Source organism: Myodes glareolus, chromosome 6 (genome assembly GCF_982192425.1).
Source record: "Myodes glareolus chromosome 6, mMyoGla1.1, whole genome shotgun sequence".
In the NCBI taxonomy this organism is placed as follows: Eukaryota; Metazoa; Chordata; class Mammalia; order Rodentia; family Cricetidae; genus Myodes; species Myodes glareolus.
Genome location: NC_142031.1, coordinates 9,062,083 through 9,184,961, shown reverse-complemented (window position 1 = coordinate 9,184,961; position 122,879 = coordinate 9,062,083). Strand labels below are relative to the sequence as shown.

The following is a 122,879-nucleotide window of genomic DNA, read 5'->3' as shown; positions in this document are numbered from 1 at the left end:
CGCCAGGGTGGCTGTTCTGTTTTGCAGCCCACCCCCAGAGCACAGGGTTTCACTCCCGCCTCAAGTCACCAACAACTGTTATTTTCAACTTTTCTGGTGAGAGGTGGGACCTTGTTTTGCAAAAGGGACAAAAAGACCATTGTGTCTGTAAGCAGACAGGGAAAACCCGGAGACAGTGGGGCTGATGCTGTAGGAAGAAAGGCAAGGCAGAGTCAGCGAAGCAATGCGTTTGGTTGCAGAGAGATGCCACAGCCTGGAGAGACGGTTCCGCAGTTAAGAGCAGTGGCTACTTTTGCAGAGGACCCAGGTTCAATTCTCAGCCCCCTTATGGTGACTCACAGCCACCTGTAACTCCAGTCCCAGGGGATACACCACCCTCTTCTGGTCTCTGAGGGCACTGTATGAACATGATTCACACATATGCAGCAAAGATTCATACATGTAAAATAAAAATAGATATCTGGGGGAGAAAGTAGGGTAGACCAAAAGAGTATGGAAAAAAAGACACTACTCTGGTCATGACCACAGCCAAGCCAAGGACATGGTCCTAGGTGCAGGCTTCGGGAAGGGGGACTTAGGGGCTCCAGGCATTCCCTTTTGTTTCTGTTATTTTGTCAGTGGAACAGGTAACCTGGTAACCAACCTAAAGATGAGGGAGGGGCAAAGCCAGGGCCCAGACTGCAAGGAGATGGAGTGAAAGACTCCATCTGGACAGTGGTGGAGTGGAGGACAGGACAGGCTAATGAGTGGTCCTCTCAGAAGAATCTGGAACACCCTATGACCATGTTACTTTTCAGGATCCTAAAATGGGGACACTCCCTAGGACTATCAGGGTTGGTCCAGTGTAACCTGGATAGGTGTCCCTGTCTTTGAGATGTAGAGAGAAGGTGACTGTAAAAAATATTGCACCAAAAAAAAAAATATTGCACTGTCTGCTTTAATGTTGGTTTTGCTTTGTTTGTTTTGAAACAGGTTCCGACGTAAGTGAATCTGGTCTAGGGCTTTCTCTGTAGCCAAGGATGACCTTGAACTCTTGATCCTCCTTGCCTCCATCACCCAAATACTGTGAGAATAGGTATTCACCACCCTGCTCATCTTAACACTGCAGTCTTTGAACATGAGGGCAACTGTGGGAGTCAGTTCTGTCCACCAGGTGGAGTAGGTGCGGCCCTCGGGTCACCGGACTTAGCAGCAAGTACTCTTACCTTTGCTACGCAGCAGGACACACGGGCACACAGGACACACAAGCACACAGGACACACGGGCACACAGAACATACAAGCAAACCCACACCTACCTTCTGCTCTGAGTACACGTTCACGACAGTGGAGCATTTTATCAAGAAGAGGTAACTTTAGCTCCTGGCAGTGGGCATGCCTGGTGGCGGGCACACCTCTGGCAGGAACATGGCATCTTTTAGGAGAAAGTCAGCCCGGGATGCTTCCAGCCACTTTCACCATTGGTCTTAGTTTCTTTTCTGTTGCTCTGACAAAATGTCCCGACAAAATCAGTTTAATAAAGGGTCCAGCACAATGACATCACATCGTCCAGAGCTGGAGTTACAGGCGGTTCTGAGCTACCACACAGGTGCTCAGTGAACGGCAGTCCTCTGCAAGAACAGTCAGTGCTCCCAACAGATGAGGTTTCTCCCGAGCCTCCCCCATACCACCAAGTACTGGCTTTTAAGTGGCAGTTCCCCTGTTGAGTAGGTAGCTTGCTGGGAAAGCATTGAGCATACTTTCAAATGTCATGGCCCTGGCTCCGACGGCATACTCACGGAAGGCTGTGGGCTCATGTTCCTCACTAACTGTGTGCCCCCCACGTGCTTTGACCCACTTGGGATGTGGTTCCAGAGTTAACCTGTCTAGCTTCTCTGTGATCATGAAGACGAAACTGTGTGTCTCAAAAATAACATCAATGATTGACTCATAATTTCTTTTTCCTCTCTTTCTTTTTCTGTGCTTGGGCTTGAAGCCAGAGCCTCACAGAATGTAGACAAATGCCCTGCAACTAAGCTACGCCCACAGCCTTGGTGTTTCAATTTTCAGTGCCAGATTTTTCAACAAAGAATTCATGAAGTTCTGGGCATGGCGATGCATGGCTTTTTAACCCAGTACTTTGGAGGCTGAGGCAGGTAGCTCTCTATGAGTTCAAGGACAGTCTAAGTCTACTTAGTGAGTTTCAGATTAGCCAGGATTACATAGTGAGACCCTTAACCACACACCCTCTCATTCCCTCCCCAAAAAAGTTTATGAGCTTATTTTTTGAAAATGCTGAGATGCTTTAATATAGTTCCTCATGGTGTGGTGACCCCAACCATAAAATTGTTTCCTTGCTACTTCATAACTGTAATTTTGCTACTGTTATGAATCATAAGGTTTAAAAAAAACCAAAAACCTCTTTTTTCCTTTGGGTGCTTTTGTGAAGTGTTTGTTTACTCATTGTAAAGAGAAAAGTGACATATGCAACACTTAATATATTTGTGTTTCTGGCTTTGATAGTGATAACACTATCAAACTTAGTTTATTAAACTAAGGTTTAGACTCTAACTGGTATAGGATCTATAACAGGTCTAGTCAAAAGAATAATGCTAGATTTGTCTTTTCATTTTCTCCTGGTTTAGTTTGGTTTTTCAAGACGGGTTTTCCTTCTGTAGCCCTGGCTGTCCTGGAATTTGCTCTGTAGGCCAGGCTGACCTTAAACTCACAGAGAACTGTAGGTAGAGGCTACCTGTTTATTTCCTGGCTGCCCAGACCTGAAATAATCACCCAGAAACTATATTAATTAAATCACTGCTTGGCCAACCACTTAAGTGTATTGTTGGCTAGCTCTTATATCTTAAATTAACCCATTTCTATTAATCTGTGTATTGCCACATGGTTGTGGTTTACCGGGCAAAGATCCGGCGTCTGTCCCCTCCGGAGGTTACATGGCATCTCCCTGACTTCGCCTTCTTTCCTCCTCTATCTGCTTGGAATTCCCCCCTTGCTCTATTCTGCTAAGCCACTGGCCAAAACAGCTTTATTAATTAACCAATAAAAGCAACACACATACAGAAGGACTTCCCACACCAGAGATCCTCCTGCCTCTGCCCCCCGAGCGCTGGGACTAAAGGTGTGTGCCGCCCCTGCAGCAGCTTCTTCTTCTTTGATTCTCTTTCCTCCTCTTCTGTTCCTCCTTCTCCTTTTTGAGATAAGTTCGCATGTAGCCTAGGCTGTCTTTGAACCACTTATGTAGCCGACTTCTAATTCTTCTGCCTCTGCCTCCTAGTGCTGGAATTATAGGCCGCCCAGTATATACAGAGCTGGGGATTGAACCCAGGGCCTTGTGCATGCAAGGCTAATATTCTATCAATGGACCTCCAGTCCTGGTCAAGGATGTTACATATTTGTAAAGCTTTTAAATTATGTGTATTTTATTTATTGTGTATGAGTGTGAGAGGAGGTCAGTTAGTTCTCTCCTTCTGTCATGTAGGTCTTGAACCCTTTACCTAGCAAGCCAGCTCTCTGGCCTCAAGAATGCTAGAATTTTTTTTTTTTGAGACAGAGGCTCATTTTGTAGTCTTGGCTGACTTGGAACTCACTGTGTAGACCAGGTTGGCCTCTAAATCATAGAGATCCACCTGCCTCTTCCTCCCAAAATCTGGAATTTAAAACGTGCACTATACCTGGTGCTAATTTTTTAAACTTAAAAAAAAATTCTGAGCCAGGTGGTGGTGGCGCACACCTTTAATACTAGCACTCGGGAGGCAGAGGCAGGCAGATCTCTGTGAGTTTGAGGCCAGCCTGGTCTACAAGAGCTAGTTCCAGGACAGGCTCCAAAGTCACAGAGAAACCCTATCTCGAAAAACCAAAAAAAAAAAAAAAAAAAGAGAGAGAGAGAGAGAAAGAAAAAGAAAAAGAAAAAGAAAAAAATTCTGTTGGGGGCTGGAGAGATGACTCAGAAACTCAGAAGTTAAGAGCACTGGTTACTCTTCCAGAGGTCCTGAGTTCTGTTCCCAGCAACTCCATGGTGGCTTACAACTGCTTATAAGGAGATCTGGAGCCCTCTTCTGGTGTGCATGCATCCACACAAGCAAAACACTGTATACATAATAAATAAAGAAATCTTTTCTTAACATTGACTTTAAAAAATTCTGTTAGGCCAGGCAGTGGTGATGCACACCTTTAATCCTAGTTCCAGGACAGCTAGGGCTGTTGTACAGAGAAACCCTGTCTTAAAAAACAAACAAACAAACAAAAAAAGAAAACAAAAAAATTCTATTGGGTCTAAAGGGATGATTCAATAGTTAAGGGTGTTAGATATTCCTGCACAAGACCCAAGTTCAGTTCCCCCTCACAACTGGTCTGTAACCCCAGTTCCAGGGGACTCAATACCCTCTTCTTACCTCCCTGAGCTACACACATGCATACATTCAGAGAGAGAGAGAGAGAGACAGACAGAGAGAGAGAGAGAGAGAGAGAGAGAGAGAGAGAGAGAGAGAGAGAGAGACATGGGCACAGACACATACACAAAGCAAACGTTTTTATATCTTTTTTAAAAATGTTAATACCAACCTCCACTATCTTTGGGGACAGTGGTTGTCAACTTTTCTAACGCTGTGACCCTTTAATACAGTTCCTTATGTAGTGGTGACCTGACCCCTAATCATAAAATTATTTCATTGCTACTTCATAACTGTCATTTTGCTACTGTTATGAATCACAATGTGAATCTCTTCTAGGCAGGCTATCTGACAGGTGACCCCCAAAGAGGTCACGATGCACAGGTTGAGAACCATTGTTTTGGGGAATCTCAAACTCTATCAGTATTCGTTAGTAAACAGAGCTGTGGCAAAGTCAAGGGCAGAGTTCCTAAAGGCAACCGAATGATGCTCAAGGGCCTATGGGGACTCAACTCCAGTACTGCTGTCAGCTTGATAAAAATGTTCATGATTACTCACAAGTTAAAAATAAAGTTTGGGAAGCCAGGCGGTGGTGGCACATGCCTTTCACTCCCGCACTCCAGAGGCAGAGGCAAGTGGATCTCTGAGTTCGAGGCCAGCCTGGTCTACAGAGTGAGTTCCAGGACACAGAGAGCTATTTAGCAAGATCCTATCTCAACAAACAAACAAACAAAAAGTAAAGTTTGGGGCTGGGTATGTACTCAGCTGGCTGTGTTTGCCCCTGGGTTCAATCCCCAGCACAACATACAGCAGGCAAAGTATGAACACACCTGTAATAGGAACACTTGGGAAGGAGAGGCAAGAGGATACCAAGTTCAAGGTCATCCTTAGACAAAGTTGATGCCAGGCTGGAATACACAAGACCTATCTAAAAAAAAATAGGATTAAATAAACAAATAATAAATAAAATTTGATGCCTATAATCTATAGATTACACATGTCTATAATCTCAGCACTCTGAGAGTTAAGGCAGAAGAATTTGCAAGTTCAAGGTGCCTGGAGTGTGCAGTCAGCTTGGGAACATAGAAAGATCCCCTTCTATAAACCGATAATAATTTTTAAAAAATGATAAAATAGTAAGATCAACTTATTTTAAAAATTTTTATTGCATTTATTGTGTGTATGTGCATGTACGCATGTGCAGAAGCATGCGTGTGGAGGGGTCAGAGGACAAAGAGCAGGAGTCCCGGGGACCCAATCAAGTCCTCAGGCTTGCCAGCAATCGCCCTTACCCACTGAGCCATCTTGCCAGTCCAACATGAACTTATTAAAAGGGGAGCAGCTGGAGAGACGTCTTTGTGGGTAAAGTGCTTGCTACCCAAGCCTGAGGGTCAGAATTCAGATCTCTAGTATCCATGGAAACGCCGGGCGGGCAGGTACAGCAGCCTGCCCTTAATCCCAGCACTCCACAGGCAGACTCGGGGGATCCCTGAAGCAAGCTAGACTAGCCAAATATGCAAGCTCTGGCTTTAGATGAGAGACCCTGCCTTAATATATTAGATGGAGAGTGATCAAGAAGACCCCAAATCAACCTCTGGCCTCCACACACAGAAACACACATACATGCAAAAATGCATACACATACATACACACTACATACACATGTATAAGTCCCCCCACACCCTACCCCACCTCTCCATCCCCCCTCCCTTCAACAAACACACACAAAAGAGAGAGAAGGCTCTGGGAAGGTGTTCATCCCTCAGGAATGTGTCAGAGGTCACCCCGCAAACTGTTCCCAGACCCTGTCCTCTGCTCATAGTGCCCTGAGCTGGTCTAAGCACCCAGGCAAAGTATGAACACACCTGTAATAGGAACACTTGGGAAGGAGAGGCAAGAGGATACCAAGTTCAAGGTCATCCTTAGACAAAGTTGATGCCAGGCTGGAATACACAAGACCTATCTAAAAAAAAATAGGATTAAATAAACAAATAATAAATAAAATTTGATGCCTATAATCTATAGATTACACATGTCTATAATCTCAGCACTCTGAGAGTTAAGGCAGAAGAATTTGCAAGTTCAAGGTGCCTGGAGTGTGCAGTCAGCTTGGGAACATAGAAAGATCCCCTTCTATAAACCGATAATAATTTTTAAAAAATGATAAAATAGTAAGATCAACTTATTTTAAAAATTTTTATTGCATTTATTGTGTGTATGTGCATGTACGCATGTGCAGAAGCATGCGTGTGGAGGGGTCAGAGGACAAAGAGCAGGAGTCCCGGGGACCCAATCAAGTCCTCAGGCTTGCCAGCAATCGCCCTTACCCACTGAGCCATCTTGCCAGTCCAACATGAACTTATTAAAAGGGGAGCAGCTGGAGAGACGTCTTTGTGGGTAAAGTGCTTGCTACCCAAGCCTGAGGGTCAGAATTCAGATCTCTAGTATCCATGGAAACGCCGGGCGGGCAGGTACAGCAGCCTGCCCTTAATCCCAGCACTCCACAGGCAGACTCGGGGGATCCCTGAAGCAAGCTAGACTAGCCAAATATGCAAGCTCTGGCTTTAGATGAGAGACCCTGCCTTAATATATTAGATGGAGAGTGATCAAGAAGACCCCAAATCAACCTCTGGCCTCCACACACAGAAACACACATACATGCAAAAATGCATACACATACATACACACTACATACACATGTATAAGTCCCCCCACACCCTACCCCACCTCTCCATCCCCCCTCCCTTCAACAAACACACACAAAAGAGAGAGAAGGCTCTGGGAAGGTGTTCATCCCTCAGGAATGTGTCAGAGGTCACCCCGCAAACTGTTCCCAGACCCTGTCCTCTGCTCATAGTGCCCTGAGCTGGTCTAAGCACCCAGGGATGGGCTTGTGCTACAGACATTGCTCAGGCCTGTGGTGTGGGCTTCCCAGAACACAGTGAGGACGCCAGACTTAGGTGAGAGAGTAGGAGTCAGGGGGCATACCTGAAGACCAACTGGCTGGAAGTTCCCTCAGCAGTCACAGGCTACAAGTGGGAGACACCCAGGTTCTGAACGAGAGCAGCTGTAAAGGTGGGGTGAGGCGGGGGCTTCAGAACCATTCGCTACATGGACCTCCTGGGCCTCACTAACCATGACCCCCATCTCTCCTCACACATTGGAGGAGGGCCAGAGGGACCATAGACAAAGCTCAAACCAGCCCCCCGACACAGCCAGGGATCAGTGTGGAAAACAACCAAACGCATTTATAAGCAGGAATTCTGACCAGCATACAGTGCAAACGCTCCTTAGCACATCGTGTTGGGAGTCACACAAGCACGGGGTGGGCGCTGAGGCAACACCCAGAAATAGTCCTTTCGTTCATGCTTTTGTTCAGGCCAAGGAAGCCCGAGATCATCCCGGGACTGGCCACCAGGGGACAGACATGTTCCATAGCCTCTTCAGTCTGACGTCGAGCAGAGACCTAACCAGTAGGTCTTGATTCCAGAGTGCTGAGTTTTTTGAGTCTCCATGGTAACGGACCTCCAATACTTTAACTACCAACTTCATATCCAGTGGAATCTGTGAGCATGGAATCCAAGCACCTCTTAAGGAGTCTCCGGGCCCCTTTCCTTCCTGACCTGGGCATGCTAAGGGAGCGTGTTGATGGGGAAATGGGTTAAGAGTCCTTTGGCAAAATAACTGGCTTCAGCGGCTTCCGGATGGGCTGTTCACCTGACGGCATGAGCTGTTCCACAACACAGACATGCACTCAGGGTCACAGAGGGTACAGTACCAAGCATTGGGGAGTCAGAGGGAGTGGTCCAGGCTGAGGTAGGAGGAGGCAGGTGGCTGCAGGGGCCTGGGACCTCTGCAGTCCCTGAGAGTCCCTGAAAGGAAGGCATAGCCTTGGAAGGGCTCATTAGAAGGCGGGGTGGGGAGGGGGAGCTGGAGCCCTCTGTGTGCCCACTGAAGTGAAAGTCAAAGGCAGAGGATGCAAACCAGCTGTTTGCTGCATGTACTTACTTTCTACCTGTAGAGCCGGAGGTCGAACCCAGGGCATGCTAAGAGCACACTCTGCCACTGAGTTACAACCCCAGCACCCTGTAGCAGAGGAACCCTGACAGTCGGGGCCTATGTGCATCTGATTCTTGCACCAGAAGGATCGTGGTGGGTTTGGAGGAGGTACTTCCCAAGCAAGAGTCTAGCATTAACCTCAAGGGCCCCTGTGCCCTATGAGGCCACCACTTCCTCCTTCCTGCTGGGACGGCCCTGCGGTGCCAGCGTTCAGCCTGAAGAGCTGTGCTCTCCTTTCTCCAAGCGTATGGATGAGGATGTTAGCTCCTTGGGAGGGAAAGATGCTGGGGCCTCTCAGAAACCAGAATCAGGCCACAGCCCAGGAGATCCAGAGGTCACAGAAGAGCTAGGACTTGCTGGGACTGCCCCATAGAACACCAAAGCAGGAGTTTCCCACCACTCTGGCTGCCTCAACCCTCACTTGACCGGCAAGAGAGGCTGTAGAGGCTGCTAAAGGAAACGGTCCCAGAAAGAGTCATGAAGTTCTGTGGGTCGAGGGTCCAAAGGATTGGGAGTCCATTTACAGGGCGTTGCCCCTGTAGGGGTCAGGCCACTTTGGCGGCGACCTGGTCACACCATCCTTGTTGATTCGGCTTCATACCCACATCGGGCACACCAAGGGGCCAGGGCTTCTCATGGCTCAGCGGTGTCTCTGGGGTCTCCCACTGGGACTGAGAAGGACACTCCTCCTGGGAGAAGGGAACCTGCTCGTCCTTCGGGGATCCTGAGGGGTGGGCATCTGGGTCCCCCACTGTGGTGCTGGTTTGGGAAGAACACTGTGAGCTGTGGTCAGAGCTACTGCAGACGTTCACGATGCAGGTGACGTTGACACGGGTCCCGTGGCTGCCGTGGGAAGAATCTGTGAAGCACAAGATGGGGAGGTGTGAGTCTGGGGGTCTTGGAGGGGACATGTCTTTGCAGTTTGCTTCCTGTCCCAGAGGTAGGTTAAGATTGTGGGAGAGAGCCGGGCCGTGGTGGCGTATGCCCTCAATCCCAGCACTCAGCACTCAGGAGACAGAGGCAGGCAGATCTCTATAAGGCCAGCCTAGTCTACAAGAGCTAGTTCTAGGTCAGGCTCCAAAGCTACAAAGAAACCTGTCTTTAAAAAAAATAGATTGTGGGAGAGAACAGAGAACAGTAGACCAAGGACTAAGAGACCAAAGATTCTAGCTCACCTCTACTATGGCATCAGACACATCATCTACCCTCCTGTGCCTCTGTTCGCTCACCTCCCAGCTACCCAGGCCAACTATCCATATGGCTGACAGGAGACAATGTTCTAAAGCAGACAAAAGAACTCCAAGAAGAACATAGCCTTGGGCTGAGGAGATGGCTCAGTCAGGAAGCATTTGTCTTGAAAGCACAAAGACCCGAGTTCAATCCCCAAGAACTCGCATAAAGAGGCTGGGCATGGTGGCATACACTTGTAATCCCAATACTTGAGTGGTGGAGAAAGAGACACAGCTGGGGTTTGCTGGCTTGGTGAGTTCCAACCCATTGAGAAACTTTGTCTTAAAGAAGGTAGATGGTCACCCAGATATAACACCTAGGTTGTCCTCTAGATATGGGCACGTGGGTTCATTAGCATACCTGTAGCTATGTGCAATGAGAGAGAGAGAGAGAGAGAGAGAGAGAGAGAGAGAGAGAGAGAGAGAGAGAACTATGCCCTAGCAGAGAGCCCAGCATGTAAACAGGAAGCAGTTATAGGAGACTGGTCATGGCCAAGACTGGTAAAGAACATTCCCTCACAACTACTGGAAGGTGTCGGCCATGACAGTCACACCACCAACCAAACAGTGAGAACTCTCGATCACTGGCACATTACATTATCTGTGGCCACTGGGAAATTGTTCCTTTCTGGAGATGAGCCCCTGACTCCGAAGCCATCTTTGTTCTCAGTGAATCCCTTGATGTCTACAGGTGCCTCTAGGATTTTATGAATCTGGAAGTTGAGATGCGGGTGCTGGTTCTCTGTCCTTAGCGGACTGACTATCCTGAGTTCCTCAGTCTTGGCCAATCACTTTACCTCTTTCAGTTTGCTCGGTTGTTAAATGGCTACAGTAGAGCTGGCTGTGTAGCTCAGTTGGTAGAATGCTGGCCTAACATGCGCAAAACCTTGGGTCCAGTCCCCAGCACAGACTTAGCATCATTGCACATGCCTGAAATTCCAGCATTTGGGAGGCAGAGCAGGAAGACCAGAAGTTTGAGGTTATTCTTGGTTACACACGCAGTTCAAAGTCAGCCTGGGCTACCTGAGACTCTGTCTCAAAAAGAAGAAAACAAAAAGTGTAACCGGAGAGGTGGCTCAGTGGTTAGAGCACTGGTCGCTCTTCCAGAGGATTTGGGTTTGATTCCCAGCACCCATGTTAGTTCACAATCATCTGTAACTCCAGTTCCACAGGGTCTGGTGCTCTCTTCTGACTTCTGTGGGCACCAGGCACACATGTGGTACGCAGATATGCATGCAGGCAAAACACTCACTCATAAGATTCAAAAAACAAAACAAGGCTTTCTGAGCTCCCTCTGGTCTAGTGAGCAGGCGTGGTCTCACTACGCAGAATGACGCTGGCAAGTTTGTGGAACTGTAAGTGCCTCAGAAATGCTCTGCGAGCAGCCGCATCATTGGTGCCAAGGACCACGCATCCATCCAGATGAATGTGGCCAAGGTTGACAGGGTCACAGACTGGTTTAATAGCCAGTTTAAAACCTATGATATCTAGCCTGGCGGTGGTGGCGCACACCTTTAATCCCAGCACTTGGGAGGCAGAGGCATCTCAGTGAGTTCAAGGCCAGCCTGGTCTACAAGAGCTAGTTCCAGGACAGGTTTCAAAGCTATAGAGAAACCCTGTCTTGAAAAACGTAAAAAATAAAAACAAAACAAACAAAAAACCCCAAACAAACCTATGCTATCTGTGGGGCCATTTGTAGGATGGGCAAGTCAGATGATTCTATTTTCCAATTGGCTAAATTGGATGGAATTGTCTCAAAGAACTTTGTTGTTGTTGTTGTTGTTTTGGTTTTTCAAAACAGAGTTTCTCTATAGCTTTTGGATCCTGTTCTGGAACTAGCTCTTGTAGACCAGGCTGGCCTTGAACTTACAGAGATCTGCCTGCCTCTGCCTCCCTAGTGTTGGGATTAAAGGTGTGCGCCACCACCGCCTGGATCTCAAAGAACTTTTGACAAGAAGAGATTCGGGAATATTTGTCATAAATAAAAGGAAGAAGGAGGAGGAGGTGAAGGAGAAGAAGAGGAGGAGGAGGGGGAAGAGGAGGAGGAGGGGGAAGAGGAAGAAGACGAAGAAGAAGAAGAAGAAGAGGAAGAGGAAGAAGAAGAAGAAGAAGAAGAAGAAGAAGAAGAAGAAGAAGAAGAAGAAGAAGAAGAAGAAGAAGAAGAAGAAGAAGAAGAAGAAGAAGAAGAAGACATTTCATATAAGTATTTTTAAAGGTTGCAGTGAGTGTTGGCCACTGCTTTATCTCGAGGCACCATAGCTCTTGGAGACACTGAGTAACAGTAACCAGGACTTCATCTATCCTTCCCCTAAGAAATCTGCATTTAGGTAGTTAAAAACACCTTGCACTTTTTCTCCATCTCCAATCACCCTTCTGCTCAGTCAGTCCACAGTGCCACAACCCACCATGCTCAGACCTGGAGCCTTGGGCAATGTCTATGTTGTGTTCCACAACCAGTCTACCAACTAAGTAAGCTGAGCTTCCTTGCCTGCCCTGTGCCAGCCACGCAGGCTCTCATCCGCTCTTCTGAACTGCGTGACGAGCCTGTGTCCTGATCCTGGCTCCTGCCCCGTCCTCTGCAGTTTTCCAAAGCTGGCCCTTTGAAGCTGGGAGTCACCTCCTTTGTTGGTCTCTGACAGAGCCCCTGAAGCCTTCCATAAATGGCACCCAGTCTCTCTACCCTCCTGATGTTCCAGCATCTCACACGGGTCTCCCAACTGCCTTCAGCTCCCTGCTACTCCTTGCGTACATTAGACCTCAGGGCTTTGGCACGTGCTGTTCCCTCAGCCTGAACAGCTCCTGTTGCTCACAGGCCCTCCCTCCTGCCACTCAGGTGTAGTTCAAAGTCCGGTTTCTCCAATAAGCCTATCTGTCCTCCCCGCTCTGGACACAGTTGATTTCTTCCTTGTCCATCACCCCGTGTCCCTCCCCACATCCCAGACCTGGAATCAAGGGGCATGGGGACTGACTTTCTCTCTCTCTCTCTCTCTCTCTCTCTCTCTCTCTCTCTCTCTTTCTTTCTTTCTTTCTTTCTTTTTTAATATATTTATTTATTTTGTATACAATATTCTGTCTGTGTGCATGCCTGCAGGCCAGAAGAGGGCACCAGACCTCATTACAGATGGTTGTGAGCCACCATGTGGTTGCCGGGAATTGAACTCAGGACCTTTGGCAATGCTCTTAACCGCTGAGCCAGCCCCTGCATGGGGACTTTCTAACAGTACATTTTGATTTTGGTGATAGTGGGTTTTTTTGGGGGGGGATTTTTGTTTGTTTGTTTGTTTGTTTTTGTGGGATTTTTTTGTTGTTGTTGTTGATTTTCTCTGTGTTTCCTGGTTGTCCTGTAGTTCTATAGACCAGGCTGGCCTCAAACTCACAGAGATCTGTCTGTTCTGCCTCCCAAGTGCTGGGATTAAAGGTGTGCACCAACCCACAATGATAGTGTTTTAAGCAAACTGACCACCAATATTTAAACTTCAGGGGTTAGTATTTTGAAGCTCCAGGCTTGGAGGCAGAGTTCAGTGGGAAAGGCTTGCCTACCATATACAAGGAGTTTGTCCCTGCACTGGGATATTCGGACGGAGATGCCATTGACAGAACAGATGTCAGGGACGGTGCCCCATTTTCCTGCCTGGCCCCTCTGGGCATCTAAGTTTCCTAAATTGGTGAGGAGTAGATGCCAGATTAGCAGGGGGTGGCAAGAGGGGCTTGCCACACAACAGCTCCCCCAAATGTATGTCAGCTGCTGCCACTACTGCTGCTGAGTCTCCACAACCTGCCAGGGCCAATAGCAACAGCTGGCTATTCAGCCTGGCTCCCGACTCCTAGAAGCTGGAGCGCAGGGAAGCTTAGGTGAGGATGGAGCCAGCCAACCACTCCGCTCAGAGAACTCTTAAATATACCAGAGAGAGAGGAAGAGCTAAAATCAAGGGACCACAAAGAAATCTCTATCCTGGGCCTCCACAGTACCCAAATGTCATGTAATGTCACCACGGCCTTTGCATGTTATGACAAGACATTATGGTGGTCATGTAAAGTTACCACGGCCTTTGCGTGTTATGACTTGTGGTAGTGGGTGGGCACAGCTCTGGGGTTGACAGGCTCCCATAGTAGAGAGAGGTGTCAGTGGGTGGGAGGGAGGAAGGGAGGGAGAGGAGCGCGAAGCAATAGAGAGGTCAGGGAGTCGGGGTACAGGACATCTAGGATAAGAAAGAGGAGGGGGCAGAGATCAGAGGAGAAAGGATGGGTAGACATCCTCAGGGGCCAAGGAAGAAGCCACAGTGGCACACAATGGGAGAAGGGAAGCCAAGAAAGATGAATTCACGTTTCTATTTGAGTACATGTATTCACTGAGCAAACACTGAGAGTCATCTTCTCTGTTCCAGGGCAGGCCCAGAGAATCCTCAGATTGTCCTGAGAGACCCTGACAACCTCACATGCTGCTGAGGTTGGGGACTCCAGTGGCGAAAAAAAAAAAAAAAAAAAAGCATAAGTGCTTCTGTGGGTAGGCAGGGGGCAGGGGTGCTGCAGGCAAGGAAGGTTGCATGGGCAAGCACAAGGGCACAGCAGTTGGCAGAGCAGCAGAATGTGGGTGTCAGAGGAGGCCGTGTGTGGGAGGCAGCTGTGGCCGCGGGCTGTCAGTTCCCTGTCAGGTGCCAATGTGGTCACAGTGCCACAGCCGCTCATCAGCATGCCGAGGAGGTTCATGGCTCATCACCAGATGAGGAAACACTGGATCAAGGGATTAAGGAGCCTGCTTGGATGCTCATGGCCCCAGGGCAGTTGGGCAACTCTGGGTGAATGACCAAATTCACGTTTGTGTTTACTTCTATTGCTCCATGGGCCAGTGTTGCTGTGGGTGGGGGTGGGGTAACAAAGACCAGACCTGACCTTTCCACTACAAAACAAAGGAAGTCCCAGGGTTCTGGGGAACCCCACCAGGGACTCGCTCCAGTCACTAGAGATAGCAATGGGGTCGCTGTCCTAGATTATAGGGTAAGATGCAGACCATGTAAATGCAACAGGTCCCCACATCGTGCCTCTGGTCCAAAGTGACCTGCCCTCAGTGAGCTACAGTGAGTAGACCTCTGAAGAATAGGGCTGGAGAGATGGCCCAGCAGTTAAGAGCACTTGGTCTTGCAGAGGAGTTGGGTTAGATTCCTAGCACCCGACAGGTTCACAGCCATCTGTAACTCCAGTTCCAGGGGATTTGATGCCCTCTTCTGGCCTCCATCCATGGTGCACAGACATGCATGGAGGTAAAGCACCCATATACATTTTAAAAAAAAAAATCTCTATATTTTTTAAAAGAACCTTGGAGAATGCCTTTAACCTCAGCACTCAGGAGGCAGAGGCAGGTGGAGCTCTGTGAGTTCGAGGCCAGCCTGGTCTACAGAGCAAGTTCTAGGACAGTCAGAGTTATTACTCAGAGAAACCCCGTCTTGAAAAACAAAAACAAACAAACAAAAAATCCCTTGGATGGATTATTTATTCATATCTCAATTCCAGAGCTCTGAGACCCAAACCCAGAGCTGACTCCTGGTACTTGGGTAGACCAGCTGTGTGCTCATAACAAAGTAATTAACTTTTCTGGGCCTCAATTTCCTTATCTGGAAAATGGGATAATAAAGGTAATTATCTCTTAGTATTGATAAATGGGTTGTTTGGTGTAGGCAAAGCACCCAGGACAATGCTTGGTACATCACGGCTTCCCCGGAAGCTTTAACTTATAAAAATAGCCGGGTCAAACCAGGTGTGACGGTGCACACCTCTAACCCCAGCACTCAGGAGACAGAGGCCTGTGGGTCTCTGAGTTCAAGGTCAGCCTGGTTTACAAACCGAGCTCCAGAAAAGTCAGGGCTGCACAAAGAAACCTTGTCTCAAACAAACAAAACAAAACAAATCTAGCCAGACCAGTGCTGGGCTCAGGGATGTAAGCAGGATCTTGGCATTTGGTAATCACACAGGCCAGTAAAAAGAGGAAGAAGACAGACAATCCTCTGGAAGGGAGGCATGGCCTTGGGGTTCCTGGGGAAGTGCCACGTAGGCTGGGGATGACAGCGTGGGTGGGTGGGGGTAAGAGAATACTCTCCGTGTGATCTGGGAGACTTGAAAGACAAAGCAGAGTGTCTGGCAGAAGGGTGGGCTGGCGAGAGGATCGGCACAGGGCAAGGTGGGGCTGAACCCAGAATCTAAAGTGACTGTACCACCCGTGAGCAGGGAGCAGAAGTAAGCTGGGGATAGCCAAGGCTAGCCCCACAGGGCAACTCCAGGACACTAGCAGAGATCAGGCAAGGAAAGCACGTGACCCCGACGTACAGAGGTCTGACTCAAGCTTTGTAGCCGTGGGAGCGTGATACACACATTCCACAGACACTGTGCTTAGCACTGTGATCCTGGACTTTTCTCTGAACTAGCGGAATGCAGTAGGATCTCCACCCAGGGCAGGCGGCGGCTCAGAACCACAGCTAAACAACCATCACGGTTGCCAGGTGTGTTAAAGACATTTTCCTCTTGGTAGGTGGAGGGATCATGGTCCCTGCCTCTTACCTGAACTCCTGGAGCCCGCACAGGTCTCCTGAGTCCCTTGGGCCTCCTCCGAGGCCATGGCCTGAGGCTGGCTCCTAGGTGCCGCCCTCCTGTCCCCAGTGCTGGCCGAGCTCTCCAGGGAGCTTCTGCTGGAACTGGGTGCTGTGGTCAAGAGGTGCTGCTGCTCTAGGCCTGTTGCACCCTGGGAATTCTCATCAGGAAGGTGGAGCTGGGAGGAAGAGGGAGGCTATTAATCCACCAGCTGGGGTCTTGCCCGCCTCTCACCCCCATCACCCACACTCCACAGTTTACACATTTCTGCCCACACCACACGTTGTCTCCACACCCTCAGTCCACAGGAGGAAATGGAAAAATTGACTTTCTGAAGGCTGTCTATCAGTATAGGGAGATGTCCCCAGCCTGGTAGTTAAGAGTCTGAATCCAGACCACATGAGTCTAGGTTCACTTACTGGCTGTGTGATCTTGAAAGAGTTACCTAACCTCTCTGGGCCTCCATGTTTCTGTGTGTAAAGGACCAATTGTAGCTTACGTCCCCGGGTCTGTGAAAACTAAACAGCTGGGAATTTCAAGGACAGTTGTGCTGTAAGCCCCGCACAGGACAGAACTGGACAGAAGTGCACCAGCAGTGGTGGCACACGCCTTTAATCCCAGCACTCGGGAGGCAGAGGCAGGTGGACCTCTGTGAGTTCGAGGCCAGCTTGGTCGACAGAGCAAGTTCCAGGACAGGCTCCAAAGCTACACAGAGAAACCCTGTCTCAAAAAACCAAGAAAGAAGAAGAAAGAATTTGGCAGAAGTACCACTCACTGGGTGGCAAAGCCTGCCAGCCAGGAATGACCTTCATGCTTTTACATACTTTTAAATAGTTCCAATTAAAAAAGAAAAAGGGGGATAGTAACATTTCTCTTTTTTTAAAATATTTTTTATGGTTTATTTAACTTTATTTTATGTGCATTGGTGTGAAGGTGTCAGACCCCCTGCAACTGGATCTTCAGACAGTTGTGAGCTGCCATGTGGGTGCTGGGAATTGAACCCGGGTCTTCTGGAAGAGCAGTCAGTACTCTTAACCACTGAGCCATCTCTCCAGCCCCAACATTTCTCTTTTTAAAAAAGTTTTAGTTGTATACATTCCTGAGTGTGAGTAGGCACACGTGCATGTGTAAGTCTTTGGAGGACCGAAACGGGCATCAGATCTCCTGGAGCTGGAGTTACAGGTGGTTGTGGGAAACCGATGTGGGTGCTGGGAACTGAACCCATGTTTTCTGCAAAGACAGAAGGGACTAGAGACTATGCACAGGGCTCCTGTTCGGTCCCCAGCACCACACATGCAGGGTGGGGTGGTATATGTCTGTAATCCCAGCACTGATGGAATGGGGAGACTGAGGCAGGGGCATCAGGAATTCAAAGCCATCCTCAGTTACTGTTCAAGGACAATATGGGCTACATGAGTTCCTGTCTAAAATAACAAAATTCTCCAAACCTAAAGTATGAGTTTTAGTGCCCATAAATAAACAAGTTTGGTGCAACCGAGCCACCATCATTGTTTCATTAGAACAGGCGGGTCTAAGTAGCTGTCCCAGGGGTCAGGCTTGGTCCTCAAAGCGTAACACCTTTACCCTCTGTTCCTTCCGTCTGATGAATCAGCACAGATCAGGGAACCCTTTCCCCCGGTCACTCACAGGGCTCCTCACTGGCCTGCCTCAGCTCCCCCTTCCCACGGTTCACCCAGAGGATGCTCTGTGGCTTCCCTGCGGCTTCTTACAGAACGATAACGGCAAGACTGTATGTGACCTGAGTACCTAGTGCCAAGTACTGTACCTGGGTCACAGCTACCTCGGTTCCTGCAGAAGCTCAGTCTAGCCTAGCGCCACCCTGGCTCTGCAGATGTGGAAACTGGATGTCTTGCCCGAGGTCATGATTAGGATACAGTGCAGTCAGCTGAAACTCACAGTGCCTTTTCTGGGTGACTGGAGTTCAGCTCTAGAGGCTTAAGACAAAATCCCTCTTCTCAGCAACCTGTGCGGGGGACCTGGAAAGACCATTCCAAAGACACTGTCTGTCCACACCAGCTGGAAAAGCAGCCAGGCCAGGGCTGGGACCTCCCCCCCCCCCCGACCTTCCTTCAGAGGGAGGTGCAATGCCAGGTGTAGTCTGCACAAAAGCAATAGTTTGGCTATTCTTCCTGAGGCTGGTGCTCTCTAGAGAGTCACTGATTTGATCTGGGGGCCCTGTCTACTTCTGCTATGGCTTCCTAGATGCCCATGTGTGTCCTGTGGCCTCGATTCCTGCCCAGTCCACAGCTTCTGACTTGGGACTGGAAGGATGCCGTACAAGCTGTCTCCATGAGGCCAAATAAGTCCACAGAAGGTGAATCCTTCTCGGAATGACACTGGCTGATGGGCACGGCAAGAGAACCCATGCCAGCACTTGGAAACAATACATGTTACATCCTCCTGCCTCCCCTGGAGTCCTGCCAGCCAGGTACCCCGGTCTGGAAGGGATGGAAGACCTTTTGGATTCACAGTCTGACCCTGGGCCCAGCCTTACCCTGTAGCCCTGCAGAGGTATTGATAAATGTCACAGTTACCAGCTCTTGAGAAGGAACTTTTCTAGCGGCCCTCCCCATCTCTGCCTGTGGCTAGAGTCAAGCAGAGAAAAAAAAAAAAAAAAACAAACCCAAAGGTCACAGTCACCTCCCTGCTCAGAGCCACAAGCTGCAAGCCTCCCTGCTCAGAGCCACAAGCTGTGACGGACACCATCACAGTCCTGTGACTCAGGCTGGGAACCCACTGAGTGAGCACCAAGGACCTCAGTTTACCTGACACCGCCTACATTTCTGGGCCTGAGCCTGTTATGCAGAGCTGGGACTGGCAGAGGCATGGCGGGTTCCTGTAGGCTTCAGAGCTAAGGGTGTCTCTATGTGTAGGGCCGCGTGGGCATGTTCAAGAGTGACCCAGTAATTGCATGCTAGGAATTGAGATCCATTCCTAGGTTTGTGTTCCAAGCCACGCCCATCAGCTTGTGCCACCTCAGGACAGTTACTTAAGAGTGTCTGGGCCATGTGTCCCTAGACTGTAGAGTTGGGGGCAGTACTCACACAGGCTGGGAGAGTCTGTAAGACTTCAGCACAGTGCTGGCCTGAGTTTAGTACGGAAACAGCTAAACACGAGGCCATGGGCACAACTCGGGGCAGCGCGGATGAAGTCACGCACTGCTGTTCTAAGGAACCCTCCTTTCCCAGCCCTCAGAGGAGGGGCTGAGTCACTCACTGCTGGTCCTGCCTGACGGTCTCACGTTAGCCCATGACAACACCACCACTGGGCTCCCGAGAGGGCTCTGAGGCAGGAGGCTGGGAGGTACAGGGCTGGGCAAAGAGTGGTATCTAGGCTCTCCAACTCCTGGTGACCAACCTTGGAGAGCAGGCCCTGCTGGGACAGGCCTGTGTGAGACAGCTTTGGAGGTGTCTGCCAAACCCAACTGCTCAAGGGGTTGAGCCCCAGGACATACCACAGACCTAACCCTTAACCCTTCAAGAGTGACAGCATCTCTTAAGTCACATTTCCTCTGCTATAGAATGAGGAGTGGGGGAGCCCTACTCATGGGGACCAGTGAAGAGCCGGGCACAGTTCAGGGAAAGAGCCTGGCTATGCCTAGCCAGCGAAGAGCTGGCCTGTTTCTTCTTAACTGGAATGTAGCAAGACATTAGTTGGCTCTGACGGAGCATTTAAAACTCCTGATCTTCCAGCCTCTACCTGTACTAGCTATCGGGATTACAGGCATACATCACTATACCCATCCATCTAATGCTGCTTGTATGATGACCCAGCAACCCTAGAAAAGGAACTGGAGGGGGAGGAGGAGGACGACGACGACCACAGAGGGATACTCACCACCTTGGCTTCTCTTTGCAGGCAGGAGGGTTTCTCTACAAAGAAGAAAGAGGGACAAGTCAGGAGTAGGGCTTCTTCAGCAATCTATCCTAACAGACACGGCATGGCTGGGGTGGAGCTGATGGAGCCAGCACAGCCGAGGGAGTAGCTGCCTGCCAGGTAACGCCCACAGGGGAGCTCATCCTACTCTTAGACACCCCTCACCCCTGCAAACGCCCCTCCTGTCCTGGGGCCCAGCCTGTGCTGTAGCTTTGCTTCAACCATCCTCCACCCAGGGAGATCCAGGCCAGATCACAGACTCCTAGAGACCCCACGTTTCCTGTAAAGGAACCCTGAACTTCAAATCCCTGAGATAGCCTCGACATTACCTTCTAGTGGCCAGGTTAGAGGATGTACCTTCTTCCCCAGACTCTACGCTCCTAGGGAACTGCAGTCTCCTGATCCATTTGAGTCTGTGATAGTATAGAGCTCTGTACCAGCCCCTCCCCTATCCGGGCACCCAGAAAAGCAGTGAGGGGAGCAGGGAGTCTGGAAGCAGAGCCTTACTTTTCTTCTGCACCAGGATGAAGCAGTTCACCAGCCCTAACATCAGCAGGCTCAGAGCTGTCACCCCAACGATCAGACCTAAGAAGAAGGCAGTGTACTCAGAAACAAGGGTGCCAAGTGGCTGTGACTGTGGCTGAGATCCACAAGTTCAAACTGAGATCTTCAAATTCAGGGGCGAACCAAAGATAAATATCCGTGAAGCACATGCAACCAGAGGGCCATAGTCTGGGGCTTCCTTCCGGCTTGGTGCCATGCTAACCCCAGGAGGGCAGCTAGAAACACTGCCAGTCTATAGTCTTGTAAGCCAAATGGGTTCATCAGAACCAGCAACCAGAACTTAGGTTCACATTCATGCCACCCAGGGATTCCCTATGACAACATCAGGCTTTTGGAGACACAACTCCTCCACACCTGGATCTGCTCTGAAGGACAGAGCCCAGGCTCCCAGGTTCACCCACAGGGAACCTTCGAGAAGCAAAAAAGGAGGAGAGAAGGAAGGAGAGAAAGTGTCTCTTTTATACTTTATTTTATTTTTGTTTGGGACTTAACCCCAAACTAGTCAAGCACTCTCCCACTGGGCTGCATCCTTGGCTCTTTATTAAAAGTATTTTTATTTTGAGACAGGGTCTGACTAAGTCATCCAGGTTGACCTTGAACTCATTCTGCAGCCCAGGTTGGCCTTGAACTTGCAGTTCTCCTGTCTCAGCCTCCCCAGTAGCTCAGGCTGTGGACTTGCAAGCCTGGATGGGTCACTCTGGAGACAGGGACTTACCAATCGGAAGAGAGATGCCACCCGTGGTACTAGATTCACTTTTAGGGGGAGTCACTTTTGTCTCAAAGAGAGAGACAGTGGGTGGAGTTTGGCTGCGCTCTGACTCTGGCTCCTGGGGCTGGGATCTTGTGGGCTCTGGCTGAGATATACTGACTGCTCGTGGGACGGTGCTCAGAGTTGGGGACTCAGGTGCACAGACTGCATCCGCGCTTGCATTTCCGGGAATGGCAAGGATGTTACATCTGAGGAAGGAAGTATTTAGTCAGAAGCCCTCAGAGGACAGTGAGCCAGGTTGGAGGACAAGGATGTCAACAATCAAGTACTGAGTATGAGTCACGCCTTCTTAGCAGTACCCCCCGACGCCCACACACTCCCACCCAGTCACCCTATCCCGCCTTGCCTCCTCCATGGCAGGCTCCTGTCACATCATCCATTGTTAGTCCCAGAATCTAGCCCCGGAGACAATGGGTGACCAGCTGTCCTATATCCTGGGCTCCAGCCACCCGGGGGGGGGGTCACCCTCCCTCCTCTTTCAACACTCACCTGCGGTGGGGCTTGCACATATCTGTGGACGAAGTGGTGTCAGAGAATGTCCCCGGGGCACAGGCCCTGCACACCACGTTTTCATTTGCAGCTCCTTGGAGAGAAAATCCAGAGCTTGTCACCAACATGAATACTTCATGCAACCAGGTGGGGAATGTCCTAGCACTGGGGCCACAGCTGTGTCTGCACACACACACATACGCATCCATGTACACACATGCCCATACATGTACACAGACCTGCTTTCCAGGGTTACCTTCCTACCCTGTTCGATTTCCTATCAACTTAGAGCTTAGTGTGATTCATGCCTGGATCTGTTAGACCCTAATGTCAGCAGGTGTTAACCAGGTGTGCCAGTTAGATCCTAATTTCAGCAGGTGCCTAACCAGGCGAGCCAGGTAGACCCTACTGTCAGCAGGTGCCTAACCAGGGTGCTGGTTAGACCCTAAAGTTAGCAGGTGCCTGACCAGGCGAGCAGGTTAGACCCTAATGTCAGCAGGAGCCTAACCAGGGTGCCGCTTAACCAGCACCTAACAGATGACCTGGCAGCCACTGGGCCGGTTCCTAGGTGAGGCTGAAGAGTTGGTTGATGCCTGTGACATCTCAAGAATGTCCATGTGGGAAATGAAGGGGGTCCTTACTCGCATTGGCCACTCCGAAGCCGGGACCACACTTGCTCAGCCTCATGCACTGTCGACAGCTGTCAGCTTTCCCTGGCAAGGCGCAATACATGTTGGCTTTGCAGGTGCACACTAGGTTCTGCTGTTTCGTGCAGTTGCGGGTCACCACCTGGTCTGGAGGAGGGAAGGACAGCCAGGGTCATTTCTCCCTTCACTCACCTGCTCTGCCTTTCCTGGCAGAGCTGGTAGGTCCCTCAGCATTGGTCCAAAGGACCCTGCCCACAATGTCTCTCAGGTCATTGTCTGGACTCCCAGCTCCACCAGTCCGAACACACGTCCCTGCTCTCCTAGGTTCTATACCCTCAACCTGACATAGAGATGGCCCCTCCCCTCCACCCACCGCAGAGATGAAAGGAAGATTTGGTGGGCTCTAGAGGGAAAATGCCATCTGTAAGCGGCCAAGTAAGGTGTCACACACATGCGATCCCAACACTGGGAAAGCTAAGGCCAAAGGATGATTGTTAAGTTTAAAATTAGCCTGGGCCTACTAGAAAATTCTAGGCCAACCTGCACAACTTAGTAAAAATCCATCTTTAAAAAAAAACACGGAAACAGTCGAGCAGTGGTGGCGCACACCTCTAATCCCAGCACTCGGGAGGCAGAGGCAGGTGGAACTCTGTGAAGTCTGAGGCCAGTCTGGTCTATAGAGCTAGCTCAGGTCCAGAACAGCCAAGGCTACACAGAGAAACCCTGGCTTGAAAAAAACAAATAAACAAAAAAGTCTAAATTGAAAGCTGTGTCTGGGGGCTCAGGCCTGTAAGCCCAGAAAGCTGAGGTAGGCAGTTCACAAGTTCAAAGCCAGCCTGAGCCACTGAGCAAGATACTGTCTCAAAAGTAAAGGGCTCTGGGAGGATGTAGCCTAGTGATGGAGCACCACAGGCCCCATGTTCAGTTCCCCAAAACTGCAAAGAAAATTAAAGTGAGGGGCTGGAAAGATGGCTCATTGATTAAGAACACTGGCTGTTCTTGGGTTCAGTTCCCAGCACCCACACGGTGTCTAACAAAGGTCTGTAACTCATTCCAGAAGATCTGATGCCCCGTTTTGGCCTTCAGGGGCACTACATGCCAGCAAAAATACCCATACACATACAGTAAAAATAAATAAATCTTTTTAAATTAAAAAAAAAAAGTTTGGGAGATTGGTGTAGCTCAGTTTCAAAGTATTAGTATTACCTGCCTGAAGCCCCAGGTTCCAACCCCACGCCCCAGCCACTCAGGTCCCGGAAGACGACAACAATTGACCCATCCACCGGGTAACTCCATCCACCTTCCTAGGCTGGAGTCTAGTGACCGGGGAAGATGCTGGGACCACCCCGCTCAGGCCACTCACCACGGTCACAGCGAGAACCACAGCTCAGGCACTTGGAAAGACTGTTCCAGAGTTGGGTGTAAGTGCCTGTCTCACAGTCGGCACACACGGTGTCTGCGGCCTTGGTGCATAAGTGTTTCACATGCTGGCCTGAGAAGACAAGGACCGAAGGTCTCAGCGGAAGACGGGTCTCTGCCAGACCTTGGATTCAGGGTTCAGAATCCAAGAACTCGCCAGGAAGTTCCTTTGATGAAGCATCAGTGCCTCCAGGACCCTCGTCATCTCCACCTCTGAACTCACCTTCCTCTCTGCTCTCTCCGGGTGGCTGAAACACCACCACTAGGAAAAGCTACTGCCAGTCAAGAACACTCTAGGAGGAATTGCTTTGCCAACGCCTGTCTTCTCGATAGTTGGTTAAAGCTCTCTACCCTGCTGTACGAAGTGTAGGGAAGAGGTGGCAACAATAATGTAGATGTTGTACCCAGTAGCCTGCCAGAGCCAAGGGCATGGGATCCCTGAAAGTCTGGGGAACGGGAGAACGCCAAGGCAAACCTTTAAGGTGTTTGTTTTCTCTTCCGAAGCCAGCTCTGCTTCCCTGTTCCTTTTTGGCCAAGTTCACCGCTATTCTAAGCTTGTAACTTCTTAAAGACACTCTGCTGGTCAATAGAAAAGCCACTGTCCCCTGGGGTCTCTCAAAGTGACTGTGGAGGGTGACATGTACACATGCTCCTGAGTTCCTACCCACTGGGTTTCAAGCAAATGCACAAAGCCTCCAGTAAATAAAATCTGAATCCATCATGGTGACTCTGCTCATTATGCTTAATCAAATGTATATGTTGTTGTTGTTGTTAGTGTGTGTGTGACCTGTTTTCTACTTCCACATTGGTTCAGGGCATCAAACTCAGGTAATAAGGCTTGCATAGTAAGTGTCTTGACACACTGAGCCACCTCAGTCACCCTCCTGCATCATCCCTGTCTCCCTTCACACTTTTCTTCTTTTACTCTGGACCACACATACCAACTTCGAGGTTCCCTGAGCTCACTAAACAGGCTCCTACTTTGGGGCTTTTCACTCACTCACTTCCTGGCCCGCTGTCTCTGCATGCTTGTGTGGCTGGCTCTCATCTCTCTTGCAGGGCTCAGAGAGACCTTCCTGGACCACTCAGCCTCACCTGGAGCACATAACCTTGCCTGTCTCCATCAGCCTTGTGTAGCCTTCTCTCCATCAGAGCACTCCCTGGCAGACAGCACCACAGTCTCTCTTAGGCAAGGTGTCTGTCCTCCATTAGAGAGCAACACAGGCTGGAGAGATGGCTCGGCAGTGAAGAGCACTGGCTGCTCTTCCAGAGGACGGGTTAGAGTCTCAGCACCCACCTGGTGACTAAGAACCATCCGTGCTGCCAGTTCCAAGGATCTGACACCCTCTTTTAACCTCCAAGGGCACTGTATGAATGTGGTGCACAGACACATATGCAGGCAAAACACCCGTAAGTGTAAAATGAAAATAAATAAATCTTACTTTAAAAAAAAGAAAAAAGTAGACCCCACGAGGATGAGGAGCAGGAATATCCGCCCAGCATCCTGCTATAATCCCAGCAGACTGAACACACAGTAGGTGCATTATGAATACTATTCAAGTGAGGGCAGACACATGATTGGCTACTCAGCACTGAGGGTCAGCTGCTCACTGGGGCTGGGACTCAGATCCACCATCTATGAAACGGGCACACATTCATTCACTTGATAATTACATACAGACACCTCTATGGGCCAGTCATGTGCTGGGAATTCCACAGGGACCAAGCTACAGTCTGTACCCTAGAGGGGCACACAGTGGGGCAAGGAGAAGTACCAGGCCATCATGGCAGTAAGGGGCAGGAGACAGAATCTAAAATGTAGGTATGTATTATCCAAGAGGAGACATGGAGAAGTGTGCTGAGCAGAAGGGACATCATATGTAAAAGCCCAGGGCAAGGGGATTAGAAGCAGCCCAGTGAGAACCGAAGGCCCTCTTCCCCATGCCTGGGCAAGCACTCCGTCCATGGTACCACCATCCAAACACCCAGCCTCTATCTGCCTCTCACCAGGCGGACACGCGGCACAGCACAACTGAGCATGCTTGTTGTAGTATTCCTTTGACTTCTGGCACAGGGCCCCAGATTCTGATGCGTAGGGTGTCAAGGTAATCTGGAAGGGAGCAAGAGAGGCGGTCATCAGCACAGTGACTCTGGACTCTAGGACACCTGTCACCAGGTCTCACGGATGAGTTCTTGCTTTGGGGGAGGAGGAAGGCTTGAGAGAGTAGTCCTGGCCTCTTCTCTTGCTGGCCTCCCTCTTCAGCAGGACACACACTGCTGTCTGGAGATAGAGGGGCTGGGCCAGGGAGTAGGTTACATGAAGCCTTCCCTCTTGCTGGGCCAGTCCCAGTAGGGTTCAGAGAAGGTGCAGTTTCTGAAGACAGTGGCTTTGGTCACAGTGACGAGGTTTTCCACTCAAAGCTGTTCTCCTTCTAAGATGCCTGTCTGTCTGTCCCTCTGTCCTTCTGGTTGAGGTCTAACTCTTCCCAGATACACCCCCTGACTACATTGTAGGCTCTTCCTTCTCTGGACTCTCTCTACATTGACGTGCCCCTTCCGACATTCATGCCATTGCTCTGACACGGCACCGTGTTGCCTTTGACCCACGTCCGTGCGCATGCACGCAGGAGTACCCACACATGTTCACATGCTGGCACCTATGACACAGAGGGAAGAGCCAGTGGCCTTGTCACCTCTAGACCCAAGCTTCTGACACAGGCCATGGCAGAGCTGCCTCAGAACGTTAATACAAGATGGAAACCAACCTATGTGCTTCCTCACACAGGTGCCACAGTCCTGGGGGCTGGGACGGTCTGGACCAGTGAGAGGTCCTGGCCCTCCTCAGACTCCCACTGCCAGGCCAATGGCCTCAGCATTGACTGACAAGCTTCCAGCTAAGAGGCAATACCTTGTCCTCAAACCAGGACCAACACCCATACCTCTTGGCTGGCAACCATGTGGCCTTGTGGCCACATCCTGCCGCCCCACCCTCTTGCCTGAGAACCTTCTCCCAGTCACAAGAAGCCACACCTCAGGCTCTGTTTCCTGAAGAACTGAGCCTGAGCTGGGTGTATTATTGTAGTTCTCGAACAACCAGCCAACATGGACTATGACCGCTGCATGGGCAGGAAATGGGATTATAAAGAAGGCGTTTCTATCACCTGAGATAAGGTCCCAGAGCCAGTGACAGAGATTTGAGCCTGGGTCCTGTCTGCCTCTCTTGCCCATGTTTTCAATGGCTGTGCCAAGTACCTCCATTGAGAAACCAGCAAAATCAGGAACGATGGGGAGGAGGAGCGCAAGAGATGACTCCATGGTTAAGAGCACTTGTGACTGTTGGAGAGGACCTGGGTTTGGCTGTCAGCACCCACGTGGCTGCTCACAACTGCCTGCAATTCCAGTTCCGGGGGATCCGACCCTGCCTCTGAGTTCTGCTGGCTCCTGTATGCACGCCGTGCGCATATACACATTCAGGGACCTTTTTTTTTTTTTTGCTATTTTTTAACAAATAATTATGAAAGGCAGACAGGTGGGGAGGAGAGGAAAGGAAAACAGCACCCACGTGGCACAGAAGCAGCAGTGAGAAATACAAGGCCCTCTCTCACATCCCCAAGGGGCCCGGGAAGCATGCAGCAGCAGCAGCAGCAGCAGCAACAGCAGCAGCAGCAGCAACTGTCACCACTGTGCCTGTCCCGGTACCCTGGACACCTGCCTGAGCGCCAGCCTTCCTTCCAAAAGATGGAATGGCAATCTGAGCCTTCAGGGACAAGCATGAGCTAGCCACTTCTGCAAGCATGTGACCTCATGAGGAAACACAGGAGTGGCTCTCCAAGTGCAAAGAGGGCGTACACACACACCCAGCATCGTTGAAGCTCCTGCAGACGTCACCTGAAAATAACCTGACCAGGGAATGGTTCTAGGTCAAAGTTGAGGGCTAGTTTATACTTTTTATTGTACCAACAGGCTTCCATCACACGGTCAATAGGAGCTCAATGAACATTCATTGGAACCAGTAACCGTGGCAAGTTCCCCTGCCTCTTCAGATAAAGGTAGAGAGTTAGAGGGGCAAGGTTTCACTTTCTTTTCTTTTCTTTTCTTTTCTTTTCTTTTCTTTTCTTTTCTTTTCTTTCCTTTCCTTTCCTTTTCCCTTTCCCCAGCTACTGAATTGTTTTTTATTTGCATGCTTTGCATTTTATTGCATTTTTCACTCATAGTGTATTTGGGAAATGTAACATCACAACTGAACAATTCAATTTTTAAAATATCATCTCCTTTAGAAATTGCTCTTATGAAAATGGACTTGGAGCTGCCTAGATGGCACAGTGGTTAACCGTATTTGCTGCTTCTGTAGAGGCTCATACCCAATGTCAAGTGTCTCGCAACTATCTGCAATTCCAGCTACAGGGGTTCTGATGAATTCCTCTGACCTCCGCAGGTACTTGTGCTCACACATGCACATATATACACTCAAGTACACATACAAATAAATTAACACAAGCTGTAGAGCACAGGCAAGTGTCTCCACCTCTCTGGACTCCATGGGAGCAAGAGAGATCCACAAAATATCTACCAGCTAACCCAGCAACAGCAGTAAACAAGTCAGAGAAGGTGCTGGCTATAACACTGGGCTCACCTGGTCTGGAAAGACCGGTCAAACGCCCAGGATCAGTGGGCTGTGGCTCTGCCCTCCGCCTTCCCTCCCATCCCCATCCCCAGCACTGTCTGGGGAACATCACTAACCTGCCCTGTGGCGTGGTCTCAGCAGCAAGTGACACATGTGCTGCCCCTCAGGGTTCATCACCAAGCCATTCAGTGACAAGAGCTGGAAGCCACCAGGGGCCACACCAGGGACTGGGGTTCCCTGATGTGGACAGTCTTTGGCTCTTCTGGTCCTGCCCTGGCTCTACATGTCTCATGCGACCTCTGGCCAAAGTCCATACATGCCTTCAGTGTGTGTCCCCTCTGCAGGCCACCATCCAGGACCTGCTCTGGATGAACAACCCAATGCAGGCCCCTACCTTGTTTCTATGCTCCCCCAGTATCCCCAGATTGGGAGGGGAGTTCTGAGGCTGCAGCGTGAGCAATGCTACCCACAGTCAGACAGAAAAGAGAGATCAGAAGTTGTTACCCTGAGCAGGGGAGTAATTCCAATGCCATTTTCTGAAGGAGAGGTCCTCACCCTGGGCACCAGGGCCAAGAAGCCTGAACGGAAATGCACCTGCCATCCTGGCCTGTCTTTGTCCCCCAACAGAGCCGTCCTCTCCAGGGAGGTCATACAGGTAGCTGGATGAGAGAAGTCTCAGAGTCAGCTATGCCGGGTACCCAGTCTGAAAAAGTCACTGCAGCAGCTCCTTCTGGACAGGGCTGCACACAGCCAAGTACATGCACACATGTGCACGCACACTATCCTGGCACTTCCCTCTTCTATTTCAGGACAAAAGGATCCACTGGGGCTGAGTACCCACCACAAGGGCGTTCCACACTGCCTGGGGCCTCACTGCCTATGTCCAAAGCAAAGTGGTACTGGTTACCCCCTCTGCACCGACGGGGGAGTCTCTGGGCTAGGGAGTCATACTGCTCAAGAAGAGAACAGGAAAGATAAGAAAGAACTCTCCCCAGGCATCGGAGAATCCCCTGCTGGACTCCATCCAGTCCGGTTATTCCACCCATGGACAAAATAAGATAAACTAGGAGGAGGGAATGAGGAAGGACCAGAGTGAAACTCGGGGAACCCTGAGCCCCAGAAACTACAGTGCCATAGCTCCTCTTACACCTACCATTCCACAGGATGCTCACATAGAGGGCCTGAGTGTCCCTCACAAAACTCCCAAGCTAGCCTTCCTGGAGAAACTGTCAGTAACAAAGTACCTTCCCCCTCCACCCCACCCTCTCCACTTCCTCAAACAGCAGCCTCCCTCCCCAGGGCTGTAGGTGGCCTGGATCCTATGGGAACCCTGTCCCTGCCAGTTCTGGAGTTTATCCCCTCAAGTGTCCTGAGTGGTGGTAACCAGGGGAGCCCCTAACTCATCTGAAGCCTGGGCAGTTTCTAGTGACCCAGAAAAAGGTTGATTGGCTAGGGGACAACTTCCTGCCAGACCCAGAGGGCCTGATGGGAAAGGGCCTGGCCTCAGCCAAATTGGACTGTGTTACTGACCCACCCAAGGCCTTCAGCTCCTGCCTCTCAGGGCCCTCCCAGCTTCACTATGAATAAGACCTCTGGGGCTCTCTCCTCAGCTATGTGCCACCCCAGCCCCAGCAGCTGGCGTGGGACTCAGCCCCCCCTCAACAACAACCTTGAGGCCTGTTTATTCCTTTGGACAGAGAAAAACAAGACAAAACAAAAAAACAAAAATCCAAACCACAACCTCGTCAGGGCTAAACAATGAGGAACAGAAAGCCCCTGCACAACACAAAATGAAAGGTCACTCCTGCACGGGGAGCTCCCCAGAGCCCCAAAACATAGCCCTGCCCTAGGAGCTGGGCCTCAGGGCCACTACAGTGACCATGCAAACTGGGATGGGGGTAGGAGGGTGGGGTCAGACAAGTCCTGATATTCACAGGGCTGGGGAGGACTGCAATCTTCTGCTTAGAACTGGAGAAATACAGATCCACCCCCACCCGTAGTCTGTGGGGTATCTGACACCCAGGAATGAGGAAGTGAACCCAACTGCTCTTGATGCTGTCAGCATGTTTACTTGAGCCAGTTGTTCAAAAGACAAAACCCCAAACAGGGGGTGAAGAGATGGCCTGTATCTTTAATCCCAGAACTCAAGAGGCAGAGGCAGAAAGATCTCCGTGAGTTCTACATAGAACTGGTCTACATAGAAAGTTCCAGGACAGTCAGGGCTCCATAGAGAGACTCTGCCAAAAAAAAAAAAAAAAAAAAGGAGGAGAAAGCACCCCCATCCTCAGGTCAGAACTAGGGTAAGAATTAAGTACCCACTAACAGATATGAACAGGTCTACTGAGTCTGGTAGACAGTGACTTAAAAGAGGATAAATGGGTGGAGGTGGACAAAGAAATGGAAAACTGAAAAAACGGATGAATTAAAAATAGAGGGAGAAAGAGATGGAGATGGAAGGAAGGATGGATGGATGGAAGGATGGATGGATGGAAGAAAGGATGGATGGATGGATGGATGGATGGATGGATGGATGGATGGAAGAGGGATAGATGAAAGAGGGATGGATGGATGGACAGATAGATGGATGGATGGACAGATGGGTGAAACGCAATGAATGGAAGAGCAGATAGATGGGTAGGTGAACAGATGGAGGAACACATGGATGAGCGGATGAATAGATACAGAGGTGGGCAGATGGAGAGGTGAATGAATGATAGATGGCAAGACCCCGGACATGAATCTGCCACTGAGGAAGGAAACAAGATGGAGAAGGTGACATGGAGCTTCCAGCTTGTGGTAAAGAGTATGCGTCCACCAACACACCCTTCACATGAGCTGGAAGGGCTGGGAAGGCTGAGATCCAAAAAAAAGGACCTACCATCGGAGGTGCCATTCTGGGCACGCTCGCATGAACTTCCCCGTTTTTCTCTCTGAACCAAACATTGAGATCAGTGCAAGCCTTTGATGACCTGAATGAGAACTGCTCCCTAAGTTCATATGTTTGAGGATTGTCCCGAGTTGGTGGAACTGTTTTGTGGAGGATTTGAAGGCGTAGACTTGTTGAAGGAAATGTCACATGGGAGGGGACTTCAAAAGTCTATGTCAGGCAGGAAGTTCTCCCTCCCCCCCCCCACCCCTGCTTGTGAATAGGATAGAAGCTCTCCACTACTGCTCTGATGCCTGCCTGCCTGTCATACTCCCCTCTGTGATGGTCATGGACTCACCCTCTGAAACTGTAATCCAGCCCCCAATTAAATGCCTTCTTTTATAAATTGTCTTAGTCATGGTGTCTCTTCACAGTAATCGAAAAGTAACTAAGACAAAGCCCGGTTCACAGTGCAGAAATGGAGGGTCCAGGAGATACAACGCAGGAGTAGACTGGAGCTCATTATAGCTACATCCGCCTCCAGGGCTCTGACAACTTTATATCATTGTGATCTGTGTGTGTCTGTGTGTCTGTGCGTGCATGTCTGTTTGTGTATGTGCAGGTGCACATGCATGTATGGGTAGACAGGGAGGGTGAATATGAATCTGCACCTCTCCATGTGTGTGCAGGTGCACATGTCTGTGTGGGTGAACATGTAGCTGTCCTATGTGTACATATGGGAATTCATACATAGGGGTACATGTGTGTGTGAATGTGTGTGTGTGTGTGTGTGTGTGTGTGAGAGTGTGTGTGCCAGAGGGCAACCCAGGTGGTCTCTTATCAGTGCACACTCCATCTTCATTTCAAGATAAGGTCTCTTTTTGGTCTGAGGCACACGGATCTGGCTAGGCTGGCCACTCAGTGAACCCGAGATCTGTGCATCTCCACTTCCCCAGCACTGGGGTTCCAAGCATGTGCTACCCCTGGTATTTCTTCATGGGTTCTAGAAATCAAACTCAGGGCCTCCTGCTTGTGCAGCAAGTACGTCACACCCTGTGGTCTTGTCTTGCTTCACAGGGTAGTGAACAGTTCAATGATGCTTCCAGACAAAAAGGCCACCACATTCCAGGGCAAATGAGACAGCTGTTGGGGACAGGCAGAGGCATCTGCCCAAGGACTCCCACACACAGCCGGAAGCTGTCTTCAAGCACTAAAGAGGCCACATCATTTGCATGGTAGGTGCTGGGGGGCAAGACCTTGCAGGTTTACAGGAGCCCCGTGAACTACGAGGGTACAGCCACATCAAGCCGGGCTGTCACAGCGACGCAAGGCCTAGGCGGCCAGGCCTGTCAACCATCATGGAAACAAAGAGCATTGGCGTCAGAAAGGACCAACCACATCACAAGTGGGTGGCCCAGGGGTGACACATCCCTCCTCTGTACTGTGCCTGTGATATGCTTCAGAAGTGAGCTGCAGCAGACAGAAAACCCACGCTGGGATCCGGTTCTTAGGGTGCTGCATGTCAAGGTCTCTGCCCCCAGGTAATATTGGGTTCAGTAATAGAGAATGCCCCACCCTCTCCATTATCACCTCCTTGAGGCCCTTTGGCACAGCCTTCTCATCTCCTGCAGCTCGCCAGTCTCCTCACTGTTGGTCCATAGCAAACACCCCTTTGCCAGCAGACCTAAGCCACCTTCCTACTTCCAAGACTGGCCCTCCTTAAAAGTATTCAGCAATGCTGCTGCCCTCAGGCTGGAACAAAACCTCTCCAGTACCTGTCGCTGCCCTCAGCTCACCTGCCACCTGATACAGAAACAGAGCGTCAACTCCCACACTCCTCTTCTGCAGCCTGACCCCTGCTGCTACCTCTGAGCACACATTCTGCAGAGGAGACCCCTTGGCTTCTTCAGCGTCACCCCCCACCGTCATCTCACTCTCATGGACACTCTGAACCCTAGCTGGGAGCCACAGGTCCCTCCAGGGGGCTCCTGCGACAACCCAGGGCTATTTCTATATTTCCCAGGTTAGACCATATTTAGGTGAATTCTTTCTTTCCCCTGTGTCGGCCCTGACACCCTACTGTGATCTCTCCTTGAGTCAGATCCTGGTTAAACTCCCTTTCTCTTCTCCTCCCACCTTGGTTTTGGCATCTACAAAATGAGAACAGAGCTGTGCCCACCATACCAAGTGTTGCGATTCACCCAGCCAGTGCATGTGAAGAGCTGGGTGCTGTGCACGGCTGGGGCAAGTATCTAATAGATGCAGCTCTAATCAACAAAAGCAAAAGACTTCATTTCCCATTCATTGAGCTGAGCTTGCCTCGTGTGAGAACTGGACAAGAACTGGACAAGATGGTGTCCCCAGAAACTGAAGGGCAGCATTCAGATCACGGCCTATGGAGTGGTCCAACCAACCGCCATCACTTCTGGGTGGTAGCCAAAGTGTGACCCTGAATCCCGAAGGATGGAAGCCCGGCTCTGGCTGACCCATGAGCAGGCCTAGCCCTCTCACCCACTGGCTGAGGATAGAAGGGCTCCATGCATCTGGTCCAAGGCATCAGACCCACGCCTGGCTCTCAGCAGGCACCGCAGACACCAGCTTTAAATCCACCCCAGTCAGAATAGGCAGCCAGGGTGGCCTGTGGGCATGGCCATTCCTGTGGCAGACTGTGAAAGACCCAGAAAAGGCTGGGGTGCAGCTCAGTTGGCAGAGTGTTTGCCTAGCACGCATGAGGCCTGTTCCATGCTCAACACTGCTTTAAAAAGCCAGGAATGCACATCTGTAATCCTGCAACTGGGGTCAGCAGCCAGGAGGATCAGACAGAAGTTCATTCTCCCACACATAGTGATTTCAAGGCCAGCCAACTACAATGACCAAAACGGGTCACCCAGCTCAGGCTGGACAGTAATCTTCTATGCAAGATGGAGCTAATACAGGGGTGGAAATGCCCTGATCCCCAGCTTCCTCTTCTCTCAGCCCTCCCTCGCCCTCCCTGCTCTGCTGTTCTCTCCACCTCACCTGAGTCACCACTGCAGCCTCCCAGTCTCCCTGCCTCCAGCCTTTCTACCCCATCTGCCCTTCCCACTGTGGCCAGAATGCCAGCTCATCTAGTCTCTGCCCCAGGCCACCCCTTCCCTCCAAACTATCGGTGGCTCCCACTGTCTCGTCTCCTGATGCGGGAAGAGTGTGGTAGTTGGCAGCAGGCGCTGGTGTAAGGAAGCTTGGCTTTGAGCTCAGGCTGCATCCCTAATTAGCAGGCGTCTTGCAGGAATTATTTTTCTGTGGGGTTTACTTTTGAATTTTTAATTATTAATTTATTGTACACATTAAGCATGACTTCTTTCTTGCACAGTTGTTTGTATTTTTGTTTGTATATTTGTTACATCTTTAAAGGATGAGTTTAGTTTTATTTTGTGTGAATGAATGCTTTGCCTACATGCTTGTCTATGTACCATGTGTGCACCTGGTGTACAAGCTTGTCTATGTACCACGTGCCTGCAGAGGTCAAAATGAGCCTCGGATGCCCTGGAACTGGGGTTAGAGACAGCTGACCGCCATGTGAGTGCTGGAAGTAGAACCCATGTCCGCTACAAGAGCATCAAGTAGAGGAACACCGAATCACCTCCCCAGCCCGTTTTTTAGGTTTTTTTGGTTTTGGTTTTTCAAGACAGGGTTACTCTGCATTGTGTAACAGCCTTAGCTGAACTGGAACTTGCTCTGTAGACCAGGCTGGCCTCAAGCTCACAGAGATTCTCCTGCCTCTGCCTCTCCAGTGCTGGGATCAAAGGCGTGCGCCACCAACATCCCACATATTGTCTTTAATTTTATGTGAATGAGAGCTTTTCCTGAATGTATGCGTGTGCCTGATGCCCCAGGAAATCAGTTCTCCTGCAGCTAGAGTTATGGATGGTTGTGAGCCACTATGTGGTTGCAGGGAATCAAACCTTGGTCCTTGGAAAAGCAGCCAGTGCCCTCAACTGCTAAGCCATCTCCCCAGCCCCAGACTGTTGACTGTATTTTCAAATAAATAAAGGTCTTTCCCTCTGTAGAAAGAACCTGACAACATATTTCCTGGGTCTGATATAAAAACATTAAATAATATACGATAAGGTGTTTTGCAAAATTATAGTTCTTTTTTGGGGTGGGGGGTTGGGTTTTCGAGACAGGATTTCTCTGTAGCTTTGGTGCCTGTCTTGGAACTCGCTCTGTAGACCATACTAGCCTCAAACTCACAGAGGTCCGCCTGCCTCTGCCTCCTGCGTGGTGCTGGGATTAAAGGCGTGTGCCACCACTGCCTGGCTTCTTTTTTTTTCCCCTTAAAACAATAGTAGGCTGGAACTCTCCATCTTCCTGCTTACACCTCCCAAGGGTAAGGTGTAATATGCAATCCACCACACCCGGCCCAACAACTGTTCAATGTAACTGGCATTCTTTCACAAACTGCCCACAGACGCACAGCCTCAACCTCCTGCCCCACACGTCCCCAGTCGCTCCAGCCTCCACCTGGTATCCCACTCATGCCCAATCTGCTACATTCTGGGACTCAAGGCTGGGAAAGTTCTCCCATAGTCCTTGCACAAGGACAGAATGTGGGGAGACTCAAAGGGGTAACAAGAGAAGGTGGGAGTGTGACCACATGACCAAGCCATGGGGAGGCAAGCACACAGAGGCCTGATGGGTAAAGAGTGGGGATGGCTGGACTCCTGCCAGAGAGACCAGGAAGGAGCAGGACCCAGGCTCATGGCCAGAGGCACAGGGAGTCTGAGAGGGACCAGCTGGTGACAGCCTCATTAGGAACCTTGGCTCTGTGAGTTGTAGACAGAAGCCAGGGCTATAGGTCAGCTGGGGAGGCCATGATCTGGGGCTAGCTAGGGCACTGGCAGGGGTTCTGCTAACTAGGCCTACATGTCAGAGCCCTTCCCCGTTAATTTATTGTCCAGTCCACAGCTCCACTCCACCCTCTGCTTAAGCTACTGAGCCCCACCCTCCCTGCCCCCTCCTAACAGCTGTGGGCCTGGATTCCAATGCTGGATTTGAGAGGTCCTTGCTGACCTAGTCAGGACTGGGGCAATGAAGATTCTGAACAGAGAAGAGAACTAGAGACCCAACTCCTGCCCACAGTAGAAGCCACACCAGGCCTGGGCCCCAGACTCCAAACTCAGGATTCACAACTCTGCCCTGTCCTGAGAGGACAGAAAAGGTCTTTGTGGATGGCCTATAAACCTGCCTCCGTGTCCCTTCCCACTCAGCTCTCAACCTCACCAACTCAGTTCCCTGAACCCCAGCAGGTCACTATGGCCCTAAGGCTAAGGTCAGATGAAACCCACACTGACTACCCTGACAAACAGCACACCCAGTAGTGGGGGATCTCCCCATGTCTTCACAGAGGGGCTGGGTTAACCCAGGGCCACGGGTACCAAAGAGAACACAGCATTGGTTCCCTCGGCCTCTCAAGGACTCAGCACCCGTGAGCAGGCCATTGGATGCTCAGTTTCAACAGTAGAGCGCACACACTCGGGCTGCATGCCCTCTTGCAGCCTCCCACACTGAACGTGCGGGCTGGGAGGAGGCCTTCTTAAATGAGGAACAGTGTAGCATCCACAGACCTAACCCCTACAAAGAAGAAACGAAACCTGGTATGGGAGCGCTAACCTTTAATTCCTGCACTTGGAAAGCAGAGACCTGTAGCTCTCTATGAGTTTGAGGCCAGCCTGGTTGGTCTTCAAAACAAGTTTCAGGCCAGCCGAAGCTACAAAGTGAGATTCTGTTTCAAAAAGCAAGAAGAAAACAGGGTGTGCGGGGAAGACCTTAGAGAGGTCAGGCGGTCTGCCTCATCCTGCTCGAGCTGGCGAGAGTCAGACAGCTACAGGTGGGAGCACAGGTGGGAGCACGCTGGTCACTTTCTCACCAGAGCCCTAGCATGGCTCACACTCGGGGTACAAGGATCTCTCTCCCCCCAAGCTCCCGCTGGTGACCTCAGAAGACTTCCTCTTCCCTGGCTCACAGCCAAGCAGCCCAAACCACAATGGTGTCACTGCCAGTTAAGACATCACAAGGTATCCAGGTAGAAAAAAGATGTGGGCCCCTGAGGGGAGGGTCCCAGGTGGGCCCCAAGCCCTAAAGCCTCTACCCTGCGTTCCTGGACAAGGAGACAAACTGTCAGGCCAGAATCGGCATCAAAGTGTGCCCTTCACGGGTGAGGAAGAGCTTCTTCGAGGAAACATCCTCCTCACTAGGGCTTCCTTGAACCTGCAGGCTCCCAGGCAGTCATGCTGCTCACTGTTAGGAAACTCTGACTTCCTCAGTGCCTGGTGACATGCCTTCCCGCTGACGCACGAAAGGTGTTAAGATCACAACTTCCAGGTCTGTGTCGGACATCTGCATCCCAGCCTTCAGTAAGCTGACTGACGGCAGTCATGAGGTATTGATGTCAGTGGGGCCTAAGACAAGGAAATAATTCCAGCCCAAAGAAAAGAGACTAAAGTGAGCAAGAAGGGCTGGAGAGATGGCTCAACAGATAAACACTTGCCTACATATAAGGCTAAAGACCAGAGTTAGGCTTCTCAGGGCCCACATTAATGTGGCAGCTAACTATAAACCCAGCACAAGGGAAGTAGCAACAGAGACCCCAGAACAAATCGGAGAGTTAGAATAACTCCATCAATGAGCTCCAGGTTCAGAAAAAGACCCCATCTCAAATAAGTCGAGATGGATTGAGAAAGACAATTTGGGCATCCATACACACAGACATGCACCTTCGCACACGCAAACACATGTGCAGACACACTATTCAATCTACATATATATAAAATGAGGGGGAAAAAAACGAGAGAAACAGATATCATCCCTTTTCCCTGCTGAGTTATGTAGCTACCATTCCCCACTCCAGTCTTAGGAGACATTGAGACTGGTGCTGCTGGAAGGTCTAGGCTCAGAGAGGTTAAATATCCTGCACAAGGACACACAGCAAGCCAGTAGATGGCTCTGCTAAGACCCAGGTCATGCTTCTTCTTCAAGGCTGTTCTGTCTTAGAAGTCACTTGGGCACAGGGGACTGGGCAGCATCCGTTCAGAAGAGGGCTTCCCCATCTTGGGTCATAAGTAAACAGAATCTCATGCATGTGCACGCACACACACACACACACACACACACACACACACACACACACACAAATGCAAGCATGCATGCACGCACATATGCAGAGGGAAGAGAGTTTAGAGAAAGCCTGGGATCTACTGACATGTATTATATGCAGTGATTCTCAACCTTCCTCATGCTACGACCCTTTAATACAGTTCCTAGTGTTGTGGTGACCCCCAACCATAAACTATTTCATTGCTACTTCATAACCGTGATTTTCCTCCTGCTATGAATCATAATGTAAATATTCGATATGCAGGACGGTCTCAGGCAACTCCCACAAAGGGATCACGACCCACAGGTTCAGAACCACTGCACTAGGGTCTTCAGGGTCTTCTGTACTCCTCCATCAAACATACTTCTCATCACCCACAAATGACATTTAACACCTGCCGCTGAAGGGGTGGGGCGGTGACTTCCTGACCACATAGCTACTGCATGGGGTCCTAGACCCCGGGCTGGCAGGCAAGTGATCTGAGGGGCCCATCTAGGGGACATGGGGCAGGAAGTAGAGCAGGAAAAGGTGACAGGAAGGAAGTTGGTCTTGGAGTGCTAGGTAGCAAAGTCACTGAGGCAGGAACTTGGGGCAACTGAATATCTGACACCTAAGTTTTGGGGTCCTATGGCTCCCAGAGATGGGAGTCTAAGCACTCTGTGACCCCCCGCCTAGCTATGAGCACTGCCTATAAACAAGTCAGGACAGGCTACCTGTGGTTCAAACAGCCACCACAGTGGCTTTAAAGCCTGTGAAACACCTTAGTCCAGGCCACCAGCAAGGGAGTGTTTCCACTGTACTGGGGGGCAGGGGCTCAGGCCACACCCACTGGACAGAGAGTAAGGCTGTGAGCTCTGAGACACTTTGAAAGAGGAAGATTGCCAGAACCTGAATCTACCCACCAACCTGTCACATTTAGCTGTAAAATGGGGTCACGAGTCACTACAAAGGTCAGACAAATATCTTTGACATTTAGCCTAATGTTTTGGTTGTTTTTCATTTTTTTTCTTTCTTTTTTTTTCTGTTTTGACAGTTTCATGAAGTTCAGGGTTGTCTCAGACTCCATATGCACCCAAGGATGGCCTTGAACTGATGATTCTGCCTTGAGTGCTGGGATTAAGTTGCCAGCAAGAGCATGTAACACATAAACCAGACCTGGTGACAAACCTCCCCTTCCCTCCCTGATAAAGCCACCCTGGCTACTCCTCTAGTATTGGGTAGCAAGGACCATAAAGTGTCAAAGTGTCACCCAGCCCTGGGGATGGAAAAATGCTTCAGGGAGCCACTGGGCCAGGCACCAGGACAATAGTCCAGGCCATTCTTCAACTCAAGAATGCCAGGCAAATACCTGGCATATAGCTCAGCTGGTAGAGTACCTGCCTGGCACACACCTATGGAACACAGCTGCAATCCCAGCACTGGAGCTGTGGAAAGAAGGGTCAGGAGTTCAAGATCATCCTAACCAATGTAAGGAACTGAAGGCCAGCCTGAGCTATGTGAGTCACTGTCAAGGAAGGAAGAAAGGAAGGAAGGATGGAAGATGGGGAAATCTTTGTCAGCCAATTATCTTTAAGAGGTGGGACCAAGTTAGGGCATGGCTTTCTGGGTACCCAGGTGCGGTCTCTCTCTGTGGTTCCCGCTCTACACAGCTGAGCTTGGACTTCTCATTCCTGTTTTCATGAGTTTGCCCCTTATACTAAAGAAAAATATAATTGCTCTATCTTTTAACTAGCCTGGTTATTTCTCGACCTGAGATAATTCAACAGAAGGAAAGAAGGAAGAAAGAAGAAAGGCCAAGCAAATTCTCTCTCCATGAACAGGGAGGAAAACAAAAGACTTGACCCAGGTCACAAGGGCAGTTCTGAGCAAAACCTGCATCTCTAAGGTATGGAACCTTCTGGTAGTGTGGCTCTTAGGGTTCTGGAGGTGGCTTCCCAGAGCTAGGCAGTCGGTAGTGTGTTAAGCAGGTATCCGTGAACATTGGGAGAGCTGATGGGTGGATGGCACTCTATCAGGGGGCCTGGCCACCAGCCCAGTGCCTTCTGAAGGTTCCAATCACCAGGCTATATCCTCAGTCACAGTACAGATGCCCCAGAAGGATGTCAGTCAGTGAACAAAAGACAACGGCATGAAAAAGGGAGGAAAGAGCCCTCAGGCTCAGCAGTACTGTGGGTACCAAACTCCACTCCAGTGCCAGCCTGAGATGCTGCAGACCAGCAAACAGTGGCCCCCAGCCCCAAGACTCCCAGGGGTAGGGATGCCTTATCCCTGCTCAGAATAAGTGCCCACCTATCCTGCCTTCACATGCATTTATTTGCCAACTAAATGAATAGGTGAGTGGGGTGGGGTCCCCATCAAAGAGGACAAGAGCCCCAAGGATAAAGTGAATCTGCTGGCCCTAGGACCTGCTCCAATGTACTCAGGACTACAGTCAAGCTACACATAACGTCTCTGAGTCCCATAACAGGGTTAGGAGTGGGAAGTATGGGGCAATAACACTGGGAGTGAGGCCAACTTGCCTTCAAATCCCACCTCATCACCTCCCCGTTCTGCAGTCCTGGGAAATGCCACAGCTTGTCACACCTTTCAGTGGAACGGTGGAACCCACCTTGTAGAAGCAGCTCGAAGGGAAGTTTCAGTGCCAATCTCTGACAAAGCACCCAACAGTGTCTGACTCTTGAGTGTCCCAAACCAAGAGCTACCGTGGAATTAATCATGAGAAGGAGAAGTACAAGGTTCTCAGCGCCAGGTCCCTCCCATCTTTAAGGCAGGTAAGACATACAGAGAAAGGGTAGCATGGAATGCCGTGTTCCAAAGAGCAGGTCTAAGTGGGGGAACGCGGACAGGCCTTTCTGGAGAATTGGTATTTACAAAAGGTTTGAAAGAGGCAAGGCTGTAGAGCGGACAAAACGTGTGTACAGGGCACATACATGCATGATGACAGTCACCTAGCCATCAGCTTCACAGGGCATACACAGAATACATACATAGCATGTATACATACATACAGATGTATACATACATACATACATACATACAGAGCATGTGAGCAGCCAGCACAGAAACCTCCCTCTGGCCTGTGAGACCTGGAAGGTAAGGTCCAGCCTCCACTACTGGGAGCCAAAGAGACTTACTGGACAGGCAGAGAGAAACATCTGGGCTTGAGCAAGGTCTCTCTGTCAAAGAAGGATTTGTGGGAGTGGGAACAGGCAAACCAGCTAAGAGCCCATGGCAATAGTCGCAGAAGGTAGGAATCTAAGTTGACCTGGGGACTGGTCAGGTAGCAGAGTATGAGGGAAGTCCCTCCAGTCACGCCAGCACTCCACCTGCGTCCCACAGGGCCTTGCGCCGCCCCTGCTGTATGGAAGTCCATTTGCTCTGGTCCCAGGCACAGGCCCAAGCTCAGTACCCAAAGATCTATTCTTCCTTGGAGTTCAGAGCACAATCTCCAGTCAGGCTGGTGACCACAGCCATGTACATTCAAACCCAGCTCTCCGAGCTGGGACCATCCTGATCCGAAGTCCATCCCTGATACCTCCCTGAGGACCAGCATCCACTGTGCATGGGTCCATTCCTTTCCGCCCTGAGAACAGCCAACGGTCTTGAACCATTGAATCACTTCATGATACCACAGAAGCCACCTCCCACTTTCCTCTCCTGCAGGTAAATAAATACGCTCTATTCATCAGGGTGGGCTCCCTAGGCAGAAAGCTTGCCCAACAGCCCAGCTGTGGAGCGAAGCAAAGACATAGCCTGTGCTGTGAGCTTCCTCCATGCCCTTCAGAAAAGGCGATTTCTTCGGGTCTCCGGATCTTTCCGTACCCAAAATCTGTGTTTCCTTTACCCTGTCTTACCCACCAGGAGACAGGAAGGGGTAAAAAAATTAAGAGACCACTCTGTAGACTTGACCTCGTTCTTGTGTAAGTAATGAGAATACTGATACTAGGGTCTTTCCTCTCTCCATTTTCCTGGGGCTCCTTGGGTAGCTGCCCTCGCCTCCACTGTCCCCAGCACACAGAACATTCTGAAATGGCCCCTGAACAAACAGGCGGATCCTTGGAAGGGTTCTCTTAAGTGGCAGAGAAGTGACTCACTGCCCAACTGTCTATTATATTAGGCGTCTACTTAGACTCCTGGCCCGGACGACAACTAGCAGCCCCAGTAATTCTAAGAAAGATAAACCATGGCGCAGAGAAGGAAGTCTTCAGAAAAGGCAACACGCTCCGGCAATGGGGCAGTGACCCCGGTAGAGTCCTTCCCGCCTCAAGCGTGCAGGACAGAAGGGACTTCGCAGCGTCACAGAAATGAAAGGTACTCCCGAGCCTAGCTGAGTGTTACCCAACCCCTGGCCGCGCTCGTGGAGAGAAGCACAGTGCATTTCTGGAACCTAAGGCTGCCGGGACCCCGAACTCCACCCCAGGCTCCAATGTGCCAGGCTTCGGGTTCGCGGTTGCTCCCCAGGGGCGCGTGGCGCGCGTGTTGGCTGGGGATGGGACAGCACGAGCTGTCCCGGAATTGTGGTGTTGCCACGATGGACACTGCGTTACGCGCTGCCTTTCCCCCGTGACCCTGAGAGTCACCCACCTGGGCGGGCACGGTGTGCCCGATGGCCCACAGCTGCAGTTCGATGACCAGAGCGACCCAGAGGGTGGAGGGCGCCATAGGGGCGGCAGTGGATCCCGCCCTTGAGGCTGGAGCTCTAGTGGCTCCCCTGCGCTCTAGCTGGTGACTGAAAGCGAAAGCCCCAGGCCGGGAGCTAGGGCAGACCATGGGGGTGGGGGAGTGGAGGCGGGAAGGGGCGGGGCCACGAGTCTGAAGACACGCCCCCTCGCAGAGTCCTCTGCTGGCCCTGGGTACCTCCACCTGGACTCCCCTAGCAGCTCAGGGGCTCTTTTCCTTCCAGCATCTCTTCAGGCCCCCGAGTGACTCAGTCTCTCTCCATCGACCCTTCCTCTTTCAGTCACCTTTCCAGTGAAGGGCAAGACTGACACTGGAGATAGATGCCCATTGGCTTTGCCACTGGCTGTTAAGGTTGGGCCTTCCCTCAGCTGATCTGCCTCCGGTTACTCTGTTCAAATCTCATCGACTCCCCACTCTCAGCTGTAGGACCCTGGGGAAAACAGTCCCAAAGCTGACACCCGCTCTGGGGAACCAAAGGATCTTAGGTCATTCATTCACATTCATGTCGTGGAAAATGATTTTCCCCCCACCATAAAATGATTTTCGTTGCTACTTCGTAACTGTAATTTTACTAGTGTTATGAATCATGATGTAAATATCTGACAGGCAGGATGTCTGATATGCGAACCACAGGTTGAGAACCACTGCTCCAGAGCCAGACTATGTGACTATTTGCATCTTTTCAGGGCTTATTAATATAAGCTATATGTTATGGCCCCGTAACATATGGCATATGTCTGCTTCCTCAGAGTGGGCCGTCACAATGTACAGCATTGTATAGGTATAGCTCTTTTTAAAACGTTTCATTTGTTCAAGTTCTCTTGAACATGCTTGGAGCCTTCGGCGAGAACAGACCCCCATCAGAGCGCTCACGCTAGCTACCACCTGAGTACCAGCCCCAAAGTCAGCATGTGTTCCTCCAGCCCCACACAAGGTGAGGGGGAATGGGCAGCAAGACAGGTAACTACTCTGACCCCCTCCTTATACACACACCCTCACTTTAGGCTGACAGGAGCAAGCCCTGCAGCCACCGGCCCTTGGGAGAGCAACCCAAAGGACGTACTTCTAGGTGCTGGGGAAGAAACTGGGAAGTGACCTTCTCGGGATGGAAAATCCCACCTGATGGTCAGGAGCCTGGGAAATCACCTGGTGACCACATGTTTCTGAGACATAGGACACAGTTCACAGCCTTAACCCTGAAGAGGGGCAGCCACTAAGCAGGCAGGGCTTAGTGCCTAAGCCTCCTACGGAAGACATCTCAGGGGCACTCTGGTGTATCTGAGAAAGCTGAAAGTCAGGGATAGGTGTCAGGAGCAAGAGTCAGTGGTCTGCCCTGGACCCTGCCTGGTGGGTCCAACTGATTCATCCTCTCCAATTAGGGAACAATGCCATGAGGAGCCACACAGGGGAGGCCACAGGCTAGTTCCTATCTTAGTCTGTATTCTGTGGCTAATAACTCAGCACCACACACTGGGTACATTACAGAGAGAAGGGGATGATTTGGGCTCATGGTTATGGTCCAAGATCAAGGGTCACAGTCTATGATGATGGCCTTGCTGGCAAAATCCACAAAGCAAGAGGCAAGGGGGTAGGCATAAATTGTGTGTGTGTGTGTGTGCTTCTCTTCTCATAAAGCCGCCAATACCAATTATGGGGGCTGCACCCTGACTTTAATGCTAGTCACGGCTATTTCTAGCATCAGCTGTTCTTCTGTGAAAACACCCCACCCCACCCGCCCTATCAGCTCGCCTGGCACCTGTGCAGATGCCTTGCAAGTGTTCACCAGGGATCACTCGTGGTTCGCACTAATAACGATTAGTAATTGTGAAACTAGCAGTTACTGGAGGGCCACTCTGGGTCACCAACCTACGGCTGCTGATACACACACTCCTGCAGTTTCGTGGGACCTTACACAGCTAGGAGGGGGTACCTTAGGTTCAAACCCAGTTCGGTTGCCTTTGCAGCCAAGGAGCTCCTACCCAGCACAGTGGCTGCTCACACTGCTGCGTTGTACAGTCCTCTGCAGCACAGGTACACCAGCCTGTCCTGGCCATCCCCTTGGTACCCAGGAAACACACACATCGTAGGGCTCGATAGAGTGGAAATGGGTAGAACTTCTAAGTATACACAGGAGGCGATAAAGAGATGAAAACCAGCCAGGCATGGTGGCGCACGGCTTTCATGACAGCAATAAGGAGGCAGAGGCAGGTATATTGCGGTGAGTTCAAGGCCAGCCTGGTCTATACAGTGAAGAAAAGGACAGCCAGGGCTACGCAGAGAAGCCCTGTCGCAAAACACCAAGTGGAGAGGGGCATGAGGAACAAGTATATACCAGAGTTGGAATCCAGTCTAATCCAGTCAGTCCTTGGCTCTAGCCACCCCACCATGCATCTCTTAGGCCATAAACCCTATAATACAGAAAGGTCCCATTGTTCTTATATTGAATTAGCAGAGACATGACAGTGGCCTGCTCAGGGCCTGCAGATATAACATATGAACCAGGCCATGGGGTTCCTGAGCCTCTTCCCACTTCCCAGGGCAGCCCCAACCCTCAGAGAGCCCCTGCCATTCCATACCCCAAACGCCGGCAGCTCTGCTTCTGCCAACAGAAGGCTCCCCTTTGAAAGGCAAGGGGTGCAGGATTGCCCAGGCTGCTAACTGAGCACTTACTGTATCCGGTTGGCAAGCCTTGGGGAGGAAGCACTCCAGTTCTAGTCAGTGTAGAGAAATGGAGCCAGAAATTGTGCCCTAAAGGCCCCAGTGCCAGGATCCCAGGACCTTTTTGTTTGTTTGTTTGTGTGTGTGATGTGCCTGTGTTGGCCTACCCCCTCTTCGTATGATTCTACCCGGGTTCACCCCGGGGCACCGATGAGTTCATTGGACTTCCTTACAGAGCATGGGTAACCCCAGTGCATCCACACCGGAAAGACTTCACCCAGCATGGATAATGACTTCCACAGAGCTGCACACTCTTGCATTTCCACTGTTTTCTAGAAAGAATGCTTTCTGCAGCAACATGCAAGTGTGGTGGTAGTGGTGGTGGTGGTGTGTGTGTGTGTGTGTGTGTGCGCGCGTGCGTGTGCACACACATGCACACGCACGCGCATGCACTCAAGGGCACATACATGTGTGCATGAGCATCAAAACCAGAAATTACTGTCAAGCACCTTCCTCAATTCCCTATATGTAGAGGTAGGGCTCTAACTTGAGCCCAGCGCTCACCTGACTGGTCTAGTTAGCTTGCTCTTCCGATCATGTCTCTACCTCCTCAGGCCCTTGATGGTCTGATTGCTTCTTTTTAATGAGCCCACCCACATACACCTGGGACTGAGAGAAACCATCAGAGGCTGAGGTGCGGCACACTGTGGCTCAAGGTATGCTGGGAGAGGCAACTCCCACAACGGGGGAGAATCTCTGGTATTCTTGTCAATGTAAACTCCTAGAAACAGCCACAAAGCAAGTTCCTTCCAAGGTGGCCTCTAGAGGTCCAGGGACTCCAGTCATATAGGGATGCTTCAGGGCAACGGGAGCCCTTGTCCTTCCTGCTCAGTGGTCCCAGCCGGGACCTTTTTTGCCTGACTCTTGCCTGTACTTATCACCAACCCCTGAGTGTGGTGGGCCAGACCCTTGGTGAGTCACAGTCTAAAATCATGAACAGGAAGCCTGGTGTTAGCCACAGACTCACAACTGTCTCCCTAGCTGTCTTCCCATCTGTAACCCCCAGACACACATGCACACGCATGAGTGCACACGAACACACAAGCCTGCACTTGCGACTGCATATCTTGGGCTAAGCTAGTCATTCATGCTGGGAAGTGGGGTACTGACCCCAAAATTCTGTCTCCTGTCCCCATCTCCCTCTGAGGCAAGGGAAGGCTTGGGGAACACACATCTTCCACCTCCAGGCCTCAAAGAGGGCCCAGGCAATTGGGGAAGATTGCTAAGAGGCAAGCAAAATCTCTCATTCTGAGTTTTCTTATCCCAGGCTCTCTAAAAACAGCTGCCAAATTCTTGGCCAGAATTTATTGCTAAACTATTACCTAAGAGAGGTGGGACCTGACCGCTCCCAAAGAACAAATTACATTGTATATAGGCATACATTGTAAACAGGTGTACATTGTATATAGTTGTGATATAGGGGTGTTTCTTATTAATGTATGATCAATAAATGACATTTGAAGGAGAGATAAATAGGAGATGGAGAGAGGGTTCAGCGGGTAAAGCATTTATCACACAAGCCTGAAGACTAGAGTGCAGATCCTCAGCACCCACAAAATGTTGTGTAGGTGTGGTAGGCAATCTGTAATCCCAGCATGTGAGAAGTGAAGACCACAGACACTTGGGGCGAGCTAGCTAGCCAGACTAGCCAGATCTAGCAAAGAATGGCAGAGGGAAAGACACCCTACATCCACCTCAGGCCTCTACACCCCACATACATTTTCAAATGTCCACATGTGCACGGATACACACGACATAAAAGCATACGTAAGAATTAAATATATAGATGCGGTGGAAAGATGGCTCAGAGGCCAAGAGTGCTTACTGCTCTCACAGAGGACCCAATTTAAGATTTATTTTTATTGATGTGTACGAGTGGGTGTAAGAGTCTGTGGGTGCCTTCAGAGGCCGGAAGAGGCTATCAGATCCCTTAGAGCCGATGTCACAGGTGGTTCTGAGCAGTCTGCCACGGGTGCTGGGTACTGAAAGAACGCAAGCACTCCTAACTGCCGAGCCATCTCTCCAGCCCCTTGATTCAAACCCTTTCACTTGATCATTAAACTAGCGGTCTTTGACTCCGAGCTCCTGTTCTCACTCCCGCAATCTCTTCCCGAGGACAGTTTGGTGAGTTCACTGTTTCTCTGGTCTATTTTGGGGCTTTCTATGAAAACAAACAGCACAAAGGACTCCAGCCAGATCTGTAGGCTCCACATCCTGGGAGCTACCCAGCCAGGGATCAGGCATGTTCTAGAAACCAAACAAGCAAAAACACTGTGTGCACACTGAACACATACAGAGCTTTTTCCTTGACATTATTGCTTATTTGCTGAACGCATATAGGTGTACTATAGGAAGATAATTTATAAAGCTATAAAGGTACTGTATAAAGATGACTTGGAATCTATAGGAAAATGTGTGTGTTATCCGTGAGCACCATGCTCTTTTACATGTGTGGTATGGATATACTGAAAAGCAGGGATCCTGAATGTGAGCATCCATGGGTTTGGGTTTCCTGGAAGTCATCCCAGGAGATGCTGAAGGGTAAACTGTGTTCCATATGCATGCATATTCAGCTGTACAAACCCAAACGGCGGGAGCGTGGTCCTGCCTGCAGACAGCACTGTCTCTGAGATAAGAGCATCCCCACGCTGCTGAGTTCAGTTCTGGCTTACTTCTCCCCCCCCTCCCCCCCGCTGTATGGAGTTGAGCTGTGTACTTGTCCCCAAGATCCATCCCGTGTCTCACTGCTGTCCAGCTGTGACTTTGGGAATGAACAGAGGTCCGTCTGGTGTACTGCCAAACACAGTCTTGTTGGAGGTCCAGGAGAGAATTGTCCCAGGTGGTAAACCTAGAAAGCAGGGCTTCTGGAAGGAGGTGGCGCACATTTTCACTTTCACTGGGTCCTGCACTGTGATCTCCAGACTCCCAGGACCCACGTCTGCAGTCATCTCACCTCCATGAGTGTTCCCTTTCACACCTATCTTTTTCTCCTCTTGTCCTCTTTCAAATTTTTTTAAGATTTCTTTTTGAGGCAGGGTCTCACACAGCCCAGGCTGGTCTCAAACTTACTGTGTAGCTAAGGATGACCCTGAACTCCCAATTCTCCTGCCTCCACCTCCCTAGGGCTAGGATTATCAGGGTGTTCACCAGGGAGTCCATTCATGTCATGCTAGGAATGGGACCCAGGGTTCATGAGTACTGGCGAGCATGCTGCCACCTGAGTTTTATCTCCAGTCAGCAGTCAGTCTCTCTCTCTCTCTCTCTCTCTCTCGTGCTTGGACTAGAACCCAGAGCTCTGTAAACTCTAGAACGGGACTCTACCTGAGTTACATCTCCTGACCTGCCCCCCTTTATCTTCAAGATGTTTTTAATTCTGCCTCCCTTCAGCCCCACCATGGCCTGACCCCTCTCACCTTCCCAGGGCCAGTCCCACCTACCCCTCACCCCTCTGACTCCATACCCTCTTCTCCTTTTCCCCATGTTCTCTGTTTCTCTCCAACCACCCACTCCCGCTGCCCCTCCATATCTCACTGTCTCTCCCTATGTCCCTTAGAGACAGAGGGAGATGCTGGTCCCATCTGTGAACAAGCAATGGCTGCCCTCGCCCTTGCCTCAGTTTCCCTGCTTCCCTCTGTAAATGGCCTCTCTGCCTTCTATTGTATTTTCTTGTATTTCCTAGGTGTTTCGTAATTCGTGATTGGTCTGAGCATAATTTGTTTTTAATGTAACTCCTCTTGATCACTTGCTTATTGGATTTTGGATCTAGAGGGTAGAGCAAATGTTATTCACATTCTGCCATACTAGGCTTGTGGTGTGTGTGTATGGTGTGTGTGTGTGTGTGTGTGTGTGTGTGTGTCCTGAGCCTGACTGAAAACCTTTTGCAAAGCATCGTTACTGCCACAATCCATCCATCCTTGTAAACCAATCTGGTGTGGCTCATGGGTGTTGGAGTGTCTCGGGAGTGGGCTGTGGGACCACAGGGTACCGGGTACATGTGTATCTATTTCCCTAACACTGCCCGATTCCTCCGTGCCACCCACACTGTCACACCCCACCAGCAGGACCAGAGAGTTCCTATTTCTGCACGTTTTCCCCTGAACTTGTCATTAGCGGGCTGCTTCCTAGGGCCAGTGTGGTGGGTGTGAAGCGGAACCCGCTGGTATCTCATTTGCATTTCTGTGAAGTTTTTGTATCTAAGCACCTCTTCGCTGCTGCTGAGTCATCCGGGTTTCCCCTTCTGTGAACTGCTTTTCAACATCCTTTCATCCGATCGTTATTATTTCCTGTCTTCTGGTAGATCTGCTCCAGTTCCTTGTATCTTCTAGATATTAATCCCATGTTTCAGATATCAGAAATACTTCCTCTGTTCTGGTATGTGTTTGCTGTCCTTATTCATGCTTTCCCCTTATTGTTTAAACATTCCTTAAGAGGACGGCTAATAAGGCTCAGCAGGTGGAGAGTGTGCCCCACCAAGCCTGGCAGCCGCAGCTCGGTCCCTAGGAACCACATGGTGGAAGGAAAGAGCCAACTCCTGAAAGTTGTTCATGTTCAGGTACATATTCCTCCCCCGCCTCACACACATATATCAATAAACATAAACAAACGTAATTTTTAAAAAGAAACTAAGATAATCCAAAGTATTTTTAAGGTTCATTTAAAAAGTGTGTGTGTGTGTGTGTGTGTCCTGACTGTTCTGGAACTCGATCTGTAGACCAGGCTGGCCTCTAACTCAGAGATTCTCCTACCTCTGACTCCTGAGTGCTAGGATTAGAGGGGTATGCCGTCACCCCTGGGCTTTTAATTTTAATGTAACACAAACCCATCAATATTCTCCACTAGATCATGGTTGAAAGGGCCTTCCTTACTTGGAAGGGATGGAGATATTATTCTCCATCTTTTCCTTTCATTAGCTTTATAATCTTAACTGTTATAATCTTGACTGTCACAACTGGGTCAGTCAAACATCTGAGCTATATAAGTACACAAGGTCTAAAGATCCAATTTTATTTCGGTCAGCCTATCTTTCTTACACCACCAGGCAAACGTTCCCTCCTTCCACCACTTATCACAAATATGTGAGTCTGTTGCTGAGAGAGCACATCTCCTCTTTCAGTCTTGTTATTTCTGGACAGGTTCCACATTGCTGTTAGTAGAACTTGAAGAATGTTTAGAAGACAGGGTGAATTCTCTTCGTTTGCTATATTCTTTATCATAGTTGGCTTAAGGTAAGACTGCTCCTCAAAACCACCACCACCGCCATCACAACAACAACAATAATAAGGGCTGAGGAGAGGGCTCAGTGGGTAGGAGTGCTTGCTGCACAAGCATGAGGACCTGAGTTCAAATCCCCAGCATCCACATAAAAATAAAAAAACAAACAAACAAAAAAGGTTTGGTTGTGCATGCCTGTAACCCTGGTGCTGAAGAGGGTAGAGACAAGAGGGTTTCTGGGTCTTGCTGGCTGCCAGCCTAGCTCCAGATTCAGAGAGAGACCCTGTCTCAAAGGAAGAAGGCAGGGAGGGATAATGCAAGGCACCACCTGTCCTCAGCTGTCCTCTCTACACGCACCCACGGGCATATGTACCATTACCCCTTCATCGACCCCCTCAACTAAATCCATTTGCCAAATTCCCCAATCACTACCTATGCTTTCAACTGAGATTTCACGGCCAGTGAGATGGCTCAGCAGGTAAAGGCACTTGATGTCTAACCTAATGACCTGAGTTCGGTCCCCAAGAGGCACACTATGGAAGGAAAGAACTGATCCCATGAAGTTGTCCTCCGACCTCCACACATGAGCACCATGCCATGTGTGTGCGTGCGTGCGTACACACACACACACACACACACACATAAATGCAGAAGCATTTAAATTGAGATTTCATTTAACTGACATGTGAATTTGGGGGGAAGGATTTACTCCATCCACAAGCACAGTTCACCCGTGCGTTCCCTTCATGTTTTCCCATGGTTTTTTCTCTCTGGCCATTTGGATGTGGCTGGGATCAAAAGACTACACCTCCCCTTGACTTCCCCCACCCACTTCACATCTGGGTTCCCAGTTGATATCTGCAGCCAGAGCAGTCCAATGGCAGGGCTTCATAGCCTCCCCTTTCACTTCAGTCAACTCCCATGAGTCCTCATGGCCAGTATAGCGTGGGCACCTGATACAGAGCAAATCTCATTATAATCTCGTCCATGTCGTGCATTTTGCCAGGCAATGGCTGCTTGTGATGTTGCACCAGGCACTCCAAAGAGGCTCCAATTCACAGACAGAGAACTTAAAGGTCTTCAGGTGCCTTAAACATAAGGGATGTGGAACTCATTGGAGAAAAAAAAAAAGGCACCAACTTCATCAAATTAGTGTCACTTCTTAGAAGGGTTCTTCATGGTCTGGCTTGTTGACTGTTGACATCCCCCTCATAGGAGTGAGTAAGGAGCCTCATTTGAATTTCCAGCCACTCAATCCTGTTCTAACTGCGCATGGCCTGTGGTCTCAGGAGATGCTGGAGTATACAGACTGGGAAATACTAATTAAGAGGGGCTCTTCTATGGGGTTATAGGGAAGCCACCATCCATGTGGTGTGAGACTTTTCCAATGTGGCAGCTTTGGGGTCATCCAGGCTCCTGTAAGTAGTCCCCTCATTCATGCTTGTAAGGAAGCCCAATAAACTCATTAGTTCCCCAAGGAGAACTTTGGTAAAATCACACTTTGGTTTGTCCTCGGAACCTTATCAAGGGGGTGCATGTTGTTTCTGTTGCCCTCTAAGAAGGAATTCTCAAAACAACATGGCTTCTTTCAGGAATTGTGCCTTCGGAGAGGTTGAGCAACAGACTCATCTCGCTTTACGGCCACTGATTTTGTATGGCCTCAGGACGTCTCACTTCTCCCTGTGCCTCAGTTTCCCAATCTGTACTTTGAGAAGGGAAAGTTACAGTGGGTGGTGGGCCTCAAAGTTATGAAGTCCTTGTGTAGCTCAGTCCTTGTGTAGCTCAGCTTAGTCGTCAACACTCTGCTTCCTCCAGGCTCGGCCACCCCATCGCCTCTCCCCGGGGACTACCAATGAGACAGCACGGAGTGTTCGCATTTCTGAACTGCTAAGCCTTCAGCTTAGAGCCAGAGTAGGCGGAAGAAGAAGGGGGAGCGAGGGGTATGAGGTCAGTTCCCTGCCAGGCTGGACACAGGATGGCTCTAATCCCATTTCATGAGCTAGCCCTCAACCTCCCCATCCCTGCTCTGAGGGAGCTGACTCCTGAGAATGAGCCATAGCCTACGCTCCTCAGGAAGGAGCTGGGTAAGGCCACAGCCCCCAAGTCATGGATCACGGTTTCCTCAACCGCTTTCCCCTTCCTCTATTCAAAAGGGAAAAGAAAGAAATAATTTCCCCTGGGTTCAGTTTCTCAATCGTCACTCAGTCATACATTCATGAGTCTGTACCTTGCTAGCCCTGGCTGGAGTGGAACGCCGTGACTCAGTGTTAGCCCTGGCTGGAGGGGAACACCGTGACTCAGGGTGGATCGGCAGCTCCTGGCAGACAGACCCAAGGGAGGAACAAGCGATTCTGTGTGAGAAGCCCTGGAGCCTCTCAACACAATCTCCGCAATCTCCGATTGCTCCTCAGGGTGAATCTGTCTTCAGCATTTCCCTTCCTGCTCCCCAGGCCTGTTCTGCCTGCCCTGAAAACTCAACATAGACTGAGCACCTACTGTATGCCAGGCAGAATAGCTGCACCTCTTTGCCCTCATTCAGTTGAAATACAGTCCTGTATCGCAAAGGAGAGAGCCAGGAACCTTCAGCTCCTAGAACCACATGCCATTTCAGTGGCCAAGGAGTCTCCCACTGAAGCTATTTTAGGAACTACTATGCACACATGCATGAAAACACAATGAAATCCATTATTTTGTGCACTAACTAAAATAAATAATAAAATTAAGGAAGAGAAAGAGAGAGAGAGAGAGAGCTTTCGGGCAGCTGGGAGCAAGCCTTAGCCCAGGCCATTCATTGGTGTGTGACCTTGACCATGGATCAGTCTCTTCATCTTCTTAATCCCACCTCCCCTCACCTGCAGGACGGAGGTGGCAGGCCCAGGTGTCTGTCCACATTCGAGTTGACAGCACTGGATATCTACTGGGTGCTCAGCAAATGCAGACTCAGAAAGGCTGGTGCCGTGACTGCACTGGCAGAGTGCTTGCCTCGAAGGCACATAGTATTGGGCTCCATTGCTAACAGCACATACACCATTCCTGTACATCACACGCCTATAATCCCTGCTACAAAGACAGCATATACACCAGTACAGGCACGTGCCTATAGTCCCTGCTATAAATACGTAAATAAATGCAGACTCAGAACTTGATGAAGAGGGAAGAGTTTCCTGAAACACCAGCTCTGCTCTTCCCCTTCAGGCTAGAAGGAAAACCCCACACCCCAGTGTCTCCAGCCCTTCCTAAGGCCAGTCCAACTTCGGGTTGATGGCTGCACAGCACTCCCAGCCTCTCTCTTCATGGAATGTGTAAGGGAGAATTCAGCCCACACATCGTTTCGCCCCCCATTCCCCCTTCAGCAACTTGGACAAGCACATGTAATGGGGCATTGTGTACCCCAGACTCAGGAACTGTTCATTGTTTGATTCTGCCCACTACAGGCTTCCTCGTGATGCTCTAGTCATCACTTCTCCTCTCTTCCTCCCCATACTCTGCCCCATTACCCCCTTCTCCAGATCCCCTTATGAAGATTAATACCGACGATCAACTTGACAGGATCTAGAAACATCTAGGAGACAAACCCCTGGGCTTGCCAGGGAGGGAGTCCCTGAATTGAGTTTACGAGGTGGGAAGACCCACCCTAAATGTGGACAGATCCGTTCCAAGGGCTGGGATCCTGGACTGAATCAAAAGAGGACAGCAAGGTGAGCACCAGCTCTCGTCTCTCTGTTCCCGACTGCCAGTGCGATGTGATTGAGCACCTGTCTCCATGCCCCCCCCCCCCGCTGTGATGGACCTAGCGCAAGTCAAAATAAGCCCTTCCTTCCTTAAGTTGCCTTTGTCAGGTACTTTGCAACAAAGAAAAATAACTACAACCCATCCCCATAGCTTGGGCCACATCCTCTAGTCCTATGTGACTCAGACATGCCCTGAGGTCCCCCTGTACCACAGTCTTTATCAGTAGCACCAGATAGCAGCGGTAGCTCAGATTCTCAGCAGCCCGTGAGGGCATGACCTACACCCTCAGCACCACAAGCCTGCTTGTTAGGCTTGATAAATAGCCATTTAACAAAGTAAGATAAGAGCTTCATCCTTAGGGCATCCTTCTGGTGCAGGTAGGCTTATTAGAATCACACCACCGAGGAAGGAGTGGAGGCCCAGTCTTCCCTGGATACCTTCAACTTGACTCTAGAGCTCCAGGCTCCCCAAGGTCAAAGCCCAACCCCAGGCTGTCCTTCCCAGGTGGGCTGCACACCCAAACCTCACCCCCTAACCTCACAGTGCTCCTCAACGCGCAGCACCCTGCCGGATACTTGATGTGTGTTCTACTGAATGTGTGAATGGGTAATGGTCTGAATAAGAATGCCACCCACCCCCTGAATAGGTTCATACACTTGCATGCTGAGTCCCCCATGGATGAACTGTTTGGAAAGATTAGAAACTGTGGCCTGGTTGGAGGAGGTGGGTCACTGGGAGTGGTCTTTAAGGTTTCAAAAGCCCACACTAGCCCCAGTGTCTCGCTGTCTTTCTGTGACCCGCGGATCAAGATGTAAAGCTCTCAGTTACTTCCCCAGCACCATGCTCGCCTGCCTGCCACCACACTCCCTGCTATGATGATAATGAACTAATCCTCTGAAACTGCAAGCAAGCCCCAATTCAATGCTTCCTTTTCTAAGAGTTGGCTTGGTCATGGTGACTCTTCACAGTGATAGAACACTGACTTAGACAGAATGAATTCATCTCCTCAGATATTGATTGCTTTTTCCAGATTTTGGAAACTTGCCCTCCATCCCTCTGGCAGTCAGTGCTATGGGAGCTCAAAAGGTATGGAAGTTCTGCCCTGGGTGACCCGGAAGGTCTTCTAGAAGGGAAAGAAATACGTGATGCTAGGGATGGCACCAGTAAGTGGAGACTTCATGCTGGGGATGTGTCCTCCATGTCTGGCCACTCAAGGGACACAGATGGGTCTCAGAGACCAGATAGAAAGCTCTGGAAGACAACAGGCCAGATTTACAGACTGCAGCCCTAGGGAGACACTGAAGGTTCTGAGAGAGCAGCTTGACCGGCACTTGGCTCTGGAAACAAAAGAAAGAGTGAAAGCCAGGGGGCAATCCATTACCAGGGTGTTTTCTGAGCCGCTGGGTGCGCATTCTAACTGTGTGGCCAGGTAAACTTGGCCCTGTAGCAGGTGACTCAGCTCCCTGCAGCCAACTCTAGGGCAGCGGTAAGAGTACTAGATAAAAACTGACAGAGCCCTGAGGTGACCCCTGCCGGAGCTATAGTGCATCATAGCCAAATGACTGGGAACTAGAGTCCTGGCCAGGAGACCTGAGTTCAAATCCTATCTGCATCATTTAGTAGCTGTGTATCATTGGCAAAGTGACTTAACTATTCTGTGCATCAGCTTCCTCACCAGTAGCATAGGGGTATCTGACGTTACCATTTCCAAGTATCCCGTGAGGCTTACGGGAAAGAACACAAGAAGCCTCCGAGGGAGTTGATTCTCTCTCTCCTCCTAACACATGTGAATTCCTGGAGGGCAGTGAGGAGGCCCCTTTATCTGACCCATGACTGACCCTGGACTAGAGGGACCCTGGTCCATCTTGTGAGTGCCCAGTATTTGCAGAGGTTCTCTGATTAAGTTGGGGCCTTCTCTGATGTATGCTGAGGCTGCTGGTATTTCCCAAGTGATACAAGCCAGCAAATAAAAACCACGACCTGTGACATCCTGCACTTGAGCAATCTGCCTGCAACTCTGACTTCCTGGCCAGGCTTCTTATGGCTTGACAGGCCACGGGATGCCAGAGAGGGATCCTACCCTAGAAGGTGCTGGATCCTGTCCCCTGCTCAGGAGGTCAGACAGGAACTCTGAGAGCCTCAGTTTCCCCTACTAAAAAGAAAACAGAATGGGGCCACCAATGCTCTTAAGTCAGTCAAGGGAATATGAAACTCAACCCCACCTGCCTCCTTGTATGTGCATTGGTTGGCGCTGGGATGCTCAAGCCATCCCTGAGGATTACAGAGCATAGCTGGAGACAGAAAGGCTTGAATCCAGGACTAGAGACCTGGCTTGGTGGTTAAAGCACTTGCCACACAAGGGTGACAATTGGAATAAGACCCCCAGAAACCCTATAAAGGCCCAGCGGAAGTAAAAACCCACCTGTTTTGGAACCAGCCTTGGAACGAAGAGACAGGGAATCCCCAGAACAAGCAGGCTAGCAAGATCAGCTACACCAGTGAGATCTGGGTTTGACTGCGAGACCCTGCCTCAAAAGATAAAGTGGAGAAACAAGAAAGAATGATTCTTCAACGTCAGGTGTTCAAGAGCAACATGTGAACACACACTCACATGCACGCACATATATACCATATGAAAGAAAAATCTAAAAAAAAACATTCAGAGAAAGTGTCACGTGCAAGGGCCTGACGCACAGGATGGTCTCTCGAAAGGCAGCCTGCACTCCTGGAATAGCTACTTGCCTAGCCGTAGGGCAAACGTGCTGCCAGGTCTGAAGACCCTGGCACTTTCCATTGCTGCACCTGGACCTATGGGACTTATGATCCCAACACTGACACTGAGCAGTGAGGCCTGGGCCACTCATTCTCTGATGTGGATGGTTGCACATCAGCCACCACGCTACCAGGCCTCCGGGAAATGGAGCCTCTGTTCCCATCCATTCCCATCTGGAATGGCTGTGGGTAGAGATGCACTCCGTGGCTCAGCCTGGGGCCAAGCTGCAGAACTATAGGCAAACTGGCAATCTTTGTTGGTTTAAGTCACTCAGTTTTGAGGTTTGTTTTTTTGGGAGGGTTGTTTTGAGACCGGGTCTCAAGTAGCCCAGGTTGGCCTCAAATTCACTTAGTAGCCAAATGTGATTTTGGACTTCTGACCCTCCATCTCCCAGGTACTAGGATTACAGGCATGAGCCACCATGGTTGTTTTATCTTGTGCTGGGGATTGAACTTACGGCTTTGTGCATGCTAGGCAGGTACTTTCCAACCTGAGTTACACTTGCGGCCTGTTCTGTGATATTCTGTCCCCTCTGATTATGGGGCGATGCCTTGGATCGTGTAAATAAGAACTCTGAGGCCAGGCAGATGACTCAGAGTCTAAAGGAGCTTGCAGCCTAGCCTGGCAACCAGAATTCAATACCTGGGATCCATAAGGTAGGAGAGAACCAACTCCTCTTTCCTACACACACACAAACACACACAACACACACACCCCATTCAAAATAAATAAATTTAAACATATATATTTACAACTCTTACCAGCTACTTTTCCCTTCCTTCCTTCCGTCCTTCCTTCCTTCCTTCTTTCCTTCCTTCCTTCCCTCTCCCTCCTTCTCTCCCTCCCTCCCTCCCTCCCTCCCTCTTTCTCTTTCTTTCTTTCTTTCTTTCTTTCTTTCTTTAGATAAGATCATAATATGTTGTCTTGAACTCCTGGGCTCAAGTCATCCTCCTGTCTCAGCCTCCTGAGTGTTGGGACCACAGACATGGACCTCCACACCCCACTTTACTGTCTACTTCTAAAGAAGCATGGGACCAGCAAGGGCTTGTGTTGCTCACTTAGGCTAGAGCCATAGCTCTCGCCACACAGTGCCCTGGAGAGGGGGCTCTGGGGGACACAACTTCCCAACTGAGGAATGGAAAGACAAGCTTTAGACCCTGTTTCTTTTGGGGGGCTCTAGAATGGGGTGGAGAGCAGGACACCAGGTGTCTCAAAGGTCCCAGTAGATTTCACCCCAAGCAACTGTCTCACATACATGTTCTAGACCTTGGTCTCCCTGAATCTCACAACACCCTCCTTCAGGAAAGTGATTCTGGCTGGCTGAGCTGTGTCCTTAGTGCCCAGCTGAATAAATCAGAAAAACAAAACAAATTTAAAAAACTACAGATGACCCAGCCTCTTGATGCCATCCCTTTCTGCCCATTAAAGAAGACACTGAAGGACTGGGGTGATGGCTTGATGTGGAAGAGTGTGTGCTGGACAGTTTTATATCAACTTGACACACTAAAGTCATCTGAGAGGAGGAGCCTCAACTGAGAAAATACCTCAAGATCAGGCTGTAAGTACACACCACACACCTTTAATCCAGAGATACACAGAAAAACCCTGTCTTGAAAAACCAAAAAAAAAAAAAAAAAAGTCACATTGTAGGCAAGCCAATAGGACATTTTTTTGAGGCCGGGTTTCTCTGTGTAGGCCTGGCTGTCCTGGAACTCGCCCGCCTCTGCCTCTCGAGTGCTGGGATTAAAAGTGTGCTCCGCCACCATCCAGCCATGTAGGACATGTTTTAAATTAGTGATTGACAGGGGATCTAACCCATTGTGTGCAGCAGCATCCTGGGCTCGTGGTCCTGGGTGCTCTAGAGAAGCAGGCAGAGAAACCCATGTGGAGCAGGCCAGGAAGCAGCACCCCTCCTGGCTTCTGTATCAGCTCCTGCCTCCAGGTCCCTGCCCTGTTTGAGTTCCTGTCCTGGCTTCCTTCGCTGATGGACTACAATGTGGAAGTGAAAGACAAATAGACCTTTTCCAAGCTGTTTTTGGTCATTGGTGTTTCACTGCAGCAAAAGAAATCCAAGACAGGATGCATTGTAAACAAAGGTTAGGACTTGGTTGGGTTTGATCACCAGCACCCATGTAAAAAGCAAGATGTGGCTATAGGCACCTATAACCCAGAGCTGTGGGGGTGGAGACAGGAGGATCACTGGGGCTTGTTGGGTGCCAGCCTAGTTCCAGACTCAGTGAGAGTCCCTGTCTCAAGGGAATAAAATAAAAAGAGACAGAGAAGGTCAGGTGGTGGTGGCGCACGCCTTTAATCCCAGCACTCGGGAGGCAGAGGCAGGCAGATCTCTGTGAGTTCGAGGCCAGCCTGGTCTACAGAGCAAGTTCCAGAACAGGCTCCAAAGCTACATAGAGAAACCCTACCTCAAAAAAACTAAAAAAAGAAAGAAAAGAAAAGAAAAGAAAAGAAAAGAAAGAGAGAAGGAGGGAGACAGAGAAGGACACCCGACTTTTTTCCCTAGCCTCCATGTGCAATACACAGACACACACACATGCAGAGACACAAGCAGACACACATATACACACACCCCAAATTCACCTTCTTCTTAATTCCCACAGCACCATGACCACAATCTAACTGAAACAATGTAAAGAAGGAAAGATGAATTTTCGGCTTGTGGCCTCACAGGGTTTCAGTCCATGAAGGCCGGGGAGTGTGGGGAAGGATGTTCACGTGACATGGAGGTGGTGACTCACGGCCGACAACCAGCCTCAAGCTGGCTTATAATGTCCACAACATCAACCTTACCCCTCACCACAGAGACAGCCAGACCACCTGGATGCAGGAAGGGAACTGGAGTCAGAGGTGAGAAGACAGCCTCCAAACTCCGGAACATTCCGGCTGTGGGCTGGTGAGCCAGAGCCCAGCTTAGCTTCCAGGACTGTTCATGAGAAGGACAGACAGGACAGACAAAGACTACAGAAGGGCTTGAGGAAGTCTTAAAAGGCAGTGACCGTGGATGGTCAGCTGGGCTACACACGTAACCCCCAGCACGTCTCATCCTTTGGCCAGGTGAGAATCCAGTCCACTCTGTCAATCAGGATGCCAGGTGCAAGAGTGAGACCATGTGACTGGGAACTGACTGAGCCCAAATTGAACCCTGGAGGCCCATCTTGCCCAAAGCCTTGACCTCCATTGTCCCCATCCATGACAAAGTGTCCCCCGGCTTGGCCAGGGCCACTGATAACTCCTGTGACGTCCAGATGACAGGAGAATGAATGCCCAGAGACTGTGGCCTTCCCTAGACTTCTCCATCTAGGCTGGGAAGACACCAGAAGAAAGAGGAACCTTGACTCCGCAGCCCCCTCCTCCTGTGTGTCCCCAACAGTACCTAGGGGTGTTGTCTGGGTGCCTGCTCGACTGCTTCCTCTTCCCAGCATCCCCAGCTTCCCCCTGAAATCTGCTCTTGGGACTTTTGATGCCCCCGTGGTCTGGCTTTGTCATCCACTCTGAAATGTTTATTGTACTTACGAGACAATACACTAGGCCTGGAATAGTATTCTTTTGATAAAATCTCAGTGCCTTGTGGTGGCTCTCCAGGCCTCCTTGGGCAAACTTCTCTCTCCCCACCTCCCTTCTCTCTCCACCCAGCGCTTCCTCTATGGCTATATTCTTCCTCAATCTCAAATCCAGGAGCTTTTCCACCTCGGGGCCTTTCCACTGGCTAGTCTTGCTTTCTGAGGCTTGCCGACTTGTTTCACTCAGCTGGAGTCAAGGGGGCATTTCCTCAGGGAAACTGTTCCCACCCAACCTCTTCTTTGTAGACACTCTGTCCCGGAGTCCAGACCAGACTACTTCACAGACTGAACTGAACTTTTTTTTTCTTTTGAGACAGGGTCTCTATATGGATCACTGGCTGCCCAGAAACTGACTGACTATGTACACCAGGTTGGACTTGAATTCACAGAAATCCACCTGCCTCTGCTTCACTAGTGCTGGGATTAAAGGTGTGCACCATCACATCACAGACTGGGTCCTGAGCCACTACTAGACACAGGATCCCTGGGTAGAAAGCTGTGTGCCAGGAACCCCTTGCTAGCCTGGGCTTGGCTCAGATTGGGTGTTTTGGTGAGGGGTCACTATGAAGACAATACCTGGAGCAGTAATATAGTGTGATCGGAAGGCTCTAGATCCAGGAAGGACCTCGAAAACATACCCAGAGTTTTAGATGTCTAGCACATAGCTAACCCTCTAACTAAGCTGAAGGGGTCCCAAGGCATTGCAGACAGCAAAAAGTAACCTGCCCATTGTGAGGGCAACTCGGCCCCAAGGTATCAGGCTAGTGCAAAAGTGGTTTTGGAGGACCAGCCTTGCAACCATCACAAGGCATACTTTTGTTTCCTGAAACATACGTGTCCAGGCTAATGCCTCCGAGAGGAGACTCTCTTACGTGAGAAAGTCTAATTCTGTATTGCTGTACGGGCTCACTCTGGACAAGCGGCCACTGGGATGGAATAAAAACCAAAGTCACTAGTCATGAGTGACACCCCTGGGAAGCCCTATGGTACTCTCAGGTGGAGACCAATACCCATTTCACAGATGAGGAAATAGAGCTGCGGGGTGAGCATGGTGAGGCCCCTCGAAGGTCATGTTTGAGATCTGACAGCCAATGTAGCAAGAGTGGGGGGCGGGGACCGTAGAAGGGCTGGGTCACTAAGGACACTCACTGGGCCCCTCAGGAGCGAGTCCATACTGTCTGAGGACTGGAAGTTACCATGAGAGCGGGTTGACCCACAGTTTACCTACTTGCCCTGGTTCCCCCACCACAGTTGGGTCAAGCGACAGCCTCTTTAGGCAAGGCTGCTCAGTTGTGGATTTCCTATCTGCCAGAATCATGAGCCAGAATACACTTTTTTCCTAATAAATTTCCCAGTCTCAAGTGTTGAGTCATAGCAACAGATGATGACAATCTTCAAGGGATCAATCAAGCTCTCTGGTTGGTCACTGGGAGAGCTGGGATTTGAACCTAAGTCTGATCACCGGTTCCCTAGGTCCAAGGGGAGACACGCAGAGAGTGACAGCTAGGGACAGGCCCTCTGCGTGAACACTCACGCCTACTCGTCTACTTCGCTCAGTGCATCACTGCCCCAGGAGGATGGCGTACTCACTGCTGGGAAGCAAGGTCAAGAGGGAGAAGTTCGGGGAACTCAGCGCCCTTGTCCCGTCAGAGGGACCAGTGCCAGGTCTTGGGATTCTTTCTACGGGACTGCTTTGGGAAGCAACAGTATCAAAGAACTGAACCTTACCAACTGTGGGCAACTGTTCAGGAAGAGGTGGGGGTGAGTCCCTCACCACACCGTGCTGGTCACTTGAGAGCAAGGGTCTCTTCACTGTCCTGGACATCAGAACAGATAGAGCTTAGGAAGGTCCCCGTCAGGAGAGCTCTGGCTCCTGGCCTGACTACATGGCCAACCAGTAGCTGCTTCAGTGTCAGGCTGAGGGTAAGGCACAGATGTGGGCGGGTGACCATCATCCTAAGAATAGAGTAGACAGAAGCCAGTGAGGGGAGACTCAGGGCTAACTGCCTACAGCTGGAGCTCTGTCTGCCCTGAGTGGTGTGCAGACTGGCAGGGCCTCTCCTGCTCAGCCATAGAAGCCTTGGGTTCCATAGACCCCAGCTCCTCCAGCAACACAGAGTTTCCCCCTTGCCAAAGCTGTGTGGCCCAAACCTGCCTGTAGGAAGAAAGCCTTAGAGAGGCCCAGGATTCTTTCTACAAATACCAAAGGCATCCTTGTGAGCAGAGACCATTTATTTCCAGCATCCTCAGAGGCTAGGCCTTCATCGGGAAGGAAGACACGGCCTGGATGGACACGGAGAGATTTAAGGGGCACGCTGCTGGCCGCAGACCCCTGCCCTCAGCCGTGAGTGCCATGCACACCGAGTCTTCCTGCGTGGGGGAAGAGACTGCTGCCAGCCTCGGTGCTCAGGGGTTCCTCATCCCTCATTTTCTGCGATCAGTCTGCAGCCTCACACTTCCACATTTTAGAGGGCCAAAAATCATGTGAAGGGTCACTTTGCAAAGGAATATGTCACTCTGTTGAAGTGTGTGGCAGCCGGGCATCGTGGCTCAAGCCTGAAATCACTCAGGAAGCTAATGTAGGAGGGGCAAAGGTTCAGAGTCAGCCTGGGCTACATATTGTGTTTGAGACTAACATAGAATACAGAAAAAGGTCCTATCTAAAGGGGGGAGGGAGTTTGGCAATATCTTCCACTCAGGAGTGTAGCATCCACATGGTCATCATGACATGGCTTTAGGGTCACTGTGGATGCCCACACACCGTGTCCTTGCACAAGGCAATTGGGCAACTACTCAGCCCCCACACACATCTCTTCTGGCCAGGATCCTGAACCTGGTAGAAGGCCTCTGGTGGTGCCCTGGTGGCACCCAGCCGCTCCGACTTTCCCCCAAAGATCCTGGCAGTTTATCAGAAATTCCCCTCATGATTCCTCACAGGGCCCCAGCTTCCTCCAGAGAGTGAGCAGCTAGTGAGTAAACAGAACTCTCCCTGCCTGGCCCAAGGGTAAGTCCAGAGTCCCCCGGGCTGCCACAGACCAGCAGCCCGATGTGTCATCCCGTCCCGTCAGCTGCCTGTTTGTTAGCAGAGGCTGCAGGTCCCTGGGAGCGAGCCAGGCTGGCAGTCACAGCAGCTTCAGTGCTTAGTGTGAGATGCTGGGGTTGAGGGTGTAAACCGGCCCTGCGACATTTGCCTGGCACGTGCAAGGCCACGGGTTCAATTCTCAGCAGAACTCCAGGTATGTCTGTGCATCAGTATTGCTCCCTCACCATGAGTACTGAGTATGACAAGCAGTGTGACCGGGTTGCCTCCGACATCCAGGCTCCAACCCTCTAGAGCAGGGGCACTAAGTGCCAGGCCTGATCCTGGTGGCTTGGGGGACAATGCTCCTTCATTTCTAAGGTGGAATAGACGGTGACACAAAGAGTGGAGGACCCCCAGGACGGCACTCCCATCTCCACGTGACAGGAAGTCCCCGGGCAAAGCAGAGAGCCTCTAGCAGCACTGGGGGAAGGGAGGTCACTGCAGCCACTTGGGGGGGATCCAAAGATATCTGGGTTTCAAAAGGCTTCGTGGTGGGGTCATCCAAGGACAATGAATTATCTCCAGCCCATTTTGTAGGCTTCAGATTAGAGAGGCTGGGCCAGGAGAGTCTCACTGCGTGCAGAGTCCTGTGTGATGGTGGGTGCAGGCTGTCACGGTGCCAGTGGTGACGAACGTTCACCCTTTAACTTCCCTTTGTCTTGGGAGTAGGAGCCATAGGTGCTGGTGCTGTGCCCACAGGGGCCATGTGTACAGCAACTGGAGGCTGGTAACATGCCAGCAGAGCCATCACTTGAGACCCAGGGAGAGACGGCAGGGCACAAGGATGTAGGCAAGGAGGCTTGGATCCAGCCTGTGGCTTCTCCCTTAGCGGACACTAGCCTGACAGTGAGTGCCCACTGTGGGGGCACAGGAGTCGGTGCTCTGGGCAGCAGCTGAAGACTTCATTCTGGGCTACCACTGAATGCCAGGGCTTTAGTTCAAGCCACAATAGCTTCCCAGCTTGGAGCTAACCTGATCTCGAGGGTAGACTCAGCTGCTCTCTAGCCCCAGCTAACACCGGGTGTCACTTCTCAGAGACCATCGTGGGCCCGTGATTCTCTTTTCCTCCTTCCTCCACCGAGAACATGACCTCAGTGCAGCTGCCCAGGGGCGGTTCTGTCTCCTGCTCCGGGTAATGAGGGGCATGGTCCACTTCCAATGCCGCTTCAAGCTCAGGCTCTGGAGATCCTGCCAGACCCCGGCCCTCAGGGACTTCGGTCTTTACAGAGCCCACAATCACCGTGTCAGCCTTCATGATGTAGATCTTCTCTGCAAAGCAAAGGGATGTGTGAGGGAGGTGAGACCACAGCCTCAGCCCATTTCCACCTCGCCTGCTGAGCGACTTCAGACAGATAACGCCGCCTCTCCAGCATGGAGAGGACTCTGTGGGGCCACCCATGATTTCCTAGGCATGTCATCAGGTAATCAGAGAAAGAGAGAATGCAGTCAGTCCAGGAGATAAGCCGTAAAAGAGGTCAGGATAACAGGAGCACTAGCGGACACGACAGAGCCACAGATGTCCCTGGCTCTTCTCAAGAGCCAGCTCTGGGGCCCAGTATTCCCACCAACAGCTCCTCACTATCACCACCGTTAATCTAATCTACTGCCTGGCTAAGAACGTGAGGCCTTCCTAAGGATGGCAGGTAAGATTTGGGGACACCTCCAGAGAAACATCCAGCCACCTGGCGACCCTCACTTTCACCCTGGGTGCCCAACGTGACCTATTTGCCTTGGACTGATAGTAACATGTCCCAGAGCCATGTCAGTCTGGGCAAACTTGGCTGGTTGGTTAGCCATACTCTTCAGAAGTCTGGGTCCTGATACCCAACAGCAGCTGGGGACTCTGTGTTTCTGTTAGCCACCTCCTGAGTCTCACTGACAGCCAGCGGGGTGAATGATGAGTGTCAAGTGGATGGATAACCTAGTCCCCAGCACTAGGACATGCGACCATCCTTAGCACAGGCTAATCCAGGGGTGTTGCTGGAATGGCCTTTCATGGAGAAAGTCGGGGAACCTTGGGGAAACAAAGTCCTTTGCATTGGGAAGCAGAAACCTGGATTCACAGAGGCAGCTGACTCTACTCATTGGGCATGGCACCTATGGCTTCAGTCAGGGGCTGCATCCCCCCCTCCTCCCGCTGTCCCATTCTGCAATGGACTCTGCAGATAGAATGGGGAAGCTCAAAAAGGAACTTAAGAGTGGGGGTGGGTGGAGGCAGGGGGCACATGGACCCCTGGCTCGGGGTTACACCCTCAGATTCAGGAAGCCCAGAAGCCTCTCAGATGCCCTGACAGGCCTGAGAGCATTGCACCAACGCCAGCTCTTCTATTTTGGTTTCCCACATACTCAGGAAAGAGGGAAGTAAAGGAAGTAAAAACAAGCAGAGGGAAGGGCAAGAGAAAGAAACAGTGTGTCCCACGGGTTCCTCAGCCCGCACCCCACATCCTCCGTCAAGGCTTGTTGGAACCCTCATCTGAGGGGCTGGCAGAAGATGGGAGCCAGGTAGGACCTGGCGGCTCAGAACTAAATCTGGAGAAGCTGAGGCAGGAAGACAACAAGTTCAAAGCCAGTTTGGGCTACAAAGTGAGTGGGTTCAAGGCCAGACTGAGCAACTCAGTAAAATTCGGTCCCAAAGAAAAAAGTAAAAAGGATACTGCGAAGGTGGGAGTATGTGCAGCATTGCAAGTCTGTAACAGCCGCAACCAGACGAACCAGAACCAGACGAGGCCTGAGGATCAGAAGTTCAAGGTTATCCAGAAAGCAGACAAAAGCCAGGGAGGTTGTCTAGCAGGCAAAGTGAGTGCTGGTTCTACAAGGATGAAGACCACAGTTCAGAACCCCAGCAGCCATGTAATAGGGTGGGTGTGGTAGCAGCCTGTAACAACATGTGGGAGGCAGAGACAGGGGATCCCTAAGTAAGCCAGCTAGCTAGTCTAATTACATCAGTGAGCTCTGGGTTCAAGTGAGAGACTCTGTTACAAGACATAAGGTGGAGTGCAATCAGGACAACCAATGTTAACCCCTGACTTCCGCACATATACACACACAGTCATACTCACACACACATGCACGCATGCACATGCATACACACACATGCACACACACTCACACATGCACACACTCACACACATGCACACACACTCAAACATGCACACACACACAATTTTCAATTTTAAAAATAAAAATTTAAAACAAACATGGGTGGTCTATAGCTCAGTAGTAGGACACTTCCCAAGCATGTAGAAGGCACCAGGTTCAATCCCTGGTACTAAAAAAGACAGATGGGACCATAGGTCAGGTGCTGAGTTCAACTCAGAACAGGCCAGAGAAGTCGACAAAGGAGAGATGAGGGGCCAGGGAGCTAAGGAGCTGACACCAAGCCAACAACCTGAGCTCAATCCCCAGGACTCACATGGTTGAAGTAGAGAACTGACTCCCAAAAGCTGTTCTCTGACCTCCACACTCATGCAGTGGCATATACATAAGATAGACAGACAGACAGATAGATAGATAGATAGATAGATAGATAGATAGATAGATAGATAGATAGATGATAGATAGATAGATAGAGATTATAGATAGATAAAATTATGTAGATGAGAGATAAACATATTTCAAGATGGCTCAATAGATGGAAGTATTTCTGCCAAACCCAAAGACCTGAGTACAATCCCTGGGACCCACATGGTAGAAGGAGAAAATTGACACATACAAGTTGTCCTCTGACCTCTACCCGCAACACAGGCTCCCCACCGGCAGCTGCTTAGGGGAATTGTCCTAGTGACGGAAGGGAGAAGGTGACAGAAAGGAGAGGCAGAGGGGGCACAGCCAGAGAAGAAGGTTTAGGCCCATTTGTCCTTGTTGGGCACTGAATGGGGAGGCCGCTCTTCTGGTGTGTCACGAAGCGGACAAAGGGGTCACTGGAGACCTGGTGTCTCCAATGACCTCTGAGGCCTTCCCTCGGTAGCCCCACCCCCATGTCCAGCTCTTACCACCTCCCTCCCTGCACAGGCTCTGGCCCTGTCTCCAAGTTCCAAGCTCTTTGGTCATCCTGCACTCAAACGCCAGAAGGGCTTCTTGGGAAACTGAAGGAGCCTTTGGCAGTGCTTTCCCAAACACATTCTTCGCCAATAGAACTTACCAGAACTTACCGAAAGCTGTGACTGCACACATTTCTCTGAGACAATGACGGCTTTCGAGCTCTCACCTCCACAGACCACCATGGAAAAGTGAAGAACCCTCACCGATAGAGGCCCTTCCAGCACCATGGCAGGGCCAGCAACAGTCCAGAGAGGGAGAAAGGGCCCAGGGAGCAGCTGCCCTGGAGAGCTGGGGGCCGGGACAGCGGGTGGAGGAGCTCAGCGGAGAGCACTGTCTTGCTCAGAGCAGACCGTGAGAAGGCGGCCTCTAGGACACGGGGAGGTAAGCAGGCTCCAAAGAGGAGAGCTGCCTGCTGTAGGTCAAGCAACAGCCCTGCCGAGCAGCTTAGGGTGAGAGGGAGAGAGGGACGGAGGGAGGAGGAGAGAGACAGAGAGTTGAAAGTCAGAAAACTACCCCAAAGAGGGAGAGCGGATGAGTTGGATGGGATAGAGCGGTTGGCTGAGACCAGCCTTGAATGCCAGAGTGAGAAGTGAATGCTCTACCTACGCCGGTGGGGACAATATACACATCAGTGGGTCTCAACCTCCTAATGCTGAGACCCTTTAATACAGCTCCTCATGTTGTGGTGACCCCAACCATAAAATTGTTTTCATTGCCACTTCATAACTGTAATTTTGCTACTGTTAGGAGCCGTAAGGCAAGTATTTTTGGAGACAGAGGTTTGCTAAAGGGGTCGAGACCCACAGGTTGAGAACCACTGATGTATACGTTCTGGGATGGTAGGAAGTGAGGAAGGAGGCCGGGCCCATAGGAGCCACAACGAATGTTTGTCCTGGCTGAAGGGCAGCAGAGATGGGAGATGCTGGGGGTAAGGGCTGGCTTCTGGGTTCCTGCTGCGATCCATGGGTGGTATGGACAGCCCAGAGTTTCAGGGTCCATCAAATGTGGGGCTGAGTCTCAGTAGTTCAATAAGAAAACTCGCTCCACATCACCCTATCCCGAGCCTCAGTTTTCCCAGCCATGAAAGAAGGATAAAGTCCTTCCCAGAAGTGTGTGACAGACATGAAGAGGTATTTCCAGATAAGTGTCTGAGGTCACCAGCCTGCCTGCCTTCCGTCCTTCAGGCTCTGTATTAGGTCAGCAGGGACGGATTCTCTTTCTCTTTAATAAAGGCCATCACGGCACTCATTAGCCCACACCCACTTAGTGGACGTCCCCAGCAGTCCCCATGAAGTGACACTTGTGCCATTCTCCCTGGACAGAAGCTTGACCTGGGGCGGAGTGGGTGGTGGTGAGGGATGTGCCCCTCCCCCAGCCCCATCCAGCACTCAGCATCCGTCTCTTTCAGCCCACGGATTTCAACCAGGACCTTCCAACAGGAGGACTCACCAATCCTGTTATTCGTGTGTTCCGTGGATACCCGGGTCTCTGGAGGTTCCCTGGGGGTCAAAGGATTCCCAGCTGTGCTGTCATCCAACAGTGGCAGGCTCTCCAGGAAGGCTGCCCCAACATTGGTACAGGTCTCCACGGCTGGAGGGTTCATGGGGCTCAACTTGTGTCCTGTGCTGGCATCTGTCACTGACCCACTTCTCTTCGGCTGCTGTGAACAGGAGTAGGAGCTGAGGCAGGGCTTCCCCCACTCCACCACACAGGGAGCTTTAAAGATGCCGCAAGTCACGTGACAGCATGAGACACTTGTGTGTGGCCATCCCAAGAATGTCCACCTTTTTCCCAAGATAGTGTCTCACCATATAGCCATGGCTGACCTAGAACTTAATACATAAACCAGGCTGGCCTATGAACTCACAGCGATCCATCTGCCTCCGCTGCTTCTCAGATTAAAGGTGTGCACCCAGCTACTATTTGATCTTTCTCTGTGACAGTCTTCTCTGGTCCAGGCTGGCCTCGAACTTGAGAAGCTGCTAAGGATGACCTTGAACTTTTGGTCCTCCAGCGTTCACCTCCCTAACACTGATATTAAGGGGGTAGGGTGCTATCACGCCCAGTTTATAATGGGCTAGGACTCCAGCTCAGGGTTTTATGCTTAATAGGCAAGCATTCTACCTACCAGGCTGCACCCTCCACTCACTAGACCGAGCGGCAGTTAGTGACTCACACACACTCCACTTACTACGTGTGCTGTTCTAAGAACAATGTGTCACCCTGCAGTTATCCTATGAGCACCTGCCTCTCTTACAGATGGAGAAACTGAGACTTGGAGGAGTGCAGGAACTCACCCAGGGTCATACATACAGTTAGTAAGTTTCTAGCCAGGAAGTCTCCTCTAGGCTCACCACCTTCTGGGGCCTCTTCACTCCCAACCTCTTGGGAGAGAAGTCTTTAACTGTATCCTAATACAGTTTAAAAAAAAAAAAAAGCCACATCCTCACTCAGAACTGTGTTGATTTGGTTTCTCAAGTTCATGAGTTTAGTGCGAAGGGAAATGAGACACCTGGGTGTGCGACAGTCACCTTCAGACTTCGAAAGGACCCCGGCTGAGGGGTTCAGAGGGCAGACCTACGTCATCCTGGTCATTCTCTTACGATGACCTGAAGGCCAGGGCTGGGGATAAAGCTCAAAACTGAAGCGCTCTGCCTAGCACCCCGATTTGACTCCCAGAAGAGGAAAACCCAAACCAAAATGAACAAACAAACAAAAATCCACTCATTTTAGCCAGGCGTGGCACATGCCTGTAATCCTCACACTTGGGCGGTTCAAGGCCAGCCTGGGTTACTAAGACCTTGTCTAAAAAAAAAAAAAGTAAATAAATAAGGAACTGGACAGGGGAAGCTCAGTAGTTAACAGCACTGGTTGCTCTTCCAGAGGACCACGGTTCAGTTCTCAGCACCCACACAGTGGCTCACAACCATCTGTAACCCCAGTTTCAGGGAAGCCAGTGGCCCTATCTGACTTCCGCAGGTACCAGGAACATACGTGGTGTGCAGACATACATGCAGGCAAAACATCCATACACATAAAATAAAAGTTACAAACAAAAAGCATAAGCTGAGGGGAGGGAGTAGCTGTTATAAAAGAGAGAGAGAGAGAGAGAGAGAGAGAGAGAGAGAGAGAGAGAGAGAGAGAAAGAGAGAGAGAGAAGCATCTTGCTCAATGGTGAAAACCGTGTGCACCATAAGCACCTAACACATGGCCACAGGAAGGTGCTCATCAACCCTGCACCCACCCAGCTCCACCCCACCATCACATGTCCCCTGGGAAGCCTGACAAAGGACAGCTTAACGGGGTCTCTGCAAAGCCCTGCACCTGGCCCACATGGAGCACCCTGTAAGAGGTGATGCAGGTGCGCCCAAAGGATGCAGCTAGGGGACCAGGGCCCAGCACCAGCTCCGAAGTCCCACAGTACAAGCTGGGGTTCTAAGGCAGCCACCAGCTGGGTAACCCCTAACTTGTCTGACTGCCATTTCCTCTTTTACTAAATGTGGCAAGAGTACCAGCGCCTGAGAGTCAGGACTCTCTGAGGTAACTTCTAGAAAGCGCAAAGGAAGGTGCCTAGCAAGCCAGAGGTGGTGGTGCACACCTGGATTTCGAGGTCATTGTGGGCTACTCAGCAAAACGCCTGGAGAGAGGGCAGGGGAGGAGTACGAGTGCCTAGCAGATAGTAACCGCTCAATACAGCTAACTTTGCAAGCGTCTGTGGCTGGTGTCTGTCAGCCAGCTTGGAGGGCAAGCCTTCCAGAGTAAAGAGATAAATAATCACAGCCTCCCTCTGACCCAGACTTAGGACCTCAAAGTGGCCCAAACCAAACTGCTGCTTGCAGTCCTGCTGGAAACTCCCTGGGGCCGAGCCAGGTGCTAGAGGTTGCTGTGGGGTGGGGCTCTCTGTCCCCGGGCCAAGTCCTACCATGGGGCCCCAGGCTAAGCCCCTGGACTCCTAGCTCTGCAATCTGGAACCCTGGGTGTAAGGAAGGAGAAAGGTCTCCTATCTTCCTAAGGCCCAGCAGCCCTGAAACCACAGATTTGTGAAGAAAGAAGTCAAACAAAAAGACAGTAGCTGGGGGTGGGTGGGGGTGGGGGGTAGAGGATGGAAGAAATGAGGGGGATGGGGTGGAGGGATGGGGGGTTGTTGAAATGGCACTTACAATTGGTTTTTCAGTAGGTTTAGAATCTGAAAGAAAAAAAAAGTAGTGATGTTACCAAAAAGTGTTTGACACCCAACACTGTCGGTTGACAGACAGTACCCTAGGATCTCAGTGGGGCTGAACCTTGCCCACCCCAGGGCTCATGCCCCCAGACTGGCAGCAGAAATTTTCAGGATGAACCCCTGGCATGCCTGAAGCCAGTCTCTGAAGTGAGAATGAGCTGGGGCCTCCCTTCCACAAGCCAGAAGAGGCCAGGCCGCGGCGCTCATGGACACTCCTGCTCTGTCTGCCTCTTTTCTCTTTGTACCACCCTGAGGCGGCTTCTGAGGACTCTGGAGATGCCTGAGCCACAATTCTCAGGACCCAACCTTTCTCTGTTCATCTCAGCCCCTGCCATTCACCCCAGCATTCGTTTGTTTTAAATAAAGACCAACTACCCAAGAGCATGGTGACATTTAACCATAGCTTGCCAGCCGCCTGAGAAAGAAGGAAGTGGCCCTATTACCAAGCCCAACCTAACGCAAGCTACCCCAGATCCACCAGGACCACACCACAGGGGGACAGAGCCATTACTGATTCCCAGGAGGCCACCTAGGGACCCTGTGATGCCAACCGGGTTCATACTGACAAGCCAACCATGCCAGGAAAGTCAGCATGCCAGAGGAGCAGCTTCTAGAACGTGCTTTCTGGCTTAGCAGCTTGACCCTTAATTCTAGTTGACCTGTGCACAACAGATTAACCGATAACAGGAATGTCACGCAGTCACTGAAGCTTGGGATGAGCTCTCAGTGGTCTGGCAGGGAAATGGGCTCGAGTGATGCTCAAAACAACCACCTCATGAAGTGACAGGGCCAAGCCTCAGGTTAGCAAAGGTGCTTGCTTATGTAATCTGGTAACCACTGTCCCTAGTAGAGCGGTCACTTCGGGAAGTCGTGGCTTGTTCTCGTTAGGTGACCACTAACCACTAAGTCCAAGCCACTGATAATACTGTAGGTACTCTCTGGCTTGAGACACAAGTTCTGTTGGATGGGCTTGGTTTTTCTAAGAATTTGTTACTATTCTGTGAGTGTTTTGCCTGCATGTGTGTTTGTGCACAACACGTATGCCTGGTACCAGGGAGACCAGAAGAGGGTGTTAGATACCCTAGACCTAGAATTATAGACAGTTGTGGGGCCCCTGTGGGTGTGAAGAACTGAATCTCAGTCCTCTGGAGGAGTAGCCAGCTCTGATCCACTGAACCGTCTCTCCAGCCCATGGTGTGTTCATTTTGTCTGGTTCTCATTTTATGGGACAGGATTTAACTGGCTATTTTAAACGTGACATCAGTGAAACTAAATTTTTGTCCTTTGGAAGCAATCCTGAGTTTTGTAATCAGCCAGCTGGCATATGGTGTCAAGTCACTGTGGGAACTTGGAGAAGAAAAAAGTGTCTGCCAAAGGAGCAAGAAGTAAACAAAGGATGCTGAAGTCTGATTTGAGAAAGAAGCAGGTGAGACAAGGGCTGAGCGGCTGAAAGTAGCTCCCTCTCTTTACAGGGCCTCCTTGGTGCCTTTGAACCAGGGGACCCCCCCAGTAGGGACCACACCTTCAGGAAGTCACACGAATGAGACAAAAGCAGGAGTGTTTATAATTACTTCAAAGTTGAAAAGATGCCGAGTGTCACACACTAGTGTGACTGAGCCTGCTAACCCAACACCACCTCCGTGGAGGGCAACCAGCTCCACTTCACAGCTCTGAGACTCAGTCTTTTTATCTGGGAAATGGGACAGCCATGGCCAACTTCAGAGGGGTTTAGGAAGATAGGATAGAGAGCTCAAAACAGCAGGTAAGGTTGGGATGGGATGGGGGAGGGGGAGGATTTGTGGTAGAACCTTTGTCAAGTGTGAAGGCAGGACTCTTCCAGGCACAAGCATGTGCGCACACACATACACACGCCACACACACACACCACATATGCACCATACACCACATACACACACGCCACACACACACCACACACATACCACAAACACACCATACATATACACCATACACACACCACATATGCACCATACATCACACACACACTACACACACCACATACGTACCATACACCACACACACACACATCACGCACACACACCACACACACACCATACATATACACCACATACACACCACAAACACACACCATACATATATACCACACACACACCACATACACACCATACACCACACACACACATCAAGCACACACACCACACACACACCACACACACACCACACACACACCATACACACACACACACACACACACACACACACAGTAGAATTTCTGTGATAAGTCATCTGGAGACCGGGGTGCTATGAGCATGGCTCTGAGCTCTGAGGTGTCCCCCCTCCAAATCCAGAACCCCGGTCTCATTGTACAAAACAAATTTTAGACAAGACCCAGCAGGGGGAATCCTGCAAACATCTGACCAGTGTTGTCAAAGGCCACTTAGGTCAAAAGGAAGTCTGAGAAGCTGCTACAGGCAGGGCGGTGGGGGTGGGCGCGGGGGGGGGGGAACAGGGGGGAGGCCTGGGGATGTCTGAGTGAGTGTGAGAAGGGTCCCTGGCACCTTAAAGAAAAACTAGTAAAGACAGAATAAAGGGCGGCTTTTGTTTTTTAATCACAACAGTTGGGGCTGGAGACGTGGCTGGCAGGTTAAGAGCACTGGCTGCTCTTCCGGAGGATTGTTTGGTTCTCAGCACCCACCTGCCGCTCACAACCTTTTTAACTCTGATTTCAAGGGATCCAGGGCCCCCTTCTGACCTTCCTGGGAACCATGCATGTGGTATAGTTACATACACGCAAGCAAATGCTCATATGCATTTTTAAAAACTAAAACTATACTGTGTACTTATTTAACTATGGTAAATGTACCACCCCAATATAAGAAAGAGGTCAATAATAAAATCAGCTGGGCACGGGCACACTGGAACTCCATTATTTTCTGTTTGGATGGGGTGGAGTAAGACAAGGTAGTCTCCAGCTGGTAACTAACTGAGAATGATTCTGAACTTCTGACCCTGCTGTCTCACCTTGCAAGTGCTGATACTGCAAGTGTGTACCATCATATCTGGCTTTGAAACAGGGTCTCACTATGTAGCCCCTGGCTGGTATGAACACAGAGATCCACCTGCCTCTGCGGGGATTCAAGGCATATACCACCTGCCTCTGTCTCCAGTGCTGAGGCTCCAAGTGTGTATCACCGCGATATTTTGAGTTGCTCGCCTCTTTTCTGGAGCCTTCCAGGCCATCTCTCTACCTAAGGAACCCATTGACTAAACCTGCTGGGTTCCCAGTAAACGTCTGTCCTGCCTCCCGCAGCTGCGATGGGACTTCAGGGAGAACTCAGGGCAGAAGGAACAGAGTTCTTTTATCCTAAAACTCTTCTAAAAAGTGAAATCTTGAGCTGGGCACATGCCTCTAACCCCAGCACTCAGGAGGCAGAGGCAGAGGCAGGTGGATCTCTATGAGTTCAAGGCTAGCCTGGTCTACAGAGTGAGGGCCAGCTGAGGCTACACAGAGAGACCCTGTATCGAGGAAAGGTGCTGAGGACACCTGTGACGCCCTGGAGGCCAACACAGCTTAGACACTCTATAACAGGAGAAACAAAAATACAGATTTAACTCTCAGAAACAAGCATGCACTAACATCAAGGTTAAAAAAAAAAAAAAAGACAGAATCTAAGGCAGGAGGTGATGGTGCATGCCTTTGATCCTAGCACTGAGGAGGCAGAGGCAGGCAGATTTTTGAGTTCAAGGCCAGTCTGGTCTAAAGAGCTGTTCCAGGACAGTCAGGTCTACACAGACAAACCCTGTCTCGAAAAGCCAAAAAGTAAATAAATAAATAAAAATTTAAAAAAAAAAAAAGCTTAAGAGGCAGAATCTAGAAGCCGCAGCATCTGTCAACAGCCCTTTCCAACCCATGAGTACTCTGAGAAAGATCCAAAGCGGATCCTGCCAAGGGCAGAGTTCAGATTGCCCAAGCACTCTTCCCCTCAAGCCGTTGCTTTGGCCTGCTTGTCCTCATTTGTTGGTTTCCTGGTTTTTTGGAATAATCAAAATATTCTCGTAAATCCATCCGGCACCCTAGGATGCAAGTCCAGGACATTATGTACAGCGGTGGCCCAGCCGATTGGTATCTCCTGAGCTGCTCCGAAGGCTAGAGTTGTGAGTGCTGAGCACGGAAGCAGGATTCAAAGCTCTGTCCCGCCCCTCCCTGAGCTTTCCCTGTCAGTCCTGACCTGACACAGCTGTGGGAGGCAGGATAGTCCCAAGGTAGAAGTTTGCTACTGGGAACCCAGCAGGCCTAGTCAATGGGCTTCCTAGGAGGAGCGATCACCTGAAAGACCTTCAGAGAAGAGGACAATCCCCTGCAACTCAAAATAGTGTGGTGGTACACACCCGGAGCCCCAGCAACCCGGGAGGTAGAACCAGGTGGATCCCTGTATTCATGTCAATCAGGGCTACACAGTGAGAACTGGTCTCAAATATAAATAATATAAATAGAAACATAAAAAAGACAAATTCAAAGATAGTCTCAACTACATACCATGGCTGAGGACAGCTGGGCCGTGTGAGACCCTATCTCAAAAAATCAAAAACAAACCAACAAAAGAGGCACTGCCAACTCAAGAGGATGAGGACATGTCCTGAGGGATTCCTGCTCCCCAGCTCTGGGACAGTGATCAAGAATCTGCTACAATGATGGCAACATTAAAATAATGAAAGAAACCCATGAGTCCACACAGATGCAAATACACTAACAAGAAACAAAAGCATGATAAAGAGCAGAAGGGGTCACTGGCACAGTCTCAAAACCCTCCTGGAACAGTCACTACCAAGGCATTATCAAAGTGTGGTCTGGCTGGTGGGCTTGCGAGAGTGCTCCAAGCACCATGAAGGCAACCGATGGATGCCTGGCAGGAAGCTCCCCAAAGAGCCCAGTGCGGAAGACTGGGGCCCAAGTCCATTTTCAGAGAAATATTAGATGGAACCTAGGTCAGGACCACAAGCCAGATCAGCTCACGACTCTACCTGGTATCAAGGCCATGATACCAAAGAAAGAGCCTGGGAACTGGCCCAGATGAGAGGGGACACCACAGACCTGCTTACCAACGGCAGCATGAGATCCAAGCCACAGACATCATTAGGACACATGGAGAAACCCAGTCTGGTAAGGTGTCATGGCACACACCTTTAATCCCAGCACTCGGGAGGCAGGGCTCTGCTGTGAGATAATGCTTTTGTACACTGTAAAGATTTGTCACTCGTATTAGTTTAATAAAACGCTGATTGACCAATAGCCAGGCATGAAGTACAGGTGGGGCAACCAGACTAAGAGAATTCTAGGAAAAGGACAGGCAGAGATGCAGTCACCACCCAGATGCAGTACAAGCAAGATGAGAAAAGGTACCAAGCCACATGGCTAAACATAGACAAGAATTATGGGTTAATTTAAGTTGTAAGAGCAAGTTAATAATAAGCCTGAACTAATAGGCCAAACAGTTTATAATCAATATAAGCCTCTGTGTATTTCTTTGGGACTGAAGAGCTGCAGGACCAGCTGCAGGTGGGATAGAAACTTCTGTTAACAGATCTCTGTGAGTTCGAGGTCAGCCTGGTCTATAGAGCAAGTTCCAGAACTACACAGAGAGACACTATCTCAAAAACCAGAAAAGAAGAAGGAAGAGGAGGTAGAGGAGGAAGAAAAAGAGGAGAAAGAGGAAGGGGAAGAAGAAGAAGAAACAGGCAAACAAGCAGAGTCTGGTCTGAGCACTGATTGGTAGTGACAGAGCAGACTGAGTTCTGATTCTGGTGGTACTGCAGAGCCCTGGTTATTAGGAAACATACAGGGAGGTATTCAAGGGTGGTAAGAAATAGAGCCTGGTAAGATACTCTCAAAACTGTTTTGGAAAAGGTAAGTTTTCCATACTGTGTTTACAACTTCTGGAAACCTGAAATTCTATCAGAGCAAAAGAATCTTTTTCTGCCTCTATCTTTCTGTGATAACAGCAAGGTAGGGGCTGGAGAGATGGCTCCGTGGTTAAGAGCACTACTGCTTAGCCAGGCACGGTGGTACACGCCTCTATTCCCCAGAAGTCAGAGGCAGGTGGATTTCTGTGAGTCAAAGACCAACCTGGTCTACAAGGTGCAACTTCAGCATAGCCAGGGCTACAGAGAGAAACCCTGCCTCAGAAAAAAAAGACAACAAAAAAGAGCACATGACATACTGTTCTTCCAGAGGACTGTAGCTCAATTCCTAGCACCCATGTCAAGTGGCTCACAACCACCTGTAACCCCCTACAGTCAACTGCACTCAAACTCGCACGCGCGCGCACACACACACGCGCACACCTGCCCCCATATACACATCAAAAACAGTCAAGGTATTCAGGTGTTCAGGTGTATATTAAAATGAGGACCAAGGGGACGAACTGAAGGGTGGGGATGTAGCTTCATTGAAGAGTGCTTGGCTAGCATGTATGAGACCATAGGTTCTATCTCCAGCTATGTGTAAACTGGGCATGCCAGCACAATTCATGTAATCTCAGCACTTCAAAGGTAAAAAGGTTAGAAGTTCAAGGTCATCCTCAGCTGAATAGCAAGTTTGAGGTCAGCCTGAGCTACAAGAAACTCTGTCTCAAGATTAATTAGTTAAAAATAGGAAAAAATGGTAACCCGACTGCCTGTTCTGGGCTCTGTCATAGCTGAGGAGGGGTATTCCCGGCATCTGGCAGGCTGCTAAACATCTTACAATGCCCAGCTCAAGCTCTACAGCAAACAACTATCCACTGACAAAGGTCAACAGTGCTGAGAATAAGACACCCTGCTCATGGAGACCCCAGTGAGAGACACCCTGCTCATGGAGACCCCAGCGAGAGACACTCTGCTCCTGCAGACCCCAGGGAGAGACACCCTGCTCATGGAGACCCCAGCGAGAGACACCCTGCTCCTGGAGACCCCAGCGAGAGACACCCTGCTCATGGAGACCCCAGGGAGAGACACCCTGCTCATGGAGACCCCAGCGAGAGACACCCTGCTCATGGAGACCCCAGCGAGAGACACCCTGCTCCTGCAGACCCCAGCGAGAGACACCCTGCTCATGGAGACCCCAGTGAGAGACACCCTGCTCATAGAGACCCCAGCGAGAGACACCCTGCTCATGGAGACCCCAGCGAGAGACACCCTGCTCATGGAGACCCCAGCGAGAGACACTCTGCTCCTGCAGACCCCAGGGAGAGACACCCTGCTCATGGAGACCCCAGCGAGAGACACCCTGCTCCTGGAGACCCCAGCGAGAGACACCCTGCTCATGGAGACCCCAGGGAGAGACACCCTGCTCATGGAGACCCCAGCGAGCGACACTCTGCTTATGGTGACCCCAGCAACAACAACAAATCTCCATCCTGCTGTCAGCTCCCATGTGGCCTTTGCCAGCTGACATGGGCTTCATGCAGCTCATCTGGGAAATGAAAGCAGTAGTGGTGGGTGCTGAAAAGGCCACCCCAGGAGTGGTTTCTGTCCTTTGCAAAGGTACCAAGGACACTTTGCCTTAATGTCAGACCAATTCAGGTGATGGGTGACGGGCACCTGATTGCACCTGTATTAACTATAGGTTCCTGATCTTATTCCTCTTATTCCTCTACCAGGGGAACAATAGTCTCCCTGCAGAGGAGGAGTGAGTGAGGCTGGAACACATTCACCTGTCCCACGGCTGTCCCCTCTTACCAGCTGTCACACTTGTCTGGAAGGTTGGAAAATCTAGGAGAGCCTATCGCCAGACAAAGCCTGCGCTGAAGATATGCTCATGACAACAGCAATGAAATGAATAAATGTTCCTTTACAACGCACCGCTCCAGGACAGATCCCTGCTGCCCAGGCCATGCCCACCCTACCCTCGCCATGCACACCCTACTCAGCCCCATGCTGCCCAGGCCATGCCCACCCTACCCTGGCCCTGCACACCCTGCTCAGGCCCACGCTGCCCAGGCCTGGATATGGTCATCTGGACTGTGTGTGCTCACCCTGATTTAAACCTGCGCTCATTTCAGCCTTGGAAACCTAGACATCAAGGGACCGAGTGGAAGCCAGTGGCCCAGAACCAGGCTCAGACACAATATTGACCCCAGACTCACTCAGCTCCTTGTAAGCCCAGCTTCTTCAGGTGTTTTGTTTGTCTTTTTTTCATCTTTTCTTTTCTTTTTTTTTCTATCTTTCTTGTTATAACAAAACTGTTCTCACGAATGTTTGGAGAGAAAAAAATCAACTGACGGCAATGGAAACTCTAATACTAGAAAAATGTCAAGAAAGCAAACACTGGTTTCAATAAGCCGTGCCTGGCAGCTCATGGAAACAAGCTTGAAACCAGCAAAATACAAAAACCCCCTCGACTGGGGCGTGCTTAGGAGGTACGCGCATGTACTTATGAAACTTCTCTATCTCAATACCCCCTTGGTGGACAGTGTCTTGGTGTGAGTCGGCCCAGCTCCGGAGCCCACGACAGTCGCGCACCTGTCCACCCTGGCCCAGGCGGTCCTCTGCACGACCAGATACTCACCCCCCTGCTCCGTCTTTGGCTGGAAGGTCTGGGTTAGGTAGTTCAGGTGAAACTCTGCAAAGATATCAAGAGTGGGGCTTAGGGGGTGAGCAGCAGGGTGGGGACAGGCAGGGCAGGCACCCAGGGCAGGCACCCAGGGCAGGCACCCAGGGCAGGCACCCAGGGCAGGCCAGCATAAAGCAGCCACCCTCCCCAGGACCCCAAGACACAAGCACCTACTCTGTTGGATCCGCCTCCTGCAGGCCTTCCAGTGACACAGGAAGAAGGAGCTAGAGCCAATGAGCAGCATCGCCATGGCCAGCCAGAGGAGCATGGGCCCTGAAACACAGTGCCAGCCTGTACTCTGTGCACAGCTAGGAGCCAGGGCCCTTCCCTGCAGCCATAGAGGACAACCCCAGGCATAGCCCACTTCCTCCTTCTCCAGGGACATGGCTCCCACTAAGGTGAGCAGATGGACCATCTGATTCAGCCTTTCTCTGCTTGCCCTCCCTCACCTGGTTCCAGGAAGCTGACCAGCTAACTCAGAAAGTAAGAAAAACAAACCATTTCAAGGGTGAGAAACTAAGGCCTCAAGGAATCAGAATGAGTCAGGTACGGTGGCGCACGCCTGTAACCCCAGCACTAGGGAGGCAGAGGGATGTGGATCTCTGAGTTTGAGGTTAGACTGCTCTACGTAACTAGTTCCAGGCCAGTCAAGGCTACATAGAGAGAACCCCATATTAAATATAAAATAAATAATAAACAAAAAAGAGTGAGAGAAAAGAAGGGATTGAACTTCAGGGGGCCGAGAGCTATGGCTAGTTGGGATAGGGAGGGCAGAAGCTGGTTAGGCAAACTCTCCGAGACCATCAGCTCCTGAGGGCAGGCTCAGGGTCGGCTCTGCACCGAGCGGCCTCAGCACGTGGTCTCAACAAACGAGGGGATGATGGGATGGCTCAGAGGGCAAAGCCCTTGCAAGCCTGATGACCTGAGCTCAACATCCAGAACCGACCGCAGCAAGGTGGGACGGGGTGGAGGGGGGGCTCTAGCTTCCACACATGCACCATGGCGTGGGCATGCGCGCGCGCGCACACACACACACACACACAAACACATCACACATAAATGCGCCATTTTTTTCTCAAAGCTAAAGGGCTCAGAGGGCTTTGAGAAACTGGGAGACTGAAGCTTGTCCAAAGTCACCTTGAGAGTCACCACCCAGGTCAGGCGACTTCAGTATCCCACATCCTTCTTACACACACACACAGCACACACAGCACACGGATTAAGGATCAAACACAGGACATAATGCGTCTGCGGCAAGTGCTCTACCACTAACCCAGCCTAGCCCATGCCTGAGCCCTATTCTGTTGATCTTAATTATTCAATTGCTAGTTGGGTACAACAGGTCTCAGGTGTGACTGCTCAAGTATCCTTTGTTTGGTATTGGGCCAAGATCCAGGGTAGCCTCAAACTTGCTGTGTAGCCAAGGATGATTGAGATCTCAGAATTACCTACCTCCACCTCCTCAGAGCTGGGATTACATGTGTGTCCTACCAACCACATCCGGTTTATGTGACTCTGGGAATGGCGCCCAGGCCCTCTGTCATGCTAGGCAAGCACTTTGCCAGCTGAGACGCAAGGCACGCTGAGAACTGTTAACTTGAGAACTACTGCCATCTTGTGTCCATAACCAGTACTGCTAGTCCTAAAACCGACTGCAGAGTGCATGAACAGCAACTGCCTAGGGCTATATATGCTGCCAACCCTGGGTGTCTACTCGCTTTCCATTTCACAGCTGAGGAAACTGACGGCGAGAGGAATTAAACTCCCAGTCATTCAGTAACTCATCCAATAACTTCTTTTTTCAGAGGGTTTTCTGTGGCCAGGCTGGCCTTAAACTGGCTACATAGCAGAAGTAACCTTTAAAAACATTTTTTTCCCTTGAGACAGGGTCTCACTAGGTAGCCCTGTCTGACCTGGAACTCGTCATGTAGACCAGGCTGGCTCTGAATTTACAGAGATCTCCTGCCTCTGCTACCTGAGTGCTAGGATTAAAAGCACGTGCCTCCACACCTAGAGTTTTGTTTTAAAGAATTTTTCTTATTTGTGTTTGTGTGTCTGTGCGTGCATGCATGTGCACATGCATGTGTTAGGTGTGTGAAATCAGTTCTCTTCTTCCATCTCTACATATTTTCCGGAGATCAAACTCAGGTCCTTGAGTTTACATCCTTGGCAGAGCAGATGGCAAGGGAGCCATCTCACTGGTTCAACCTTTAACTTCTACCTTTACCTCTCAGCACTAAAATTATTACAGACACCGACCTTTAACTTCTACCTTCACCTCTCAGCACTGAAATTATTACAGACACCGCCATGCTCAGCACCGGGATTAGAGACACACACCACCATGCTTAGCAGCGGGATTACAGACACACACCACCATGCTTAGCACTGGGATTACAGACACCGCCATGCTCAGCACTGGGATTACAGACACCGCCATGCTCAGCACTGGGATTACAGACACCGCCATGCTCAGCACTGGGATTACAGACACCGCCATGCTCAGCACTGGGATTACAGACACTGCCATGCTCAGCATTGGGATAACAGACACTGCCATGCTCAGCACTGGGATTACAGACACTGCCATGCTCAGCACTGGGATTACAGACACCGCCATGCTCAGCACCGGGATTACAGACACACACCGCCATGCTTAGCAGCGGGATTACAGACACTGCCATGCTCAGCACCGGGATTACAGACACACACTGCCATGCTCAGCACCGGGATTACAGACACCGCCATGATCAGCACTGGGGTTACAGACACACACACTGCCATGCTCAGCACTGGGATTACAGACACCACCATGCTCAGCACTGGGATTACAGACACACACTGCCATGCTCAGCACTGGGATTACACACACTGCCATGCTTAGCACTGGGATTACAGACACTGCCATGCTCAGCACTGGGATTACAGACACTGCCATGCTCAGCACTGGGATTACAGACACTGCCATGCTCAGCACTGGGATTACAGACACACACCGCCATGCTCAGCACTGGGATTACAGACACCGCCATGCTCAGCACTGGGATTACAGACACATACCACCATGCTCAGCACCGGGATTACAGATATACAGTACTAATTCCCACGTATACCCTAGTAGGGATCAAACCCAAGGTCTGAGGGAGGGCATTCTCAATAAATACTCAACCAACTGAGCCACACCCCCCAGCCTAGCAACTCTATTTTAGATATCAATTATAGGTCATCAGGATGAAGTCATGAAGAAAAGTCCTGTCCCAAGAATGAAATAGCATTAGGAAGGGAGAGAGCCTCGCTGCAGTCCTAAAAGGCAGGAAGCTGAGATCAATCTCTTTCCACATTCCACCTGAGGCCATGGTCCTGGAAGGAAACCCCTCCACCCCTGGCTTTGGACAATGAGCAATCAATACCTGGATCCAGAAAAGGTGTTCCTGTGGACAAGGGAGAAGTGGGCTGCATCCTGCTGCTGGTCTGGGCATCTACCAGGAGGCTCAGGGTAGAGGCGGTACTGTAGGCGGTACTGTACCAAAGGAAACCCAGGACAGGGATGACAATCACAATTGCCTTGCAAAAGGGGTGTGTGTCTAATCACCCCTTTTGTGAAGGGTGATTCTGGCTCTAGAGAGGCAGAGAGGGCCTGGGAACCCAAAGCATCTGCACAGTCTTGTCAGGCATTGTGGTGGCAGGGATTGAGTTTCTAGACCTGGCTTCACAATCCTGTCATCATGAAGACGGACACACAGTTGTGTCCCCCCAACCCCACCAAAGATCTACGGGCCGGATGACAGCCCAGACCACCCCGGGCAATACCTGAGCATACAGGGGCCATTCCATCCTGTCTACAGGAGGGGTTAGGAGTCACCTGGCAGGCTCCTCACTGCTTTCTGAGGTGCTGAAGTCAGGAAGGGTCCCTGAAGATGGCAGCTCTGAGGTCATATTCATCTCTGCAGTATCTATAGGGATGATGATATATTAGAACCCGTACCAGAGACTCTGAATCTCCAGGAAAGACTTGACTAACACGCAGTGGGAGGCGGTGGGAGGTGGTGGGAGGCGGTGGGAGGTGGTGGGAGACGGTGGGAGGCAGTGGGCTGTAGTCCCCTGTAACACACAATTCTTGGCTACAGCTGGCAAAGACCAGCGGGATTATGTTCTAAAAGATCAAATTGGAGAGACTGTGGTGGCGTGGGAATGGTACCTGGCAGCTTCTACTTTTATTTAAAAGAAGTCTAGAGATCAGCAAGATGGCTCAGCAGGTAAAGACACTTCCTGCCAAGTGTGACGACCTAAATTGGATCCCTGGGACCCAATGGTGGAAGGAGAGAACTGACTCCCACAGATCATCCTCTGACCCCCAGATGCATCTCACCCACACCCCCACACACACACACACACTCACCCACACCACACCCACACCACACACTCACTCACCCACACCACACACACACCACACTCACACACACCATACACACACACACACACACACACACACACACAAACACACACACACACACAAAGGGAGTGGGGTTTCAGAGCCCAGTGGGAGGGAGAGCGGTCCTTAGGGGTACATCCATGAAAGAGAGCCTGCCCCTCCTCTCCGTTTCTCTGTTTCCTGGCTGCCGTGAGGTGAGCAGTTTCTGGGGCGATCAGCTGCCTCAGGCCCAAGCAGCTGCAGACAAAAATCTCCCCAACTGAGAGCTAAAAAGAACCCCTTTCCCTTATAAAGATATGGTGTGCTTGCCACAGAGATGGAGCGTACACACACACACACACACACACACACACATACACAAACCCTGATTTTTGCATTGGCCACATAAAATTACAGGTGGTTGTTCTGTTGGTGTGTGTTTGGTTGGTTGGTTAGCTGGGCAGGTGGGTGAGCGGCTGAGTAGGAGGGTGAAATAGGGTCTCACTATAGCACTGGCCAGCCTGGAACTCACTCTGTAGCCCAGACTGGTCTCAAACTCACTGAGATTCCCCCTGCCTCTGCCTCCCAAGTGCTGGGGTTAAAGCTCTGCATCATCAGACCTGATAATGCTACAAGTTTGGTTTTTGTTTTTTTCGGATTTTTTTTTTCATTTTTTTTTTATTATATAAAAGTTTCCATTTCCGCCCCCCCTCCCAACACCCTCCCACTTCCCCCACTCCCCCCCTCCTTCCCCTCCGTCCCCCAGGGCAGTCAGGGTTTCCTGCCCTGTGGGAAGCTCCAGCTCCCTCCCCCTCCCTCCAGGTCCAGGAAGGCGAGCGTCCAAACAGACTGGATCCCCAAAATCCAGCATATGCAGAGGAAACAGGTCCCAGTGTCATAGTCAATGGCTTTTCAGAAAGACCCCGGGCCAGCCACAGTCAGAGAATCCGGCCAAATTCCGAGAATCTGGCTAGATCACGTCCTCGTTCAGTCCCAGTCCGACTGGCCCTGGTAAATTCTCATCAGATCCGTTCCCTTGTATCAGTGGGACCTGATAATGCTACAAATTTGCTTTGCTTTTTGTTTTTTGGGTTTTTTTTTTTTTAAGATTTTGACCTAAAAAAAAAAAATCAGTCAGGCATGGTGGGCAGGCACACCTACAATCAAAAAATGCCACACAAGTTTACCTGCCCAGAGGCCAATTTGGTTGGGGCATTTTCCCAATTGAAGTTCCCTCTTTTCAAATGACTCTAGTTTGTATCAAGTAGACAAAAAAAACTAACCAGGGCTACAAAATGAATTCTGAGCCAGCTAGTGCTATAGAGCAAAACCCTCTCTCTCACTCTCTCTCTCTCTCAAAAAAAAATAAAATAAAATAAGAATAAAACCAACAACAAAGGCATCTTATTAACATTTCTCGGGAGTTGGAGAGATGGCTCAGTGGTTAAGAGCACTGGTTGTTCTTCCAGAGTTCAATTCCCAGCAACCACATGGTGGCTCACAACCATTTATAATGAGATCTGGTGCCCTCTTCTGGCGTGCAGGCATGCATGCAGGCAGAACCCTGTATACATAATAAATTAATCTTTAAAACAAAACAAACAGAGAAGTGAAATAGAAGCAGCGTCCTCCACCACAGGAGCCATGAAGAGGATACTTAGGGGCCACAGGCAGAGCCCACCTGCTCTGTCACTAGCACCCTGAGTACAGAACAGGGACACCCAGCCCCTGTTCTAGACCCTGGCGTGCAGGACACTCAGACATTCTGGGAATGAAATAGGCCTCTCAGGACCTCTGGCCCTTGAGTCTCAGCCTCAGGAGCTGTGCCCTAGAGACGTTCTTCTGACCCCACTGGGCAGCTAGGGCCCCTCATCAGACAGCAGCACCCTGTGAAACTGCCACAGCTTCAAGCAAACAGTACCTGGGTCTGGACTGGGCTCCCTTGTCTGGGAAGACAGAGACTCTGGAGCCTTCGACAGCTCAGCAGCATCTTCCTGCACAAGGTGGGTGTTCTCTTCTGGCAGCGAGCTCTTCAGACTGGCAGTGGCTGAGGGCTTTAGAGTGGGTGTGGCCTGAGGAATGGCATGGCTGGAGAAGAAGCCAGACACAAGCTTGATCACTCTACAAGCCAAGGAGGTCTGGGCTTGGGGATTAGTGTCTATGGAGAAAGGCTCCTGTCTCAGCACTCATTGGCCCTGCTATGAGCTCCTGAGAGCAAGAGCTACATTCTCTAAGTCTTCTGGGACACACACAGCAGGGTCCCCAATGACTGGTGACCACCCTAGAGTCCTACAGCCTGAGCTGACCCTACCCATGCACCTATGTGCCCCGAGACAGAGTGGCCCATCCAAAGGTCACCCGGAGGGGTACAAAGGAGACCAGGAGTCACCTAGTAAATGTCTTGCAGTCATCTGGGTTGGAGCAATCAGGGCCAGGTCCTGGGGGAGGCAGCTCACAGACAGTGTCCTTCTCTGCTGTGCCTGCAACGGGGACAGCAATGGCTTCAGAACAGACACGGAGGAACCCAGAGTCTCCAGGAGCAGAACTGCCACCACCACAAGCAAAGTCATAGATGACAGTAGCCACACAGAGACGACGGCTTTCCCAGCATCTCCTCACTATCCCTCCTCTTGGGTTGCAGGGTGCAAACCTATAGTTGCTGGTTGCTTACCAGTTCACAGACAAAACACAGATATAAATGAGAGGTGGGAAAAGGCAGAGTCCCTGGCTTCAGCCATACCTGAAGCCACGCAGCACTGTTCTCCATACTTTTCATTTTACACACATGCATACGCACACACACACATCAGGTACCCATATCCTTGTATGCCGGGCGTCCTCACCAGGCTGCCCAGCGTGTAAATGAGTCTGTCGCGCTATGTAATAATAAGCAGGAAGTGCTCAACAAACAGCATGTCCCTTTCCGCACCTCAGCTCCAATCTCATCTCTGAGAAAGGGACCCACGTGGATTAGCAGATGCCCTGACGGCTTCAGCAGAGGTGACCACAGCAAGGTCAGCAGTGTGAGGAAGTTGACAAACTTCAGCAGAGCGTCCAGGCATGGCTGGTAGAGGACGTTCTGTGTCCTTGGGCTACTCGACTGCCACCTCCAGGGGTCAAACTCCCCAGTCACGGAAAGGGGCTAATGGAGTCTGCCCTGAAAACACTCGATGATTGCGGAGGAAGTCTATGATAGCTTTGGGCAGAACAGTGACAGCTGCACTCTTCACAGGAACACAAGTTTCTTTCTCCTTTCACGACTAGAAAGCCTCTATCCCCGAGAGCTGCCTTCTGGGAGATGGGCCTCCAGGGCTGAAAAGAGTCAGGTGGCCATGGCAGAGCCCCTGACCGGATGTGCTGTGGGTCACTGTGCCAGCTTGAGTTTTCTGGAGACAACATTTAAAATGGTAAAAAGGAGAGCCAAGGCTGGTGGCACATCCCTTTTTAATCCCAGCACTTGAGAGGCAGAGGTAGCCAGGTCTGTGAGTTCCAGGCCAGCCTGGTCTTCTTAGTGAGTTTCAAGGCAGCCAAGAGTTACATAGTGAAACCCTGCCTCAAGGAAAGGAGGAGGATGTGTCTTGAGAGATGTCTTTGTAGCTAAAAACACTGGCTACTCTTCCAGAGGATGGGGTTCAACCTGAAGCGCCCACCTAGTGGCTCACAACCTTCTATAACTCCGGCTTTAAGGAATCCAGTACCCTCTTCTTGTCTCTCTGGGCACTAGGCATGCATGTGGTACACAGACATATGTGCAGGCAAAACACTCGTGTGTGTGTGTGTGCGTGTTATTTTAGATTTAATATATGATATTAAATCTAAAAATAAAAATAAATCTGGTTATGGTGGCACATGCCTGTAATCTCAACAGTCAGGAGTGTGAAGAAGCAAGATCACAAGTTCAAACTCAACCTGAGCAGCGGAGTGATTCTGTCTCAAAAGATAAATGAAGAAATAAGAAATTAATTTTAATAATAAATTGATCTGGTCTAGGAGTATTGCTTAGTGGTATAATACTTGCCTAACCTGTAAGGCCCTGGGTTCAGTCCCCAATAAAGCACACACACAGACACAAGCTAGGCACTTGGAGGATGAGGCAGGGGGATTGCTGTTGTTTTGAAGCTAGCCTCGCTACATAGTGACTTACAAGATGTCCTGGGATACAGAATAAGATCTGATCTCAGAAAGCCATCACCTAACTACATAATGATCCATGTCAGTCAGTAACAGATATAAATATAATGATATACATTACATTCTCGCTTATTATTAGGTGATCAAAACCCACTGAAATAGACTGAACACCTCATCCTAGACCAGCTACATTTTTTCTCAAGACAGTGTTTCTTTGTGTAGTCTTGGCTGTAGCTCTGTAGACCAGACTGACCTTGAACTTACAGAGATCCACCTGCCTCTGCCTGAATGCTGGGATTAAAGAAGTGCACCATCACCTGGCTCCACCAGCCACATTTTAAGTGTCCCTTAGCCATGTGTGAGCAATGGCAGAGCTTCAGAGACAGCCCTCTGTCGCCTCCAAGTGGCAGTATCAGGAACACCACTCAGACAGCCTTGTCCTGCTTGCTGAAGAGAAGTTCCAGAAGCCTCAAGGTGTGTCCTCACGTGGGGGGGGGGGGGGGACCGGCCCCACCCACAGGTGCCAAGCTTTGCTAAAGTGCAACCTGAGGCCCACCTGAGCGCTTTCCCTCAGCAACCCTGTTCTGCTTGCAGACAATGGGATCTGTGTCCCTTAGTACCGAGCATTCCGTGACACAAGCCAGTCGGACAGAGTCCACGAAGCCAGAACCAGAAATGCCATGGACACGGGTTACCAAAAAAGATCCCCATAGGGCCTGCAACTGTCAGCCCTTACCATCAGCTTGTATCTCAGTATCTTAGCGTTCTCGATGTTTACTTTTCATACCAGTGGGTAGACTGAGATACAACACACGGGAAGGGCACACAGGGTTTTAACATTGTAATAAAGAGTCGGAACCTCAAACAGTCAACTCTGTCTGTCTGGGAGGAAGCCTCAGTTCAAAGGAGGGAACTATTTCAGCCGTCAAGAGGTGGATAGGGACAGCGAGGGCTGCATTCCAGGCACTGGGAAAGGTTGGGGCAGCGAGAGACATAAGGGCAACAACAAAATTACAAGTACATGAGACACTTGTCTTGAGCTGCCTTCTTGACAACTCTGAAACCTGGACAATGAAATGCTCCTCAGAACAGCGGCTGATTGTGTTTGAGACAGCGTGTCTCAGGAGGATTCTAGGCAGCACACAAAGAGATGGGCTGCACAACGATGACATTAAGAGACATCTCCATCTCCAGAAGGAAGTGAACTACAGGATATGGCAACAGCGCTTGAGATACTTCGGCCATGTTATGAGAATGAATGACGCAGATACCCGAAGAGAGCATTGCTTGGAGGAGTGCACGGGATAAGGCGAAGGGGAAAGCACGCGGATGGACAGCATAGAGGAAGACTGTGGAACGTGGGGTATGACAATAGCACAGGCATCTAGGACTGCCCAGGACAGGAACAACTGGAGAACCGCCATAAACGGGCTGCCCATGCATGCTTCAGCATTGCTGGGGCACCTGCATGCTGTGTTGTTGTGGGGGTGCCCTTTTGGCCCCCCACCTCCCACCCCATGTCTCCCTTCTAAAGAGCACCACCCCCTTTCTTGAGGACAGAGTCTCACTATGTAACCTAGGCTGGTCCCCCAAACAGCACTTTTAATGGCAACCAGGGAGGATCCATGATTCTTAACCCTTCAGTGATCACGAGCCCCTCCTTCATATCTCCAGGAAATTAGAAGCTTGGAGATGGTAAGGTCTGAGGTCACAAAGCAAGGTGGAAATTTTTTTTCTCAGCATTGAACTGGTGTCCAATGTCTCAGTACCTCTCCCACCCGACACCCAAATCTGAAGCAGGAAAGCCAGCTCTGATTAGTCAGGGAACTCCCAGGGTAGACACCTGAGGCTTCCTACTGTTTGTGGGCCACTAGAGAATCCTGCCCAGCCCCAAGCTTCAGGGCTGGGCCTCAGCTAGCAGAGTACCTCTGCTGGGACACAGATGTGAGCAGCAGAAAGCTCGCTTCCACCTGTCTGTCCCACGGTGCAGGGAGGGGAGCAGTAGGGGACCTGTGGCAGGTCCAGCAGCAGTTGCAAGTAGGCTAGAGATGGGGGCACTCACCTGGGGACTTGACGACCTGGCCCCCAGAACAGCGGGAGTGTTGGATGCAGCGGGCGCAGGAATTGACAGCCTGCGTCTTACAGAACGTGCCGGACTGACACTCACAGACGCGAGAAGAGTTCCAGGAACACGGAGCCTTCTCCACAAGACCTGAGGGACACAGAGAGGGTCACAGAAGGAAAGAGGGAAGCCAGGGAACCGAGGGACAGTCCAGGATGAAGGTAAGATGCCACACGTCCCTCTGTAGCTCTCCTCAGATCTCCTGACGTAATGTCTGGGAGGGCAGTGTGAGGGTAGCCTTCGCCTCTAACCCAAACACCTCACACTGCTACAGAGGTTACAAACAACTAAATGTGGGGCTGAAGAGATGGCTTACTGGGTCATGCGCTTGCTTGGCGAGCATAAGGTCCTGAATTCAAATCCCCAGCACCCATGTGAAAAATGAACTGAGCAGGACCCCATATGTCTGCTGCAGAAACAGGAGGACTCCTGGGCCTGGCTAACCAGCCCATGGAGGTGAATCAGTGAGTTCCAGTGAGAGGCTCTGTCTCAAAAACTAAGCTGAAGAGAGCGACTGAGGAGACAGCTGGCATCAGCCTCTGGCCTCCACAAACACACACAACATGCACTTGTGAATTCGAGAACATGTGCATATACAAAAATAAATAATGAGGACTGGAGAGATAGATCAGACGTTAAGAGCACTGGCTGCTCTTCCAGAGGTCCTGAGTTCAATTCCCAGCAACCACGTGGTGGCTCACAACCATCTGTAATGAGATCTGCTGCGTGAAGGCAGAACACTGTATACATAATAAATAAATAAATATTTTAAAAAAATAAAGAAAGAAATAATGTCCCTGGACCTGGAGGGAACTGAAGTACATGTCACTGTGTGACAAGCCATTCCGGAAAGGCTTTACATCGTGATTCCATGGGTCTCCTGCCAAAGATGAGGTTCTGATCTGACTATAGAGGCAGGAGGGATATCAGTGGTTGCCATGGTGAAGAGGATGGGAGGATAAACTCCAGAAGCACGAGGAGTTTTAGGAAGTGCACTGGATGTTCTGGGTGCAGATACACACTGCCCATTGTTAAACCCACAGCATGCCCCCCACACCAGCTGAATCAGGGTGAGGATGCACTTGGGAACACAATATCCGTACATACTCATCCCCTGTGCTGGGGTCTGACTATGAGAAGATCCCCTCTGAGAGAGACGGCTGAGTGTATAAACCGCTTGCTATGTACACATAAGAACTTGAATTTCATATCTGCAACCCATAGTTTATGAGGTGGGGAGTGAAAGGATGGAGAGATGGTTCAGTGGCTAAGGGCACTGTTTGCCTAACATGCTCAAAGCACTGCATACAACTCCCAGCCCTGAATGAACCAGGCATGCAATGCACACCTGTGATCCCAGCACTCAGGACATGGATGCAGAAAGACACACACACACAAATGAGAAAGAAAATATAATCCTACAAGAAGAACTTTGTATTCATTAAACAAAATACACAAGTCGGGCAGTGGTGGCACATGCCTTTAATCCCAGTACCCAGGAGGCAGAGGCCGGCAGATCTCTGTGAGTTCGAGACCGGGCTGGTCAACAGAGTGAGTTCCAGGACAGCCAAGGCTACCCAGGGAAACCCTGTCTCAAAAAACTAAGACCAAAAAAGAAAAAGAGACACTGAAAACTTTAAAATATATGATTATTAGGTTTCAAGAAAATCTCAACACATCATCCAGCCTAACCACACCCCCAAACCTACACAAAACCAAAACACCAGACCCCATCACTAAACACAAACGATTAACATAAGAAGAACCTGTTCCAAGAACTTTCCTGGAAGTGTCATGGTCTTCGAGGATGACGAAGGACTTGGGAAATGGCAGTTCCTGTCTCCAGGCCACCAGCTCAGACTCTGCCTCCACTAGTCACCAAGCTCCCCAGCTCCAGGAAGACCCTTCACAAGATCCCCAGACTCCTCACTACAGAAATGACCTAGGAAAAGGGTCCTCCCTAAAGCCACTGGGAAGGCATGAGTCCTCCCTCCAGGGAATTATGCTAGGTCTCTCTGAAAAGCATGGATTCAAAAGATGATATCAATTCTCAAATCCAGAGAGGTAAACTGAGGCACCAGGGGACCGAATCCTGACACTTCCTGCCTCTCAGATACGTGCCAGGGAGAGAGGACAGGTCCTTACCTTCCAAACAGGTCACGCAGGCTGTGCAGTGCCCATCCTCATTCACGTAGTGGTCGGGATCACATTGCTTCCTGCAGTGGGCAGGACTCTGTGGGCATGGCTGTGTTGGAGACAACCCTGGAAAAAGCAGCAGAGAAGTTCTAGCTAGGCTAGGTCACCTTGATAATGAGCTGACCTTCCATCCTCCATCTGCCATACCTAAACCCATGGTTGTATCCGATAACTCTCATGTTACAGATGGAGGCATTGACTAGGCCAGCAAAAGGAGCCATCCAGGTGTGAGGGGAAAACTTGGATCTGGCATTCCTGACAAGTGGTGGCCTCGGACGATTGCAATGACATCATTCGCACTAACAAGATCGGTTTCTCCTAGCACTGAAAGGATTAAAGGGGCTGTGGAGATCAGTAAACACAGGCTGCGTGCTGGCTGTCACTCTCAGCAGAGGTCCCGAGCCTCTGAGGGAATTGAGGGGACTATAGGCAGTCAAGACCATGAAGATCCTGACCCAAGCTGAGAGGCCCTAGAATCACCCAGCAATCTTCCTCCCATCCTCCGAGGACTGGAGATACTGGGTGATGATGCTGAGGTGGGGAATAAATGAGGAGTGGGCATCCCCCACCCGCACCCCAATGTCTGCTTTGCCAGAGTCTGCCAGGTTTCTTCAGGGCTGTTTCCCACATCTTGGGCACAGAAAGAGCACGTGACCCAAGCGGACCAATCAGAACGCTTCATTTGTCCCATCATGTGACTCCAACAGACCAATCAGAGCATGCCATCTTACTCACCAACTGTGATTGGCTCAACCTGAGGACATGACCATCAGCCAATAAGTCCCACCTCTGAGCATGTTCACACAAGGTATTCTGGTTTTACCACTGAATGTCTGGAAGAGGTAGGCTTAGTAGCGTATTCATTTAATCACGACTAGGAATTAAATCTCAGTATCTGAATTCCCTGAAATACCGCCAAGATTGCTGTGTCTGTCTCCAGCCACCATTGAGTCCCCTGTTGCAGAGCCTGGCTCATATTTGGTGAGCCCGGATTCTGCCGACTTCCTGAGCAAAGATGGAGAGATGCCAGACTCTTCCCTATCCCTACCCTATACAAGGCCTGAAAGGAAAGGGTAAGGGCTCAGGATTCTTTATTTTAGCCCAGGCTGAGCTTACTAGCAGGTGATTGTGGGCGAATTCTAGAACCCTTCTATGTCCAAGCTCCGTCTCTGGGTTCATATGAGGTTCAGGCGCTGACGTGGGTGAAGGACCAGGCCTCCATTGTAGTGCCCTGGTCCATCGGTAAGTACCGTTGGTCATAGCATGAGGCAGGGTGAGCTTGTCGTAAGCAGAAAATTGGGTAGTGGCTGCCAGGAGAGTCGAAAGGCCTACGTAAGATGAGCCGTCGCCATGGGGCGACCTCTCAAACTCAAAGGTCTCCCAGCTTCCTTCCTCCACCGGCCCACCCACGTGCAAACACTGCCACACAGCTGAGCGCTGATTTGAGAGGGCAGACAAAATGTCAGAAATTTCCCCAAAACACGGAAGGAGGGGGTTTTTGGTTTTCCTTTGTGGCTTACCCGGAAGCACAGAGTCAATAAAACTCCAGCAAAATGCCCCGCCCACCACCGAGGCCTGAGGTACGCAGCTACTTTAGCACAGGGTCTGAGAGAGGGCAAGTGGGAGGAAGGAGCAACCACATTCCGTCAGTCACAGCAGTTAGGTGGAGAAAGCCTAAGATGGAGGCGTCATGCTCGCAAACTGGTGTCTTTCTGCGAGGGACCTGTGGCCACGGAATGTCACAATACATTGAGGCCACAGCTCGCTGTGGGCAGAAGGGTGAAAAACGCTGAGAAAAGAGGTGTGGAGGTGTGGGAACCAGTCGCCAGCAGCAAAGGAAGGCTTATATAGAGTTGGGGTCTCAAAGCTGCAGCAGGGTTGAGATGGCAGAAAGGGACACCCAGGGGAAAGGAGACAGGCATAGCCAGAAGACCAGAGGCCTGGGAACAGGAGGAGAGGGAAGGTGTGACCTCTTCCAAGAGCAGGCAATGAACTTGCGTTGGACTGAAGGGCAGGTGGGTGGAGGAAAGAAATAAGGAAGAGTGGATGAGAGTCTGGGGCAGGGGAGGGGGTGCTGTAAATTAGAATTAGCCCTCCCCCATAATGAAACCCTTAGCTTCAATGTAACTATTTGGAGAGAGACAATTTTAGGAGCTCGCTAAGGATATAGGAGCCCTAATCCCATAGGATGGGCGTGGGGGGCCTCTCTGAAATAGGGAACACAAATGGTAGGAAAGTGGGCAGGTCAGGCTGCAAGCCCGGAAGAGCCCTTCAGCTCTCCATTTTCTAACCAGAGGGAAGTAACAGCCTGGAAGACCCCAAACACAGGCTAGATGTGGGAGGGGAAGGACCCAAGAGAAGCCGGGTATCATAGTACAGGTCTGCAATCCCAGCGTCCAGAAGGCAGAGGTAAGAGGATCAGGAGTTCAAAGCCAACCTAGACTCCATGGGACCCTGTTAAGTTGTCATAAAAGACTGGTCGCAAGAACATTTAAATTTTGTTTTTATTTCCGCGTATGTGTGCATGTCATGTGTGTGGATGCCCTCAGAGGCCAGAAGAGGGCGTCAGGCCCCCAGAGATGGAGTTCACAGGCAGTTGTGAGCTGCCTCATGAGGGTGTTGGAACTGAACTTGGGGCCTCTGGAAGAGCAGGCAGTGCTCTTAACCCCCGAGCCATCTCTCAAGTCCCACAAAAACATTTTAATATCATTTTTGGGGATAGGCACTATTAAGTCCTTTCTCAAATACTTCCTCCGGTAGCCTGTGCAAGACTGGAGCCCCACGGGGCGTTCAGAGAACACAGGTCTAAGAACAGCTGCCAGTGATCCCCAGCCCCAGCCACTTCCCCAGTGCAGTACTGCCTGTCCCCACCTACCCACAGGAAGCCCTCCAGACACAGCGCCTGGCTCTCATGCCTTGTTGTCCTAGAAGCAGCGGGCAGTTAAACTGAGCCAGTGACAGAGACTTCCTCCCACCCTCGACTTTCATAGCTAAAGTCCTCTCTTTCAAATAAACATCTATTCCTGGATCTCAGAGACCACAACACGGCTCCACCTCATACCCCAGCCACCAGTGGCCCCCACATGGGCTTAGGACTTTTAATATAGTCACAGGGGACCAAAATGCTTCATAATCCTTTTCTAATCTTCAGGCCTGAAGAATGTTCCAGAAGGATTTCCTGACGTTCTCCCAGAACTCACGCTATGCGAGGGCTGGGTGAGCATTCCAGGAATCCAGCACTGGTTAGGCAAACCCTGTTCCTCGGAAAGTTGCAGCCCGAGCCGGCTGGGACAAACACATGTCCTTGCTCGGAACAGACAAGAACTGCAAAGATCAGGGCGAGGTGGTGTACGGCAGTCCCCGCACTAACGATGCTGAGACAGAGGGATAGCAAGTTCAAGATCAACCTGAGCTACAAATCGAATTCAGGGCCAGCCTGGGAAGTTTTGTGAGCCCCTATCACAAACTAAAAGACGAAGAAAACTAGAAAATTATCACGGGTATAGCTCAGTGGTTAACAGCAATTGCTGCTCTTGAAGAGGACCCAGATTTAAGTCCCAGCACTCACGTGGTGGCTCACAAACACCTGTACCTCTAGTTCCAGGACATCGGACACCCGTTCTGATCTATGCAAGAGTTGCATGCACATGGTGCATATACATACATGCAGGCAAAATACTCATACACATAAACTGACAAGAAAATTTAAGGGTGGGGAGGAGCGAGGAAAGAAGAGAGAAGACAAAAAATTGCAAAGGGCTTCCAGACTCCAGACATGACAACTGGTCATGGTCACCGGGGGTGCTGGCTGTTGAGACTCTGAGGTCACAGATTCCTGGGCTCTAGCCCCAGCCGATGCTGCCATGCCACAGCTCTAAGACCCTGGGGAAACCACTGAAGTGGCTGAACCCCAACAGTCTCATCTGCAAAACAGAATCAATGCTTAACACGGGATATTAGGTCCCAAACCTGGGACAAATGGTTAAGGTGCCTATTAACATATCAAACCGGACCTGGCCGCCAGGTTCTCCCAGCATCCCTCAGACCCTACCTGTTACAGGGTATGGCAGGCATGCCCCAGCCTCTACCCTGAACTCTCCAGCCCAGTGGCTAGGCTACTCTTCCCTCTGAAACTCTTCTCTATGTAATCCAGATGTTTTGGTTACTGCTCCTTTTCTACCTTTCGCCCTCTTGGCTGCTACACCTGGTTCCCCTGTCTGCCTTCTCCCTTCCCCTCCCTCCTCTCCTCAAACGGCCCAGCTCAGGGCCATGCCCACTCTGGGCTCTCCCAGGTGTCTCTCTCTCTCTCTGGCTATGCTTTCTCCTGTTTATCTACAACAGACTTTCTCCTCCACCGTCATGGCCTTTCCTTTTTGTTTCTTTATTTTTATTTTCCCATTCAGAGCACAGTTAAGTAAGCAGTGAGCTGAGACGAAGGAAGTCAGCAAGGCAGCTGGGCTGCTCATGGCTAGGACCCTGCATAGGCAACACCAAAACCTCAGGAAGGGTCTCACATCCTTGTGGCGGTGGCAGAACTAGCCTCTGAGGCAACCTGTCTTGCTCTTCCTCAGACCCTGTGACATTAAGGATAGTCCTTGGACACCTATAACCAACCATGACCATGTTTGCTAGCTTCTATCCCACTCTCCCCATCCCCCACCTTGTCGCAAGTCTCCCATGAGGGTCAGACATCAAAACAAGGAACCTATGTCCTGCCCTCAGTACCCCACTTACCTGAGGGGCAACGGTGACAGCAGCTTCCCACAGCCTCCCCAGAGTTGTAGCTGAGGTCTCCAACACAGGTGCTCTTGAGCGGTCGATCCTGGAGGGTAAGAGAAACTTGTGAGACAAGGCCAGACTTTAACCTCACTACCACCCTGCAATCCCAGGAGGCCTGGTGTCCATTCACCGCAGGCCAGGCTGAGACTATTGTTATGGAGGTCAGGAAGAGAATCCCTGACTCAGCATCTCCTCCTCCATGGAGCTAATGGCAGCTAGTTGCAGGTGGAGCACCCAGGAATCTCTGTGCCCTCCTCTGCTTGCAGCCACCTCCCCCCCACCTCAACACCAGTCCGTTCTCTCAGCTACCTCTAAGTCAGCAACTGGTTCCACCTGGCACCCTCCTCCAGGGGACTAACAAGCCTCCCACCCTGTCTCTGGGACAAGTTCAGCAGTAAAAATATCTGGTAAAGCTGGGCAGTGGTGGCACATGACTTTAATCCCAGCACTCGGGAGGCAGAGGCAGACAGATCTCTGAGTTTGAGGCCAGCCTGGTCTACAAAGCGAAGAGTTCCAGGACAGGCTCCAAAAAGCTACACAGAGAAACCCTGTCTTGAAAAACAACGACAACAACAAACCCCACATCTGGTAGAGAGACATATGGGTTGAAGTTTTGCAAACCCAGATGGATAAGTGCTCAGATTCCACAGACAGGGCCTCACGTATACCCGGCCTACTCAGAAACCCTCTCTGAAAAGAGCATTAACCCACCTCTGCATCTGCTAATAAGTTCTGTCTGCTCTTGAGTTTGACATAGGTCAAACTGCCCAATCTTTTCTTTTGCAACTGGATTTTTAAAAAATTAGTGCACAAAAGAATGGGTTTGGGGGCTGGGGAGATGGCTCAGAGGTTAAGAGCATTGTCTACTCTTCCAAAGGTCCTGAGTTCAATTCCCAGTAATCACATGGTGGCTCACAACCATCTGTAATGGGGTCTGGTGCCCTCTTCTGGCCTGCAGGCATACACACAGACAGAATATTGTACACATAATAAATAAATAAATAAATTCTTTTTAAAAAAATGGGTTTTGTTGGTCATGATGGCACACACTTGACTCCCAGCTCTCGGGAGGCAGAGACAGACTGACCTCTGTGAGTTCAAGGCCAGACTGGGCTACATACTGAGTTCCACGACAGCCAGGGCTACATTGTGAGACCCTGTCTTAAAACAAAAACAAAAAAGAAAATGACATGTTTTATATGCAAACATGATTATGTCACTGAGCTCTACTTGCATTCTCTCCTATAGCCAGCTGCTTTTTAAAATCTTTGTGTGTGTGCCCCTGAAGGTGCGTGTGTGTGAATGCACGTGCCTGGAAGCCAGAGGAGGACATCAGGTGCCCTGCTTTATCACTGCCCGCCTTATTTCCTTGAGAATGGGTCTCTCGCTGAGCCCAAAGCAGGTCAGCATCCAGCAGGCCCCTGCAGCCTTGCTGTTTCTTCCTCCCACAGCACTGGAGCTCCCGGCACTGGTGACCACACCCGGCTTTCTAAGTGGGTTCTGGGGACCTGAACCCAGCCCCTCATGTTATATAGCATATGCTCTTCCCCATTGAGCCGTCTCCCCAAGCTCCCACCCTCAGCTTCTTTAATTTGGTATTAGGTTTCAAGAACCATTCACTTTTTTGGAAATCACCAATGCCCAGGGCCTTGCAATATGACCCATGTGTATCTGTTGCACTCTAGATAGACAATGGGTTGTTTTCGCCTTTTAGTTGCCATGCTAATGCTGCTCTGAACCCCACCCCCACCCCAGACAGGGCACTCTGTGTCACAGTAAGTTCTAGCTGTCTTGGAACTCACTCTGTAGAACAGGCTGGCCTTGAACTCACAGAGACCTGCCTGCCTCTGCCTCTAGAGTGCTGGGATTAAAGGCGTGCACCACCACTGCCCAACTTTTTTCTTTCTTTAAAGACAAAGTCTATAGGTAGCACTGTCTTAAAATGTCATTTTTAAAAAATTATTATTTTTATTTACTCTTCTCTCATACAATCCATCCAGACTGCAGTGCCCTTTCCCTCCACTCCTCCCAGTCCTCCCTTCTCTCGCCCCAGATAAAAACAGCCCTCCCTGAGCCATCAATCAAACAGGGCACAAGATGCAACAAGACCAGCAACCCAATAGGAGAAAAGGGGTCCCAACGGCAGGCAAAAGAATCAGAGATACCCCAACTTCCACTGTCAGGCGTCCCCCCCAAAAACACCAAGTCAACAACCATAACATACACGCAGAGGCCCTAACGTAGACCCATACAGGCTTTGTGATTGTCAGTCTCTATGAGTGCCCATGGGCCCTTAGTTGATTCTGAGGCATACTCATCCCTCTGGCTCCCATAATTCCCCCTCTCCTCTTCCTTGGGGTTTTCCAATCACCAAGGGGAGAGACCCATTGGAGACCTCCAACCTGGGCTCTCTCACTAACTAATGTTTGGCCTTGGGTCTATGCATCTGATCCCTTAAGCCTCTCTGATGACAACCGGACTCGGCACCCATCTATGAGTACAGCAGAAGATCTGTCTTAGAAGTTCTATACAGACCCAACTGGCCTCGAACTCAGAGGTCCACCTGCCTCTGCTTCCTGAGCTCTGCGATTAAAGTGCTAGCCTATTGTACCCATTTCTAAATACAACTATAATGAAATGAGTGCCAGCTCCGACAGACCGGAATCCAAGCTCCTTCCTTTCTTCCCCGACCCCCTTTTCTGTTCTAGGTAGACTTTCGTGTCGATCAGGCTGGCCTCAAATTCACCATTAACCAAGGATAATTTCCTGGTCCTCCTGTCCCGACCTCCCAAGCTCTGGAATTATAGGCATGTGCCGCTACACCCAGTTTTAAGTCGGGGCTGGAACCCAGGGTCCCAGGCGTGCTGGGCAAGCACTCTACCAACTGAGCCACACCCATAGCCTGATTCTCCATCTGATTTTTTTTTTGTCAAGCACCTGCACCGGTTGTCACTTAGCCGCAGCACGTGAGGCTGCCATCTGTCCTTCACGCTTGCTGGCACTTAACGATGTGTGCCAATTAACGGTGAGCGAGTGTCGGTTACCGAAGCCGCCTTTAAGCTGCAGTTTTGGTGGGGGTGTGGTGGTATGGCTTCTTTGCATTTCCCTCATGAGTAACACGGGCCTCACTTGTTCTTGGAAATAACTCCTGCAGCTTTCTAGAGTTCTCCGAACCGTCAGCCCTGCTGTGAGATGGGCTTGGTCACGGCTGACACTGGTTTTCAACTTGACAGCATCTAGAATTGCCCAGGAGACGAGCCTCTGGGCACACCTGCAAGGAACTTTCTAGATTAGGTTAATTTTGGCTTGGGAAGACACACCCTGAGTGTGACCAGACCCCCACGGGTGGGGATGGGAGGCAGAGAAAGAAAGGTATTTCTGGAACTTCAGAGAGCAGCACCAGGGTCACTGTGGCTGGAAGGTGGCTATGTGGGTGTTAGTTACATCTTTTTTTTTTTTTTTGACACATCTGAAACCATGTCGCCATACTCACTGAAATGATAAATATAGCCTACCATGCAGCATACAGTTAGGGCTGGGTTGTAGCTCAGCGGTGGAGCGCTTGCCCGGCCTGTGTGAAGCCTGGGTTCCGACTGCAGCAGCTAGGACGAGACTAGGAAGAGCAGCTAGCTGTGAGACTTTCGCACGGCACAGCCGGGAGACACAGGGTGTCTCTGCTCTCATTTTGTCCGGGTTCCTTCAAGCAGCCTTCCTTTCTACTCAGGTCACTGGGGGCTCCCAGAAGCCTCCAGACAGCAACCGGGCAGTACCAGCTGCAGTTCCCTGGTGAGCAGCCGCTCCCTGAGTGTACACAGAAACCTGAGGTAGAATGAGCTGAGCTGTCGGGAGGGACCTGCAGAGTGTGGGAAAGTTCTGTGTCCTTGCCCTGGGTTTTCCCTCCTGGCCTGCCTCAGCATCTCACTGATAGCTAAAGAGTCTGAGAGAGCGTGGCCCTGGGCCTGGAACATCTGAGAACCACCTGTCTTCTACCTCCCTGCTATCTTTCCCTGGGTCTGTGGCTGGGGGTGAGGGGTGGGGGTGGGGTGCAGCGTGTCACTCCTCCAAATCCAGCCTGCTTTCCGCCAACTCCTGCTTCACAAATAAGGAAACTACAACCCAGAGAGGCACAGCTGTCTGCCCAAACTCACACAGCAACCAAGAGCCAACGGGAGATTCAAGTCTTGCCATGTCTCATTTTCTCCCTTCTCAGCCGTAGTTCAGTGTACCAGACAGGGCAACGTATCACCCCATGGTCCACATCAAATCATGATCCAAAGTCAAGGGACTTACTACAATTTACTCATTTTTAAATGTCGGTGTAGACACTGGAGACATGGGTCAGTTCAAGAGACCTCACTACTCAGCCGTGTGGTGGTGGCTCAAACCTTTAATCCCAGCACTCAGAGGGAGGCAGAAGCAAGCAGATCTCTGAGTTTGAGGCTAGCCTGGTCTATGAGTGAGTTCCAGGACAGCCAGGGCTACACAGAGAAATCCTGTCTCAGAGGGGAAAAGAAAGAAGAAAGGAAGGAAGGAAGGAAGGAAGGAAGGAAGGAAGGAAGGAAGGAAGGAAGGAAGGGCTTACTACTCTATGATGAGGATCAGAGTTCAAATCCTAGATCCACATCAGTTGACTCACATAAATAATAATAATAATATCAGTTCAGAGCCAAACATGCTGGCATGTACCTGTAATCCAGCTCTCTAGAGGCAGATGCTGTAGGATTAATGCCTCGGGGTCTCGCTCAACTATGTATATCAAGTTTAAGGCCCTTGTGGGCTACTAAGACCCTGACTCATAAGGTTAAAAAAAAATCCCATGCATATAGTTCCATCACTCCGGAGACAGAGGCAAAAGGATCACAAATTCAAGTCCATCCTGGGTACCTGGTGGAGATACAGTGAGATTTTATCTCAAAATAAAAGGACTTGGGGTCAGGGCAGAGGGTTGGGGATGTAGTTCAGCGGTAGAGTGCCTGCCTAGAATGAGTGAGGCCCTGGGTTTAAGGCCCAGCACCATTAAACAAATAAACCCCAGTATCTGGATTACAGGCTGCTAAGGAACGGGAAGGCGGAAAGCGCCCTAACGGACATTATTTGAGTGACCGGTAGAATTATAATGCGTGCTCTTTGTTTGGCTTTGCTTGCTGACACAGGGTCGTGCTATGTAGCCGAGGCTGGTTATGAGAAAAGTTTCTCCAGCCTCAGCCTTCTGAGTAGGGGCATTTAGATGGACGTCCCCATGCACGGTCACCATGAAGGCAGTAAACCATGGAGCTGGAGTAGCAAAGGTTCCGGATGTTGGGGGGCGGGGGTCTCTTTTCTCAAATTCTGAGTACGTTCTCAACCTGCCAGCAGGGTGAGCTCTCTTCTTACTCACCAGGGAAGCGATGGGAGTTGCTACTCCATTGTGTGACTAGGAGAAAGGAGCTGGTTCTCTTAGTCACACAAAAGAATTGAACCACAGGCCCTCCCAGCCATTCCTAGAGATGTAAGGGGAAGCCGAGTAGAGGTCCATCTTAGCCCCAAAGCCCACCCTGAATGCTCCCAGGCCACGGAACCAGCCTTCTTCTGCAAATCCTCAACAAATTCTTTTTTTTTTTTTCTTTTGGTTTTTTGAGACAGGGTTTCTCTGTAGGGTTTTTTTTTGTGTGTGTGCCTGTCCCGGAACTAGCTCTTGTAGACCAGGCTGGCCTCGATCTCACCTGCCTCTGCCTCCCGAGTGCTGGGATTAAAGGCATGTGCCACCATTGCCTGGCTCTTTTTTTAAAAATTTATTTATTTTTATTGTATGTATGTTAGTGTTCTGCTTGCATGCATGTCTGTGTGAGGGTGTCAGATTCCCCGGAACTGAAACTATAGACAATTGTGAACTGCCATGTGGGTGCTGGAATTGAACCTGGGTCCTCTGAAAGAGCAGCCAGTACTCTCAACCTCTGAGTCATCTCTCCAGCCCCCTCCAGTGATGCCTAGTCTCATCACTTTGGAAGAGCCAGGAGTTCAGGGTTAAGTTAACACAGTCTTGTAATGACCGATGAGATGGCTGGGGGGGGGGGGGGTAAATGGGACACTTGCTGCTGCGTCTGACCACCTGACTTTGAACCCTAGCACACACATGGTGGAACCCACTCCTAACCTGTCCTCTGTCTTCAATTAGGGGCCCCCGGCAGGGAGGTGGCACTAATCTCAGTGTCTGTTTATGACAGTCCTATTTTCTGAATGATGAGGACCGGCCGAGATGGGCACAGACAGCCGGTAAACTCCCGATGCCCTTTAATAGGATGGGGGACTAAGCATCTGGGCTCTGGCCTTTGCCTGGGAGGGAAGGGGGGGTCAGAAAGGAAGAGTGGGTGGGGGAAGGCCAAGGACCAAGGGGTGGATGCTTTTAGGTGGGGTTCCCCATAGGTTCAAGGCAAAGTGGCATGTCCACAGGATGCTGAGTTATGCGACCAGAGCCTGAGGCCCTACCTGGGCAGTCCTAGAATGAAAAGAGTACCCCAAAACCTCACCATCTCCGGGACTATTTTCAGGTTGGTTTGGTTTTCTCTAGCAGACCTGGTAATTTTCACTTTTAGAAAGTCCCACCTGGTATCAGCCAACAGAGAGAGAAAGAGAACAGCTGGGCCATACCTGTGGGAACTTAAGTCACGTCAAAACAAAATCCCCAAATGGGCCCCTCACCTCCACCTCCCCGTGATAATACCCTAGTACTGAAAGTAATGAACAGCTATTCTGATGCTTGGGATGTCTCTACCCACCGCCTTGCAAGTACCACCCCAGGCAGAATTAACTGGATGAGAATCTGCCTTTGCTTCCAAGTGGGAAATGGGGCTGGAGATGTAGCTCAGCAGTCACCCGTACTTGCTACTCCTGTGGAGGACCCCAGTTTGGCAACTTTCATCTTTCTATAACTCCAACTCTAGGGGATGTGATGCCCTCTTCTGGCCTTCAGGGCACCTACATACATATACATAAGGGTTTTTAGTTTGTTTGTTATGTTTTTCTTTTTTTTTTCTTTTTATTTATTTTGTTTTATTTTGGTTTTTCGAAACAGGGTTTCTCTGTAGCTTTGGAGCCTGTCCTGGAACTAGCTCTTGTAGACCAGACTGGCCTCGAACTCACAGAGATCCTCCTGCCTCTGCTTCCCGAGTGCTGGGATTAAAGGCCTGTACCACTGGATCTGGCTACCATAGGAAGCCTTTTTTTTTTTCTTTAGATAGATTAATCTTATTTTATGTGTGCATGTTTTGCCTGCATGGAGTATGTGCACCACATGTGTGCTTGGTGCCCGTGGAGGTCAGAAGAGGATGTCGGATCCCCTGGTTATAAATGAGTTATGAACAGTTATGAACTACCATGAGGATGTTGGGAATTGAACCCTGGTCCTCTGCAAAAGCAACGGGTGCCCTTAATCCCTGAGTATCTCCCCTGCTGCTACCAAAGGATCTTTGAAAGCACATGTCTGAGTTCCCGTGCTACAGGGTACTGGTACCAAACTGTTTAGACTTTCCAGACCCCATAATCTTAACTGCTGAGCCATCTCTTCAGCTCAGAAACCTCTTTTACAAAAATGTTGGACATTTCAAATATTGATGATGCTGGTGCCTGTGTGTGTGAGTACGTATGAATGTGAGTGTGCATGTATATGAGAGTGTTTGTGTGTGTCCATGTGTGCATGTGTACATGTATATGAGAGTGTATGTGAGTGTGTGTGCATGTGTGCATCTATATGAGAATTATGCGAGTGTGTGTGCATGTGTGCATGTATATGAGAGTGTATGTGAGTGTGTGTGTATGTGTGCATGTATATGATAGTGTATGTGAGTATGTGTGCGAGTACCTGTGCACACACAGTCACACACACAGCACAGCACACCTGTGGAGGTAAGAAGACTCACAAGAGTCGGTTCTCTCCTTCCACTTCCCTTCTTCAAGCAGGGTCTTTCATTGTTTCTGATACATAGACCCCCTATCCTCACCTCCCACCTCATCTGGGATTACAGGCACATGCTTCTGTGTTGGTTCTAGGGCACCAGACGTGTGCAGTGAACACTTTCAGCCACTGAACCATCTGTCAGCCCCAAGTAAAACCTCTCTGAAGCACTTGGCCTCATGTATCTCTTACAACAAGCAGAGCTCCAGGACACATCTCCCATCTGTAAAGTCAGCCATGGCAGGCCACGTCCCCAGAATCATAATCTCTTCTTCCACATCTCTCTGAACTCTTGGCTGTAAGGACATGTGACATTAGACAGAGCCCACCCTCCCGATCCCCAGGCATCAGTGAAGTTCTTAGAAGGTCAAGGTGCTTGCTGCCGATGATGACGTCAAACCCCGGGACCCACACAGTGGGAGGAGACAACCGACTCCCGCAAGCTGTCCTCTCACCTCCACATGCAGACCATGGGCTGCGTGTCCACACAGACATATACACAGATAAATGACTGCAATCATAAAGAAAGAATTGGGGGAGGGGATTGGAGGAGAAGAGGGAAGGGGAGCTGTAGTCGGGATGTAAAATAAATGAGTACATTTAATAAAATACAAAAGAAAGCAAGTATTGGAATGGTGATACATGCCTGTGATCCCAGAACTTGGGAGGTGGGGGAAGGATTTGGAGTTCAAGGTCAGCTTAGACTGCAGAGTGAGTTACCAGGCAGCCTAGACTGCCAGCAGGGAGGAGGGAAGGGGAAATGAAGCCGAAGAGGAACTTGGTAGGAAGTTGTCAAGTATTAGAAGACATCGATGTAATTCTTAAGGAACCTGGTTAGGTCTCGACTGTTAGTGTAAGTTTAGCTCATCTCCATGGGACCCAATTTGACTGCAAAGCCTTTAGAAGATGCAGGCAGGTGACTAAGCCCTGGAGAAGACGAGGATGGAGAAAGCCACTGGGAAGGACAAGGAGGTCCCCTGGAGCCTCTCTAACAGAAACGCAATTCTAAGACCCCCTTTCAGCCTCCCACCCTCCAGAGCCATTAAATAGCGCACCTGTGCTGCTCCTGGCCACCAGCTATGTGACAGTTTGTGACAGCAGCAAGGGGAAGCCTATGATATGATGTCACGATGTCACCAGGCTGACGGAGTGATGACTCAGCAACCGAGAGCACCGGCTGCTCTTCCAGAGGCCCTGGGTTCAATTCTCAACATTTACACACCTGTCTGTAACTCCAGTTCCTGATGATCTGACACCCTCACACAAGCACACATGCAGGCAAAACACCAACACACATAAAATAAGTCATTAAAGGAGAAAGAGAGAGAGGAAAGAGAGCAGGGAGAGAGAAAGGCCAGCCCTGGACGGGCAAGAACCAATAGGATGGAAGGTGCCCCAAGTATATGGAGTCTTAGGCCACCTTAATAAGTAACACAGTTCCAGTGAGAAGGATTGACGCCCCTTAGCGCTGACCCAGAATGCACCAGGGATTCTGTCGTCACTCTAGTACTAGAGGTAGAGATCAGAAACTGAACTCTCTTGAAACATCCACACTTGAATACCCTCTTGACACCTGGACTTGGGCAAAAATAGAACATATGTGTTCCTCCCAAACACCTGCAGGCTTTCCCCACCATCCAGGCAGCTGCCCACCCCCAGATACAGCTAGAATCCCCACAACCCCACCTCTGCTTGTCTCTCTCCCGACAGCTGCAATTTCTGAATTTCTGGCCCCTGTTATCAAGGAAGATTTAACATCTGGTTGCGCTGCCCAGAAATAGTGGGGTCACAACCCGCTGACATCTGTACAACTGGACTCCTCCCCTGCCGCCTCTGCTAGCGGTGCTCCCTCCTTGCCCACTCTGGGCTGCCCACACTCCCCACCTTCTGCCCATCTCCACTCTCTAGGCCAAGCTCTTCTGCTTATATCTCTTGGACAGATCCCTCCCTTTAGGTTTGGTGTGTGTGTTTGTATGTCTGTGTGTGTGAGCGTGTGTGTACATCTATATGCATCTATGTGTGTGCGCGCATCTGTGTGCATCTGTGTGTGTGCATGTGCATGCATGCGTGCATGTGCGTGCGTGTGTGTGTGTGTGTGTGTGTGTGTGTGTAGCTAGTGTGTCCTCTAAAAGGCTGCCCTGTCTGCAGGTCCAACCAGGCACTCTTGGTAATTTTAGATAGGCCATCCCCAAGGTCAGGACACAGTTCAGCAGAATCACACAGGCCCAAAGAGGGATAAACTGCTTACGCAAGGACCCCAGCCTCAAGGACTCATCACGGCCGACTTTCCCTCTGTCCTGAGATGCAGCAGAGGCTGCGCCTGAGATGCAGCAGAGGCTGCACTGTGCAGACCTAGAAATGAATCACATTTACTCATGAAGCCCTTGAGGCAGATATGAGTGATAGCCGGAGAAACTTCCAGTAAGGGCTGTCTTAGTCCCAGCAGAACTGCTCTCAAGCTGAGTAACGCAGCTGCCCTGCCTTGCCCTCCGAGCTCTTGCTGCAGCATCCATCTTCACGAAGGAAGGCAGACTTTAACTAAGAGAAGCCGTAGTCTCCTTCGGCCCACCCCTTCCCGCGTTGGTTTCTCCAGCATCCTAAGGAATTCCGCCTCCAGGCAGGAATTGACTGGTCCTGGAAGTCACAGATCCCACGCAGGAATCTAAGAAACCTCTCCTGCCCTTGGTCGTTTACCAGGGTCACCTTCACACCCACTGGGTCTGCTGTGCCAGTGGGAACCCAATACAGACTGTAAATTCTTGCTCATGAGAATTCCCCTATGGGAACCTCGACGAGCCAGGGCTGGAGGAGGGAATCAGACCGGAGCTGGGGGCAGGATGTATCTGGGAATACATGAGGGGAATTTTAAACCCATGAAATTCACCAGAAGTCAGGGAGCCATACCATCCCCAGAAGCCTGGAGGGGAAGGATGCATCCTGGGGAAATTCTGTCTCTCAGGACTTGCACCACACAAGTCCCCAAGAACATTACAAAACAAGGCCCATCTCTTTCTCAGAAAACATGCTGTCACAAAGTGACAAGAGCTAAGAAAAAGCAGAAGGAGTTGGGAAAAGGATTTAAAATTCCAGATCAAAAAAAAAATTTTTTTTTAAAGATAGGAACTTTCTATGTAGCCTAGAATACCTTGGAACTTTTTTTTAAATTATATTCTATTTATTTTGTGTGCATGGGCATGTGTGAGAGCATTCTCACATATGAGCCACCATGTACATGTGATGATCGGAGAACAATACCCAAGAGTTAGTTCTCTCCTTCCTGGGGATCAGTTTCAGGTTGTCAGGCTTGGTGGCATGTGCCTTTACCTGCTAAGCCATCTTGCCAGCCCTACCTTGAGACTTCACATCCTTCTTGCCTCTGCCTCCCAAGTGCTTAGGGATTCTAGGTGTGTGGTACCCAGCTTTTTTTAAAGGTGTTTTTTAAGGGGGGGGGTGTTGTTTAGCTGGTTGGTTTTTGTTTTTTGATACAGGGTCTCTCTACATAGCCCTGGCTACTATAGACCAAATTGGCCTTGAACTTACAGGGATCGATCTCCTTCTGCCTCCCAAGTGCTGGAATTAAAGTCATGCACCAACATGCCCGGTTTTAAATAGTTTTTTGTTTGTTTGTTTGGTTTGGTTTGGTTTGGTTTGCTTGTTGTTGTTGTTGTTTTTAAATAGGATTTTAAACCTCAGCTGGACGGGAAAGAAGACAGAAGTGTTGAAGGAACAGAATAGAGAACCTTGCTGGGCAGGCAGCTCCTCCCCCACAGGTACCCCAAGTCCTGTCATGAAAAGGCCCACAGACTTGAGGTTCAGCCTACAGTCACTGGGAAATGCAAATTAACATAGGAAGGATACAGTCCCATTCACGACCACAAAACAGACACTGATAAGATCGCATGTCGGTTAGGATGTGGGAAACTGCTACTGTCTTACACTGTTGTGGGAAAAGACATTGCCCGGCACCCTGGATGGCATGTCATTTCATTCCAGTGCACGCCTGGCCTGTCAACCACCGGTGTTCTCTTGTCTCTCCTCTGGGAAAGAACCACCCTTACTCCCCAGACAGCAAACACACAAAAGACAATGATGGGACCACTCGGTGGTCCACGCCTTTACGCCCAGTATTTTCGGTGCTGTGCGCCTTTACTCCCAGCATGTCAGAGGCAGAGGCTGGCAGATGTATTGATTCAAGACTAGCCTGGTCGGCACATCAAGTTCCAGGCCAACTTGAACAACAAACTGAGACCCTGTCTCATCAAAACCAAACCAGACAGAAAAGCAGCTGTAGGAACCTCATTGTCTATTCAACAGGGATGTGAATGAGCGAATGGTCTGCCCTCCAAGACCTGCTGCAGACACTGTAAGAGCCAGAGAATCGTGATTGGGTGTGCTGCATGCCTGCAATACAGCCAGTGCTCTGGAGGTAACAGCAGGAAGATTAGAGATGTGCGGACATCCTTGACTACACAGGAGTTCAAGACCAACCTGGGTTACACAGACCCTCTTTCCAAACAAGAACAAAGACAAACTGTGCTTGCCCAGCACACCCAAAACCCTGGGCTCAATCTCACACGTTGCATGCATCAAACATGGAATCTAAGCCGCCTGGCAACCAGGAAGTAGACGGAGGAGGACCAGTTCAAGATTAACAAGATCATCTTTGGCTATACAGCAAATTGGAGGCCAGCCTGAGCTACATGAGGCCTTATAATGAAAAAGAAAGAAAGAAAGAAAGAAACCCTATATATATTTTTGATAAAAAAGTGGTCCAAATACAGATATACATTTGCAAAAACCTGTAAATGAAACCATAAAGCAAGAACAGAGTTACAGCTCAGAAGGAACATTTATAGTTCTTGTTTGGGATACTTTCACATAGTCCAGATGGCATTAAGTTCGCTGTTTATTTTAATTTTAAAAGTATTTTCCCAGGCCTGCAAGATGGTTCTACGAGTATGAGCTGAGTTCTAGTCCTGGAACCCGCTTGGTCGGAGGCGCGAACCAGCTCTCAAAAGCTGTCCCCTGACTTACCCATACACATGAGACTGTGTTCCCGCCAAAACAGTTTCCACTTCATAAAGGAGGCAGATGCGCTTCACCAGCTGGCGGAGCCCCTCCGCTTTCACACCCTTCTCCTCATTGCCCAGGATCCTAATATTCCAAACTCTTACCTTCCCCAGATGAGGGCTTGGGGCTTGGCAGGGGGATGTTTGTGTGTGGGGGTGAGAGGTGGAGGATCCTCTACTCGCCTCTGCCCTTTCCAGGGCAGGTGTCACATTGGAGATGGAGGGCCAGTTTCCTACCATCTCCCTCTTGCCAGCAGCCCACCCTCTCTCCAGCCCCAACCTCCATAGCAGAGATACTTCATGCCCACACCAGTCTGCGGTTGTCCCTTGCCTCCCCTGTCCCAGCTTCCATTCAACCATGGGCCTTTTTTCCCCCATTCGGATCCTGGGTTCCACGAAGTAGGTTATTGTATCTAGCCTGTGTCCTTCCCACATCCTAATGCCTAGTGTGGTTTTGACTTCTAGGAAGTGTCCAGTTTTCCTAACTCGTTGCCCAGACTCATTTCCCGGGCTTCCACCAAGGGAACCAGAGACATCACGGACTTTCCTCAGGGAGAAATGTCCACCATGTGCTCCGGGGCACCCAGCCCACACCGCTGGCCAGCCAGATTCTCACCTCTGTTGCTCACCCACTCCCTCCTCTCCTTCCTGAGACCTTCCAGCTTATATGGAAGCACCAACAGCCCGATATCATCCTCCGGGTAAAATGGCCCACACTGGTTTCTTTTCAACTATTCAGGACCCCCACTGGGCCGACAGTGAGGGGGGACACAGCTTTCACTTGCCCCGGATTCAACTCGTGGTGAATGAATGAACTACTCCCAGCGTCTACTGCCTGTGGGGGTGAAGAGGAGGCGCTCTGTTTTTCACCCACCTGTGGATACAGTTGCCTCCTGCGCCACCTCACTCCTGTTCCGGTCGGGAATGAAGTGACAAGTGACCCTGTCCTCCCCTGCTCCAGCCACTGCCTACGCTACTGTCATCTCCTTACCTTTGGGAAGGCTCGAAGCATCCCCAGGAACAGCAATCCCATTGCCGCACGGAACGCGCTCATCCTGGCTCCCTGAGTTTATAGCTCCAGCGCCTGGCCACCGGCAGGCACCCTGCCTCTCGTGGCGAAATCACTTCTAACGTAGCTGCGCCTTCCTCGTGTTCAGCCCTAATTCTCCCCCCCCCCTTACCACCTGTGATGCAGCGATCTGTTTCCCTGTGAAGCCTAAGAGAGAAGGGGCCACCGCATGCTGAGATGACTCAGGACTAGCCACAGCGCACACAACCAGGGGGGGCTCCCCTGAGGCACGCGCCCTGCAGTTTGAATGGCCCGCCCCGGATTTGAGGAGGAACCGGGAAGGCAGCTCAGCCCTAAAGGTGCGGGGCGCAGGAGTTTGAGAGGTACCGGGAGTCCTGAGGCCCCTAGCTCCACCCTTAATCCAAGGGAGGGTGAGACAGGACCGGTTTCCAGCTCTTGCCACTACACTAAGAGAAACCTGGCTTTCTCCAACGTCACCGGGATTCTTAGGAAGGAACAGAGTCAGAATGTTGAGAAAGTGAGCAATTCTTCATCGTGAAGATTTGCTGTAAAATAAATGAGTACACGGGGAGTGAATGGATGGATGGAGAGCAAGAGGATGGAAGAGTGGACGGGGGATTGGGAGGATGAGGGAATATATGGATGGACAGATGGACAGAGGATAGATGAGTGGGTGAGGGGATGGAGGGAAGGGTGGAAGACTTGACGGGGAACAAATGGATGGTGAGATGGATGGGGGATTAGTGGATGAGAGGGTCACGGAAGCAAGGGATGGATGAAGAAATGAGGTGGAGGGTGGATGAAGGGATGAAGGGATTATGTCACTGGATGAGTGAGTGGGTGGATGAAGAGATGGGGTCGATGGATGAGTGAGTGGATGGATGGAGGGACGAAGGGATGGGGTGGATAGTTGAGTGTGTGGGTGGATGAAGGAATGAAGGGATGGGGTGGATAGATGAGTGAGTGGGAGGGTGGAGGTGGAGGAATGTGTGAAGAGATCTGGAAGTGATTACATGGATGGATGAGAGGGCATGTGATAGGAGAACTGATGAGAAGAGGGGATGGTGGATGCCTGGGATAATGGGGAAATGGATGAACAAAGTGATAGACGGATAGGAGGTTGGACGCATGAATGCCTGGAGCATGGGTGGCGGGTGGGTGGAATGACCAGGGAAAGAACTGCATGAAGACCAAGACGTCTGTGTATCAGTCCACACTGTCCCTGCCCCCGATACTTTTTCGCTTGAAGGAGGTACCTGGCACCCTCACCTGAAACCTCATTCTGTCCCCTTTGTGAGGGACTGCTGTTCCCCCCAGGGGAACCTTTTCCTTCAGTTAATACCATCAGCACATGGTCACTGTCTGCGCACTGACTAGCAGGTGCAGCCTGCTTTTGTCTGTTTCCTGTTTGTTTGTTTTATTTTCAAACACAGAATGCAACACAGAATGCAACACAGAGGAACAGGCAAGCTGTCTGTGTGTTCTAACGATGGGATCCAAGGACCTTTTGGCTTCCACGCTTTGGTCTGGCCTTCAGTGCAAGGCCCCCATTCGATAGAGGACCAGGGTGCCAGCTGCCACTTCCTATGAGAACCTTCCAAAGTCCCTGCAAACTCCCTGTTCTACAGTCAGGTCTCTCTGAGGTCCGCAGCCTGCCTGGAAAGTTCATCCATTCTTCCTGCGAGTCTTCCATAGGGTCACTCCAAACCCTCCCCTCGCCCGATGATAGGGTGCCCCACCTCTAATCATGGGGTCAGGGAGATGCAGAGGTAGCCGGAGCCCCCATTTCCAGAATGCAGCTGCTGTTTGCAATGAGCAGGTGCTTGTTAGACACTCAGAAGAAAAGTAGCATCCAAAAGGCTTGCATGGGGTGAGAACCAAATAAAAGTCACACCTTGTGAAAGTCCAGCCTTCCTAATAACCAGAGGCAGGCAAATGAAAGCAGTCTTCATTAGTCTCCTGGGTCCATTACGTCATCAGTGGGTTTTACTAATTCATGGTAACAGCTAGGGGAAAGCAGAACTTCATTCCTCTGTGCTGATCAGCGGCACAGCTTCTCTCCACACCACAACGCTTCTTAGCGAAAACAAAAAACAAAATTTTTCAGAAGTATGTAACTTACTGCTCGATGACTTCACCAGCAAAGCAATGAAAATCAATAGTGCAAAAAGAAAACCGTAAATTCGCCAATGTCTCATTAAGTGGTACTTATCAACGTGGGGACCCCTCTGACTCACAGCGGGTAATGAGTCTGGAGACTGAGGGGTCCCAGTTTAAGGGGCCTTACACAACCAAGTAAGTTGATGATACTAAGGATGAGGTTTGTCTCTCTCCACACACAAGCAACTTCTACACACGAGTCCCTAGGCTTTGTTCAGCCTTAGAGAAACAGAGTGCTCAGGAGCACCAAGGACAGAACAGTGTCAGGCATGCAGCTGCGGCAGCGACTTAGCTGGAAAGAAAGCTACATCCCGCAGTCAAGGAGTTAGCGGGTTGGCTCTTAAGCAAAGGGTGAGAGGCTAGCATCCTAGGGAAGCGGCTGCTCCTGAGACTCAGAACAGAGGCCCTGGTGCCATCAGCAGGCACAGGTACCAGGCAGTTCATGAACCCCTAAGCAGGCGTGAAAGTGCTTTGAAGATCGGGAGGGGAAGTCCCTATGTTGAGAGCAGCAGCCCCCATGTGAGATCAGGGGCCTAGGCCTGCGGTGGAGGCCAAGTCCCCACGCCCGCTCGAGGCTGGAATCTGGTGGTATGAACCAACTAGCCCTGTAGCCTTGTCTTAGCCAGGTCCCCAGAGCAAGGAGGGGGCAATGCACACGGCCTTCAAAGGGAACAGGAGTCGAGTTAGCTAAAGGATGCTGAGCAAGATGCCAGTCCTGACTTGGCTCAGGAAATTCAGGGACTTCCCCAGCGGCTGGGAACCCCAGCCTCAAATGGCCCCAAAATACCCTCAAGCAGACAGAGATTGCTTCTGCCTCGAGCTGCAGTAGGCAGGTAGGCGGCTGAAAGTTGGAGAGAAAGGCACGGACTTTTCTCCTCGCTTCGACCCTGGCTTCTCTTTTTTTCTTTCTTCCTTCCTTTTGAGATAGGGTCTCATGTGCCCCAAGATGGCCTTAAACTCACTACGTAGCCAAGGATGACCTTGAACTTCTGGTCCTCTTGCCTCCACCTCCAACGTGCTGGGACTACAGCCCATGCACCGCTGTACCCAGTTCGTGCTCCGTGTGCACTAGGCAAGCAGCCTACAATGAGCTACAGCACCCCACACGGGGCTTTCCTTGGTAAAGTCTCCATAAGGTGACTTCACGGAGTGAGCTCTAGTCAGACTCACGGCTGAATCCCAGGCTACAGCCAACACGAGCTCTGACATCATTTGCTGCCCCAGAGGTCTATGTGTCAGGAGCTTGGTCTCCAGTGTGGCAGCATGGAAGTGGCTGGTAGACTCCTGAAGAAACAGGACCAAGCCAGAGGTCCCTAGGTCCTTGGGGATTTACACTCAGAAGGGATTTAGGGTCCTTAGTCTGGAGATTCCTGTTCTGAGATTTTTTTTTTTCTTTTTAGAGACAGGGTCTCATGTAGTACAGGCTGGTCTTGAACTTGATCTATAACCAAGAATGATCTGCCATTCCTCTTTGTAGGCTCAGAGTTGGCTGTGTGACTTCCCCGAGGTCACACAGGTGAGACAGCTAGAAGCCTTGTCTAGCTCTCAGGCCTTCTGCTTCGTCTTCCTTCCCTTAGCCCCTCTCGCCCTGGCTTTCGCTCAGAAGAAAGAACGCTTGGGGAGGAGTCTTCCTCAGGCCCCATGTCTGCGGGCACGTCACTTCTCTCTGAATGTATCACGTGTGTGCTACCCTTGCCTCCATTCTACATGCCAAAACCTAAGGGAAGCATTGCCTGGCACTTTCTGCCAGTCAGCAGTGTGGGAGGGCTAAGTAAGGGTGGATGAGGGGCCGAGAGAGGAGGTGGCAGCGTGAGCTCTGGCTTGCAGTTCCCCATGAGACTGCAGTGAAGGGGTGAACAAGGGGCTGGAGAATGGAGTCCCTGAGCCACACCCAAGGCTGTGGGCAGGTCACAGGACCTTCGAGTCCTGATTGTCTCCCAAGTAAATAGCTGCAAGTAAACAAGACAGAGACCACCATGTCTTTGATAACCTAGCTTCAGAAGTCTCCAAGTGCAGGTTCCAGAACATTCTGTTGTTACACAGGCCACTCTCCTTGGTGTAGAGGGGGCTGTACACCTGAGTCAGCACCAGAGCCAGGGAATCTGGAGCTCAGATTCCAGTTTCTTCTCTGCCTGGCATGGACTGTAATTCGCTGGGCAGCCCACTCACAGCTATTGATACGGGATCAACAGATCTGTGTGTGGTTCCTTTTAAGACAGTCTTGAAGCCAGGCATGGTGGCACACGCCTTTAGTCTGAGCACTTGGGAAGCAGAGGCAGGCAGATCTCTGAGTCTGAGGCCAGCCCAGTCTGCAGAGTAAGATCCAGGACAGCTAGGTTTACAAACAGAAACCTTGTCTTGCGGGGTGGCGGGGGAGACAGTCTTGAGTCTGTGTGGTGGCGCACATCTTTAATCCCAGCACTTGGGAGGCAGAGGCAGGTGGATCTCTGTGAGTTCCAAGTCATTTAGGACTACACAGTGAGACCCTATCTTTAAACAATTGCAAATAAAAAATAAAACAAGAAGGTGCTGGAGAGATGGTTTAGTGGTTAAGAACACTGACTGCTCTTCTAGAGGACCTGGGCTCAATTTCCAGCTCCTATGTGAGAGTTCACAATTATTTGTAACTCCAGTTCCATGGAATCTGACACCCTCATACAGGTATACACTCGGGCAAAAGCACCAGTGCACATAAAAAATATAATAATAGAATAAGAGTCTCAAATAGCCCAGGCTGGTCTTAACACACTGTGTAGCCAAGGATAACCTTAGACCCCTAGTCCTCCGACATCTACTTCCTGAGGGCTGAGGTTGCAGATATATGCCATCACACTTACCTGGTTTGTGACACTTTTGGAAATTCCAGGGAAGAAATGGAGAGGACTCTGGTTTCTTTTGTCCCCCAACCCTGGGTCCTCAGGCCCCTGCACAAACAAGCCACAGGCTCAGGTTTCACTGGCTCGGGAGCAGAGCTCTAGGCTCAAACCTGGGCTTCCCCTTCTTGCAGGATGTGTGATCCAAGACCCTCGCTTGTCCATCAGGGCGTGACTCACACAGGGTTTGGGCACTGTGGTGGATCCGTGGAAGAGAACCAGGTCTCGGGTTCTTTCCTGAACCCTCAGGCAGAGTCAGGTGGGTGACCACTTCCTACTCCTCTGGGCAGGTGAGCCTGCTGGTCATGTGTTTGCTAAAGGTGGGGGGGGGGTGCTTCCTTTGGCCTCCAGCGCCAAGTTAGGGCTTGACCTAAGCTTCACTCTGAGACGTGTAGGAGACCCCAGAGAGGGTTTGGAGACTTAGTGGAGCCCAGGTTAGCATCAGTTTCAGGACTTCCCCCTCATGCCTTGGCACCCCAGTCTCTAAAATGGAGGCAGGGAATCAGTGGTCCTAAAGTCCCTTTGAGAGTCCTGGGAAGAACAGGCAAGATGGCTCTGGGTGCTTAGATGGCTCTGGGTAACGGTGCTTATGACCAAGCCTAAAAACTTCAATTGGGGTTGAGCCGTGAGGGTGCATGCCTTTAACCCCAGCGCCTAGGAGGCAGAGGTAGGTGGATCTCTGTGAGTTCAAGGCCAGCCTGGTCTACAGAGTGAGTTCCAGGACAGGCTCTAAAGCTACAGAGAAACCCTGTCTCTAGCACCCCCCAAAACAAACAAACAAACAAACTTGAATTGGATGCCCAAAACATGCATGTTAGAAAGAGAGAACCCTGCCACATGTGCATGGTGACATATGCATACATATACACACATGCACACAGTAAGTAAATGTGTTAAAATTTTTAACATTAAGTAAAAAGAGATGTCTTGGGAGAATGAAGAGATGGGAGACTAAACTCTCCCTCAAGCATCTCCACCGTGCTGAAGCCACTGTGAATGGAAGTGAGTCATTTAGGCTCGCAGGAAACCCAGCCTGGTCCGGTTTTAATCATGGGCTCAGAGACACTGAGCACAAGAAGGAAACAACCAACGGTCAGTAGCGGCCGCTTAATTGCAAGGTACCCACAGAAGTGTTTCCATGGGTGTGGCCCTGGGGGCAATAAGGACCCTGAGCATCTGCATCAAAGGGTTCATGGCATGACCTCAGCTTCAAAGGGAGGATCATCTTGCACAGGACCTCTCTTCTCCCTCTGGGAAGTCCTGTCACTCCTTAGACACGGAGCATATAAGGTCTGAGTCCGCCGGTTCCTCGAGAGGGAAGGAAATTACCAGGACACAAGTTTTGCCCATCTTGTTCCATGCCGGGGAAAGGTGGGTGTTTAGGACAGTGTATGGACCATGGGCCTGAGAGTCACTCAATGGTAAAGCATGGGTTTCACATGCTTGACATCCTGGACACATGAACAACATAGATGTGGAGATACACACACACACACATGCATATACATGGAGACACATACACACTCATACACACACATGCATAAACACATAAGCATACAGAACAAGCAAATACTGCATGCTTACAACGTAGGCACAGTAGGCTTACAAAGAGATCATTGTTTCCATCTCTGGGAAAAATGGATGCTCTACAAAGTGACTTGGCCAGCCTGCCCACTGTCCAGGGTCACAGTGCACACCCAATACTGTGACTCCTATCTAGGATGGTTGCTGTAACATGCACACGCACACACACACACACACACACACACACACACACTGTCAAACACACAGTTCCTGGTTGTCATGGAATCAGCTCTTGTCTTCCCAAGACATCTATTGTTAAGGAATTTCTCTAAGGAAATTCACCTCACTGAATGAATAGCTCAGCAGTTAAGAGCACTTGTTGCTATTGCAGAGGACCTAAGTTGGTACCAAGCACTTACACAGTGGCTCACAACCATCCATAACTCCAGTCCCAGGGGATCTGGCACCTCTTCTGACCTCTGTGGGCACCAGGCACACCCATGGTACACGTACTTGCAAGTAGGCAAAACACTCACACTCACAAAACAAAATAAATCTTTTAAAAAATGTTGGGATTTTTTTTTTGTTTTTTCTTTTGCTTTGTTTTAATTTTGAGGCCATCCTGGACTGTAAAAGACTCTGTCTCGATTCAGGCAGTGGTGGTGCACACCTTTAATCCCAGTACTCGGGAGGCAGAGGCAGACAGATTTCTGTGAGTTCATGGCCAGCCTTGTCTATAAGACAGGCTACAGGACAGCTAGAGCTACACAGAAAACAACCCTGTCTCAACAAAACAACAACAAACAAATGAACAAAAAGACCCTGTCTCAAAAGAACAAAATTAGTAAATAAATATAAAATAAATAAGCTAAATTTATTACACCTTATTGTATTTCAGTAAAGCTGAATATTTTTTCTTGTTTTCATCTATTTATTTATCTGGATATGGGAACAGCAAGCATGTGAAGGTCAAGGAAAAAAAGTCATTCATCCTTTTTCCCTAGGTGAGTGCCTGGGAGTCTCCCGAGAAGCAGGCTGGAGGATCTAAGAGGCCCTAAGGCATGCTGTTATCAGATCACAGTTTATAACTCTGAATTTTCCAGAATCCAGTACCCTAGACTCTCCTGAAGGTCAACATTCCAGAAGCTGGAGGAAGAACTGGTGAATCGAGGCTCCACGGCCTGACCCTCAACCCTGAAAGGCACCCGTTAGTCACAGTTTCTGGTCAGGGTCCTGAATTATGCTATATGTAAATCATTTCTGGAGAAACCACTTGCTAAGTCATTGGTAAGTGTCACGCCTCACATGGGTTGTTTTCTCAGAAGAACTTTGGAGAATGGGGCCAGAAGATTTTGAGTCAAGCAGAGCCAGACTGCTGCTACTGGCTCGGGGCAAAGATAACAAAGACCTGAGCTGCCCAGCTCAGCCAAACAAGGCCCCTAGGCCAGACACTGGAATTGAGCCTCTGTCACATTCTCCTACTGGCCTCCTTTCTGTTCCTATTGCCATCAAACTTGTCCCTGCCACAGGGCCTTTGCACCTGCTGGTCCGTCTGCCTGAAATCCTAATTCCTCAGATCTTCAAAAGGCCACCGTGCCAGGTGATAGACATATCCATCACCTTGGTCGTGGGGACAGATGTAGACATGTCATGACTCATCAACTTTTGTACTCTTGCTATGCTTTATATCTATTTAGTGTGTGTGTGTGTGTGTGTGTGTGTGTGTGTGTGTGAGAGAGAGAGAGAGAGAGAGAGAGAGAGAGAGAGAGAGAGAGAGACAGAAAGAGAGAGCATCAAAGGACAACCTGTGGGGAGAGGTTCTGTTGGCGGAGGCCGCTCAGACTCGAAATAAACACACAGGAACTATATTACTTAAATCACTGATTGGCCAATCACTTAAGCATGTTGCTAGCTATCTCTTATATCTTTGGTTAACCCATTTCTATTCATCTGTGCATAGCCACATGACTGTGACTTACTGACAAGGTTCCGGCATGCCTGTCTCCAGCGGCTACATGGCATCTCACTGACTCTGCCTACTCTCTCTCTCTCTGTCTCTTTCAACCTGGCTATATTAAACCATTGGCCAAAAGCAGTTTCTTTATTAATGAATAAAAGCAACACATACACAGAAGGACTTCCCACACTATTTTTCTTTTCTGTTTAAATAAAAAGGAAGGTTTTAACTTTAATATAGTAAGATTACATATAACAAAACAGGTATCAAGCAAGGATGACAGTTACAATATTTATATCTACTTTATCTTTTATCATAGCTAAGGAAAAATATAGCTATCTATTCTTCAATTCCATCAAAGACTTCAGAACGATATAATATTACCTAAGACAACAGGAAGTGCGCTGTAAGCAACTTCCAAAACTCAAGAATTGACAGAGACATCTTGATGCCTGGACAGTCACCCAAAGTTCTTCTGTAACATTGTGGGCACCCATCTTCAGCCTACAGGCCATAGTATCTGACAGACTTTTCCACAAGTTCTCATCCTCTGTGGAAACAAAAGAAGAATCTCTTTTCCAAAGCAACAAATCTTTAGACCCAAATTTTGAAGTCAAGATACCTTTAAAATATAAATGTAGGTTTAGCTTAGCAGCCCATACAATTAAATGTCTCTCTGTACTTAGCTCATTCACAGTCAAAAAATTCAAAGAAAATACAATAATACACACAATCCAGACTCTCTGTGTATATTCCATCTTTATGTGACTTATTTTTCTTTACTCCTTTTATCTATGACTGTACTCTGTCTCTTTAAAGGCTTTTTTAATTTTTTTAAAACCATTTCTTTCTTTTATAACTCTCTGTTCTCTTTTTCTTCTCTCTCCGAAGCCTATGTACATTTTTAAAACACACTGTGACCCGTTTAGAGGTCTTTTTTTCTCTAAATCTAGATCTGTCTTTATTGCTTATCTGTAATCCTTTTCTGATCAGGACCGCTTCTTAAAATGCAAGGCGGCATGGCTAGGACTAAGGCTGCTTTGCCTTTTGACTCTGCCCAGACCAACATGGCAGAGGCATGCTCACTGCCTCTGCAAGCTGTGCACATCACCCCAGTTCCAGGTATGCAGTGGGTCTATGTCGTGCCGTTAAGTAGTTTGCAACATGCTGCTCACAAGCCCTCTTTAAATGTTCCATATTCGGACCTCCTGAAAGAGTCAGAGCCGGCTCCTAAAGAAGCTGTGCAGCCTTCCTTCCCAAGGCTGAGTCGGGAAGACCTGTCTGAAAGGAGCTGTGGCAAGCCAGCAAACAGAGCAAGAAGCTGCATTAAACTCTGTTTCTTTGTGTGTGTGTCTAGAATTCCTTTTCAAGCTCTCTCAGGTTTTTAAGTGGATTTAGTAGACCACACTGGTGCCAATTTGTTGGCAGAGCCG

At 50.3% G+C, this 122,879-nt stretch overlaps 2 protein-coding genes and 1 long non-coding RNA gene across 5 annotated transcripts; 1 reads left to right on the top strand and 2 right to left on the bottom strand.

Annotated features, from left to right (window-relative positions):
• Positions 1-6,566: 6,566 nt before the first annotated feature.
• Tnfrsf1b (TNF receptor superfamily member 1B) lies at positions 6,567-43,405 on the bottom strand. Its single transcript, XM_048461278.3, has 10 exons — positions 43,246-43,405; positions 26,044-26,146; positions 23,981-24,109; positions 22,612-22,764; positions 21,971-22,064; positions 21,428-21,669; positions 20,656-20,733; positions 20,110-20,144; positions 16,222-16,429; positions 6,567-9,302 (listed from the first exon to the last, which is right to left on the bottom strand). The coding sequence occupies exons 1-10, from the start codon at positions 43,321-43,323 to the stop codon at positions 8,989-8,991; spliced, it is 1,434 nt and encodes a 477-aa protein (XP_048317235.3). The 5' UTR covers positions 43,324-43,405; the 3' UTR covers positions 6,567-8,988.
• Positions 43,406-63,564: 20,159 nt separating this feature from the next.
• Positions 63,565-113,238, bottom strand: Tnfrsf8 (TNF receptor superfamily member 8). 3 transcript variants are annotated; one of them, XM_087906895.1, is made up of 13 exons: positions 112,894-113,208; positions 98,859-98,946; positions 94,074-94,190; positions 91,869-92,018; positions 88,065-88,155; positions 87,597-87,763; positions 85,127-85,217; positions 84,675-84,784; positions 81,439-81,537; positions 81,220-81,273; positions 72,634-72,659; positions 69,923-70,133; positions 63,565-65,701 (listed from the first exon to the last, which is right to left on the bottom strand). In XM_087906895.1, exons 1-13 carry the CDS (start codon positions 112,954-112,956, stop codon positions 65,457-65,459), a joined length of 1,512 nt encoding a protein of 503 aa, XP_087763021.1. In that variant the 5' UTR covers positions 112,957-113,208; the 3' UTR covers positions 63,565-65,456. The 3 variants fall into 3 exon arrangements, with proteins under 3 accessions (XP_087763021.1, XP_087763020.1, XP_087763022.1); XM_087906894.1 differs by lacking the exon at positions 63,565-65,701 and having other exon boundaries at positions 68,829-70,133; positions 112,894-113,235; XM_087906896.1 differs by lacking the exons at positions 63,565-65,701; positions 81,439-81,537 and having other exon boundaries at positions 68,829-70,133; positions 112,894-113,238.
• Positions 68,717-70,393, top strand: LOC148121600 (uncharacterized). The gene is made up of 2 exons (XR_015738032.1): positions 68,717-68,854; positions 69,882-70,393. It is a non-coding gene; the product is annotated as an uncharacterized LOC148121600 (long non-coding RNA).
• Positions 113,239-122,879: the final 9,641 nt, after the last annotated feature.

Excerpts from the sequence above, each read along its gene's own strand:
- Tnfrsf8 (XM_087906894.1), bottom strand. The coding sequence starts at position 112,956 with ATGAGCGCGTTCCGTGCGGCAATGGGATTGCTGTTCCTGGGGATGCTT. Across the intron at positions 92,019-94,073 it reads CTGCGTGACCTGTTTGGAAG|GTCTTGTGGAGAAGGCTCCG; the intron begins GTAAGGACCTGT and ends TGTGTCCCTCAG. Across the intron at positions 72,660-81,219 it reads GCCAAAGACGGAGCAGGGGG|ATTCTAAACCTACTGAAAAA; the intron begins GTGAGTATCTGG and ends TTTTTCTTTCAG.
- Tnfrsf1b (XM_048461278.3), bottom strand. The coding sequence starts at position 43,323 with ATGGCGCCCTCCACCCTCTGGGTCGCTCTGGTCATCGAACTGCAGCTG. Across the intron at positions 24,110-26,043 it reads CTGTGCCGCGTGTCCGCCTG|GCCAGCATGTGAAACACTTA; the intron begins GTGAGAGGCAGA and ends TTGTCTTCTCAG. Across the intron at positions 20,145-20,655 it reads CATCCTGGTGCAGAAGAAAA|AGAAACCCTCCTGCCTGCAA; the intron begins GTAAGGCTCTGC and ends TCTTCTTTGTAG.